Raw genomic sequence first — 144,179 nt, 5'->3', positions numbered from 1 at the left:
AAACCAAAAGCCAGTGCCAACTTTTTGATGCCTTTTTTGGGTCAACTTTGAGTTTCCGTGTGAAGTGGGGGGGCTTACAAAATCTAAAGAGTTAGAAAGAGTTCTTTAAAAATTCTGCAAGCTTTAATGCATGAAAAAAAGTAAACCCTTAATATGGCTTTAATGGGGGCTGGGCAGATACCCCCTTTACATAAATAGGTAGTAAGAATATAAATTTTTTGGTGTAAAAAAAAACAGTTGTAAAAATTTTATTATTAGTACCTTATACAAAGAATTTATAATAGATTGGTGGGGTCAATGGTAGAAACGGGCCAGTGATATAAAATGTTTTAGACTTTTTTGGTTTTTCTTATGTTGAACAACCAAATTCCACGAACCTGAAAATTTTTCCAAAAATTTTTTTAAAGCAAGAGTGTAGATGTTTTGTAAGAATTTGGGAACAATGATGTTTCTAATAATACGGGTTCTTTGTACCTGTATGGGAACTTTAAACATTTTTAAATTTAAATGTTTTTTTAAAATGTTTTTCCAAAAATATTGTGTTGCTTTGGGCATTGGGCGATCTCATAAATTTCGTGTTGAAACTGACAGATATTCTGGGAATAGAAACGACAGAAAACAGCGCCATTGCAAATCTGTAATAAAAAACATTGAAATGAAATTTCATTTTGTTTTAAAACGTGAGGCATATCACCAATTGAGAAAACTCTATACAAACCATACTTTTCGACCCCCTAGTTTTTAAAAATTATATGTTAAGGGAAACAAAAACCAAAAACCCTTTAAAAATTTTAGTCGGTAGGTTTACGAAGCCTTTCGCTATGCAATGAGTTTAAAAAATTTTGGGTTTAGCTGTATTATTGCATTTTGTTCCATCTGTAAAAATTTAAATTATTTTTTATTAAACTACTTTTATATCTGTAAACTACAAAGGTAGATTTACTCCTTTTGGGCTTATAGCTTTTTTAAAAAAATTTTTGATACATGTATATATGAAAAAATTTTTGGGTAAATTCACACCATAAGTTACAAGGAATTTTAAAAGCTAGCCTAGTTGATTGTAGAATGCGATTTTAAGTTAAAATTTTGTTCACTTATTGTCAATATAAAACATTGAATGTCTATATCAAGTACAGTATAGTAAAAAGTCAATCATTTTTGTATCGAAAAACGCCTTCTAGATCATATAACTACGACAAAATATTGTACTGCAGTACCTTATTTTTCTGCATATCAAGACTTGTTGTTTTGTTGCTTTTTTTTCGTTTCCTTAATCCCGTGCGTGCCACTTGTCAGTTATACATCAAGATGCTGCAACAAAGAATCATAAATTATCATTTCTGGTATAGAATACGCAATTTAAGTACAATTTATCCTCAATTTTTAAAATTGGGCAGAAACTTGTAAAGCACTGAAACACGTGACTTTTAGACCATTTAAAAAACGCTTTTTTTTAAAGTCAACAAATGTCAGCTTATAACACCCTAAAAAACTTTTAACTACTTTATCAGTCAAAAAAATTAAAACTCAAATCATTTACCGTTTAAATTATACAGCCGGATTTTTGGGGTTAAAATACCCAAAAACCCACAGTCCCATTTTTTCAGCTGTTGCAAGCTTGGTTTACACACAACTACGCATGCCCGAATTGTATGAACCGTGATAGGGATTTCCTTTTTTGGGGGTGTCACTATGTAACCGTTATAAATTTTGAATGACTCGATTTAGATATATGTTTGACTGCGATGTAGACTGTTCCAAATATGGCAATCTGACTAAAGTACCCCCTTTTTTCGCTACGCTAGGATCTGAGAACGACCTTTCATAGCCTCGTTAGATGCCCCCTTTCGCTCCAAACAGAGCCAAACTTAAAATCCCTTGAAAAACCCTCCTTGACTTTTGATATTTACAATTTTATGCGTAATGAATCGAAGCCGGCTAGCTCGTCGGTGGCATTTGCTTTTAACGAGGGGTCCCGGTTCGAGTCCTAAAATTTTTTTTTCTTTTTGACGTTCGAAAAAGTCTCGATTGGATAAAAAAAAAATAGCAAAATGGAAATCCTACTATCAGAAAAGAAGTGAATGGGTCTTTTCTCAGATCTTCTTTTTGAAGATCAAGTTTTAGTCAGATTAAAAAGGGAAAAATTTTTCTACGGTTTATTCTGAAAAAAAAAAAAAAAAAAAAAAATTATTTTTTTATATGAGCCGCGCCATGGAAAACCAGTTATATTTTTTTTCGGGGCACCCTTTCTCGTAGACGGAAATCGACATCTATTTTGGTAACATTTTGCTAGATAGATATTAGATATATCGTTAAAAAAGTAAGTACCATGTTTGAAAAAATGTGTTAATATTATTGTTTATAATTTGAAGAAAACCCCCCCCACAGCTCAGTTATAACTTGTGAACAAACTACTGTAAAAATTATAGATCATAATCGTTAATTATTGATTTATTTTAAGTAACTATGACCTTTTGTAAGCTATGTTTATTGTAATATGTAATAGTAGCGAGAAACTGTTACAGTTTAATCAAAAAAAATATTTTTCTTCTTTTTCTATTAAGCATAACGATGACTAATTTTTTTGAGTTAGAACTTTTTAATTGCCTTTTTAAAAAAAATGTAACAGAACAACACCTTACGACAATTACTCGTGTACATAAATGCATGTTTTTTTTAAATGCGTCAAGGTCTAATTATATGCACTATTCCGCTCTAGATTCCCAGTATTCTTTTAATGTTTTTTTTCGCACTTGTATCAATGCAGACTTGTGACATTTGCGTTTTTTTCAGAAAAAGTCCCCTAAAAAAAAAAAAAAATTTTGTAAATTTTCCAAAAGAACCGATGTCTGGTGAAGTTATTTCTTTTTTCCTATTCGCCACGTTATACTGACTTTTGGAATTTTAAATGCCAAAATTTCCGTATCTTTCAAAGTTTATCTATCGGAAAAATAGATCATTTAGAAATTTAGTGATAATTTAGAGCAATAGAATGACGTCCTCTTTTCCCGATGTGCGAGAAAAAGTTCTCGCCGATGGGTTTTTTTGTTATTTCCGGCATATTTTCAAATCCATCCCCTGTGGTTCCCGCAAAGCTGGGTTCTCAAAAAGGCCCTGCTCAAATTTCTGTACAACGCTGCATTTATATTCATCTGTGTTACATTAGTTAATACATTCTTTTTTGATGTTCCCCACGTTTTCGTTTCTGTAATTATCTTGCTGATAATTTTCAAAAAGTGTATTTTTTGAAATAAAGAACGTTAGACAGTCTTTTGTGGAACAAATTTAAAATTTTTGCATTTTTTGCGTAAATTTTATAAGGGAAATTTACCGATTTAATGAATCAAAAATATAAGCGATTAGTATTGAAAAAAAATGAATTGTGAGTTTCATAGTCTGTTTTCACTACGTTTGAAAAATTTTCACACATTTTCAACGGTGAAACACGACTTCAAGATGAAAAATAAAAAAAGATGGAAAATTTCCGGGCCCACAAGTGTCAAAATTTTAAAAATTAGGTAAGTTTTAATTTTTTTTGGTACGCTTAATTTTTTCGCGTGGGGGACAGGGAGCAAGTCCGTGACGGGTTTTCGTTACTGTACAGATTTTTTTTTTGTAGTTGTGTGATACCCTATTTTTTATTTGATGATAAAATTAATATTTTTGTATAAATATTTATTTTTTTTTTTTTTAAAAATAAAAAAAAAAAATTTTTTAGGTTACGTGACACGTTTCGTCCATCTTCGTACACACATAAGTTTCGACATCTCAGTTTTTCGTTTTGGGATGTTGGACCTGTCCACGACCCTTTTTTCCCGATTGGAGAGGCAATTTTATCTGATTTTAAAACTTTTTTCCCGGAAATGACATAAGGGGAAGAAAAATAGAACGTTCTCTTATAATAATTTACTCTCATTACTTTTAAATTCAAAGGGTTTTTTTTTCATCCAGGCTTTACATAGGATCCAAGGGGGGGCCCCCGTGCGCCCCCCCTCAAAAATCCCGGAGCATACGAAATTTGTCTTTTGTTTGGGACAATTACTGCAAAAAATATACAGTTTCCCCCGCTCGCTACGCTCACGTACATTATTTGTTTTTTCTGAAAAATTAAAAAAAAATTTTGTTTTTTCACGCTCGCTTGGCTCGCATGGGTGAAAAATGTGCTTTTTTTCTTGCCGCTACACCGAATACGTAATTTGTCTTCTGTTCTGTGTTTAAAATAAAAAAGAGCCGCCCCATGAAAAAACCAACATAGTGCGTTCCGACCTTTATTAATCCAGACCAGCCGTGCTCTGCAGTTGGTCGGGATCCATGATTTTCGCTAACTTTTTCTGTTTTCCAATTTTAAAAGGCGCTTGGGACCACCAGACTTTTGGTCCCAGGCTGGTCTGATCCATGCGGGGTCCAAAGCACTAGGTTGGGTTTTTCTTATGGGCGGCTCATATGTATTTTTTTCTCTGTGCATGGGAAATTTTTTGTTCTGGGTGAAAAAAAAATGCTTTGTTTTCCGCTCGTCTGCTTGCACATTTAAAACAAAAATTAGCCTAGGAAAAACCCTCCCCATAAAAATCCTCAGAAATCGGGCTAAAAAATTTCCCTAGATATTTAAACGAACGAATTAGTCTGAAAATTCATAAAACATTACTTTAATTAAAATGTTCTTGTTTGTTTTTGTCAAAAAAACCTGTGATTTTGTGAATACCAAAAAAGTACCAAAGAAACACAGAATGCACCAATGGGCAATTGTTTTAAAAATTTTTCGGGGGGAGCAGCCCAAAAACCCCCCCAAGTTGTTACAACATTTTTTTACGTCCCCCCTAACCCCAAACCCATTTCCGAACTGCTTTATTCAACGTTTCCGATTAACCCCTTTTTAAAAACATTACTTCCGGTTTAAAAGGGGTAAACTCCTGCTTGTAAAAGACCCCCCCACCACTCTAGGTAGAGCGTCGGTTTACGGATCGCGGTTCGCGAGTTCGACCCTCGGGCGGGGCGTAGTTCTTCCGTGACATTGATAAACAAAAATTGGGGGGGGGTCTGAAATCATTAGTCCCCACCCTGATTCATTTGGGGAAATTGGCAGTTACTTGCGGAAACATGTTTGTACTGGTACAAAATCCAGGAACACGGGTTGGGTTAACTGCCCCCGTTACATACTGAAATACTGTTAAAAAATGGCGTAAAACCCCAAAAAACAAAAAAAAAAACAAAAACCTGCTTGTAGAAGGGAAACTTCAGGTATTCATCATTTTCAGTTTTTTAAAGAAGCATGTTACAAATTAACATTGTTTTTGTTTGCATACAAATATCATTTTTAATATTAACCCTTTTTGAAAAATACTTTTGGAACAAAAAAAGGTACATGTCTGTGTCAAAAATCACCTGATAATAAAAATTGATTCAAAAAAATAATCTTTTATATGTAGTGCTTGCACGTGGTGCGACAGTGCGTGTGCGCACAAAATGGGTGTGTTTTGTGTGTTTTAATTTGAGATGTTTTGCTAGAGGATTTCTTTTTTGATACGTGTTCGAATAAAAATTTTATTTCGGGTCAAAGAGAAAATCGTCTCCTTGGGGGTAAACAAAATACAGCAGGGGCATTTTGCTTATATACGTGTTTTTCAAAGACAAAAACATTTTAAACCCAAAAAACCCAATCTAAAAATTGTGTCAGTTTTGGGGACTTTGGAAATTTCCCCCCCCTTTGCTGAGAAATACCACTTCATTTAATGGATATTTAACTAGAACAGAAGGGGAACAGAACAAAACAGAACGGACCAAAAAGAACTCTATCAGCTTTTACATCTCTGTAAACGGCATCGATATTGCCATTTTTTTATCAATATTTATCGATTTATAACTGGTATTTGCGGACTCCGTAATTGATACTTCCCTTTTTCTTGACAAAATTTTGATAAATCAGTTGTAGACCGATCCCAAAGTTGGATTTTGCTGTTATCCGAATTTAGAAAGCACTAATAAAATAAAAAAGAATCAAGATTTATAAAAAATGTTTCACCTAGAGTTATTTGACATAGGGAAACTACACTCTGACAACCCGGAAGTAAAGGGTACGTATTTAAACCGGAAAAATAACCAAAAACCCGGGGCTCGGGTATGGGTTCCCTTTTTGTTTGCCTAATTTTCTTAAAATACTATGGGTTTTAAAACTTAAATTTCCAATTCGAGCAAACAAAAACAACTACAAAACCCCATAATTAAATTCTGTAGTTTTGTGCAATTTGTCAAGAGGAACATGTATAAAATGTACTATACTTTAAATTTGTTGTCAAGAATATTATTTACTTTGTGATATAATAATGAATCTAATATAATGAAGTTATACAATCTGTGTTTTATTTGAAATTCAACTTTTCGCACATCGGCATTTTCTTATACCTTAACATCATTAAGCTCATTTTGTGCAATCCTCGTAACAGGGGCTTTTGAGGATGAATTTTTTCAGAAATTTTTCCCGGGGCTAATTTATGCTTCATCATGAATTAGATTTTGAAGTGTTTTTTTTTAAAATTCACGACAGGGCCATTCCACACATTTTTTGACTCTAAACCCTCCCGTCCCGTTGGTCAATTAAGTGTCTGAACATTGATGCCCCTTATTTTAAGCGTAGATCGTGGCCATAAATCTAGTTATTATTGCTTTCCTGTCGGGCAGCTTTTAAAAAAAGGGGAAAAAAGAAGAAAAAAAAAACATAAGATTAAAACGGGGGGTTATGGTATTTCCTTTGTTACGCAATAATAACAGGGGAAACGTGAGAGCATTAGGGGCACGCACAGTTCGTGACTCGTAGTGATTTCGTGTAATCTGGCTGGGCTCTCGAAACCGTTTCTATAACATAAATAAGAATTATTAAAAAAAAACATGCACGTTTTTTTAAATTATTATGAAATGACTGACAAGAAAGGCGCGTTTAGTTTTTTTCCAGAAAATGCTTTTATGAAACACAGTTTGTTTTTCAGACCCTGTGTTTTTAGTCACAGGAGATAACCCTGATTTGCTCAAAATTTTTATAATTTTGTCCCTTTTTTTCTCAAAAAGCTAGATAATCGAGACAAGACGATGAAGTCAGAATATTCAACATAATCTTTTTTTAAAAGATGGTTTTCTAGCCTGTAGCCGACTAGCATGAAACTTTAAAAATTCCCCATTTCCTCAGGATATAAAAAAGTAATTTTATCAAAATATACTTCCGTGGTTAGTTCGAAAGTAACCTTATATAATATAGATCCTATTTGTTCCATTTTTAGCGCATTGGGCGTAAACCGGGGGCCCAAAAGGGGTTTTTTTCACACGTGGAAATTTTAACGTATTTTAAATAAAAAAGACCTTTGCATGCGTTCCGTTGTTTTTTTGAAAACAAAAAGGTTTTTATTCTGCGGGCAGCGGGAACATAAAAATATCTGACTTCTTCACTGCGCATTACCACTACCCCTTTTTTTTCGTTTTTCTTGTAGCAAAGCTTTGATCGATATTTTTTTGAAAAAGGCTTTCTAGAAACTGTATCAAAAGGATATGAAATCGCCCTATGACCTATGATGTTCGGGGCAACTTTAAAAAAAAAAATAAAATAAAAAAAAAAAAACTGGATCTGAATACAGAATTCTATTGAACAAAAAGCAATTTCATTTATGTATTTTCTTGCAAAAAAATTGACTATTTTAAACATAACAATTTTTATTTTATCCCTTTTGTTATATTTTCAATTTTTGCGGGTTTATAATTTTTAAAAATCAAAAACAGTTTTTTTAAAAAGTTTGGTGTATAAAAGGCCACTTTCAGTGTTTTGAGATTTTTAATTATTTGACTTTTTAAGCTATTGTTGTAAACAATTTTAAAAACAGTATAAAATTCCCCTACAACCTCCTCCAATTTCACGGCTTTTTTTCCCCAGGACCCGACTATTTTTTTTTTAGAACAATCTCGCCAGGGAACATACGTCTTTTTCAGCGCAAGAAATGACGTCAGACGACTTCACTTTTCGCGGAAACAGTGAAAATGAAAAACCCAAGGTTAAAAACGGGGGAAAAAAAGTCGCATTTGTCTTGCGGGGGCTACTACGCCGTTAAATGTATCAGCGTGGACTTTTTTTTTATTTTCTAAAGGGGTATGTTCATTTTCTTTGAAGATTTGAAAATACTGGCTTTTTTAAAACATGCCAGCTTTTCATCTACGAAAAAATGTTTTCACTCGGAAATAACACAAACTCATCAAATCATTCCCAAAAACCGATATTGTTTAAAAGTTTAGCATAACCCTGATTCAATACTTTTTATTTTGAGCGCGCTACTACATATTTAGAAAAAATCCCAAAATAATGAGCCCACCATGAAGAAAACCAACCAATGGCTTTTCGACCAATGGAGCATTCGCGCATCTGGTCAGGTCCAGCTGTTAAATAATGGTTTTTCTCATTGCAGTAGGCTTTAAAATCGAACAGCGTGGGTCCCGACCAGACTGCGGGAGTGCAGGGGTGGGCCCGGGTCCATGCTGCTCCAAAACCCTATGTTGATTTTCCATGGCCGGTCAATATCCGGCGGAGCTGATCTTTTTAAAAAAAAATAAAATTTCACGCGATATCTAGTACTTTAAAAACAGTAAGAATTAATATACAGCATTGGAACTTATATTAAGGGAAATTTCCGTTGATTCTATGGGGAAGCGTTTTAAAAAGCCTTCAACGGTAATACGTTTTTTAAGGGCCCCTGGGATATACCAAAGTAATTATTTTTAGATCACTTTTGTTCTTAAAAGATATAACTAGCCCCCAGCTGTATAATATATTTCTACATTCCCCTTTTTTTCGAATTTAATTCCCTAAAACAAAAGCCAGTCGTTTGAGAGATTTTACAGAGGATATTGAACATGGATATTCAACGTTGCAAAAAATGCAAAAAAATATCAAGCCTATGAGCTTGTCTAAAAAAAGATACTGATATTACAAAATTCAGGGGACGGGGAAGGGTAAAATTTTTTGATGATAAAAAAGGCCAATTTCATAATGAAAACAGAAGACCGCTTTGCACTTGACTAAATCCACTTTTCCCCCAACCAAAAACCCGTTAAACTTCTACACAGATTGAAAAAGGTACGCTACAGTAAACAACAATTAAATTAATTTTTTAAGGGTTTTTGCTAGGATTAATTTAAAAAGGGTTTCAAAAACAAAACCATGTGTTTTTTGCTCATGAGTACACATAATAAAATTGAAGGAAAACCCCATATACACGCGAGGCTAGTACTACCCACGGTAGCAAATGGGCAAGTGTTTTATTACCTGTTTATGTTTTTTTTGTTTCGTGCTCACTCCATCTAATACCCGCGTGTATTTTATAAAGATAGCATCGCGCATATTAAGCAATATGTTCGCAGGGAATAGTGGTAATGCTTACACAATGTAAGTCAAAAAACCCGGGATTTCCAACATGGCGATGATACATTTTTTCTGTGCGAGATAATAGCCGGTCATGAAAAACCAACTTATGGCTTTGCGAACAGCATGGGTCCGACCACCTGCCATTTCTCGCGTCTGGGCAGGGTCCATGTTTTCGTTACGGGTTTTTCTTATTCTATAGGGTTTGAAACCCAACAGCATAGACTCTGGCACAGAGAGGGTGCGCAAATGGGCTGGGGTCCAATGGGCGCAAAGCCCCTATTTGGTATTCCAGGGGCGGCTCATAAAATTTTTTTTAAATTTATATTGCGCAGCTTTTTCAATACAAGTATGTGCGCGTTTAAGATCTAATACGTCCGCCCCAAATAATTATTTCTGCCCGTAATTTTTATAAATACAATACCTTATTTCTCCTCGGGGAACATTCTGCCCTCGGTTGACAATATCAATGTTTAAAACTACGCTGCCCCTATGATATTTTTTATTATTGACCTCTGTGCCACGTAAAAATCAATATTCCCCCCATATTTTTAAAATTAGTACTGTTATTTTAGGAAAAGAAAAAAGGATAACACCCCCAAATTTTACACCCCCAATTTCGGATTGTAATGTTTTTTTTTAAAAAAGTATTTCCCAAAAGAGCAACAGCCTAAAACCCCACCCACTTCTTATTGTAGGTCGGGTTCGTCTCCGACCGCTTATTTATGAAAAAATTTTAAAATAAAAAATATTTTAAACGGGCAGAAAACATGCATTTATTCTACAATTTAAAAAAACTTATCGAATGGTACGTTTTCATATAGGTTGTAGGCTTTCTGCTCATTAGACAAACACATTTTATAACAGTAAAGGGCTATATAAATGAAAGAAAAAAGCAAGTAAATGGTTCGGAAAATTTAAACTCGATATTAAAAAACAAAATATGGTACGAAAGTCTAGTGTTTTTAATCTCAAAATATATGATTGTTCGTAATTGACAGAATAATGCCTTTTAAAATTTTGACCCCAATACCATTGAGCTGCCGAGCGTACCGTCGCGTCAAAGCAGAAACTAATTCTTCCTAAACAAATTATTAATTTTTAGTAGTTGCGTTGCTCAGAGGGTTTTTTCTGCCTTTTTTAAATTTGAGAACCAAACATTTTTTTCTTTGAAAATGCCCCTTAAAAAACCCATCCAACACTGATTAAAAAATTAATCTCGAAGTTTTTTTTAAAAGTTTTAAAATTCAGTATTAAATTTTTTAAATTCTTATCAAAACGGGTGGGGGGATTTTTAGGGGCTTACATTATATGGTCCTTTCTGCATTTAATTTTTATAATGGTTCTTGACGGGCAAAATTTCGGAGGGGAAAATTTTTCCGAAGGGGCGGTATGTTTTTTGGTTGTTGGGGGATGGGCATTATGTTTTTAATTCGATTTATTTTTTTAATAAAGTCATTAATTGAAAAAATTTTTATTTCTTCGCATCGTATTTTTTTAAAAATATATAAGACTACTATACTTTTTCGGAGTATATTAGGCATTTCAAATAAGAAAGAAGTACTTAATAAGGGTTTAAGTCTTTTACACTGCATTTGACAGAGGCGATCGGGTTTTGATTTGAAGTTTTTTTTTGTGAACTTTTAAATTTAAAAGGAGGTTTTCCTCTAATCTCCGCTTTTTTAAATTTTTGGGTTAAAAAATCCCCCGGGGCATATTTTTTCATATCAAATATATCGTCTATGTTCAGTAAGTTTTATGACCCGTCTTATTATGTGACATCGTTGAGATCGCAATGCTACGGGCTAATCAGCAAAACGGCCCGTGTTTTATCGTGCGGGGGCATTGTAATTATACAATTTTAAATTTTTTGCTGATAGAAACCCAGATTTCTTTATGAGGAATTAATTAAAAAAAAAACTGATGTTTTGTTCGTAAAAGTCACAATATTTTTTTCTTTATTTATTTTTTAACCCCCCACGGGATTGTGCCCCCATTTTAAAAAAATGGGGGGTTTCACCCTGGGGTTTACGATTATTTTTTATTTTTGCACAGTAAACAGCTTTAAGTAAAATTTGGTTGATATTTATAAAATTATAAATTTAAATTTGGGAAAAAATGAAAATTAAATGCAATTTCAAAAATCATCGAGTCGCCAGTGGGGGGTTTCCTCCCATAACAAAAGGGAGTTTTTTTTCCAAAAATCGTTTTTCCCCCGCGAACATGTCACAACATTTTTTTTTGTATAAATTATTAATTTGAGTTAAAATATTTTGATTTGAAAATTTTAGAAAAAACCCACGGTTTTTTTTTTCCCGAATTGGGAAAGTGGGGGAACCCCCGTGGACCTCTCATGGGTTTGCAAAAACCCCCTGGGAGGGGAAAAAATACTCCATGGGAGGACCCACTTGAAAAACCCCCCATGAATTCATTCTTAACATATAAAGAAGAAAAAGACCAATTATTACTCTATGGGGTTGGAATATCGTTAAAAGTCAAAAAATAAGAAAAGTCAAAGGCAAAAGGTAGGGGGGCAAAATTCCATTTGCAAACTAAACCGGGGGCTGGGTTAATAACTGGTAAAAAAGTAAAAAAATAATAACGCTCACCGGCTCGGTGTCATAATATTTTTTACTAAAAAAAAAGTCCACGCAACCCTTCAATTTTAAAGATAATGCTTAGGTAATTCTAAACTTTGAAGAGACCCCCGGTATCAAAGTCATATAGTAACCAAAGAAAAAGTCAAAACTCAAACGGGTCAAAGTTGATGTTTTTTTTCGACTTAGAAATGAACCCGGTCGGGATTTTCCGACGGACTTTGGTTGGTCCCCAAGTAGATCTACCAAACGGTTGGCCTTGACCCGACCCCTAACCCTGACTTAAAAAATCAACCGCAAAAAATGAGGAAGTCGAATTTCCAAGTTCCCAGAACAATGCACCTTTTTTAGATTTTAACTATTCGCCGTCTCATTTTTGAGCTCTTAGACTACCAAATAAAATCATATATTTTTCTCTAAAGGGCTTTAAATGATGGACACACCCAGGCAAAATTTCGCAGGGGTTACGGAGTCGATATGCAAAAGATTACGGTGAGATTCGAACATTTTTCCTCTCACCCCTAGGGTCCGGGTGTCGGATATGTCTCTGATATCGAATTTTTGAAATCGAAATTAAAGTGTCAAAACCTGTATTTTTCTCGTAGGGTTTGACATTTTTAGCTAGATATTATTAAATCTACACACTAAAAGATATCCAGAACCCCCTGGTTGGGTCAGACCGGTCTCTAGAGGGACAAAAGTACTACAGATATCATAATAAAAGTTACGTGTATTTGTAGCCTAATACTTTCCAATAACTATTTCATATAGATAAAGCACAAGGTTCAAACCGGTTTCTTTTTACCTTTGGAACTGGCACCCATGTTCGAGCCCAGGCGACCCTTGGGATCGGGTTTGAACCTTGTGCTATATCTATATGAAATAGTTACTGGAAAGTAAAATATACCTTATTTATCTCAAAAAATATTTTTCAACAACTAAAGTAACACGGTTTGGTTTATATCTATTATTTCTACAAAAATAAATAGATTCAGGTACGTTTTGTCAGTTTGTACTATCTGTAGACCCGATATAGGGACCATATAACGGTAATTTTTGTCACATTTTTTTCGAAAATTTCATCAATTTCATTTTATTATAAAAAGCGTCAGGAACAAGATATCAAACTGCAATTTCTTTTATCAAGTACGGTAGGAACTATCATTTAAGCGAATATGAAAATCATTTTCCCCCGACGGACACGCCGTCCGGGAACATTTGCTGAGCTTTGGCATCTTTGGCTTGTAAAATATTAACCGTAAAATAAGGAAAACATGCTTGTATAATCTATTTATTTTGCGTTAATAACTGCAAAAAAACAAACTTAAAGGGATGGACCTTGTCGGAAGAGTCATATCTTCATAACCTTATGTCCGATTTTAATAAATGATACCTTGTTGCAAAGGGCAAGCCAGGAGGTACAGGAAGCAGGCCAAATATGAACTTTCAAAACAGTTAAGGCAGTCCAGTGACACCATTTGAGCAATTCTCACGGCTCTCCTGTTCGGGCCAGCTTAATTTTGGCCAGCATACTATCGCATAAAACAAGTTTAGTCACATTCTGAGACCTGTCCTGAGCCCTGATGACATCAAATGGACTTGTAAATAGTTTGAATGTAAAGCTTAGATATCTACCAACATCCATGTATGGTATAGGGTATTCGACTGGGTCCAAAGCCTTCCAGACATGGTAAAAAGCCGCATTTTCTATGTTGGAGGCACATCTTGTAGCCATATATGACATGCCCTGACCTCTAGGGCTAGCCTAGGTACTAAAACAGGGTTTCAATCGATAGCCAGGAATTACACCTATACAACCATGTATGATATATGTATATTTCTTTGGCATAAAGGCTCGAATCCGGTCGAGAATCTCTTAGTCATAGTCAAAATACGAAGCTAGAAGACAAAACGGTGTCCTTATTCGACCCTACAGACCTACACGACCATGTATGATACATGTATATATCATGGTCATACGGGTTCGAACGGAGTTTAAAGCCTTTCAGACATGGTCAAAATTCTCAAACTTGGTCTCACTCGATAGCTAGGACTCATACCTATATGACCATGTATAATATTATTTTTTATATGTCCTGATGATTATGATATGAAACCGGTAGGTGGACAGAAATACAGATAGAGGAAACCCATTGGATGTTTTTCTTTTTTATATATATATATATATATATATATATATATATATATATATATATATATATATATATATATATATTGGGAAAGGGGCTCGAACCCGGTAGATAACCTTTTAGACATGGTCAAATACGTAGTTAGAAAACCAAATAGCGTTCTTATACGACCTGCCCCGACCCCTAGGGCTATCCAATATACTCGAACATGGTGTCAATCGATAGCCAGGATCCATAACTACACATCAATGTATGTAAAGGGTATATGTTTTGGTGATACAGGGTTGAACTTTATTGAAATTCTTTCCGACGTGGTCAAAATAGGCAAACTTTCTAAGTTCGAACACTACCTTGTGACTCCTAGGGCTATCCTAGGTACCCGAACAGGGTCTCAGTCTTTAGCTAGGTTGATGCCTACAAGACCATGTATGATAACTGTATATATCATGGTCACAGGGGTTCGAGCGGGTCTAAACCCTTTCAGATATGGTCAAAATTGTCATATTTCGCAAGCTTGAACATTTCGTCGCTGTGTTTTTCACGAGGTGAAAATGGACGTTGCACCGGAGAGGGAACAGTTAATTATTATACGGCGACCTCTGTCGTAATAATGAGGACTGGTTCTCGGCTTCGTTTTATAACGTCAAAATTATTATGAGAACAATCTTATTTTGTTTCAGTCATTATTAAGAGGACTTTTATATGTTTGATAATCAAATTTCTTTGTGCGAATGATGTTCGTTTTTATCAGACACATAGATAAGATCCTATCTATGCCTCTGTTTTTTTTAAAGTACTGTTGATGTATCTAAATATAAACAATGTTTTGAAAACAACAAAAATGTAACATGAAATTGAAGTTTGCAATTATAAAACAATCAACTCAATTTAAACTAAAATGTTTGCATTTGAAATTTATTGATTAATTTATAACTGAAACATTTTGCATACAAATAGGGACAATGCACTTATAAAAACCAACATGGGAAATGAATTGGCATATTGAAATATCAACTAATAAAATGTGTGAATTGGCGGATATCCCCTTCCATCTATTTCAGCCTAATACCATTTTGTTACATGAAAATATCAAAAGATGAACGTCTAATGTCAAACAAATTACTTCTGATATTTTACTCCTCACCCACATTTTATGTATTTTATCATAATGTATCAAAGCAATTTCTTACTAGAATAATAAGAGCATTTTGATAATTACCAAATCTGTTAAGTCTGTGTTTTTGACAGTTTATTTTTTATTTATCTTTAATTTTGATAACTCTACTCAGTATTACAGCGAAGATATTATAAGTACGAAAGTGGCGGGTTAGCTGTTAGCTAATATATACATATATGGAGGATATCAACATTATTATAAAATTGCAGGACATATATTTGATATACTAGTACCTGATATTAATTCCGCCCGACGACAATACAAAATTACAATCAATTTATTGTATGTGTACCCAGCGAAGAAGAATGCTATGATAAGGTTGTGCTCTGTCATACGTTTAATATTTTATAAGAACAATATCATAATAATAACCCTTTAAGTTATTAACGACGAAACTTATTTAATAAGTTAATCCTCATTGAGGCCCACGCGTATACGTCATTAGTTTTCTAATTGTACAGGCTCAGGTCCAGGGCCTTTAAAGGTCGCGTTTTCGCGTAAAATGTGCCGTGTTTTCGCCCCGCCGATACGACAACACGAAAACACCATAACTCGGCAAATTAGGTTTTTGTCGAGTTTTCGTGTTGTCGTGTTTTCGCCCCGCCAACACACCAACACGAAATGGCAGAATTCAGCCTCCATATTAAAGTGAAACAAGGTTAGAACGCATTCAAATAAAACTAATATAACCATTTATCTTGCCTCCTACAAGTTTTTTGCATTTCTGTTGGTCAATAGACGTCACGTGAAGACAGGATATATTCCATATCCTGCTAGTATATTTCAGATATGAATTTTGATTAAAACAAAATGGCTGCCACACTACTGGCGTAATTGAATCAAGTCAGATTATTTATTAGCTCCAGCGATAGTATCGTTTCCGAGAGTAAATTTAGTTTTTTCTTGCCGATTTCATTCTACTTAAGTTGAGGCTCATGAAGTTTGACAAAAGGTAGCCGTAAAAGCGGAATAACTCTGTATGGGATACACGGACGTTGAAATCTTGTTTTAGGTTAAATCATCGTAAAATAAAGGAATTGACATATTTGTTACTCAGCAGTTTGTTGTAGGATCATTTCATCTACGTGCAAATCAATTATTTAACAGGAAACGTGATGAAAGCCGAAGTATCAAGATATTTGTGACATCGTGAAATCTGATGACTTTCGAAGGGATGGAACAAGAACTTTTTTCAGTGTTTCTGATCTAAACCAGTTCATAACCTGTGTAAATGAGCTTTTGTGTTTTGCAATTTAATCAAAATACAGGTCATTGTGCATTTTATGACTGGTGTAAATCAACTTTAAACAAAACATGATTACCAAACAAATGATTGTAGGATTCCAGTCTGCACTGTAAGTAGCTTTGTTAATTTACAAAATGTGTTGATTATAGCATGTAAGTAAAGGGTAGTCGGCAAGATAAAATCGTTACACAGCTTGTTGGTGAAAGGATACGGCATATACGCTGTCTCGAAAATCCATATCATACCCGAGCTTCGCTCTCGCCCGATATGGATTTCCTCAACAGTGTATATCCCGTATCCTGTCACAACAAGCAGTGTAACTAATAATGTTTAATTGAGTATGTTCATAACAAGGTAATCAAAAGTATATATACCATATCTCATGTCATAGTTCTCGGTTAGGTTCGTTGAATGGTTCCCATTGTAACAAAACACCGCCGACTTTATTTGTTCCAAAATATATCCAGTATTACTTTTTACCTTGAATTTTTCAATATTAACATTATAAATTCCTGGCCTGATAGAAAATATAATTTTATGAAGAGAATAGTTTGTTTTTTTAAATATTTGATAGAAGATGAACACCTCAGAGAATACTTACTTGATCCACAGTAGTTCATTTATTTCTTTTTCATTTTAGATGTTACCATTATTCCACATCTCGTTCATGCTTCTAAGCAATAACTGCGGTAAGTATTTATATAATAATTACTGTAACAAAAAGACTTGTATGGATTTTCTAGCATTAGAATTTTGAAAACATTGAAGTGCATGAATGTAGCTCAGTGATGATTGTACACGACTTATATTTTCATAGCGTTATATTTTATGATCAAAATATTAACTATAGACTATTAAACAATTTTCTGGACGACTGCTGTTATGATAATGTCAATGCGCACGCGCGCGCACACACACACACACACACACACATATATATATATATTACATGGCTGCTTATATAACCCACCAGTCCATGGACGGGCAATAGTTTTGATTATTGACCGGCATTTGAAAACAAAATCTTTTTAACGTCACTGAACTATTCTTCATAACGAAACCTAAATGTTTATAACTTATTTCAAACAAAAATAGCATAATATAATAACAACAGTTAGTAGTTTCTCTTCCTTAATAGCAAAAATTCTTACATAGTAATAGAGAGAAAAAAAGACATTATCTTTATGAAAACATAAGCAGTCTTTATCTATACGAGATAAAGTGGCTGCTTTAAAAAAATATTTATAATATGTGAGTAATAACATGTGAAAGGTTACATGTCGATTTGCGAGTATTTATTTCGTTTCAAAGTCGATATAGAAGTAAACATGTTTTACTATTTTAAATTTTCAAAAATGTTTCAACATGAAATAAGGACTTGATTTGATTTCAGAATCTACTGTATCTATATGTAGTCCAGGATGTCAATGTACTAGCTGGCCCGGTTATTGTAACGGCTGTAATGAAGGCTATTATATGACTAATAAGAGGATATGTGAAAGGTGTTTAGCAAATTGTTTAACATGTTCATCATATCTATTTTGCACGAGTTGCAACCAAGGATTCTTTCTAAAAACTTATAGCTGGTTTGCTGTCCTTGTAAGTGTTTGTCAATCTTGTGCCGAAGGATGCAGAATATGTTCTTCTGAAAATGAATGTTCTCAATGTGACATGGGGCACTACAAGGACGGTTGGTCGTGTAGAAAATGCCCTAAAAATTGTACAAATTGCAAATCAGAACATGAATGTCTTGAATGTAAGGATGGTTACCGTCAAAGTGGTTCTTTATGTTTGGACTGTCCCAGAGGGTTCTACTGGCTGGAATCTGCTTGTTTACCTTGTCCCGAAAACTGTGCCTCCTGCGCGATGCATTATGAATGCACTGATTGCAAACCTGGATATTTTCAACGTACGTGCACACAAAAGTGCTCTCCTGGATGCGTAGGCAACGTCTGTGAAAAGAAAAAAGGAAAATGCAATTGTCTAGACAACTTTATTGGCGAACCGTGTAATTCATGTAGTCCTGGAAGATTTGGGCCGACTTGTAATCAAGACTGCCCTAAACATTGTTGGACTTGTGATTCATACGAAAACTGTACTATGTGTGTTGACGGATATTATGGTAAGAGATGCGAACATAATTGCTCTAGTGGATGTGTGGAGAGTAGCTGTAACCCGGTAAATGGTATTTGTCATAGTTGTAAGCCTTCATATTATGGACAAAAATGTGAAATGGCTTGTCCAAGTGGGTGTCTAGATAACGTTTGCGATAGGGAAACGGGCGCCTGTCATAATTGTAAACCTCTTTTCAAATGGCCAAAATGTGTAAATTGTATGAATGGGTATTGGGGTAAGGACTGTAGAAATGACTGCCCCGGCAGCTGCCGTTCCTGTTTATCCACTACGGAGTGCACAAAATGCAAAGACGGACTTCACGGAGAAAAATGTGAAAAGAAATGCTCTTATGGATGCTTCTCTGAATTATGTGATCAAAACACAGGGATATGCTCTAAAGGCTGTAAAGCAAACTTTACCGGAACGTACTGCAATCAATGTATACCTGGAATGTATGGAGGTAATTGCAGCGTATCATGTCCGGAGAATTGTTATAATGGAACGTGTGATTCACGGGATGGGACATGCTTGTTAGGATGCATTCCTAAATTTCATGGCAAATATTGTAATTTGTCCTGTCCAGGTAACTGCAAGAAATGTACCTCAAAAACTTCCTGCCAGTCCTGTGAAAATCGTTTTTGGGGAGAGCGTTGTCAGACAAAATGCCCTACTTTGTGTTCGGATGGCACGTGCCGGTCGGATGGAACTTGCAATGCATGTATTTCTGGTTACTATGGAGAGTATTGTAATATACCATGTAGTGAGAACTGTATTAACTCCTTGTGCAATATGTCAGGTTATTGCAACGATTGTCAGTCAGGTTATTTCGGTATATTTTGTTCTGAACATTGTCCTCCAAATTGTTTATCAGACGAGTGCTTGAGGGATGGAAGTTGTCATTTCTGCCCACCTGGGTTTCACGGATCCAGGTGTAACAAATCTTGCCCAAAATACTGTCAGTCCTGTACAGATTATATGTCGTGCAAGTCATGTTTCAGTGGTTTTTATGGACAATTTTGCCAATACAAATGTAATTACTGTAAAAGAGGAACAGCTTGTAATATTGATACTGGTTATTGTAAGTTTTGCGAAGATGGATTGTATGGCAACAAATGCACATCAAAACTGGACTGTAATAGTAACTGTGTACATCAAGTATGTGATTGGGCAACAGGAAAGTGTAGTTTAGGATGCGTGGTTGGCTTCTACGGAGAAAATTGCAGTTATTCATGTAGTGATAATTGTCGCAACAGAACATGCGATAGAGAGACAGGGTCCTGTTATCATGGATGTATAGAAGGTTTTGAAGGGACCATGTGTTCACAAGGTGAGAATCTTTGACAAGTTTGTAACAATTGTAAATAAGTCCCATTAATACAGATTAATAAATGAGCCGTGCCATGAGGAAAACAACATAGTGGGTTTGCGACCAGCATGGATCCAGTCCAGCCTGCGCATCCTCACAGTCTGGTCAGGATCCATGCTGTTCACTTATGGTTTCACTAATTGCAACAGGCTTTGAAAGCGAACCGCACGGATCCTGACCAGACTGCGCGGATGCGCAGGCTGGTCTTTTAGTTTAATCATATTTTATTGCATATTTTCATTATATATATAATATACACGTATCTAATACAGAAGTATGAAAATAGCAAATGGGTTGGACTTTATGTTATACCAACATTATAAGCAGCCCTTTCCACTGCGTCAAATAATTGTAGATTAAACTAATGGCGATTTTTATAATTTAAAGAAATAAAGAAAAACACATTGAAAAATGTTTCAATTACACAAACAAAAAAGAAAAGAAAAAGTGGAAACAAAAAAGGGAAAAAATGATTATATAAAAACTATGGTTGTACTTCTGTTACAATGCCACCAACGCGACCGACCGCACCCCCCCCCCCCCCCCCCCCCCCCCACCCGCGATGCTTGACCCCCTGTTGAACTAGGTACTACATGTAATCTGTGGCCAGGAAGCGCTATAATTATACTTGTTGATGAAATCGTCCTGTATTTTTTATGTATACCTGTACGTCATTAAAGATCTTTTCATTTTGTGAATCAGTCAAAGTATCCGCACCAAAAAGAAGTTTGCGTGGGCTTAATGGATGGAAAGAACGAGTACTTTGAAAGAGTTGTAGTCTTGCATTTCGAAACCGAGTACATTTGAAAAAGAAGTGTTCTGTATCTTCAATTCCATCTCCACATGCTCAAATAGGATCATCTCTGAGATGGTTTGTAAAAAGGTCAAAATTTAAGTTGCTGCACCTATTTCTCATGCGTGCGTGATGAACTGAATGTAATCTTTCTCCGTATAAAAAGTATTTAGGTACGTTTGGTGGTTTGAACATATTTTTTAACTGGGATTTGAAAGAAGCAAGCGTCGGTGATTCACGGATGCTATTATCGAGTTCGTTCCATAGATTCAGTGATGACGGGACGACAGATTTAGAGTATATTTCAGTACGTCTTGATAGCGTGACGAAGTCAGAATTGTTTCTTAAGTTATATGGAGTCGAATCTTCAACAGAGTTGGGAAAAAGTTCCCTAAGGTATTCTGGCAATAGACCATTCTTATATTTGTAAATCAGATTCAGTTTTTGAATTTTTCTACGATCTGACAAGGAGACCCAACCTATTTCTTGTGTAAGACGTTATATTGATACGGAACGCGTGAGACCTGTCACTATTCTGGCAGCTTCATATTGAATTTTGTCCAGAGAGTTCTTTTCATATTCCGTCCCAAACAATTGATGCGTATTCAATAAGAGGTCTTAAGTAAGCTATATAAATTTGATTTAGTGTAACGCGTTTCAGTTTGTATTTTAATTGACGCATAGACCCGAGCACTTTCGATGCTGATGCCAAAATATTATTGATATGGTCATGCCATTTGCAATCTTGGCTGAAAGTAATTCCTAGATGTTTATGATGGGCGACAAAACTAAGCGGTGTATTTTCAAAAATAAGGGATGGTTTCATGGAATTAGATAGCCCGAAGAACATCACTTCTGTTTTAGCTGGGTTAAACTTGATCAGCCATTGCTTTGCCCAAGAAGAAATTTTTTCAAGATCAGAATTTAACATTTCTTCCATGAGAGGAATGTTGTTGGTAGAAACTGCAAGGGAGCTGTCGTCGGCAAATAGACGAGTAGTACTTATAAGTGACTCAGCAATATCATTAACGTAAACTAAAAATAGTAAGGGACTAAGCACTGATCCTTCAGGAACCCCAGCATTCACATATTTTGTATCAGAAAATGATTGTTTGACGAATACTTTTTGAGAACGGTCTTTTAAGTAGTTATCTATCCAGCTGAGAATATTGCCCGAGATACCATACTGTCGAAGTTTGAATATTAACCCCTTATGCCAAACTCTATCAAATGCCTTAGATATGTCACAAAATACCATACATGTCGGTTGTTTTTCGTCAATGGATTTACATATTTGATTATAGAAATCAATAAGTTGGTAGACTGTGGAATGGCCAGGTAGGAAGCCAGACTGATGTTTGTATATAAGGTTGTTGGAATGGAGATGATTATATATATTCTTGAACATGATTCTTTCCATTACTTTACCTAAACAGCTTATTAGGGAAATGGGTCTATAGTTGGAAGGCGAAGATTTTTCGCCCTTTTTAAAGATTGGCATAACATTTGCTAGTTTCCATGGATTCTGATATATTTGTTCAGATAGTGATCGATTAAATATGATTTTTAACGGGAAACATACTGACTTTGACGTCTGTCTTAACATTTGGTGGCTTATTTCATCCGGGCCGCTAGCCTTATTAATAGCTAAATTCGATAAAATGTCCATTATGTCTTGTTCTGTTATTACAATGTTGTTGAGGATGCTATTGGTTTTAAGACTGAATTCTGGAAGACCAGTTTTTGAGTCAACAAGCGTTGAAATAGAGACGAAATAGTTATTAAGAAGGTTTGCTTTGTCTTCCTCGGAGCTAGTATAATCATTATTGTCATTTAAAAGTGGCGGAATGTAGTCAATATTGCTCGAGTTTTCTTTTACTAACATACCAATTTCCAGTATTGCCGAGGATTAGAAGAACTGATTTCATTCATCGAGAATTCTAAATTGTTAAAGAATATTTCCTTTGAGTACTTTATCATATTAAGTTTATTTCGTATTGTTTTGAATTTTAACCAGTCAGCATTTTTACCAGATCTTAATGCGGTTCGTTTTAGACGGTCGCGTTGTCTCGAGGTACGGCGAATTTCGGAGTTGTACCATGGTTTATCGTTAGGTCGTATTGTTACTATACTAGAAGGGACACAGGATTCGACTAATTCTAAATATTTTTGGTGAAAGAGGTGAGTTGCATCATCAATTGATCCAGTATATAGAAAAGACCAGTCTGTCGACAATACCAAATTATTCAATGTTTGGAAGTCAGCTTGTTTGTAATTCCATACTCTCCGTTTATAAGAGGTAGAAGATATAAAATCACTTTTAATATAAGCAAAGGTTCCATAATGATCACTTATGTCGCGTTGTGTGTAATAAACGCCCGGGCATAGCGGGATAATATCACTGGAAATGGCTATCGGGTCTAACAACGTACTTGAGTTATTTGTTACACGAGTAGGCTCTGTTATAATATTATTCATGCTATTCAAAAGAAGAATATCACGGAATTTATGATTCGATACATTAAGTTGGTCTTCATTGATGTCCCCCACCAGAATAATGCTACTTGTGATTTCAGATGCCTGTTCGATAAATACATTTAGTCTATCCCAGAATTCAACTTTAAGGTTTGGTGCTCGATATATTGTACAGATAAGGAAGGACTTTGTTCTATCGTGTATTTGAATATTTAAAGATTCTGGTAAAATATGTTCCAGTTCGAATACTCGCTTTGGTTTTAGACTTGAATGACAATAGGTAAGGATACCTCCAGAATGAGATGAAACATCTTTGCGGAATACCTTGTCAAACTCCTGAAGCATTATACCTACATCTGACATCTCTGGCGAGAGATGTGTTTCCGTAAATGTAAGAATGTCGAAGTCTAGAAAAATATCTTTGATGTACTCAAATTTATTCCTAATACTCCGAATATTTTGATGAAGGATTGAGAAGCAGTGATCGACTTCACTATCCGGTCCTGGATTTGTTTCGATATCGCCAGATAGATAATTTTAAAAGCAACATTTTCAAGAAGTACATAACATTTAAGTTTTCGGTAAGGTAGTAAGCGTTTTTGTTTAGACACGGCGTTAATTTCGCATTCAAGGAAGAAGTTAGAATACAATCTTGGAGTAGAAAACATGTGACAAGAGCAAAGCGCACATTTAGAACACTTTCACACAGGTGAAAAATGAGTATATGAATCACTGACCGCAATTTAAATACATACTGCGCAAACACTAGAATATCAAAAAAATTTAGTCTGAACGAGCATAGTTTTGTGACGCAGTGCCCCCTGTTATAACACAAACCGATTGACGCTCTCCATAAGTTTAAGTCGTTACCCATTTGGGTATAGCATCACAGGAATACAGAATCGGAGCGAAAATCGGTTAATGAGAGCATTTGTATGTAGCAATTCGCATGACAACAGTACGAGAATCGGGGTAAACGGGAGCGTAGGACGGCCGGGCAGCACTTCGGATCACCACAACAAGAAGCACAATATCAAAACACAGTTCATATTCCTAAATTTAACCAAATTGAAATTTAAAAGAATTTAAATTAAATAAATTAAATAACCCAGAAATAACTCAAGAAACTCTTTTAAGGAATCTAGTAGATAGAAGTTAGAAATTTGTTATATCTTATTTTATACTGATATAATATGGAGTTCAATTAAAAGCGTAATTTACGAGAGTCAAAAATCCTTTTTGCATAATTGTAGCTTATATAAGAAAAAAGCAGAGATCTATTACAAAATCTTTAGAAGAAAGACAATTATTGTTAGATTTAATTAAAAAAAATATTGACAAGTTTATGTCCCTTGTATGAGATAAACAGACATCGCGCGAATGCGAAAAGAAGTGTTATCAATTTCAATGTGGATAAATACAAATTACAAATCAAATTGATATACTACATATGAACGTATACATTATTCAATCATCTATATACATTTATATACAGTAAAGATGATAAACAAAATATTCCTATATGTTAACTGGACAAAACCAGTTTGTATAGCCATGGTTATCATTCAATCGCTAAATAAATTTTAGCCGTAACAAAACACTTGAAATTGTGTAATACCAGTTTATCTAATAATGTTTTCAATGTAGATGAATAAAAAATGATATAATACATATGAGCGTATACAGGTACATTATTCTATTCTCTATAAAAATCTATATACAATTAAACATGATAAACAAGATATTCCCCTATATGTTAACTGGACAAAACCAGTTTGTATAACATACTGAAATATGGTTATCATTCAATCGCTAAATAAATTTTAGCAAAAATCTGCGGAACTGAGTAATACCAGTTTACCTGATACAAATCGAGAAAAATACCGAAAAAAAAAATTTGTGACATCATGCAATGTTGGTCATTTCAACTATAGCGTTAAAAATAAAGTACTGAAGAAAATCGCAGTATGAAATACTAATAAAGCTTTACAAGACTGAACAGTTGAGGGTCTCTCGTAAAGGTTATTTCAGAAAAACAGGCACTTTTTCATTAAATTCAGATGTCAATATAGACAAAGACACATGATCAATTCCCATATATTTGCGCTAATATTTTCATTGAAGCATGGAGTTTTCACTCCAGTAAATGTAACAGTTATATGACCTGTAGCAAAGGTTATCCGCATATTTATTAAAGGTTGATATATTTAGTTATCTATAGGTAGACAGCATGTGATTTCAGGGCTTGCCGTTTTATTGATACCCATAAAGAAGCATCATACACACCTAGAATTTGTTAATAGAGAATCCTTACTAACAGATAAATGACCTTTGTGGGGAAAGTCAGTTTTGAAGTAAACATCTGATATTTACTTTAGTATACTCCTCATTTATAATATAACTTACTTCATTACACTTACGTGCAATTATAATTAAACCAGGGATATATGTATTTGACAACAGCTTACTCTGGACCTTCATAGTGGCTTCAGTTATTGGAATAAAATAAGGATATTATTTGAAAAGTAAAATCGTCTGCTCATGGATGATATTCGTTTGTCGATGGATTATACCATACAGCCAAATATATAGCTGGACAGGGTAAGTTACTATATTTAACAGTACTTAATTATTATAAGCGTAAGTAGGGTCATGTAGACATAACAACGATACAAGGGTTAAATTCTAGTTCACTGAAAAATAAGTGTAAACAGAACAGAGGTTAAATTCTAGTTCACTGTAAAAAGGAGTGAACGCAAAACACTATAATTTCTGAAGGATAGTACTTGTTGCGTAACAACAGTACAAGGGTTAAATTCTGGTTCACTGAAAAATAATTGTAAACAGAACAAAGGTTAAATTCTAGTTCATTGTAAAAATGAGTTTAAACAAAACACTATAATTTCTAAAGGATAGTACTGTTGCAATTAACACTTTCATCAGTATGCTGTGAGCGGCTTCCCATCTTGGATGCATTGAATATCAGTCATATCCCGAATTACTATTGCTGTTAATTTATGGTAGTCGCAACTTGACCGCGATGGTTGACCTTAGGCTGATTAATTCATATCGATTATTTCATTCTAGAAATAAGAGGTGCTTAGGGTAGCCGTGTATGTTTGTGTACATTGCAGTATTAAAGTATGTATACGTACACTCCCTTTCAATAATAGGTTGTGCCTAATTATGTATTATAATACAAAGGTCAACCATCGGGGTCAAGTAGCGTCCACTATACCGGGAAGTAGAGCCTTGACTTTACAGCCAGCTATCCATGTTTTGTTCAGTGTCTTATTTCTAACAAGCTGGCGTGCTTCAAACGCTAGTTTCTTACGCAGGGGAGATAAATTCTCCTGTACGAAGATACCATCTCCGAAGGATTTCCTGGCACGGTAAACGCGATCTCTCGCCGCCGAATTTGTAAATTTGATAATGAAACTGAAAAAACTGAAACTGCTTTATTTGATTAAACGCCTAATTTTACACATAGTATATTCACTGGCGTTGTACATTAAATTATACCAGATTTATATAGCGCTCAAGGCGCTTTACATAGTTCAAATGCAGCCACATAGGGCGCATAATTCATCCTCTACTAGTACAGACACAGAGCGATCTGACCAGAGGGACAGAGTGAGACAAAGCCCCCACCAGGATTTCCTGGCACGGTAAACGCGATCTCTCGCCGCCGAATTTGTAAATTTGATAATGAAACTGAAAAAACTGAAACTGCTTTATTTGATTAAACGCCTAATTTTACACATAGTATATTCACTGGCGTTGTACATTAAATTATACCAGATTTATATAGCGCTCAAGGCGCTTTACATAGTTCAAATGCAGCCACACAGGGCGCATAATTCATCCTCTACTAGTACAGACACAGAGCGATCTGACCAGAGGGACAGAGTGAGACAAAGCCCCCACGAGGATTTCCTGGCACGGTAAACGCGATCTCTCGCCGCCGAATTTGTAAATTTGATAATGAAACTGAAAAAACTGAAACTGCTTTATTTGATTAAACGCCTAATTTTACACATAGTATATTCACTGGCGTTGTACATTAAATTATACCAGATTTATATAGCGCTCAAGGCGCTTTACATAGTTCAAATGCAGCCACATAGGGCGCATAATTCATCCTCTACTAGTACAGACACAGAGCGATCTGACCAGAGAGGACAGAGTGAGACAAAGCCCCCACGACAGAGAGATCAGAAATCAGATACAGGCTTATCCGGCTAACTTAGCCTAGCTCGTTTCGAATAGACAGCCTGGTTCTTTAACGTGCCCAGTGTATAGCACTGATACACGCAAGGATTGCCTGGGTTCCTGACCAGTACACCTCTAGTGTATCAAATGACCTTTCGATTATAATTGTCTCTTGGCTTACCCTTTCTGTGACATTTATCAATGTCTTGGCTGGATAGGGTAACATTACATTCAGCGGCATGATGAATTATTTTAGTCGTCACGTCCTCAGAAGGCCTTCCTGTATCACCGGGGATGCCACACACGTCCAAATTCATCCTTCTCCCATACTGTTCGAGCTCATCAAGCTCGCGTCTAGTTGCATTCAGCTCATTTCTGAGACTCGTGTTCACTGAATGTAGCGCTTTGATCTCTTCACAAATTTTTGATGTCTCTACTTTGATCAGTGTATGCACCTCTTTCATAAGTTCACTTTTGAGCTTTTGCACAATGATGTCTGCTAAGGTTTCTAAGTCTGTTTTGGAAAGGGAGCTCATGATATCTGAAGGGGGTGGGGTGGCCAAATGCTCGGATAAGGTGTTATCAAGTGCTTCGGTGTCAGTAGAATCGTATGGCTCGAAATACTCAGAGTCCTCACTCTCACTTGTAGTTTCAGGTTTTTGTTTTTTAAGAATACGGATGAAGCCTGGCGAGGATTTATTGCGCCTTCGTTTACTGTTGCGCTTGCTCGGCATCAACAGTTTTTATTGAATGGCGGAGTTTCAAAATCAAAACACAATGGAATTTTATTCAGACAATCACTGCTTTATAAATTCCGATGATTTGCCGTTTTTGAAATGCTACGTAGTTAAGTCTGTAGATTGACAACATTTTTGAACTTCTTGATGATATTGTCCTTCATTATCTCCGGGCTTTACGATGAAAAAACTACATTTTCTTTGTTAGCTCAGAAAGAAACCGCCATGTTTTTTTCACAGGCTGGTCTTAATCCATGCTGGTCGCAAACCCACTATGTTGGTTTTCTCATGGCACGGCTCAGATGTTAAGAGAAATGGCGCCACTGAAGGACAATAGAAAGAACATTCTGATTTGGCGAACTAGTACTAAGTTATATTTAGATACATGCAATTCTGTTTACCGCATAATATGACTTGATAAATTAGCTACGAAAGCGTTTGTAAAAATATATTGCCGACATTGTAAAGATATTACCGCCTGTTTCATAATCTCTGTTAACTACTCTGCCTTTACCTTTTCCAATGTTGCAAATTCAATCTAATGTTATTTTAATTTTAATTTCATTTGAAAAGATACATTTTTCAGAACAACATTTTTGCATCTCACAACAAAAAAGGTGAAATTTGACATGGAACAAAGGACATACATTATATTTGGAATGTTGAATGTTGTAAACTAGTAAGTTTTTCCGTCTTCAAAATTTAAAACTCTCTTGGAAAATCTGTCTCAAGATGGGAAAAAAAGAACAATCCTATTGTTTTCTCCTTGAGACAAAAATGATTAAGGAAACCATGGATGGTTATTATGATATTTACAAACAGGAATAATTTTGTTTTGAGATACATAGGTTTTATGTTTTTTAACAGAAAGAAAATGTGTTGGTACCGTGATTCTGTCGCTTTGTGTAGCTGTGCTGGTCGTCTATGCAGTTGTTACAACTATTTTACTTGTCAGGAAACGGTATTTGTCCATATGTTTTACAGTGTTTAGCTTTCCTCTGAACCTTTTCACACAACATCTATATGAAATTGAATATTTTGAAACTACTCGTATGAAAGTAATTTAAATTATTTTTACTGTATAAGTCCAACGGATGTTTCATGAAATGTGTAGTTCTATTGAATTAGATATGACCGTGTCTAACTGTACTAATGTTGTACATAATTGATATCAAGTGTATATTTAAAGATATTTCCTAGATTTTTTATGGAAAAATTTGTGTTAGATATTAAGTAAAAGTAAAAGACTGACTGCCGCGCAAGAAATAGCACACAAAAACATCCGGAAATGTCCTTAAAATGGCCATATGCAATATTTGTAAACATTGCCATCTACATAGAGATAAGGGTAACATTTAAAAATGGCGAAACTTTTTTGAAAATCTGAGAAGTAAAGAAAATGTTTCAGATGATTGAAAATACCCGTACATATTCAACAGCAGTCTGATTTGGTATTTTGATCTGACTGTTATTTTCTTATATTTTTATTACCAAATAGAGTATTTATATCAAAACTATGATGAATTTAATTAAATAGACATTTATTATTTTGATGTATATCATCAGTTCTTCGATTCTAGTAAGATTTGAATATATTTCCTACTATATAATTATATTAGTTGCTGTTCAGGAAAATCGTATACGCGGAGAAAGAACGACGATGCCATCATTGCTCTGGAAATAGAATTTATTATAACATAACCGTGTGTTCAACATTTGTCTCTGAATTCTAGTTTTTACTGCTAGTTTTATTTCAGATGCTAATGGATTACAAATGTGTTGCGGAAGGACGAATGATCTTACTTATTTTGATCCCAGAGTATTAACCTTAAAGTTATCCTGATTAAAAAGCTAATACTTTGGCTATCTTTGACTATTAATTTAATTTATTCACAATTTAATAAACTGATATTAATACTTTATGAAATGAATAGTACCTTGTTTCTTATCTAATTTATATTCAAGACAAAACGGAAAACAGCGACAGGAAGTTACTTTACGTTCAAGGGATGCAGTTGAATATAACCATGAAACAGCAGCTTGTAGAATTATAGAAGACTCAGGTATTGAAGATTCTATTTTCAGTTTACATGCATATGAATGAATCTTTTCTATCCACATGTTAGTCTGCATGATACAGCTTTCACATTGAAGTGACTCGAATAACATAACGGTTTCATTTTAAGATTCAATATTTTTAGCTCACCTGAGTTTTTCTGATCGCTCGATGTCCGGCGTCCGTCGTGTGTCTGTCGTCTGTCAACATTTAGCTTGTGTATGCGAAAGAGGCTGTATTTTTCAGCTGATCTTCATGAAATTTGGTCAGAATGATAACCTTGAAAAAATTCAGGCCGAATTTGAAAATGAGTCATCTGGGGTTAAAAACTAGGTTACTAGGTCAAATCAAAGAAAAACATTGTGTATGCGATAGAGGCTGTATTTTTCAATTAATCTTCATGAATTTTGGTCAAAATAAATATCTTAATAAAGTCTAGGCCGAGTTTGAAAAAGGGTCATCTGGGGTCAAAAACTAGGCCACTAGGTCAAATCAAAGAAAAACATTGTGTATGCGATAGAGGCTGTATTTTTCAATTAATCTTCATGAATTTTGGTCAGAATGATTACCTTGATTAAATCTAGGTCAAATTCGAATATGGGTCATCTGGGGTCAAAAAGTATGTCACTAGGTCAAATAAAAGGAAAAGCTTGTATATGCGATAGAGGCTGTATTTTTCAATTGATCTTCCTGAAATTAAGTCAAAATGATAACCTTAATAAAGTCCAGGCCGAGTTTGAAAATGTGTTATCTTGGATCAAAAACTAGGTCACTAGGTCAAATGAAAGAAAAACCTTGTGTATGCGATAGAGGCTGTATTTTTCTATTGATCTTCATGATATTTAGTCAGAATGATTGCATTGATGAAATCTAGGTCATATTTGAATATGGGTTATCTAGAGTTGAAAATTAGGTCACTAGGTCAAATCAAAGAAATATTTTGTATGCGATAGAGGCTATCGCAGGCCGGTTTGTTTTCATATTTACTTCCTGCTTATATCTGGAGTGAAGGTCATTTAACAGCTGAATAAAACTACATTTTGATTGGTGGATGAAAAGTTTCACAGGTTTCCGTATGGAATAGAAAATATTTTCTTAAGGGGTGTGCAGATGCTCTAAGTTGTATTGTTAGACAGTATAATCCGTTGCAAGGCTCCCGTGGAAATAGCTTGTAAAACGTCATAGACCTGAATCCCCTCGGTAGTGACACTGAGTCGACTCTGTCACTCTGATACGGAGTGATCTCCCCGTAAATGATTTACAGTCAACTCGGCCCCTAGTCAGCTTGTCCGCAAGATTATCTTGATCTAATTCAAATAATAGAAATTAATTTCCTGAAATGATTAAACTATTGTTAGTTATATTATTCACGGCCAATTCGCAATTTTTAAACTTTGAATCATACCTCTCTCTTCTTTATATGAACTAATCCAAAGTGGAATTGTTTCACACCGGAATACGTTGTCATATTCATGTGTATAATAAATAAGTTTAACGTGCAAATTTGAAAGAAGTTTCCGTTTGTAAGAAAGTTCTTTCAGTACATTAAGATGCCTTTGTCTTTATATTCATAGCATATTTTGGAATAACATCTTAGGTAAATGAGCTAAAATCGTTTAGCTATTATACTACTTGTTTCGTACATGATTTGGCATACCAAAAGAAACCGATTGCATTTAATGTAGAAAAAACAATATTGAATTAAGAGTTTGTAACTGATTGTCTTCTTCTGTAAAAAAATACAAATACATTTTTATCAGGTTATGTGTATGCAGAGCCAACTGAAGACCAGACTGAGGAAGGACCTTCAGTAAACACAGAACGCGGTGCAGTCGGCCGAGAAGGCATCAGAACAAACAGTTACATGTATATTCATCCGATATATTCTGTTTCGCAAAACACAAATGAATACGAAGAGATTGATAATAAAATGTTTCCGTCCGGATCAAGTTTAAGGAAAATGAAAACTGATAAAATTGCGTGATATTTCTAAAAATGTTTAATGGAACAAATGTTCTATTTTCACGTTAGAAAATCGATCAATTTGTTTGTCTTTTTATATGAATATTTTAGAAACCAGACAACGGTCTTGTTTAGAATATGTTTCATTTATCTGTTTTACCAAAGAGGTAAAGGGAAAGAATATTGATTCAATTTATCACTGAAATAACGCTTTCATAAAACCTCTTCCTCTTATTTTATCTCGCAAACGTGCTTGCTTGTGTGCATATCTGACAGGATCTCTTTATGCGTATATGTCAGAACCTACAATATAACTAACCGTGATATAGCTGACCAGTAGATTCTCATAACACTGGATACAGGGTATTACCGTATTTGTTCAAAAGCTTCATAGTATGAAATATTGTTTTCGATGTTATCACATTAGAGTAAGGATATATTGTCGCATCATCTAAACGAGAATTGTTTTATACTTGCTCTGAGTATTCATGTGATCAGGAGAATCGTAATATGAAACGGAAAAAGACGCATGTTCACATATCCAGTTGCGACCATTTATATTTTTTGAAAAGACTGAGGGTAGAAAGTAACGCCTTGGATAAATAGTTGTATGGAAATAAAGATGACACAGATTTTATACAGAATAACTGTTTGACCTTAAACTTACTTTAAGACAAAACAATGAAAATAACTAAAAAGTATCCGATTTAAGAATTCATTTTAATTTGATTTTGTGGTTTACTTCAATATCATATGTATTGTATTCTCGATATTGACAGGATACAAAATTCGGTCCTTTTTAATGTAAAAGTATAAAAGAGAAAAGGAATAAAAGCTATACATTGTTGAAATCCTGATTTCATTCCCCATGTGATGAAATATACTTTCATCTACTTTAAAGACCTATCATGATGTGGCTCCAAATTTGTCAATAAGATGAAACTGGATTACCCTGTTAGGTCTATGACTAAAGATTCAATGGACTGGATGACAAATTTCACGAAAATGACGTCAGCAAAAGCAGTTTTTATCCATTTGTTACTGTGTGTGACGTCGTGGTTTCTATGGTGATTACTTCAATTTAAAAGAGTGTATTATGCCCAAGAGAGTAATAACATTTCGTTAAATCCTGTGCTACAGACGATCTTTGGCCTGAAGTATTTTTCTATATGTATATCTAAGGAATTCAGTGAAGTTATGGACATTTTTCAATAAATTAACTAATATTTTCCGGGTCTATATAATTTGGGCAAAAACTTACATTTGATCCAAAACTAATTTGCATCAAAATAAGCTAAAATAACAAGGGGTTTACTACTTCGTTTTCCTTTCCTAACAATTTTTATCTGGCCAAACCCCCTTTTGCATTTTTCTGATATTCAAAATCATATGAAAATCATTTGATAAATCAGTGATATATACGTTTACCCGGTAAGTATTAGCCCAGTGCGTCATGAATACACACGGGTTTGTTTATTGATAAGTCTCATTCTGGCTCTTTTTTATTTATAGAGTTTTAGCCAAAAATCTTTTAAAACTTACATGTTTTGTTTTTCAAAACTGTAATTACATGTTTTGTTTTTCAAAACTGTCCTCTGCGGAAGTGATGTTTCTTGTAGAAATTGGGGGCATTCATTTGCTGGTCCATAGATTTTCTAAAAATATATAAATACTTCAGTCATTTTTTCAGTAAAATAACGAAAATTTAATATTTGATTACCTGGTTTGCGAAGTCGCATAAAATGATAAAATATCAAATGGCGTTAAGGTCGACGTTTGACGTAATGTGTTTTCCCGCTTTTTATTTCACTTTACGCACCTTATATAGTAAACGTTTCATTACTACAACGTCGTTCATTGAATACAAATTAACTTTTTAGCCAGTCAGCGTTAAATAATCCGATACTTTCTGATATATAATTGCATCCGTGTACATGTACTTACAAATCGTTATATTTTATGGTTATCATTTTAACGAAAATAGATGTAATAATGTTCAATGCCAGTTTGCTTCACGATAAGCCTATGCATATACATGTGCACGAATAATGAAATGGAAATTATTGTAGTAATATCCACGATATGAAACTTTCTGGCCATATACCGTAAAAAAGAAAGCCGTATATTGTTTAAGAAATAATATAATCTCATTCAGTGATTTGTCGCTAAATAAAATCATTGCTTGGAGTTCAGATGCGAAGGAATAATATCACGAGGGCGCAGCCCGATTGATATAATAATAATACGCATCGGAACGACAAACAATGATTTTATTCAAGAGTAAATCACTTAATGAGATATATTATTTCAATTCTAACACGTTACCAAGGATTTTAAAGTATATCCTTGATGACAACTATTATACTTCTATGATACCGGTGAAAACAGTTTTCTCGCGAGACTTTTATGTTAGCCCTGCCTATCGGATGTTGACAAAGTTATTGGAGCAAACCGTAGGCCGCTCTTTCGTATCGCACAATATTCTGCGAAAATGTCAGGGATAATTAACGAGTTATTTATAATAATGAGTTAGTTACATTTTTATACAAAACCATTTAAAACATAATTTTCTACCTTTGGTCCCCACCCCCACTGTCAAATAAAAACCCTCTATACTTCCTGTAAACAGTGTTTATTTTCTGGAACTTTTAGCGAAAATATCGTCTGACAGATTGCTGATGATATCACTAAACCGGAAGCCAGGATGTTTCTATAATTAGAACATTTCTTAGAACTGAAAGCATGGCAAGCCGTTAAGGCGAAAATAATGGAATTACGGCAGTTTGAAAAATATAATGATACCAAATTAAAATGCAGTACAACCTGTGCCTTTAAAAGATTTCAATGTATATATTCCCACAAGAGAACTTTGCTACTCTTTAATATGGTAGCTGGTGAAATTTTTGCCAAAATTTTAGACTTAGAACAGATCTAGATATTACTTGTAAAAGGTATATCTTTGGTAATATGCACTCTAAATGAGATTGTTCAGTGTTCTTTTTGTGTTGAAAAAAAAATCTTCTGAAATTTGTCTGAAATCATAGACTGTAAACTTACCTGAGGTATTGGGAAATATTAACATAATTGCATATCAGGCTTTCCATACTTGACACTATTTTATGGCTACATGGTATCATGGGAAACAACGTTGACTCGTCAGATTTCAACATGGCATCATACTCAGCGGGAATTAATAAACAATAACCAGATAATTAAAGTTTTCAAACCATTAGAATAATGAAGAAGGATGTGGGAAGCAACAAAGAAATAAAAAAATGAAGTGAGTTTTTTTCTTTAATTTTGTTCGTTTTGCGCACGTTAAGTACCACGGTATCATGAGAAACCAGGCTAAATATTTGCCAGTTTTCTGTTGGTTTCTTTTCCAGCGCGCCGCTCTGCCGTTTGACGCTATGACGTAATAATTGTAACGTCAGGAACATGAATTGTTGTTTAATTACATACAGTTTTCAATCTTCTTTGTTTGATAGGAAAATGGAACAGTTCGTGTTAGAATTAAGAAATAATATATCTCATTTAGTGATTTGTCGCTGAATAAATCATTGTTTGGAGTTCAGATGCGAAGGAATTATATCATGAATGCGCAGCCCGAGTGATATAATAATACGCATCTTCACGACAAACAATGATTTTATTCAAGAGCAAATCACTAAATGAAATATATTATTTCGATTCTAACACGTTAGTAAGGACTTTAAAAAACGCCCTTGACGGCATTCATTAAATATTCGTCCGTTTTCAATTGGTTTCTTTTTCACCGCGCCGCTATGCCGTTTGAAGCTATGACGTAATAACTGTGACGTCAGAAAAGTTAATTGTTGTATAATAATTCAATGTTTTCAGCCTTCTTTGTTTAATAGGAAAATAAATCGGATCGTGTTAGAATGATTTTTTTTTCACTTAGAAAAGTTGAAATTTCGGTATATTCAAGACATTTACTGTTGTGACTTATAGAAAAATGATTGTACATTTTACTGATCAAAGTAAAGAACATGTCTGTAAAGTAAACGACATAAAAATTGATTAGCCTTCTCATAGGTTTCTGAAGATTTAAGTGCGTTCGAGTCCTGCACGAGCAGCATCAATAAAAAGTCCCACAGAATATGTAATTGTAGGGAATCGTGTTACTGCGGTCGGAGCCCAGCAATCATAGGACATAGTTCTTACCCTTTTTTTTTTATCTTCCTTGCCTCTTTTGGGGACATCAACTTTCTCGTCACTTGTGCCTTGAGTTTCCTCGTCTCAGATTTTCGAGTCAAGAACGAAAGATCCGCTCATTCCAATAAAGTGGCCTGCTGCATCTGTCGACGCCATTTTGTTTTACACGTGTTGATGGGACGTAATGATGCAACGTCGCGTTCCGCAATAAGGCGCTGAATTACACCTTCTTAGCACTACAAAGGATAGGAAAGCATCGCCATGATTGATTCAAATACTGAAGGTAATATAGAACACTAACAACTAGAAGATGTAATTGGAGGTTTATCTCTAGATATACAGTGTATATTATAACATTCGACGACATATAGTTTTTTGATGGATATAAACGAAATTAGAATCTTCAATATTATGGTTAGTACCTGACTTGATTCTGAAAGCTGGCGATAGGTACAAGGTAAGTTATTATAATGGATGAAATATTTGTTTTAAATGTCATATCTTCAATTTTACATGTACATGTATTTTAAAATGCTTCAGTATAGCGCAGCACCACTGACAGTTCCCCACTGTACGAACAAAATCTAGTGTTCCATTTGTCATTTTAGTAACAATAATGAGATAGGTACATCATTGTACTCGTTTCAAAGTATTCCATATCATCGTTTTCACACATTTCAAAATAGGATCGAATAAAACCTTTGCAGCAGAGAATGCGACCTGGCAAAATAATAGCATACCCGGTTTCACTGAGTCTGTTCATGAGAAGTAATGAAATGTGCAACACCTCTCACGCCCCCTAGCACCGGCTTAAGCGAAATATTTTATTCTAGTAAAATTGGATGTAATTCATGATCCCAAATGATCAGAAAATATAACAGCACTTAGTCCAAGTATGGGGGAAGCCGACACACGGCACTTGAAAATTATTGTTTTGTTAGAAAATAAAACCTATAAGAATAGATAGATATCTTTTATTCCATCATAAGATGAAAAACATGTAATACAGACAATTGGCAATAATTACACATATCGAAGTAAACAGAGTAAACAAATACATGAAGTAAGCAAATACATAATACAAGTCAGCATTTCTCGTAGGTTTATATAGTTCAGTAAAATAGTCCCTCCAGCCCCGATTTATATCAACTGGATTGTTACAATTCTTATCGTTAAAATTCATTTCAAAGACTGTATTTTTCTTTCTCTCTTTATTAATTAATATCCAAATTTCATTATTGTCTATTTCTGCGGCCGTATCGATTTCATTCTCAACCTTTTCGACATACTGTTGTTTAGAATCCTTGTAATCTTTAAAACTTGTACAGTGTTCATATTTTGGGTGGTTAAAGTTCGTTTCAGGCTGACAAAGATTTTGTGTGGTCTCTATGGAAAAAGTTGCTAGTGTCTAACCCAGACGTTACACAGTCAGTGGGTCTTGTTGTACAGAGGTAAACTTGAGTGTTTAAAAAAAATATTGTAAAGTTCGTCGATATTTTTTGCTGAAGAAACCTCTAGATATGCACTCACAATGTATTATGCGCGAAATCTGTCAATTTTCTACGGTTTAACATTTTCAAATTGATACTGTTATTTGCATTTATGTTTTTGGTCGCTTTATTTTCATTCACAGAGGAGGCTAATGTACACACTAGTGGTTCAAAACAATTTTCATCAATAATAAAACATGCCTTAACACAGCCTATATCATTTTGAGAAAGCAGAATATATCGAGTTTCTCTTGTGCTGTTGTTATACGTTACTATAATACGCCCCATTACATAATTTAGTGCCGTCAATGGCTATCAAATGCTTTCGGATCATAATGTCAATAAACAAATTACCCCGATTGTCAGGTTGAAAACTGTGTTCGTGTCTGGCTGGAAGTTCAACATTAAAATCGCCAATTACCAACATTTTACCCTTATCTTTATATTGACAAAGTGTGTTCCCTGCATCGTCAAGACTATTTTTAGCTCACCTGAGCACGAAGTGCGCAAAGTTGAGCTTTTGTGATCGCCCTGTGTCCGTCGTCCGTCCGTCCGTCGTCCGTCGTCAAACATTTGACTGTTAACACTCTAGAGGTCACAATTTAGGCCAAATCTTAATGAAACTTGGTCAGATTGTTACCCTCAATAAAATCTTGGACGAGTTTGATATTCGTCTGGGGTCAAAAACTAGGTCACCAGGTCAAATCAAAGGAAAAGCTTGTTAACACTCTAGATGTCACAATTTTTACCCAATCTTAATGAAACTTGGTCAGAATGTTACCCTAAATAAAATCTTGGATAAGTTTGATATTGGGTTATCTGGGGACAAAAACTAGGTCACCAGGTCAAATCAAAGGAAAGGATTGTTAACTCTCTAGAGGTCACAATTGTGGCCCAATCTTGATGAAATTTGGCCAGAATGTTACTCTTAATAAAATCTTGAAGAATTTGATATCGGGTCATCTGAGGTCAAAAACTAGGTCACCAGGTGAAATCAACGGGAAAGCTTGTTAACACTCTAGAGGTCACAATTTTAGCCCAATCTTAATGAATCTTAGTCAGAATATTACTCTTAAAAAAATCTTTGACGAGTTCGATATTGGGTCATCTGGGGTTAAAAACTAGGTCACCAGGTCAAATCAAAGGAAAAGCTTGTTAACACTCTAGAGGTCACAATTTTTGCTCAATCTTAATGAAACTTGGTCTGAATGTTACCCTCAATAAAGTCTTGAACGAGTTCGATATTGGGTTATCTGGGGTCAAACACTAGGTCACCAGGTCAAATCAACGGAAAAGCTTGTTAACACTCTAGATGTCACAATTTTGGCCCAATCGTAATGAAACTTGATCAGAAATGTTATCCTCAATAAAACCTTAGACAAGTTCAATATTTGATTATCTGGGGTTAAAAACTAGGTTACCAAGTCAAATTAAAGGAATAGTGTTTAACACTGTAAAGGCCACACTTATGACTGTATCTTCATGAATCTTGGTCAGGATGTTAGTCTTGATGGTCTCAAGGTCCAGTTTTAATATGGGTCATGTAGATCAAAAACTAGGTCACCAGGTTAAATAAAAGGAAAAGCTAGTTAACACTGTAGAGGCCACATTTATGACCATATCTTAATGAAACTTGGTCAGAGTGTTGATCTTGATAATCTATAAGTCAAGTTCAAATCTGGGTCAGGTGGAGTCAAAAACTAGGTCACCAGGTCAAATCAAAGAAAAAGCTTGTTAACACTTAGAGGCCACATTTATGACTGTATCTTCATGAAACATGGTCAGAATATTAATCTTGATGATCTTTAGGTCAAGTTCGAATCTGGGTCATGTGTAACAAAAACTAGGGCACCGGGTCAAATCAAAGGAAAAGCTAGTTTACACTTTAGAGATCACATTTATGACCATATCTTTATGAAACTTGGTCAGAATGTTAATCTTGATGATCTTTAGGTCAATAGGTCAGGTGAGCGATACAGGGCCTTCATGGCCATCTTGTTAAATATTGCAATCCAATGATTTTTGCATGGAAGGCATGTTTGAAATACAAAAGGTATTCACCTTCAGCTAAAATTTCTATACCTATGATGTATTTTGAATTCATATATAGAGGTGCGACATTATTATTTAAATTTTGATTCCAAAGAATAGCAATGCCCCCTTGCCAACACGCCTATTTCCTGGAATGTTGAGGTCGGAGTCCGCTATAGAATGGCTGATATATTTAGTATTAATTTGATCTAGAAACCGGAGGTTGTGACTGTACAGCCAATGTTCGGCTATTCCGCATATATCTACATCGTGATTTTCTAAAATGTCGCTCATATATAGCTAGGGCTCGACATTATTCCAGTCGCATTCTATGTAGCTATGTTAAAATCGGTTTGGCTTATGAATTTAATTGTCATCTTTGAAGTCTAATTTCGAGTAGCGGTTAAAGTCACTGTAAAGTCAGACCACTTCTGATTTCTCATGTTCTTGTAAAAATCATCTTTGTCTCTATGATGCTGAACATTAGATCTATAGGCTCTCCGAGATAGCCATGGACGACATGTTACACCATCTGGCCAAAAGTATGGGTCGTCTGTCATTTCATTAGCATACTCATCGGCTTCAACATTAACCCGAATGGTAACATTTCCAAATTTATGCTTCCTGATTGAAACGCGTGTAACTTTTGGCTCGCGTTTGTTTATATATTTCGCTATTTTTATTTCTGTTATCTTCATGAATTGTAAACCCTTAAATGATAATGATGATCATAACCTCCCAGTTATGATCAGAAATTAATTGTTGGGATTATCTTCGTAGATAACCCGCCCGCTTAGCTCAGTATGTAGAGCGTCGGTCTACGGATCGCGGGGTCGCGAGTTCGATCCTCGGGCGGGGCGTGTGTTTTCCGTGACTATTTGATAAACGACATTGTGTCTGAAATCATTAGTCCTCCACCTCTGATTCATGTGGGGAAGTTGGCAGTTACTTGCGGAGAAAAGGTTTGTACTGGTACAGAATCCAGGAACACTGGTTAGGTTAACTGTCCGCCGTTACATAACTGAAATACTGTTGAAAAACGGCGTTAAACCCAAAACAAACAAACAAAATCTTCGTAGATGCAGAGTTAGATAATCAAGTGTATAATGAATAGGCATACGTTTAACGTTCAAATTTGTAAGAAAGTTCATTAAGTACATTTAGATACCTTTATACTCACTGCATATTTTGCAATCGCATCTAAGTTATTAATCAAATTAACTAAAATTGTTTAGCTATCATACTGTTTATTTCGTATATAAATTAACCCATCACATTTAATTAACTGTAGAAAGAATCGCATATAGACATAAGAGCGTATAACAGATTGTCTTCTTCGGTAAAAAACTAATGCTTTCTTTTCAGGTCATGTGTATGCAGAGCCAACAGAAGACCAGACTGAGGAAGGACCTTCAGTAAACACAGAGCACGGTGCAATCCGCCGAGACGACATCAAAACAAACAGTTGCATGTATATTCATCCGATATACTATATTCTGTTTCACATAATGAATACGAAAGATTGATAATAAAACGTTGCCGTCCGGATCAAGTTTTCGAGAATGAAGGAAATAAAAACTACTACATTTGTATAGCTAACTTTTCTTATACAGACAATATAACTCTTTACATTAGACGGCATTCAGCTCATTACATCAGTTCATAATAATATATTGTCAAATGTTATATACATCCCTAGGGCAATATACTGTAAGTATGGTATTGCTACGGGAGGAAAGCTACTTTCCGTCCCTTCTGGTTTATGAAGCAGAAGAGAAAAATGTTCAAGTTTAATTAAGGTGTTATGAATTGCATGGTATTATCATAATTTCATTGCTATTTTCTGTAATAATTATAGTCAAATATATCGATTTAGAGTGATATGTGCATGCTGTTTTTTCGAACCTTGTGCCATAGTGTAGTTATGTTCGGATATAAACCGTAATGAAAGGATACATTTATAGAAATGGATGGGAGTCATGATATAGAAATTTGGAAGTAAAAGTGTCTTATGAAACTGTTCAGAGGTATGTGCCAATTCATTTATCAGCTATTGAATCAAGACTTGGACATAATGTTGATGTAAATATTCTGAAATTCAAGAATAATTAACAAACAACATGTTTCCTTTACATTCTTAGATATATAATTTTACAAAGATTTCTGATATTTCAAATTTTGTATGGTGTCTGAGCACAATATTGAATCTGAGTACAAAGAAAAATGATATTTAAACAGATTGAGAACCTGCATCTTTAAGAAATTCAAATGAACTGATATCATTGCATTGATGTTTCATTCTCTTCAACATCCTACAGAGGAAGTAGCTGAAAATATAGATAAAATGTTCAAACAATTTGCACTACCTTTACAATGAGAAACTAAATACTAAAGGCCATTAGATGTATTGAGAGCAGCTGAAATCAGTAGATGGATGTTATCTAATAAGGTTATCTCAGTTTTTTTTTTTTTTTTTTAAATATTTCCGCTTGATTTATTTTTGGGTCTGCTGGAGCTAAAAAATAGAAAAAAAAACATATAAACAATTTCTTTTCATGAACCACTTGATGGATGGATCCTCAACAAACTTTGTTCGTAGCATCACTCTAAAAATAACTTCTTCTCGTGAACCACTTAATAAATCATTATCAAACTTTGTCTTTAAGATTCTAGTTAGGTCCTCTCTCATATTTGTTCAAATGGTACCACTTGATTGATTTTATGGGCGGCTAGAGCTAAAAATAGAAGAACCTTTCAATGACTTCTTCTCAGAAACCACATGATTTATCTTCACACAACTTGGTATGTAGTATAATGGTAAGGTCTTCTAGCAGACTTTTTCAAATGGTTTCGCTTGCCTGATTTTAGAGACCTCCCGAGCCAAAACAGGAAAACGTTTCAACTACTTCTTCTCGTGAACTACTTGCCAATCAACAAACTAAGTATGTAGCATCATTGTAATATTGTCTCTCAGATTTATACAAATGGTTTCGCTTGACTAATGGGACCACCAAAGGTAAAAATAGGAAATCTTATAAAAAACTTCTTCTCATTAACCACTTGAAGAATTATCACCAAACTTGATCATCAAATCTGAGAGACAATATTACAAGGATTCTAAAGAGGATACGATGCGAAAATCGCGAAGCAGAGTGCATGTTTAGTGATTGACCCCTCTACAGTTAATCGCTACGCTTTCCTATTTGAAGGTGCGATGACTAATAAAGTGTAAGACTCCATGATGCTTTTCTCCTAAATTCTACATAAAACGGACGGAGGAAGTTGAATTTCGTCTTGCAGCTTTCTTAGTCGTGCCCTTAAAAGTAAGGCTCTTAAAGCTCTGACTTCAGACAAGTTGTTGAGTACATTGGTGTAATTATACCTCAGATTTATCTTAATTTTATGTTTTACATAATTAATCTGGTTATTTTGCCCTGATGTTTGAGCCTTTAACAGCGGGGATTTTATTTACATTGTGTTATCTACCTTGTTGAAAATAGGGTAAGTGCGAGGTTTGGCATGCCCTAAACGCGTTTAAACCCCCAGTTTCCTTTATATAGGTTACTGACCGTTTCAAGGCGGTGCCCCTATTTTCAATAAGTTTTCTGTCTGTCCTGTATTATCTGTTACGTATGTTGTTTTGTTTGCTGTAAGCGTTTTCTCCTTCTCCTAATTCCCCCTATCGCCCCCGCCCTTTTCCCTTGCATTTGCGTTCCTTTTTGCATCCCCCCTCCCCCTTTCCTTTGAGTTAGTTTTTGTGGATCTGAGGCTGTGTGTTTGGTGCTCTGTGCTTCCAAGAAATCTACCCTTACTTAGTATCTTCTGGTGTGTTACATCCTACTAAGGTCCTCTCAATTTTGTTACAATTTAAAATTACTGTATCATTATGACATTATAATAATAAATTGATATCTGATTGATAAAACAAATTGATATCTGATTGATAAACCTCCATTATATAGATTAATTAGTTTTTCATAAGATTCTAGTATTAGCCTAATTTTATTTGTGTTTTCATTTCCCCCATTTTAATGCCTTGATTTTTTTAGATGTATGTTTACGTATATTATTCTAAAATCCTTGCACTTAGGAGACAGGAATGAATCACCAAGCCTTTAAACATTCACAGGTGAACAAAATGATAGGTGAACCCATTTCTTATCTGATGGATAGAACTGCTTGCACGCTTTGCATTTGCTTGACTCTGGAAATTAAGTAGCTTGTACATTTTTCAGAATCTGCCACCCTTTAGCTTCAAGAAATGACTGAGCTGTCACTGCTGGCTCATATGGATTTGTTTCAGATGGCTGTTGGAAAGCTGTAGAAGGTGCAACAGAAGAAGGATTGATGACACTGGGCTCAAATGGAAAGTTACCAGATCTGTTGAATGCTGCCTGAACGTTGGAAGCAGTCGTAGTAGATGCATACACCCTACACACAATTTTGCAAACATTACACTTGATGATCAACTTTCCACCCGTCTCCCTAAAGTATTTGTGGCCAGCTGAGCTCCACGCCAGCACAAGTGGGCCAAAACAACTAACATGAATGTCATGTTAAAATGTTGACATAAAACACGTATATTGCTGCAATATGGGGGAGCACAAGCAACACAATATGTTGTTGTATAGTCCATTCAATTAGAGAAATCGTATTATGACTTTTATGTCCACCATATAACTCCAAAAACATGAGATTCAGAATCCCTAGCAGGCAGGAATTTCAAGAGGTGCTCCTTAATATAGTTTCTGAATGTAGCATGAGTTTGACCATCCTGACTCAGTGACAGTACCTGATTGATACTCCAGGTGTTGCACCATTCGGAAGGGAATCCTCTGGCCAGGAAAAAAATGGGGTCACTTGCTGTCAAACACCACTGGCACATCCAATCAGTGTTGCTTTTTTTTATTTGCCTGATGTAACAGCTTGGGCCTTGCACCTCTTTCCAGCAACAATTTTATGTGGCTTATGTTCTGAGCTAAGCCCTTTTTCACTAATATTAAATATACCCTGTGGTCTATCCAATAAATGATCTTTACAAAGAATACTTCAAGTTAAATAAAATAGTTTTCAGTGGCACAATGCTTCAGAGGCACACTTTGCACGTGCTACTTCCAAAACTAAGTTTAATTCATCTGGAGAGAAAACCATAAAAACAATCAAACCAAGAGATTGAGCCTTGTCTATTGTTCCTAAATGGAAGGCATAATCTGATGCTAAATTAAGGGTCTCCTGTCTCGAGTAGCCATATCCAACTTCCCCCCATGGTTATAAGGTGACGGGCTAACAATGCTTCATGTTCCTGTGTAAATACAGTTTTTCGACCTGACAGAACAGTGTCAATATCAACCCTCCCTCCCACAGTGCGGTGATTGGAACAGAGTATCTTTTAGCTGCTCTTTCTACAAGAACTGTTTTTTTACGAGTGGAAAAATGCTAAGTTTAAAAAAATAGTGTGAAACGTCCGAGGGAAACAAGACGTGAAATATCCCGGAAATCTCCAAAACGGATATTTGGCAGTGGCGACCAGATCTGAAATAAATAACAGCGAATTTCCATAGAGAAAATGAAATTCAGTCGCACGGGAAAACCAGATGATTGTTGCAAAAATACTTGAAAATCCCGAAGGTATTTTTTTTTTAATTCACAAAACCATGTTTTATGTTCTTTGATCCCGTTCCATTTTTTCATATCAGTACAAAGTTGAGATCCAAAATTAGGTGGGACAGACTTTATTTCTACAGTCATCATTTCCACAAGTACTCGACTGCTTTACAATAGTTTTTTTTTAAATAACTTATAAGATCAATGGTTGGGAGTGCAATACATGTAAAGAAAAAACATCCACTCAGCCTTTCCACAATTACAGCACCCTTGTCTTAACTCTTAACTGGATTTTAACCTTTTCCCCATTATTTAACATATCACATGATTTCCTCATGTAACAAATAATACAAACAAAAGACCACTGAAGAGGCAGACCCGATGCGTCCAGAGAGATGCAGTGGATACCATAAATATAGGACAATAAACCATTGATCTTCATCGCCATCTGTTATTTAGTTAGACTTGGGTCAAGATTTGACATTAATTGTTAACACCCCATAATTTTTGATAGCACTTGATTATAATACCCAGGATATAGATTGGCTATATTCACAACTTTAAAAATGAATATATGATCATAGTCTGAGAGGCAGTCTAACAAGATGGATGTTTCGTAAGAGATTTACTGATGCTTTTAATAGGATGTGCGAGTGAAAAATAACATTATATTCCCTAAACCACATACAAATCACAAACACTGCAACAGTTTTGCCTTTATCTGGCCAGTTTTTGACTGTGGTCCTCTTCATTTCTCTCGAAATTAAGTGAGAACAAATTCATTGCTGTCCTATATACTTTAAAAAATCAATGCCCAAGGCAATATTGATATTATTCTCGTGCATAGAAAATGTAAGAACAAAATCAACAATTTCACACTGGCCATAGCTTTATCAGATCAAGTGGTTCCAACGTTGTTTGAGCGGTGAATTTTACGCCGATCAGATGGAGAAATATGGCCGATACTACAAATTTCCGGAATTGTAAGTATGATTTAAAGGAATTTTTTACCCGTTAAATAACGAATCAAATGAAACCGAGGGGTGCACCTGGAGCGCAAATGTGTCTATTAATTTAGCACACGTGTCTATTTAGTTGAGATTTGTGCCGTTTATTTATAACACTTCTGTACAGTCCGGCGCGGGGAAGGAGATTTTTGACAGGTTTTGACAATATCGCCTCAAATATAGTGTTTATTGGGAGCAATTAACTGTTAAAACACTTTTTATATAAAGGGCTACCTCTTAAAACAAAGCGTGTGTATTTTCATAGAATTTTTCAGGGTTGTTTCTGAACAATTGGCCGAAAACCTAATGCAACGCCGTTTCGAGTGGGTCGCTATGCAACGCAATCAAGTGGATACCGTTCTGTGTCTTACTTGCGAAGTCTTATCCGTCTTAAAAAACAGTCATTAAAGCTAACAATGAATAAATTTAGTGAATTTTATATCATTATAATGATCCCGCCATTTCTAATATCTTGTACTAAATATATTAATACATTTTTATGCTCGCTTAACATTAACATATTTTGCGGACATTGTCAAAAACATCAACACAAAAACATAAAGCAAGGGTGACATCGAATAATATCATTAAGTAAATGATAGTAATAGTTTGTAAAAACAAGAACCAGTTCAAGGACATTTATCTCCTCCACGAATGTATACTGAACAGCATGCCAAAAGCGGGTTGACTTTTTATGAGGATTGTTCAAATATGAATGCATCTGAGCACATAAAAATGTATCCTTGATAGATTTCAATGAAAATTTTATTTGGTCCCCTCGAAGTATTCACCTCCAACAGATTTGCAAAATTTCAGTCTTCTAATCCAATCCTTGAAGCCTTTCTCGTAGTATTTTCTAGGTATACTATGAAGACACTGGAATATTGCAGAACCGAGGTTTTTGCGCTGCACTAAGTTTCGACCAGAAAGGTATTCTTGAGCCTTAGGAACAAAAAAAAAAAAAACACACGGGGCAAGGTCAGGCGAATAAGGAGGGTGATGAAGGGAGCACAACAACCTTTTCCTGCTTCAGAAAGTCTTGTACAATAGACGCCTTGTGCGATGACGCATTTTCATGTAGTAATCTGACATTGGCCAAACCAGTTGCGGGTCTTCGAGTTTTGAATATTTCTTCAGTTTTCGAAAAACTTTAGTCTTGTTAAACTTAGAATTTACGGATTTGCCTTTAGGAACAGCAACCTGAATGGCAGGACCCAGAGATGTGAAGAATATGGCATCCATTACATTTTTGACACTCATGGTCCGCTTTGCAATGTATGGTCTTTTGCCAGACTTTGTTGCCATATTTTTTGTTCTGATCTTTCGTTTGGGCTCGAAAAAGTGAACTCATGTCTCGTACCAGTGACGACATTTGCGAAAGATCGTGCATTGTAATTTGGAAACTATTTAAGCAACAAGTTTGCGCATTGCACGCGTGCCTTTTTCTGCTCATCTGTCAACAGATGGGGAATCTTCCTCATTTTCAAATTACGTTTCAGATTTGTACGAGCTGCTCTTATGAGATGCCAATCATACTAGCTTTTGCCTAGCGGTGTATCTTGCATCAGTAGCAATTATTTCTTTCACTCTAGCAACCATCTTGGCAAACGTTGCTGTTTACGGCTGACGGCCATGTGGTTCGTCTTCTGTTGAAACTAACCTACATTTGAATTTCTTAACCACGGATAACTGTCGAAAAAGATATTTCATTATGCCCATAAACAGAAAATTTATATCATCAAAATGTCTTTACATCCTATGCCAAAAGTACAACGATTCTTAATATAGGACCGTATTTCAACGGCGTACGCTGACCTTCTTCCAACCATTTTTGTATTAGTATACACGAGTAGGCAATGTTAGCGAGGGATAGACACAGCTAAAGTGAACGGATTTTAATGGGCGTGGTATCAATGTATAAATGTACAAATGAAATACAGACACCAATGAAAGAAAATAAACGGACTAGCAATACTAAGAGAGACGTGTTACAGTTGTACTATTTAACTGCCTCCAACAAAACTTTTTTTTTCATTGGTGTCTGTATTTCATTTGTATTTTCATTTTTAAACGGCGGCCATAGAGTTTTATTACATCGTTTCTGTTTTATGGAGGACAAATAAAACCTTGCCTTTTCCCTGGCCAATTTTAACGGTCTCTGTGATTTATCTCTCTGAAAATAAATGAACGTTTCACCAGGAATATGAATGAAAATATATACAAACAACTGATCAATACTTTTATCATGGACCAAACTTTATTTATTTTGTATGAACAGCTTAAATGCACAAAATCAGTAATGAAATCACAATGTATTGGTTTTTAAGGGATTAAAATGACCAACTGTAACTATACAGATTTAAAGAGTCAACCCGATTTGGGTTTATACTGTTCAGTGCCATTCGTGAGGGAGAAAAATATCTGTGAACTGGTTTTTGTTTTAACGAACTAATACTATTATTTACTTAATGATATTGTTCGATGTTCATCCTTGCTTTATGTTTATAAATGTGTTGATGTTTTTTGACAATGTCCGCAAAAATATGTGAAAAGTGAGCATAAAAATGTAAAAGTACAATATATTAGAAATGGCGGGATCATTATGATGATATAAAACTCTCCAAATTAATTTATTCATTGTTAGGCTTTGAAAATAATGACTGTTTTTAAGACGAATAAGACTTCGCAAGTAAGACACAAAAACGGTACCCAAACTTGATTGCGTTGCATAGCGACCCACTCGAAACGGCGTTGTATTGGGTTTTTCGGCGGATTGTTCAGAAACAACCTTGAATAATTCTATGAAAATACACACGCTTTTTTTTTAAGAGGTAGCCCTTTACATAAAAAGTGTTTTAAAGTTACTTGCTCCCGAAAAACACTAAATTTGAGGCGTATTGTCAAAAAACTGTCAAAAATCTCCTTCCCCGCCGGACTGTACAGAAGTGTTTAAATAACGGGCACAAATCTCAGCTAAATAGACACATGTGCTAAAATATAGACACATTGCGCTCCAGGTGCACCATCGTTTTCATTTGATTCGTTATCTAACGGGTAGAAAATTCCTTTTAAAACTCATACTTACAATTCCGGAAATTTGTAGTATCGGCCATATTTCTCCATTGATCGGCGTAAAATTCACCGCTCAAACAACGTTGGAACCACTTGATCTGATAAAGCTATGGCCAGTGTGAATTTATTGAACTTATTAGATTTAACGTTGTAAACAACTCAACAAACCTTTTTAAATTTATTTGCTTCGTACATGTTTAAATGTTTTTTTATAAACACAGAACAGTACAAAATATTACAATTAAATATTAAAATAAATAATAGTAAAATACACTGGGAAGAAGGAAAAGACAATTCCGGGACGTTTGTTCAGCTACTGGTCACGTGACCACATCACGTGTAATCATGCGGCTACAAAATGTAATTGTCACATCGTCCAACTGTCTCACCTTCTATTACTCCCCGGTTCATTACTCGATTATGCTACGAGTGCATTTGAAATTATATTTTCGGCCCTGGAATTATGAAAACAAAGAAACAGAATTATAGCTGCATGACTGGCTTCAAATTAAACGGCGGTTATGTAGTGAGGTGTGAAAAGTCATGTTTTTTTTAGCTAAAGAAAAACAGGAATATAAATAGTTATATATCAAATTATGGATTAATATTTATACCAAAGTATTTGTTAATGTGTGCGGATTTTGCTTGACTTTCCAGAAAATGTAAATAATTTATCATTTTTCGGTTAAAAGACAATATGTGAAGAACAATAGATTTGATAGGTTAAGTGAGCGATCACTCACAACGTAACATTATTGTCAAAAGTTATCAGACAGGTTAACAGATAAGAGATTACCTCTTCCTTGATTGAACAGTGGATTATGGCTGCAAGCAATAACTGCGAGTTACAACCTTTATTATTGTGTGATAATACAGAGGTTAAAGTTCCGGTCGAGACAAAAAGCCCCTGCTTAGATGGAGAGGGTGGAGATACGTTTGTCCGGGAATACAATATCCTTGTCGCACTGTACAGGGAAATGCCTTCAGACTTATTTGTTCAAAAGGTGGTAAGGGATTACTCATCCAGTGAGGCGGACCTAGAAAACATGAGACAGTTACTGTATGATGCTTTAAGAGAATTCGACGATTTCCCTTATGACATACAAACCGAGTTAAAACGCAGAGTTTTTACTCGACAAGGAGAACCTGTTTGCATAAAACTAGCTAACGATATTCATACTCTTATATCGATTCATGAAGGCGAGGATTATACTGGCCTGAAAAATATGATAAGTACTTCAAGACGTTCCCTGTCAGCATCACTTTCGGCAGTACAAAATAGACTAAGAACTAACTGTAACTCTTATCAACCCGTGTCATTGTGCTCAAGAGGTAACCGTGCTTAAAGACGCTGTTTCCTCTTTACAAGCTGACGTTTTGTTACTTAAGCAAACAATGCATGCAAAAGAGCAAGTACGCGCTCAACAAAAGGGAATCATAGCCAAGTCCCTTGATCTACTTAAATCTGAAATATATGAATGCAGCAAATGTGTCATGGAAGCTGCAGGCGTGATTGTAGGGTCAGTAGATGTGGCTAATAAGCACGTAAGTGTTGTTGAACAGAATATGTTTAAGATTGAGGAGAGATTGAACACAATTGAGTCGCTTATTGATCACGAGAGTTTCTGCTACTGACAAACAGGAAGTCGAGGCCGAGGGTAATCGACAAAATATCGAGGGCGCCACTCAGCAAAAGGACAGTGAAGCTACAGGGTCGACAAAATTAGCCAGTAACATTCACCTTAAAGGGGATAGTATTCAAGGAAAGGTAACTGAACAATCCGGTAACGAAAATACATATACCCCCAGTCATGATGTTGTAGTGCAAGATCCTTCACCGCCGGTTGATATTTGCTATACTGCTCAACGTATCGACAACAATATACATAGATCTACTAGAAGTCCGTTTAGGAATAATGGTAATGGTTTACAGTGGCGCAAACGACTTAGAAAAAATGTAACTTTCTCGGATATCATTTCAGATATTGGTACGCCAAAGTTACCTAAGGTAAATGGAATTCCCGTAAGAATTACCAGCAGAGACAAACCTTTATATGAAGATACTGATGACGAGGATTTTTCCATGTACGTCAAAAAGAAATCAAAGCGGTTCTTTATCGGTGGCTTTAAAAATACAATGACAGAAGCAAAATTATCTGCTTATGTATCCAGAAGAGGTGTAAAAGTAACTATGGTGCGCATTTCCTCTTTTAAGCGTACTGCAAATAGTATTATTATACGTCTAAATGTTGAAAATGACGAAAACATATCACTCTTGAATAAAAACGGGTTTTGGCCTTCAGAAGTCACATGCAAGCCATGGAGGTCACGTGGTCAACGTAGTCAGTATATGGGGAATGGTTATTCATCTCTGAATAGCCAGCAAAACGTTAACTCTTATCAAAGCAATTGGAGTTGTGAATCTGAGAACAGATATGCAGAACTTGATGTTGATGTAGACTGATTAAGCATAATAATGTTAAGTGTACAATAAATTGTAATCATGTATTTTAAAAAGAAACTTAATCTGTTTACATGGAATGCGACAGGTATTATGTCAAGTGCTAGCTATCTAAGTGAAGCATTGCATAAAAACAATATTGATATTTGCGGTATTGCTGAGCACTGGTTGTATGAATATAACATGTTTTTCCTTGAATCTGTTTAGTCCTATTATAACTATCGTGCTGTATCGGACTATGATTTAAATATACCAAGTAAGCGAAGAATAGGGAAAGGTGGGGTTTCATTATTCTGGCATAAAAGGGTCGATAGATATGTTACGCCGTTAACTATAGACGATGACCATATTGTTGGTATTCAAGTACAGATAGCACCACAACATTTGTATACATTTTTCAAGTATATTTACCATGCAAAAATCATTCAATCACTTTATAATGATTATATTGATAAATTATACATATCTTCATAATATGTATGCAGAGAATGGTATGACATGGTTTATTGGAGATTTCAATGCTTCATATGACATAGAGGTCAGAAAATCTAACAGAGAACGCTGTTCTTTCATTTTATACAATGTACAAATTTAGTTCCTGTAACAGTTTAGATATTTGCTCCGGTACAAAGTCAACATTTGTAACATATGATAACAGTTACGAAGTATAATAGACTTTATTTGTATACACAGTTGAGATGTATGATTGTGTTACTCATTGTGAAGTTATGGATGACAGTTGTTTAAATGTGTCAAGGCATAGGCCTGTGTTATGCAAATTAGAAATTCCATCAGTGCGACACGAGACTACATTTTCTACGGATAGTGAAAATATGAAAATTAATTGGAAAAAAGTTTAAGTGATGTGCAAGTGACGGAATTCCAACGCAGGCTAAAAGATATTTCTTCCCTACAATATTACGCCCATAAACACTTAACAATCAAGATATAGACAAGTTTTACGAGATAATATCTTCGTCCTCAATAAATGTGCAGGATGTATTTTTCCAAAGAAGCGCTTTAGACCATATTTAAAACCCTACTGGAATTCCGATTGACTGAATTGCATGACAATATGACTCACAGGAGGAATTATGGTGCCAACATGGAAGACCGAAAGAAAAGGGTAATGAACACTATATGGAACACAAATCGGCCAAACGCGAATTTAGAAGTACACAGATTTGCACGGCACAATACATGACAGAACTAGACAGGGAATCGACCAAACTGCAGAGCTTGACTCGCGCATGTTTTGGAAATTAGTTAATAATAGACGTAAACAGTCATACTGTAAAATTAGGCGCCGGTATGAAATTTAATGACACGGTATTTTGGGACCAACAGGAAATTACAGAACAATGGGGACACTACTTTAAGAAAACTATATACACCTACTGCTGACTCCACGTATGACTCCAGTGGAAAGACAACTGTCGAAAAGAAAGTACGCGAAACATTAAACAGGTCTGTACCGGATCAAATGTCAAGATTGTACCGGAATCGATTACAAGTATGTTGCAAAATGCCCGTTGGGAAAAGCATTCTGGAGCTGATGACATTGCATATGAGCATCTAATTTTGGCGGTGCGTTTGTATCAATTATACTGGCTTCCTTGTTTACCGGTATGCTTCGAAATGCATATATACCAGACGTAATGAAACGTGGAATTATTGTGACAATGCACAAGGGTGGGAATAAGAGCAGGGACGATCCTAACAACTACCGTGCAATAACACTTACATCAACGTTCTTAAATTATTTGAAATGGTCCTCGTAGAAAGAACAAACCTTTTATTTTACAAAGCTTAAGTCCACAACAAGGTGGCTTCCAGGAAAGCTTGGCTGTTAATGACATCTTTTGTGTTAAGAGAATCCATTTGGTTTAGCAAAGAAAATTCTAGAAAAATTCATATCTGCTTTCTAGACGCAAAGCAAGCGTTTGATCGAGTGTGGCACTCTTCACTCCTCTACAAACTCACCCAAGTGGGCTAGATTCTACAACACTTTTCGATTTCTGAATGTACACAAATATGACCAGTTGTGTAAAACATCAACACTTTGCATCGGAATGGTTCAAAGTAGAACAAGGCACTCGCCAGGGGGGCCAAAAGCTCACCACTACTCTATCTTCTTTTCATAAATGATTTAATCATAAAACTGCAAGAAAGTGGTTGCGGATGTGCATGTATAACATGAATATATCATCACCAACCGTGGCAGATGACATGACGTCATATCATATTCAAGTAGGGCCTTAAGCATTATGTTGACTTTGTTATACATATTCCCGTCAGTGGCGCTACGAATATAATGCCAGTAAATGTGCAGTTGTGGTATTCAATGCAACCCCAAGTTTCTACTCAAAACCGGAAGTATGGTCCATAGGCGGAAGCGAAATAAAAATGACTCTAGATTACACGCATTTAGGCATTAAGACAGACAGATATTTAAGCACTAGACAGATAATGTATGAGGCTGGTGTGAAAATTTAGAGGTACACTTTTAGGAATTTCTAATAGTGGATTGCACCCGAGGGATGGAACTGTATCACATTGTATAAAATTTACAAAGCGGTGGTTTTACCAAAAGGCTTATTGGGTGTTGAGTGTGGAATAAAAATGTCGTCTACAGATTTACTTCAACTTGAGAGATCCCACAGATTTTGCCTAAGGTTTATCCAGCAATTACCAAATAGTACCAGCACAGACTTTACTTTAAGTGCTATCGGCTCAACGTCAATTGAAAGTTTAAATAGATTATAAGAAATTGCAATTTTTTGGCCAGCTGTGCAGACTATCTATACATTACCTTGCGAAACTAGTGTTTACTAACAGGTTAATTCGCTTTCTTAACTATGATACACAGACACAGGGGTATATACCAGATATTATAGGCTTATACAGAAATATAATCTATTCCACGTTTTGGTAAGATATGTTTCTCTTGGATTATTTCCGTCGAAACAAAAGTGGAAACAAATGCTTAAACAGAACATTATTCTACGTTCAGGACTTGACACTATAAACAGTTTGTGTAACGATGAAGAAGAGCATCGAGCCGACTGTCTTCTTAAGGTGAATGAGCCATGTGCTTTATGGAAAATAAGTAAAATAATACCGATAATGTATATTTATTGTGCTTCCGCCGTTAAAGCCATAGGAAGGTTCTATTCACGAACATTCCCTCAGACTTGTTTAAAATGCAATAGTTTAGTAAATGATCTTTTGACTCACATGCTTTGCCATTGTCAGGGAAACATAGGCGACACTATGAAATTATGGAGTATTATAGTAGATGAATTATGGGTTGAGCTTTTCCGAGAATTCGTCTTACAAACCCGTCAAAACAAGTTCAAATAATTCTGTTTGACCTTATTAATACTGACGTTGTAGATGATGAATGCAGGATATCGCCTAAAAGTATTAGAATTTTTAAAGTCTTGCATAAGGTTTAGAGGATTTAAGATGAAAGGTTGTAGCATTGATAGGAGAAGAACTTGTTAGCATTCTGGCCTCTTGTGTTTCGTTTCGGCAAGTGGTTAAATGGTAGTGCTACATACAAGTTGCTTTTTTTTTAAACTAAGTTCAAGTATGCTTCTCAGTAAAATATGATATAAATGTGTCGTAAGATATTCAGAAAGAAGTTAAAAAAGAACAATAGTTCTCTTAATATATAACTTTTGGTACACACGAATGTATGTCTTATTAGCTTTATTTATAAGCATAAAGAATAGAGCTGTAATGAGAATTGTACAAGTTTACATAAACAATCATGTAGACATAATTATGTTAAAATTCGTTGTGCGGGCATATCTGAAAGTATTTTGTTGGCTTCTTACTACTTTTATTGGAATACTCGCATTCCTAAATCACAACGTGTTCATGTTTAGGTTTATTTCAGTATATGTTTAGGTCAGTATAAGTCATTTTTGAACCTCTTATACAGACTCTTTTTTATATTATGTATATTTGTATCTACATTTGTTTGCAGAATGATCGTTTAATAATGTATTTGATTTATATGTGTTGATATGACTTGAAGTTTGTACTTTGTACTGTTTCTTTATCTTGTTATACTTTTGTATACTTCTTCTATATGTAATCTTCACATTGTGGAGGATATTAAATAAATAATAATAATAATAATAATGGAACTTGATGGAAATCGTTATATACTATAGCACTACTACAAAATGACAAATGCAAATCACGTATAATCACCATCATGGACACCAAGAAATACAGTCATTCCGTGGTTGGTCTTTGATATAATCAATATGTTTAGTGGTATGCATGCTAAAAGCGGACACTGTAACTAATTTTGTTTAATTGTTTTGGGTTTAACGTCGTTTTTCAACAGTATTGCAGTAACGTAACTGCGGGCAGTTAACCTAATCAGTGTTCCTGGATTCTCAAGTACCTGTATTAGCCTACCTCCGCGAGAAACTTTCAACTTCCCCTTAGAATCAGAGGTGAAGGACGAATGATTTCAAACATAGTCTTTTATCAATCGACACGGAAAGCATACGCTTCGCCCAGGGATCGAAATCATGACCACGCGCTCCATAGATCTGCGCTCTCCCTATTTATATAAGCGGGAAGTCTTTAACTACATACTAGATTTTCATATCATTTGTATTTTTCTGTTATCTTTCTGACATTTTTTTCAAATGGCAAAACTAAACACCACACTTTCACAATTTAAATGGTTCTCTTTTAACTATTTACAAAGGTTTCGTAGGGGTGCAATTTTGTTTCGTTTATCTACAGCAGTGGTCTAGAAGACCTTAATCGTTTGAATAATATTAATATGACACGTAGACTGTATTCAGCTTTAACTAAATTGATATTATGTTGGTATATGAACAGGATTTTATTATATTTATTAGACTTACTATCATTATGATATATCAATATTTTCCTAAATATACTGAGCGAAACGTAGCTTTAAAATCATAAACAACGTCTGTCATTTGACTCAGCGTTACATAATCTGCAAGGTGATATGGCTCCTCAGCCAAGGACCATCCCTCTATTTAATACCGGCATATGAAGAAGTATGCATACTTTGACGAAAAAATTATACATTTTGAGACGGTCCTCCGACGAAACCGTCGGCGGTAAAAGTATACAAATTAATATCCGTTTAGGCAATGTTTAAATTTAATTTATAAAAGTTATTTCTTTAAAATATCTTGTGTTTGGAACATTCTACAATTATTTAAAGTTAATAAAAAACACGGACATTACGTACAGACGGACGAACAGATGTTGTCTTTTTTGTCAAAAACATTCAGATTTTGTCATTTTCTTTCAAAACAAGTTTTTATATGCATTTATTTACCCAAAATAAATATCTTATAAGCACTTTTTACTTATTTTACCGCTAATATTTTAAGCCAAAAAGTTCAGGAAATGTTCCCGACGGCGTGCCCGTCGGGAAGAACATTGTTTTCAATATACGATTAGGCAATACTACTTATTAAAAGAAATTTCAGTTTGATACCTTGCTTTTAACGCTTTTAATAATAAAATGAAATTGATGAATTGTTCGAAAAAATGCGACCATGATTAGCCGGTATTTATTTAAGTGAACACCGGCCGACGCACAACAGTGCGATACGACATCGCGACAATGTCGTTTGAGAATGTCGTTTGTCGTATCGGATTGTCGCGATGTCGTATCGCATCGTCGTGTGTCGTATCGCGAAGTCGCGCGTCGTGCTATCGGCGCCTAGGCGACACACGACAATGCGACACGACATCGCGACAATGTCGTTTGAGAATGTCGTGTTTCGTATCGCATTGTCGCGCGTCGTACCGCATTGTCGCAGGTCGCGCGTCACTAAAATGCAGGACAGGACGCGCGACAATGCAATACAACATCGCGACATTGCAATACGACATCGCGACAATACGATACGACGCGCGACAATGCGATGCGACAGACGGCAATGCGACGTGACATCGCAACCTCGTGCCAAAATTGCCAACTCCACGCACAACATAGCGAAGCAACATCGCGACAATTTGACGAACGTCTTACCGCATTGTCGTGTGTCGTATTGCATTGTCGTGCGTCGTATCGCATTGTCGCGATGTCGTATCGCAATGTCGTGCGTCGCCTTTGAGGGGCGACGGACGACATTTCAAATGGCACTGACAGAATTCCGTAATCTTCACTGTCAAATACCTTGCCTCGCTTGAAAGTTAACGATAAACGCAATTAAACCAGAAAGTCGTTGAGTTTGAAACAAAGAGGAATCTATAGACATAAAAACAATGCTCGATATTTTGATTAAGGATTACACAAATGACGTCATGTCATGTCCCAGGTCATATTGTTAATAAACGGGCTGGAAATACAATTAACAATGGTGAAGAACACACAGGAGGAAATAAATACAGAAGTGTTTGCGCTTAATAACCCCCCCCCCCCCGCCCCACACACACACAACCCCCCCCCCCCCCCAAAAAAAAAAAAAAAAAAACACAAAAAAAACACACACACACTAAAACTACTGACCTACCTACCCTTATTGTTTAGCATGTTAGCGGAAACAAGCAATTTTTTGTTAGGTCTTATGAGTAAAGACCCATTCTAAAGCGTACCTAATTAAAATGCAACGCCGCCCTGAGAGGTTCATGCACATGTTCTACGACCAGCATGATTCATTAATTTTATAAGACAACGATTCCACGTTTCTTTTATCAATCTAACTAGTTTAGCGGAGAGGTTCATACTCCGATGAACCTAGTGTTGATCCTGTCTGTTTTGTTTTCATACGCATATTTCAAAGTTGCGTCATTGTCTGATCAGACAGCACAAATTTCAAACTAAACCGTTTCAGGGTTTTATTAAATGTGCGCGTTATCCAACAGGATTTACACATGTACGAACACCATTCTTTAGTACTCTTATGTTGCTTTGATATATATCGCCATTAGTTTATGCTATATCACTTTTCTGACGTAACGTCAAAACGTCAGGTACATATAGGGAATGACGGCTGCGAATAAAAAAAAACATATATATGTTCAAAGAAAGTATGACATCTGTTCTTACGTCAATGAAATACATTTTCATGCTCATATTATCTGTTATGCACTTTTTACATTACGACTGATTTAAATGACAACATATTTTTAAGCCGGAGATGACGTTCTCTAAGCTAAAGGGGCGAACATGTCGCAAGTGTCAGTTTTCATGTAGCAGCACAATCAGTATGAACTTTACACGGGATTACTTTCACTTCCTTCCTGATTGAATACGTTTAATGCATTTTTCCTAATGCTTGTTCATTATGTTTTATTGTTATTTCTGTTAAAGTTACTAATCACATGAAACTGTATTATTACACTTCAAGCTTAGTAATAACTATGCAACGCATTAGAAATATAATTAATTAAATAGGGTTTGAGTTTTGTTTTTAGTGTATCTGTGGTAAAGTAATAGAAAGACTGTAGCTTTAAGATATAATGTTTGTTGATTTTTAAATGAAGCGGATAAAATAAGATAATATTCGTTTAAACACATATCTGGTTTGATTTAGGACATAGACAGTTAAGTATTGATTCCTTTGTTACAACAACTAATAAAAAAAGAAAATAGCGCCGTCGAAAATGTAATGTATGTGGTTGTGATGAAAGTGGTAATTATGTTGATATCTAAAACAATTATTTTATTCTTTTCTGATCTATTCATTAAATGAACAAATTATACCGAAATACCAAATGTAACAAAGATATTTCTCTTCAATATGGAGCAATCAACATGTTATATATTTCAAAAATATATTTATTTCTTTGTCAATATCATAAGAAATGGCGTTTTTAGTTTCTAACATCGTTAAAAATGTGTTTCTTGTGTTTCTGATATTTTCAATATTTTAATATTCATAATCAGTTCGTCAAATATTTTCTCATATAATAACTTCTTGTATGTTTGCAAAAAGAAGCTGAACATTTCGTTTTGTTTATATCAAAGTACTAAGAAAATGTCACAGTCAAATTTATTTATCTCATTTCTTATTTCTGAGACAAATTGTGTGACCTAATATTATGCAACGAGGTTATTGTTTCAACTTTAAAGTGAAGGCATGCAATTATTATGCCGTTTTTTACGGGGATTTCTACTAAAATGTCTCGTAATTAGGGTAATGTGTTTCGAGTGGATGAATGTATCTGGCGCTTAAGCAAAACAATCCTTCGGAAGAACAGAACGACCCCATCAGCAGACAAGGTTTGGCTTAGACACTTATGAAAAGTAACGATAATTCCAACACCTCTCATGACCTTACCATCGGCTTAACGAAAGCACATCTAATGAAGTCCATGATCCCAAAGGACCAGAAATGATAACAAATGATTTAATTCAAAGTAAATCCGGCATAACTTTTCGTCACGATTACCCCATATGTTGTCAGTATTCAATCTCGTTTAAAAAAAATAATGAAAAAAGTAAGTTATTTTCTTTTCTATTTTTTTCATTTTCTAAACAACAATGATTTAAGTCTTTCTTGAGTCTACGATAAATATAGACCCTTTTACACAGACTAATTTATTTGATGCACGATAATTAAATTCATATGTAATTCTTTTTTTCAGATGTTATCTTCCGTTCTTATTGCTTTCATGCTGTTAATCATTAACTGCGGTAAATATTTACATTTACATATTTTCTTATGCTGCAACATTTGCATGTTGAAACAACTCATTTCGTGACCAAAATGTCACAGAATTACACGTAGTTTGATAGACGAGTGTTATGATAATATACAGGACTATATCGTATCACGATATGTGTTCAGAATATAATAAAAAATTCAAAAACAAATTCGTTTCAGTGCAAAACTAATGGTTGAATTTTCTGCTAAGGAGTTGAACTAGAATCTATCAGTCATGTTGAATATTAATTCATTTATATATTAAGTAAAATCATCAGCAAAAAGTAGTATTTTATGAAGCAATATTAGGTAAACTTTGAATATATACTCTTATTTTGAAAGTTTATGTAGTATCAACAGTTTTTACGTAAAACAAGTAACAACCTTAAGTTCATTTGAAAACATATATTATTACAAGATGAATTCTGACAGGTTGATCATTCAAATGATTAAAAAAATAATGAATGTGCTGCCATTTAAAAAGTTAAACATAAGTAATTCCATAAAATAAACAATATCTTAATCTTATATTTGCGGTTGCTTTACTAATATAAAGGAATTTGTAGTTTGTGAGGAAATACACACGTTAAAAGGGTCTTGGTTATGTTACATGTCGATTTGTGAGTATTTGTTTTTCTCATTTAGCAAATTTCTAAGTTAACATAATTTACTACTTAGTATTTTCATAAAACGTTTCAATCGATGACCTTATGAAGTTAGGTGCTCTTATTGTATTTCAGGATCTGTCGTATCTAAATGTGATCTAGGATGTAAATGTACCTGGTTCGGTTATTGTAACGGCTGCAATGATGGGTACTTTGTAAATGATAAAAATATATGCGAAAAATGTTCAGCAAATTGCTTAATATGTTCTTCAAATCGAATTTGCACTGAATGTAACGCAGGGTTCTATTTAAAACCTTATGGCAACGGTGAAAAGGTCTGCTATCCTTGTGCCGAAGGATGCAGTGTGTGTTATTCTAAAGAAGAAAAGTGTTATCAGTGTGACACGGGATATTTCAGGAACGGTGGGTCGTGTCGAAAATGCCCGAAAAACTGTACAAAGTGCACATCAGAAAATGAATGTATTGAATGTAACGACGGATACTATCAAAATGGAACGTTGTGCTTGGCATGTCCCAGTGGGTTCTACGGGCTAGAATCTGCATGTTTACCTTGTCTCGCGAACTGCGCCTCCTGTGCGGTGTATTATGAATGCACTGAATGCAAGCTTGGATATTTTGGACGTACTTGTACACAAAGGTGCTCTCCTGGATGCGTAGACAACATTTGTGAAAAGGAAACGGGAAAATGCAGTTGTCAAGACAACTTTATTGGAGAATCGTGTAATTCATGTAGTCCTGGAAAATTTGGACCGGCTTGTAATCAAAATTGCCCTAAACATTGTTGGACTTGTGATTCATACGACAACTGTACTATGTGTTTTGACGGATTTTATGGTAAAATATGCGAACAGAATTGTTCTAGTGGATGTTCGGAGAGTAGCTGTAACGCGGTTAATGGTATCTGCGATTGTAAGCCTTCGTATTATGGGCATAAATGTGAAATGACTTGTCCAAGTGGGTGTTTAGCCGACGTTTGCGACAAGGAAACAGGCACCTGCAATAAATGTAAACCTCTTTTTAAACGGCCAAAATGCGTAAATTGCATGGACGGGTATTGGGGTAAAGACTGCAGAAACGAGTGTCCCGACAGCTGCCGTTCCTGTTTATCAACTACGGAATGCACAAAATGCAAAGATGGAAATCACGGAGAAAAATGTGAAAAGAAATGCTCTTATGGATGCTTATTAGACATGTGTGATCAAGATACAGGGATATGCTCTAAAAGCTGTAAAGCAAACTTCACCGGAACGTACTGCAAGCAATGCATACCTGGGATGTACGGAAGTTATTGCAACGTATCATGTCCTGAGAATTGTTATACTGGGACGTGTGATACACGGGATGGGACATGCTTGTTAGGATGCATTCCTAAATTTCATGGCAGATATTGTGATTTGTCCTGTCCAGGTAGCTGCAAGAAATGTACCTCAGAACATTCCTGTCAGTCTTGTGAAGATCGTTTTTGGGGAGAGCGTTGTCAGATAAAATGCTCCACAGGGTGTTCGGATGGCGTGTGCCGGTCGGATGGAACATGCAATGCATGTATTTCAGGTTACTATGGAGAGCATTGTAATATGCAATGCCCGGAGAACTGTATTACCTCCTTGTGCAATATATCAGGTTATTGCAACGATTGTCAGCCTGGTTATTTCGGTATATTTTGTTCTGAGCTTTGTCCTCCAGCTTGTATTTCAGGCAAGTGCTCAAGGGACGGAAGTTGCTATGCCTGCATATCTGGGCTTTACGGGATCAGGTGTGATAGATCTTGCCGCAAGAACTGTCAGACCTGTACAGATAATATGTCGTGTAAGTCATGTTTCAATGGTTTTTACGGCCCATTTTGCCAAGCCAAATGCAGTTACTGTAAAAGAGGAACAGCTTGTAATATTGATACCGGATATTGTGAAGTTTGTGAAGATGGGCTGTATGGCAATAAATGCAAATCGGAATGTCAAACGAAATGTCAAACCTGTGATAGTTCTAGTGGTCGAATAAATGAATGTTTAACGTGCAAAATAGATAGTTACGGACGAAATAAAAGCAGTAGGTTTTATCACTGCAACACTCAGTGCTCTGCAAATTGTATGAATACAACATGTAATGCTGACAATGGGACATGTGACTACGGCTGCAAACGTGGCTATTGGGGAAATCAGTGCCTGTTGGAATGTCCCGAAAATTGTCTTCACGGCGACTGTCTCAGCGTTAATGGAAGTTGTAGGCTAGGGTGCTTAGCCGATTATAATGGAGATAAATGCGTATGTCCAATTAACTGTATATGTTATCTAAATGGCACATGTGCCAAGTGTAAGACTGGTTTTGGAAATTTGGCTAAAAATTGCTCTTGTACGTTAGAAATGTGTAACAGCGCAAATCAGTGTACATCATGCTATAACTCAAAATATTACTTACAAAGTAATTCATGCTGTAAATGTAATAACAATTGTAGACAAAATGAATGCTCTTCAGAATTTGAATGTACATATGGGTGTAAGCCTGGATTTTATGGCTTCTCGTGTCTTTCTGAATGTAAAATACAAGATGTCATGTGCACTGACTGCATAACAACATATGATGGAAAGTATGGCGGGTGCATTTCTTGTATAGATGGTTATTTTCCAGACTCGGATCATAATACCAATACGCGTTGCTCAGAATGCAAAAAGACATGTATTGATCAGAAATGTGATAACAAAATGGGGTTTTGCCTTATGGGATGTGTAAATGGTACATGGGGTAAACGATGCGAGAAACTATGCTTTAAAAGTTGCTTGGTTTGTGATAAGCAAACCGGACACTGCAATCGTTGCGTAAATCCCGCTATATATGGTCCTCACTGTGATTTGGTGTGTAATGGTAACTGCGTAAAGAAGGAATGCGACTGGTCAACGGGAATATGTAGCTTGGGGTGTGAAGTTGGCTACTACGGAAATAAATGCCATAATTCGTGCAGCTTTGCTTGTCTCAACAGAACATGCGACAGAGAAACTGGCTCTTGTGTCAATGGGTGTATAAAAGACTACGAGGGAGAATCATGCTTACAAGGTTGGTGGTTCCCTTCTTGTGTTTAACGATTTAATCTGATTTTTAGACATCAGGAGTAGGCAAGAAAGAAAACAACTGCAATTAATGACTTAAAGACACTCAATATACATCTTCCATTAAGATATCTTTCTTTAGATATTTACTGTAAATGTTACTGCGAGGCATTTTATCCACATATATTTTATTGCATATTGAATGTTTTTAAGACGAAAAAACGTTATTCTTTCATATTCTGCTTACAAAGTCATATTGATAAGGTTTGGGGAGGTGGAGTATCTTACAAGTTGACCTTTATCCGCTTTTTATGAATAGATTCTATTCAGTAAAGGCAGTATCAAAATTGTTTTTAATTCAATATACGTACCTAACTAATATATCGATAGTGGACATTATGGACAAGATTGACAAGTTAAACTCCCCATCGATTACTTTTATTAGTAAATACTTGCTGGCTCCAAATCTCTGCAACTACTCCGTATATGGTATTGTAACATAATTTCAATTTTATATTCGTTTTGGAATTTTAACTGATAATTTCTATAATGACATTCTTTCAGCTCACTATGAAAATATATACTAGAAATGTATGGAAGTTGAAAATAATAACTAGTATTTTTTTTCCTTTTTCAAAATGCAATATTTTGTTGAAAGTACTGTCTGAGGATGAAGAAAACTCCTGACTACGAAGACAAAGTAATTAAAGAAAAATTGACTGGTTGTTATAAGAATACTTTATGAAGGAATAATTCTGATTTAATTCATTAAATGCGCAAAACTTTAAGCGGTGTAAAACAAAGTCCACAATTCTATATATATTCATTCACGCATTATTTGGCAAGACGCAGAAATCTTGCACATCCAAGCCGTTTCGTTATGTAGTTTAAAACATATACAAAAATAAGTAGCTATTTTAATAAAATACGTAGAAAAATCAAGAGGGAATAATGTACAACTCATAAATTATAGTGCATGTTTCCTACAGTTAGTCACTACTCATTTCTTCTCAATTTTGCGATGACTACTCAAGTATACTACTCTCTGATGCTTTTGGTAATTTGGTTTGCAGCTTGCCTAGTTGTAAAAAGTAATGCTGTTAACGTTCTGACTTCGTTTGCTTTGGACTGAGCGCCGTTTTTAAACAGTATTTCAGTTATGTAACGGCGGACAGTTAACCTAACCATTTTTTCTTGAATCAGTACTAACCTGTTCTCTGCAAGTATCTGCCAACTATCCCACACGAATCAGAGTCGCAGAACGATTTACTTCAGAAACAGTATTTTTTCAATCGGCACGGAGATCACACGCCTCAACGAGAAATCAAACTCACGACCTTGCGATCCATAAATCTGCAGATCTTCCTATGGAGGTAAACGGGCGACCAGACAAGTTGTTACTTGTAAGTACAGTGCAGTACCTCGAATTCGACCCTATTTATTTGCTTTATTTGATACAAACGCATGTTAAAGCTTCTTCGTATTCTATTTGCACTGTTTCCTCTAACAAGTTGGAACTATTGTAGGTGTGAGGTTTAAATCTCAAGTTCCCTTTACAAATGTTACTGGCCGTTGCAATGCGGTTTTGTTTCTGGTTTCTACTGTTTTATAGGGTGTGTTTGTTGTCTTGTATGTTTGTGTTATGCTTGTATACTTGTTGATGTTCTATCTTTCAACTGTATTTCTATTTGTGGGTGGCTTTGGATCTGGCTGCGTTTGATATGTCCAATGTCTCCCTGAATTTTACTCTTTCTACTTAATTTTAAATTTTCTAAACAGAAAGAAGATATGGAACTGATTCTGATTCGACCAGCCCTGTTGGTACTATTGTTGTGGTGGTTTCTGTAACTGTCCTCGTCATCTATGCAGCCGTTACTACTGTTACATTGGTCAGAAAACGGTATTTATCAATCACACATTATATCTTACCACGTTTTGTAACTTGTTGTGATGACATATTTTGATCGTTAGATAGCATAAATGGACAAATCTTTTCTTCTAGCATCTGTATAACACTTAACTGATGCCGTTACATAAATACGGCAACAAAAGTTAAATGTTACAACCAGGATGTTCAAGAAATCGGCAAGATATGTCAGTCAGTTATGTTACATTGATGATCGAGTGACTCTGCATTACGAGCGTTTTAACGTTATCGTGAACGAATTTCCGTCGCTCCACTTCATGTACAAGTGTAATAATCTATTTTTGAAAAGCATAACATATATTATTTGTATTATTTTTTATTATATGTTAGCATTTTTATTGAAGACAAAAAGAGAAACGGCGACAGGAAGTTACTCTTCGTTTAAGGCATGCAGTTGAGTATAACCAAAACAGAGCAGCTTGTAGAATTATGGAGGACTCAGGTATAAGAGATACTTTCTTCTTCAACATACACATGTTTATATATAAAGCCTGCAGGAATATTATAAGGTTTACAAGAAATTGAATAGCAACGCGAACTCAGCTACGATTGGAGCATACCTTGCATTGTAAGTTAGCTTGATTGATATTTTCGTAATATCTGAAAATGCCCTGTAGCAGTGTTTACATACCTCATGTTTGATTTTCCAAAAGTTTACACAGGAAAGCATGCGTTTTAATTCAGTTAAAGACGCACCATAGAATAACTTTATTTTTTAGTGCTTCCATGATGGTAATCATCATTATGATTATTATACTAAATTTATAGAGCGCCCTTTTCATGATAAACACGTTCAAAGGCGCTTTAAATAGCGCTAAGGCAGCCACTCAGGGCGCCAAATTCATCCCCTACTAGTACAGACACAGAGCGATCTGACCAGAGGGACAGAGTAAAATAGTGAGAAGTCCTTTCATATGCAAGCCTGTCCGGCTAAGTTAGTGAATTTTCTTTGCGAATAGACAGTCTGGTTTTTTAGCGTGACCGATGTATAGCACTTATACAGATGATTCCGTCTTTCCTGGGAAGAACCAGTACTGGCCAGTTAAGTTAGGTGGGAGACAGTCAAGAGCATCTCATAAATATTCAGTACCGAGACCGGGATTCAAAATCCGGACCTCTGACAGTCAAGTGTAGATGAACTAGAGTGTGTTGAATTACTTTCCTGAAATGAAAAATCCTATTGTTAGTTATATTATTCATAGACAGTTTTATTTAGCTGTACCGTGAATCATACTTCCACTTTACACTAGTCAGAAGTGGTATTGTTACACAAAGGAACACTTACTCATATTCATGAACATAGTTATTAAAATCGTTTTTCATTTCTTATTTATATTAAGTTTAACTAACAGATTTGGAAAGCAGTTTCCTCAGTTATTAGAAGTGCTATCCAGTTGATAAGAAGCAATATATTTCATTTTAATGCCTTTATATATTGGAATCAAATCTTAAGAAACAATAAAATGAGCTAAACATTATTTTACTAATAAGCTTCATGCTTTTTTCAAAACATCATCTGACCAATAATGTGAAACTACCTAAAATAGTTACATCAATAATCACACCCCTTTGCATTCAATTGTAGAAAGATTTAATATTGTATAACGGAATTTGTTCCCTATTACAAAACAATCTACTTTCTTATCAGGTCATATCTACGAAGAGCCAATTGAACATATCTACGATGAGCCAGCTGAAGACCAGACAACAGAAGGAGAGTCAGCGAAACTCATACGAGGTCCAGTCAGTCAGGAAGGCAACAAAAAAGGCAGTTACATGTATATTCATCCGATTTATTCTATTTCCCAAAACACAGCAATCGATAACAAATTAGTGTCGTCTGGTTGTATTGATATAAGCGTATCTGAAAATTTGTATGAGATTTAAATGTTCGACGTAACATTTTTTTAAGTCAAATTAGAAACACATTAAACTTTTGAATATAAATGCAGAAGGCTTTTTATTCATAACACGTTTTGTGTTTCTATTTTATCAATGAAATAAAAGCATAGCTATATAATGTGTTACTGTAAAAACACTTTTAGATAACGCCTTCCAGAGACTGTTTTCTATTATTTCATCTGTCAAACGTTTTTGTGTAAATCTGAAAGGACCTTGACGTAATAATTATGTTTAAAACTACAAGATAACCAACTCTGGCATAGATGTAAGATTTGCTTTCGGTGGAAACATGTTTCAGTAACGCTATTTTGACGCATCGTCTAACTGATAAGTCGCTTTTCCCTCTCTTCAAATATTAACGGGTTTACTCTAAAGGAATATAACGATGATACGTGAGTAAACACTGGAAAATTGGCCTCAAAATGTTAAGCATTCATTTTATTTGATTTTGCACTTAACTTATTCTTTGTAATAACATGATTACTATATTCATATAACGTAGTTTAAAATCATCTGCAGACATTCCCAGAAAAAAAATACGGAAAATTACACTTTGCCTGCATAAAATTCCTTGAAAAACATGCTAACAAATTAAAGAAAGGAATCAATAAGCATATATATTGAAATGAACGTACTAAGTACCACAGTTAACTTATTTTTAACCTTTTGTCTTATTTTCTTTGATGATAGGTACAGTGATGTAAGTTCAGAATGAGCACATTTTTGCAGATTCCTTTAACAATTGTATATTTAAATAATTGTTATGGTTACCTTAACTTTGAAGCATAGAGTTTCCCATTTGTGACCACATGTTCAACTAGTCAGAATATTTGTAAATATTTTATAAACTCATCTTGATTCTAACATTTGACTTTCATTTCTATTTGTTGCTTATGTATCATATACATGTACTCATTGTTTACAGATATTCACTGTCAACTAAGGTGTACAATCAAGGGCTATTATTTGCCTGAATTTGTCAGTGACAAGTTAGTACTTCTTTAAATGTGGTAAGACCGAAAGATCAAAAGCCATGGGGCCATAACTTATCAAAGCATTAGTGACTTTCAAATAGATTTCATTGTTGAATTTATATTTTCTTTAATCTTATATGACTAATCAGTTGCTCTGGTTGTATTATATCTTGTTACTTGTTTCTTTTTTTATACTTTTATTGATAGTTTAATTGTTTTTGTATCTGTCCATTCCTGTCTAACTAAAAAAGAGATTTTCGTTAAAACATTTTCTACACTTTTGCAGTGGGTTATTATGCTTGCTAAATTTCTGACATCTTTATAGTAACCTTACGGTTCCAAAGAGGATTTCAGGTTTACCATTCGTCCGAAAATAAAACTGAATTCTATGACATTACAAAAGTATATAAGAAAGGTTCGTGACATTTGTTTTGTATATAGGGGCAATTTACACAGTGTAGAAACAGTGAACAACCCAAACGGAAATACCGATGCGATTATACGGCATACACAGTATCTGGGTTTACACGCCGCTGCTATTTTCATTTACTTTTACACTATAGTGGAGTGTAGGCGTCTTTATCTGTAAGTAGTCAATAGATTATACATTGAATAGATAATTCGTCTTAGATGTCATCAGTATGTGTGTTAAGTACCGTCGTTATGCTACCGTAATCAAAAGTAATCACCGATTTCTGTTGAAACTTCAGAAAGTGTCACACGAATAAACAAAGTTTTCCCTTCTAGTTGATAATGGATGTGTATAAGATTCATATTAAAGAAGTCCTGCATTGTCAATAAATTGTTCTTAAACTCATGCGTTACAAGGTATTCATCCTTTGCGTAGAAATATACCGATTTCTGTAGTCAATGTATCATTTCATATTGAACGATTTATTGAAAACTGTCCACAATGATGTGAACGATTTGTTGCGATTTTATTGAAAATTTATAGCGATTAACTGGGAATGATTATTGTAATTATTTTCCATTGAACTGTTGAAACTGGAGAGATTTTGTAGACAGTGCCAGTGGTATTGGACGTGAAAGAACTTAAAACATTTATCATGCAGTTTTAGCAAATACAAATGTACATACAATAACTAAATTTGTGCAATATGTGTTTGAAACTTGGCAGCTGTTTTGTTTGAGTGACAATTATTCATGATTATGTTGGGTATAGTTTAGATATAGCTATAGTTTAGTAAATATGTAAGAACAAAATCTCAATTACATTTTTCGGCCATCTAGTTCACTTTATTTTGTTTTTCATTACAATCTTACCGGTAATAACAATTCTATTAACAGTCAACAGGCGACTGATTGAAATGTTTAAACTGCGGATATATTTCTGTGCTTTAAGTCCATTGCCTTCCATATTTTTTTTTTGTTATGAGACAGTATTTTGTATGTTTGTCATCAGGCTATTTGTTTTGGGATGAGGGCTTAGTGGCTTTCTTTTTCTTCCCGGGTTAATCTTTTTAACACATGTTTTAGGTTGAGGGCTATAAATAAGTGGCATTCTTTCTCTTCCTAGGTTAATATTTTTGTCAAATGACGGAAACACGCAATGTTCCCTTCGAAAAATAAAACAGTATGTGTCATTATTTTAAATTTGGATTGCTAAACTTGCTTAAGCCTCTGTATTCGTTTGCTGAGCACAATTATTATTTGGTACTTTTTTCAAGGGCGATTCTAATTTACTAGCGAATTCTTTTTTTATTTTTATTGTTGTTTTTTCTTTAATTGGTATCATCATTATATTGCTATTGTTAACTTCTTTTGGGATTACTTGAAAATCTTTTGTGAATAAAACTTTCTTATCTTCAATGTTGTCGTGTGTTTCGATTTGAATTTGTATGTTTTCGTCAGTTTTGAATAAAGTTGTGTTTAATTATGTTTTCAAAGTCTGGTGTCGTTTCTTTGCAATAATAACACTAATATTGCTTCATTGTACCTAAAAAAGACAGAAATCAGAATTTAATCGTAATTTGTAATAACAATCTGCCGTTCAATATGGACAAAATCGTATTAAATATTTGCAATAAGTAGTACAATCTTGTGTGTAAAATCGAAATAAGTCGTTCACTATCATTTCAATAAGGCGTACAATACAATACAATACACAGCACCGCAAATTTGTGTTTAAAACAAAATAAGGGATGAATTAAGGTTGAAATCGTTATCAACGAAAAAGAAAATACACTAAATTCTTAAAATGTGACATGCATTCAGAAAATTTGCTTTATTTTTGATAAAACTCATTCAATGTTGGTATGCATGATCTAAACATTCACCGTGTAATCAACTGATTTCACCTTACCTACCGCTCATGTAAATCATTCTGGACTTATATTGACTGGGAAAATTTTGAAACATGCCTTTCGAAACACATCTCAAGGAATAAACATACCTTTATTTGACAATTATCCAAATATCAATCGAAAAAGTTAGACCACGTTTATCATATTTCAACAAATGATTGAAATCACATCGCTATTTCCGTTATGGTTGTTCAATCGTTTCTACACTGTGATTTAGAGATAATGCATGTTATATCATTCTTTTATTGGACAAAAAGTTTAATTGCTTTGGCAACGGAAACAGCAAATTGCTGTGTATAATCTAATTCCTGAAATCTATAATGTATGTCTATGAAACTATTAGTGAATAGAAAAACACTCATTACATTATGATAGTAAAAATAATGGTTTCTGTGAGCCACAACCTTTCAACATTTCCTCACTCTCAACAAACTGCATTTATGTGAAACTTCATACACATGCTCCTGCATATAAGAACTTTTCACAGGTGCTGACCTTAGTTGGTGAATTAATTACTTTAATTGTGTATGTAAAGGGGCCACCTACTCGCAATGTCAATGTCATTGCAGGTAGATGATTTGTATTGCATTGTAATACTTTTTTTATCATGTTTATTCTTGTTTGTTTTAACAGTCTAATACAGTAATGATTTGGTAATTTATCATATATTGCAATAAATGTACCTCAGACACAACACTTGGCGGCGTCTTTGATGCTTGCATCAATGAATTTCCTTGTATACACACATGGACTACATTTGAGTGGACCACGGAGGCATATCCGGCGAATTACTACCTTTGTACCTACAAGGAATGTCAAAGTTTTTAAAATCGTTCTGTCTTAATAATTATTATACATAAGTTGTCAACAATTTTGCCAACTGATAGAATAGCTATTGTCGGAATTATGCCTCTTAAAAAAATTAGATCATCCATACCTGCAAAAACCGTGTCAAATGCATAGGCTATGCTGAATAAAATTTGCCCATAAAACTATACATTAATATCATGTCTACTTATATGATAAACGCATTTAAACATTCATTTCTATAATAACATTTTTTCTGGCTTTTAAAGATGACAATAAAAGCTACATTCCACCATATTTGACCAGTGTTATTTCTGTTACTTTTACTTAATCCACCAAAAGTCGATGTTTCCAATACTAAGCAACAGTTACTTCTTCCCTAATAAATCTGTAGTGTCTAACCAAGTAATCTTGATAAATCATGTAGTTAACACTCAAGCCATTAAGTATGTCTGAATAGTTCAATTCATAATTTTACTTAACAGTTTTTGCTTACCCTTCTAAGAAAGTTTCCCCTTGATTTCACCAATCCAAGTGAAAAAACTCCACCGAGGCCACTCCGCCACTCCTAATGTAATGTTTGCTTTGACAGTGATTCTCGCGACATCCCCCGATCCTAGTGTACTGCTTGATTCAACAATATTCTCATGTCGCCCTGCTTCCCCTGGTGTTGTTTGAATCGGCAATGCTTATCCTCTAGCTCCAATATAATAACACATAGCAACAGTTCAACGAATATGACAAGAGGATGTAGAAGCTGCATACGCGAACATCTAAACAAAAGAAAATCAAATATCTAGTTTATTTATTTATTTTGCTGGGTTTAACGTCGCACAATTAAATATCTAAAGAAGATAAATAATATAGAGTTACTCAGTTATTGATGACACCGTTCTTAAAGTCGCAAAACACATAGCCCTAGGATCTATGGACGACAATTATTAACTAGATGGCGGCAGTAAGATATGTATGCGGATAATATACTCAAGAATCAATGTAACTGCAATATATACCCGCATGACTAAACCAATGATAATGTATTATGGAATTACTTTCCCACGTAATACTTAATACGTGCATGCAAAGGAAGCATCTAGCACAGAAAACAGATGCCGACATTCCGTTCAATTCGATTCGCCTTAGAAATCCGCTTTTACAACAATTACAGTTAAACAATTTAATAACAAGCGTTAACATCAATATTCCGGACATAAACCAAAGTATAGTCTGTATCGAATAAGGTAGAACAAAACAGGACGCCTTTAATGGACCAAAGGCAATGGTTTAATAACATTTAGCTTTTACCTGTCTGCTTTTACAACAGGAACAGCAAAACAGTAACAAGCGTTAACATCAATATTTTGGTCATAAACCAATGTAAAGTCTGTATCATACATTTTCTTTATTCATGTAGGGTAGTCGATTTAACGTTTAGACTAAAAAACATTATACAACAACAAAACATCGAAAGAAAGGATTGCTTCACATGAAAATTAAATAGCATATGAAACATGTTTATTACTATTAAAACCAATTATCAGTACGGGACAGTACTGCAGAACATGTAATTGTCAGATAAATTGTTGGTACAAATGTTGTTCGTTCATCATTTGATGATATACTCGTAAATCTTAATGTCTAAAACACAATGTCACCATAAAATGGTAACAAAGAATGATGGTTGTTGCTACTTTTTCAACAAAAACGGGAATTCCCTTGAAAAAAAAACGACAATATTTTTATATCATTAAATAACCAGTGAATGTTCGACATAATCAGATAAATAACGCAAAGAATTAGTATTTGAAATAATGCATGAGTTTGAGCGGACAATAATTTTATCTGTTCATTTATTTTTTATGTAACTAAAAAACCAAAGTTTGTTCAACAACTTCTGTATTTCGTTTGAATCCATTTTTGTTCTGTGAAAACGTCACTTTCAAACAGGTGATGTACATAATTTTTGAACACGAAGTGTTCACTTGCCTGCTGAGTTATTTGTGAAGGAATGAACCGGTTTGAAATATAAAATGACCACACCCGTGAACTGCTCATGCGTGAACTTGGTTAATCGAGTCACATAATTATATGGACAGGATCAAGAGAACATGAATTCCTATGTGTACATTTTTGTGCACAGAAATGAGAAAGATATTAACATTGCGGTCTATAATAAGCAGAATATTGCATATGCGCGAGAAGAAACCTTGTGCTAAACTAAATCTTGTTATTTAGTTCTGATCAGAAAATACCAGTTGAAGCAATTTTCTTGAAGTGCGAATTTTTCAATATAGGTTAGAATATATTAAATGTAACCGCTACTATTTTCTATATAAAAACGAACAATTAATAACATATTTTATTTAGCATTTCCAGCCTTTCACTTCTTGCGAGACTACCCTTGTCTTGAAAGTCTGTCTTAATGCAAACAAAAAATACCAAAACATTATTGACTGACAATAACGCAATGAAAACCATGGTTTCTTGACTGAGATACGTGTTGAAAAAGCTAATATTGTGTAGGTAGGTATAGGTAATACAGGTCCTCTTTACTTTCATTTTACCAAGCAGCTTCAGCACACAATTTGGAAGCATATAATGTAGATAAAAATCATCCGCAGACATTCTCCATTACAATCAAATATCAATTAAATTATATATAGCATAAAAAATGCCCTTTACTAGGCGGGAAAATAGCACTATAAACTGATATGGACTACCACGGAGGCATATCCGGCCAATTACTGCAATCGTACCTTAGACGGAGATATCTCCACGGGGATAACGCACCATATATTATATAAATATAAAGCAATGTACTTTATTCGACAAAGCACTGTTAAAGAGACATAGAAAAATGTAGCTTTAATAAAGATGTAGTAAACCTTTGTCTGCACTAAGCTGACACGTTCTCACCTTAGATTCACGAACAAGAGCTATTAAGGATCCTGTCTACCCGATCCCTTACACTACGGACGATAGTATAACAGCGTCATTATTGTTAAAATACTGCAGATAGACTTAACGTTTATGCTGGGAGATTCAATTACTACTGGTTGGATTGATAGTTGATTAAAAGACATTTGCCTCCCCTGGACCTATATATAGTATTTGATGCGTATAAACGAAGTTTGCAATTTGTAATTTCGAGATTAATATCAAGTCTATAATACCCAGTGTGTTAGATTCTGGAAACTGACAAACAGATAAAACAAGTAAGCAGCTAATATCTAGGAAAAAGATGTATAAAGGTGAACCTGTCATGCAATTATCTGAAAACACATCTCCTCAGAGAGCTGTTCATAAGCAATATCCATATTATCTTTTATGATCTACAACCCAAGTAATAAATGTGGATTATTTACTGGCAGAGAACAAACACCGGTGCATAGATAGAGTAATGACCCGAGGGCAGAATATGCTAGAATTAGAATTGGTAGATACATTACATAACTCCGTCAGTCTACTAAAACTTTATCTTTTGCGAATAAAATACGTGATATCCGATATAATAGGTTTAACATACAATAGCATCGATCAGGATCCAATTAACTTTATATTGTTTTATTTTAATTGTTATATTAATAAAAATGACTTCATCACAAAGCAGCATTTACTTTAAAGGTAAACCAATAAGCTCATTCATTCCATTCATTCCATAAACACAGTCGAATTTGACCATTGCAAAATCCATTTGGTATTATTTGATTCAGGACATGTAGTTCAGTTACAAAAATGTTTGTCTCGTGTAAAAGCGATGGTACATTTCTACAAAAGAATTCTACAAAATTGCGTCGTTCGAATTATTCTTTCAAAATTGCGCACTGAAATTTCAAAAAGAAAAACACAACTTAAAGGTTTTTTATCATGGTAAAGATAAAAACTAAATAGACAAGACTATATGATTTTCACTGGTTTTAACGATATTTTAAATGAAAAGCAGGATCTGTATTTTTATCGGAAGGGAACGTGGGTTGGTCTTTTAGATGTTAAAAAAGAGATCTTGACATTTATTTTTATTTTTTTGATACTCATGGAAAGCAAACCACTTCTTTTTGTAGCAAGCTTCTATAAAACTATTATAACCGTATTCTGGATACTCGCTGCAAGAATTTCACTGAAGCAAATTAATCCGCCGTTCTATTTTCGCACTACTTTTATTGATTATTTACGAGTATACCGGCCGCTTATCTCTCTAAATAATTTCTATGTAAAGGCTATACCAATAAAAGAAATTGTTCTTTGTTTCATATAAAATTCAGCTACTTCAGAACAATTTCGTTACAGTTTCTAGATTTTCACTCCGTCGTACGTAGACCTATTTTCCACAAGATATGCATACATTTGCTTCTAGAAAACGAAAAGAAAAAGGGGTGTTGAATAGTATGCAGTGAAACGCAAGTGAACTGAAGTCAGGTACCCCCATATTGCCGCAGTTCAGAAAGCGGTCCGCAGAAAAAACACCCTACTTTCTTTTTCAAGTAAACACTCGAAAACATGCGAATATTAGCATGAAAAGTGTCCTATTTTATGTAAAATTCATTCCACGAGTGAAATAATGCCCATTTGGCCCCCGATTTACGCGCAAATGCGCGGAAAATGGAAAAAAATAGGATCTAGTTATTAGGGACTTCTTTCGACCTACACCACGGAAGCACATTTTTGACCGAATTACTGCAATATAACTTGTAAGAGGAACTATTTTATTTAATTTTCGGCATTTTTTGCATTTATTTCTCAGAAAACCTTCATTAAAGACAACCTGCGCAGTTCCATTTACAAATCAGATTTAGCGAAATTATCACCCCATGTGCGAAAATTTGGTCAAAAATAAAAAACAAAAATCCAAAAATAAGTCTCTGTTTTGTGCCCAAATGTCGTTATACGTAATTAGAAATAGAATTATGAAATTCCGCTCTGTCTACTGGAACTTTGTGAAAAATACCTGACAATTATAGGCTATATACCAATAACAGAAGTTGTTCTTTGTTTTATAAAATTCAGCTACTTCAGAACAATTTTGTTACAGTTTCTAGATTTTCACTCCGTCGTAGACCTATTTTCTACAAGATATCCTTACATTTGCTTCAAGAAAACGAAAAGAAAAAGGGGTGTTGAATAGTATGCAGTGAAATGCAAGTCAGCTGAAATCAGGTACCCCCATATTGCCGCATTTCAGAAAGCGGTCCGCAGAAAAAACACCCTACTTTCGTTTTCAAGTAAACAACTCGAAAACATGCGAATATTAGCATGAAAAGTGTCCTATTTTATGTAAAATTCATTCCACGAGTGAAATAATGCCCATTTAGCCCCCGATTTAAGCGCAAATGCGCGAATAATGGAGAAAAAAACAGGATCTATTTATTAGGGACTTCTTTCGATACACCATGGAAGCACATTTTTGACCGAATTACTGCAATATAACCTGTAAGAGGAACTATTTGATTTAATTTTCGACATTTTTTTCATTTATTTCTCACAAAACCTTCATTAAAGACAACCTGCACAGTTCCATTTACAAATCAGATTTAGAGAAATTATCACCCCATGTGCGAAAATTTGGTCAAAAATAAAAAAAAATCCAAAAATAAGTCTCTGTTTTGTGCACTATTTCATCTAAAATGCCACGGATTTAACAAATACATCGTGATTTCATGTCTAAATCATACAAATACCGGATTTGATCTGCACCAGATTTAGCGACATTTGCGAAAATTTGGTCTGTAATAAAAAAATCCAAAAATAAGTCTCTGTTATGTGCCCAGATGTCGTTATACGTGATTAGAAATAGAATTATGAAATTCCGTTCTGTCTAGTGGAACTTTGAGAAAAATACCTGATTTGCCACTTATAGGCTATATCCCAATAAAAGAAATAGTTCTTTGTTATATAAAATTCAGCTACTTCAGGACAATTTTGTTACAGTTTCTAGATTCCCCCATATTGCCGCAGTTCAGAAAGCGGTCCGCAGAATAAACACCCTACTTTCGTTTTCAAGTAAACAACTCGAAAACATGCGAATGAAAAGTGTCCTATTTTATGTAAAATTCATTCCACGAGTGAAATAATACCCATTTGGCCCCCGATTTACTCGCAAATGCGCGAAAAATGGAAAAATTAGGATCTATTTATTAAGGACTTCTTTCGAACCTTTTTAAAAGTTCCTGGTTAGTATTAAGGCTGAACACCACTAAATCCGGCTGTTCTTTATTTCATATAAATCCACTTACTTCGTAACTGGTTTTCGACATTTTCTAGCATATCAGATTTTCAGAGACTTATATTCCAAAAAGAACTATATCGCTACTTTAGAAAAACAAAAAGAAAAGGGGGTGTTTACTTTTATATAAGAAAACTACAGTTCGTTAAATACACCCCGCTGAATTTACTACTTTTCGCTTCTTTCAATTTCTCTTTTCGAGACATTAAATTCTTACGCCGCCATTTTTACGGATAGAATGCAAAGTGATACACACTGAAACGCGGTAGGATTAAAGTAAACACGTTGCTGTTGAGAAAAGGCACTAGGAAAGGAAAAAAGATTAGCACTATTTATATTTGGACTACTAGACCAGAGTAGGCTTACATTTGATTCGGTAGTGACCAGCCTATAACAATCATTTCAATGCACATGATAAAAGAAAATATATCAAATTACACATCTTTGAAAAGCTCAGCTATTTTAGTGGGTTTTTACGGGTATAAACCAAACTGGGACTTCTTGCAAATAATCCAGAAAATCGTAAGGGTGGTTCAGGGATTTGCAAGAACACAACTATTTAAACGCAAATAGAAAATATCTATTAAGTTACTTAAGACATATAACCAACTTAACTTGTAAGAACTAAACTAAATAACAATATCTGGAAAGCAAATAGACACGTATTTTCATATAAAGTATATTGTACTTCTAAACGCCACATTGTATATTCTTTTTGTCAGATGTTACTAATATTATAAAGATCAAAAGGATTTAAAATTACCAAGACAGTACATTCTTTACTAGTTTCGACTTTTATGTCTTCCTTATAAAGGGAATTCCATCATTTGATAATCACTTATGATAGCTGGAAACAGGAACATGACAGTTAAAGACGCTTTCATGACGTCATACATCAGGTTTCAGAAATTATAATGCATATTTATATCGATCATTTATTGCAGCTGTATACTGTACAGTAGCACCTTTTCAGAAAAAACTAACATGATTTTTTGTTTGTTTGATATTATTATAAGACTACGTATGATAAAAATGGGTGTGGTCAATGATGACGTCATACAAACAGAAAATAAAATCAAGAAAATTGTAAAATTTAGAAGTGACTAAAATGTTATCAAATATATATGCTCGCCGAAATTTGTTTGTGGGGTGGTGGTGGCGGAAGAGGGTGTGTCTGTGTGTGTGGGGGGGGGGGGGGGGGGGGGGGGGGGGGGAGCTGAAGAGGCTTGGCCCCACCGCTTGCATCCGTCCTTGATATTTACTGGCACAAAAGTCAAAAGTTACCAACAAAAAGTTAGGCCTCACCAAATTAAAAAGTTGTTCATCGGATATGCCACTCGTATTTTGTTTCAGAAACAAAAAACAAAAAAAAATTGTTGTTGTTGTTTTTGGCTTGCGCTCGCCCCATTGAAAAGGGTCAAGTTAAAATTTGTAGGTGTGCTACTTTTATGGACGTAACAGTGTACAAATGCTTATAATTCCAGTCCCAGATTGTTCTAAAATGGACTTTAATCGCAATGAATACATACTACACACACATCGTCTATATTAGATCATTATACTTATATTTAGTTGCATTAAAGTTATTTCCCCTTGATGCAATTACGCCATTTTCTTCAAATGTTTACCAAATTGAGTTGCCACAAAAATCGTATATATTTCATTGAAATTTGGATGAAAAGACATACTAATTTATTTGCTAACATCAATCTACATTATTTTGGTAAGGGTAAATACGTATTGATGCATGCCACTTTTCTGTTTTCTATTTTTCTTGTCCCGATGATCATCATATGTATACAAAATTAGGTGGGGTAAGGAATTTACGTTATGAGTTGTGTTCAGACCAGTTTAGATCTTAAAATGTTCCAATCCCCGAGCAGAATAATGCTAATGCCTGTTGATCTCCATCCGTTAAGAAAGTTTAAAGTTAGAACAAGAGTTGTCCGTAACACAGCATGCTGACTTTTCTTAGTGCTTGACTCTGAATTAGAGCTTTGTCAGTAAAAGGGGCATAATATTCAAAAGCTTTAAAAGTAACAGAGCTATTGGACGTTATATAAAACAAACAATGATATTCTAAGTTAAAAAGGGGCTAAACTCTGTCAAAATTCAATCAGAGTTATGGGGATTGTTTCTCCTTGTATAGCACTGCGAAAAAAGAGTTAATATACGGGAGTGTACGGGATCCCGTATATTACCCGTATACGGGAGAAATACGGGAAAACTAAAATACGGGCGTGTACGGGGCTTGTATATTTAAAAGTCCGTATACTAATAAAATACGGATTTCCGTATACTATGAAATACGGAATTCTTAGTATACGATACCCCGTATATTATTGAAATACGGGAAATTCTAAAACGGGTTATTCTGATCGTATACAACACCGTATATTCCCGTATATGTCTGGTGTACGGGAATACATAAATCCGTATATTACGAGAATACGGGACGTATATTTCCCGTATATGAAACATATACAACCCCGTATATTTCCCGTATATTCTGGATATACGGGATATGTAAAGTATGTATATTTCGAAAATACAGGATTAAATTTCCCGTATATTCTCGTATACAACTCCGTATATTTCCCGTATATGCCGGAAATACGGGATAAAATAATTTGTATATTTCGAAAATACGGACGTTAGTCCCGTATATGCTTGGTATACAACTCCGTACATTTCCCGTATATGCTAGAAATACGGGATTTAAATAATTTGTATATTTTGAAAATACGGGACTTATATTTCCCGTATATTCTTTGTATACAACTCCGTATATTTCCCGTATATTCTGGATATACGGGGTATGTATAGTTTGTATATTTCGAAAATACAGGTTTTAAATTTCCCGTATATTCTTCGTATACAACTCCGTATATTTCCCGTATATGCCGGAAATACGGGGTTTAAATAATTTATATAATTCAAAAATACGGGATGCAATCAAAAAGCATAGTGAAAATTAAATTCCCCGGGCCATTTAAAAGGGAAAAACCCCTTTTTTTTGGGCATTTTTTCCCAACTTGACGGGTATGTAGAATGAATCCCAAAAATTGAAAAAAGAAATTTTTAAACTAATATGACATGAACTGAAAAAAGCTTTCCCAAGGAAACCAAAACTAAAAATTTAAAATCAAACAGGAAAAAATCCATCATTAAATCTACGCTTTTCCCGTTTTTTAATTCAAACATTTAATCAAATAGCCTTTGGGAAAAAAAAAAAAGTTTAAATCTAATTCATCCCTTTTTTTTAAATTTGTAGTGATAAATACGCCCGTGGATCATCGTCTTGTAAAAATCAAAGCAACAAAAATTAACTCTTTTTTCTGCACTTTTCCAACGCTTGTGCATCCCAATCCAAATTTTTATAAAAAAAAAAAGAGGAACTAACCCTTTTTAAAATTTTTTGTACAAAAAAGGAATTACGGCATGAATTAAATACTTTACTTATGAAATCAATTCAAAATTTTTTTTAAACAGACAAAAAATAACGATAAAATTTTCCCGCGTCCAAAGATTCGAAACAAACCCCCTTTTCGTTCAAATTTAAATACAGTATGGGCTCTACCAAAGGGAAAAAAAGGGGGGGGGGTTTTTTTTTTTTTTTTTTTTTTTGGGGAATAACTTTTGCGCTGCCCAACACTTTTTGGCCCTTTAGCGATTTTCCCTTTTCTTGGGGAGGAATACCCCATTTCCCCAACGTGCATTATTTAAACGTGACGGGGCGAGCACCGGTTTTATGTTTTCCCTCACAGGAAATTTTAAAACTCGGGAAGGTTTGGGAACCCCCCTCGGTAAAGGGCCCAACTTTTTTTGAAGTCATCGATCTAAACCACTCGCCCCCGGGAAACCCACTCAGGGGGGTCGAATTTTTAAAAAACCAAACATGTAATAACATACATTTTTTGTAAAAAAAAAAAGCACATAATCTCCCCGAAAGGTATTCATTTTTAAACATAATTCAAAGAGAATAAAATATTTTTTTTAAATACCTTTTTGTTAAATTTAACTTTAAACCCTTTATTTAATTTAAACCCTTTAAGGGCGAAAAATTTTTTCCCATACCTTAAACTTTTGTTTCGAAGTAATTTTTCAAAAGGTTCAAAGAAGAAAGGGGGAACAAAGAGGACAGGAAATTTCTTTTTTTTCTTTTGGGACGTTTTACAAACCACGGCGTTTTGGGGAAATTTCACACGTCCCGGGGAATAACAAACACTCCGGCAAGTGACAGCACGAATAACTACCAAAGCCCATGTGATAAAAAACACGTGCCACGTGTTAGCTGACAAAAAAAAACGTGAAAATCGCTTTTTTTCAAAAAATGGATGTCTTTCAAAAGGGAATTTATTATTTAAATTTGCGGGAATTTACAAAGTAAGTGTTTTTTGTTTTTAAAAAAAGGCGAAAACTCGATTAGTTTCGTTGGTAATATTTCACTTTCGCACTGTCAGCTAAAAAAATGCGAACGTGATAGCTATCACTTTCAACGTGTTAATAAATAGTTATTACGTGCGAACGTGTTAACCCAACACATTCGCCGGGGTTCAAACATGTGCAAATGTGGGCAAACCCACTGTGCACTTTATAGATAAAAGTTTCCTATTCCCCTCTTTCCACTGTATTATACATTTGGCAGACAATTTTTTTTCTCGTGGTTTTTGGGTCCTTTAGTAGGGGACCTACAAAATGGGGAATTTTTTTCCCTTAATACCCAAAAAACATTTTCAAGGGCCCAAACAAAAAAAGGGCGATACAAATTTTCCCCTAGGGAATTCTTATTGAATTGTAAAAATCGCATGTGCGGGTTAGCGGGGCGGAAAAGCTTTTTAGGTTTCCAATATCAGGGTATTGGGTTCGATTTTTTGGCCAAAACCTTTTTTCCCTAAATTTTTTGAAAATTTTCCCATTTTTATTTGTCAAACGCAACCGGATATTAGGGCCCAAATTAAAAAATTATCATATTCACCCTTGAAAAAAATTTCAATTTTTTAAAAATTTTTTCAAAAAAGAAAGACACATTACCATCACAAGCGTACCAAAAATAAATTTTTTTAAGAGAAAAAAAAAAATAAAAGAAAAAACAGGTAGCGATAACATCACATTATTTTACTTTAAGCAATGAAAACCGTGGAAAACGTGGATGGCGTGAAAACTGATTGACTTAAAAAATAAAAAAATATTGTTTAAAAATTTTAACGAAAAGGGCTCGAAAAATAGGAAAAGGGGGAAATTTGGATGTCTTTAAAATTAAAAATAAAATGATATAAGCATTTACACTAAATTTCCCCATTCCACAAAAAAAAACTTTTACATAAATTTTTGACGAACTTTTTTTACTGCAAAACCCAAATTAATTTTTAAAAATTTGGGAAACAAAATTTTAAACTAAATCAATAGAAAAACCCCATGTACCCTAAGCCTGGTAATCCTTTTTTTTCAAAAATTTCAAAAAATTTTTTACCCGAAAATTTGGCCAATATCAGAAACTCGATGAATCCAATTAACAAAAATTTAGCGAAAATTTAACGGGGATCTTTAATGCATGAAAATTAGGTACCCCAATCAGTTAGAACACGTTTCGTCACCCCTTTCGCGCGTTCATATCCGAAGCGATAACACTGCTCAATGACCGAAACGCGTTTATCTGTAAATTGCATTTTTTCAAGGGAAAGGAAGTCCAGAAAATACTTATTTTTTAAAAGTTTTTAATTTTAAAAAACGTTTTTTTTTTTAAGAAAAAACCAGACCAGAATTTATTTCAATTAACCCGAAACATGGTTTTTTTTATTGCTTTAACAAATTCAAAAAGGGGGCCCAAAAAGTCATTTAATTTTGTAATTTTAATATAAAAAAAAATTCAATGGCCGTTAAATATTTAAATTCATTCATTCATTCGATTGTTCTTTTTCTTCTAACTAATCTTTTAACTATTTTTTCCTTTCTTTCTTTCCTCCGAAGCTAAAAAGGATTTCATCACCAAATTTTTGATGTTGCAAGTTTTGAAATAAAAAAAAATTCGGGGGAAAAAATCTTTTGAAAAACCTTTGGGGGTTAAAAGGGAGTTTAAAGTTGAAAGGAAAAAAAAACAACCCCAAATAGAATTTTTTATTTCGTAAAAGGCCGGTAGCCGGGGTTTACTTTAAGAAAAAGGCGGAAACCACTTTCCCTTCCCATTCAAATTAAAAACGGGAAAACCCGGGAAAAGCATTAATAAATTTAAAAATTACAATCTTTTATTTTTAGAAAAGGGGTCCCGGGAAATCAGACAAAATAACGTTTTTTTTCCTAATACAACTTTGAAAAAAATTTCCAAAAATCTCTTGCCTCAAACTAAGAAAAAATTTTTTTCTCTGCGAAAAAATCAGGGGCAGAAAAAAGAAATTAAACTTTTAAACAGATTATTTTATCTCTACAGATTTTTAAAGAATATGTAAGGGGGTTGTGATGCTATTTTTTTTCAAAGAAATTTGAAATTAAAAAATTTTTGGTAAAATAAAAATTTATATTATGAAAAATTTTGATTACAAATTCTGAAATTAAAAAGAATTTTGTAGTGCCCTTTAAAAAACATACATTTATAGTTTTTTTTGAAATTCCCAAATTTTTTAGAAACTTTCTTTGAAACCGTTTAAGGGGGAGCCCAAAAAAAAACCAATTTTGTCGATTTCCTTACAAATTTGTTGTTGTAACCGGGGTGGGGGGGGGAAAAACGATAACAAATACCTTTGGCCCACTAAATTTTTTCTATCTATCATTTACAGGAAAAGGGTTTACAACGTGTACTTGAATGAATTTTAAAATTTAATAAAAAGGGAAAATGCGGAACAAGTCGAAAAAGTAAATAATATTTTTTAATTTATTGTAAACCTAAAAGTAATATTTAGTAATATGAATAGGGTATCAAACCCAATTTTTAAAATCGTTCCAAAATTTATCCATCTAAAACAAACATTTACTTTCGGGACCATAAAAGTAAAAACCCCATAATTAATTGCTCACTTATCTATTTAAAAACGTTTTCCCAAAGGACCTTTTTGGGGACATTTAAAAAAATTTTTAAATTTTGACGATTTTTCCGATTGCCCTGGTTTTTTTTTCAGTTCTCTTGTTACCCCTTTTACAGCTGTAAATCTTCAAATATGCCACAAACTCTTTTTTTCAGCGGGGCCCGAAAAATTTTTTACTTAACAAAAAACCAAAAACCATAAAAAAAAAGGCCCCTTCATTTGTGAAAGGGGGTTAACATTTTTTTAAATGACCCAGTTTGAAACAAAAAGCCCGGGATATTTTTAATCCCCACAAAATTGTAATAAAAACAATGAAATTTAAAGAGGATTAAACTTTTAAACACAAAAAAAATTATCTTCTTTTCTTTTAACTGTATGCAATCTTGGGTTTAATAACTTTATAATAACGCAATGTTTTAAACAATACTAAAATAGGCACACCCCCAGATCGTTAGCCCAAGAACAGAAAAAAAAAACATGATTGACCGTCCCCTGAAAAACCCAAAACAGAGTTTTAAAGTTTTTACCACAGGTTTCGAGCCCAAACCCGCATCCGCGCAGTCTGCTCAGATTCATGCTGCCGTTTTAACATTTTTTTCAAATTTCCCCAATGGGCTTTGAAACCCGAACCCCAGGAACCCTGACCAGACTGCACGATGCTAGTTTGGTTTCCCGATCCAGCTGGGTCGCAAACCCACTATTTTTGGTTTTCTCATGGCACGGCATTATATTTTTTAGATAAAAAATATTTAAAGGTGTATAATTATCTACAAAAATGACAGACCATAATGTTTCGGAAACACCTAAATTAAAATTTTTAAAATATTTTTACGAAAAAAAATGCAAAAAATTTTGCGCGGCCTTTTAAAAACTAAACCCCCCTTTCGTTTAAAATTGGTTTAAAGACAGTGGAAAACCTTTTTTAAAGCCGCCCGTGGTCCGGGTTTGTTTTCCCCGGGGCGAACCCCTTTTTTTCTATATATAAAAATTTTTTTTTTATGAAAACAAAATGATTCCTATTTTAATAAAACATAATGTGAAACTTCGCTTAAAAGGTACGTTTGAAGGGAAATGATTTAATTTTGCTTTTTAAAACGAACCTCCTTTAATATTTTTACTCCGTAATGTTATTTGTAAATTTTTTTGCCAAACATATCCTTTCATTTTTAAGGGAAAAATTTATTAAGGGAAAAATTTAAAACCTGTTTTTGGGCCCGGGGCTAAAAATTTCAAAAAAAAAATGTAAACAATAAAATCTCGCGGGAAGGTCTATCTTCATTCTACCGTTTTTCTTTACTCAACCCGGGCCCTTTTTACGTGCAACCAATATTTATTCGCTCGGCAAAACCCCAAAAATTTTGAAAAAAATGGTCATTTATTAGGGAAAGAAATCGAGAAATTTTGAAAAATTTGATCTTTAAACTTTTTAAAAAAAACAAACTAGTACCATTTTTTTTCCTTTTTTCCACAGATTAGACCCTGTAAACACTGTTAAAAAATAAATTTTTTATCGAATATTTTGCAACCAAAATGAAATAATTTAAATTATATTGAAACCCTGATATAAATTATTAAATTTTAGTTAGGTTTTAAAAAATTTAATTTGGGAAAAATTTTTAAAACCAGATTTTCCCGATCATTATATTTATTTAACCTGATAAAAGATGGGGCGTTTATGATGAATATTTTTTCTTGTCTAATTAAGAATATTTAAATGACCGCCAGATTTGGAAATTCTGGGAAAACCCTTCAATTGTTTAAAAGAAAAATTAAAACGTTTTTGAGGCAAATATACGTTCCGAACTGTTCATTTACAAAGTTTAAAAAAAATGTTTGAAAAATTTTAAAATTAAAAAAAAACTTAACCCAAAGCAAATGTTAAACATTCTCATCAGTCCCGTTCGTAAAAAAACCCGGGGAAACCCCCGGGAAACCTCTGGTATGCGAGAAAGGGTGTTTTGTCACTCTGAAACATTTTTTTCCAAACTGTACAAAAAAATTTATTGTGGGATTTTGAAGAGGATTGGGTAATGGCGGACAGGTTAAAAACACAATTTTAAACATAGTTTTTAAAGTTAACACTAGCGTTGGTTTTTTAAATTTTAAACCCTGGCTGTATTTTTTACATTTTGGTAGGAAAAAAAGGGGAATGTTATTTAGAAACCCTTAAACCGGGGGGGGCTTATTTCTTTGAAGTTTTGGGGACCGGGGAAAATCCTCTTGAAAAAAGCTCTCCCGTAATTTTTGTTATTACTGTATGGCATTTGAAGACAATTCCCCTCAAAAAAGAGGTTAGGGTTGACCGGACAACGGTGACGGCACAAAGGAAAACCCTGGGGGTTTTAAAATAAATAAAAATTTGGGAGATAGAAATTTTTTCCCTAATAAAACCCTAAAATGCAAATTTAAAAAACCCACATAGATAACTTTTAAATAAACAACAGGGACGTTTTTAAAATATCTAATTCGTTTTGGGGACGAAAAGATAAAGGGGGTTTTTGACACTTTTAAAGATGTCGGCTTTTCCCCTTTTCATTTTACGTCATAATTTTCACATCATTTAATAATATAATTATCAAATCTGGGGAATTTCCAAAAGGGCCCTTTTTATAACTTTTTAATGCGTGCAGTTTTTTTTATTTCCCGGTTGACCCCAAGATTGTTTCTGGGAAACAAAAACGGGACGACTAATTTTTTTTTACGATAAAAAATATACCATGTTGAAGTTTCTACTAGTTTGGGTCAACAAATGCAAACCGACAGCCCCGGGTGACCCCTCCGTTTTCATGACATTCGAAACCCAAAAATAAAACTTTTACTTTTAGAAACAGGGAAAAGAATATTTCCATGTGGTTTCATCATTTGTGACCGCAAAAATTTTCGAGACAAACCCGCCAACAAAGCTCTTTTTAAAGGGACACCTTTGGACATTAAAGGGGGGTGTACTGCCTTTTTTAGAAGACGGCAATCGAAAAGCCTATACGTAATCACATTTTATGGAAAAAACGAAAACAAAGTACAGACAATAGTAAAAAAAGTGTAAATCAAAAAAGAAATTTTTGATTTAACCGCGCTGAATTAAATGTGCAATTGCTAGTTTTTTTTAGTTTGAAAAAAAACATAAAAATATTTTAAAAAATGCTTGATGTTTTTGATTAAATCCCCATTTAATTCTGCATTTTCTTTGGACAAGAAATGAAAAGTTTATAACCGTTTTAAAAAAGATTAAAAAGTATTTAATTTAATAAAATGTTAGTTTAAAACTGAAAATGTCTCCCAAAAAATAAAAATAGTTTTTTTTTTTCAAACCCGCCCTTTTTCTTGCTTTTATCAACATACCGTATTCTGCGTAGGGACACCGACATTCATTTTGTCATCTTTCAGTGTTTCCCATAACCCAAAAACATTTCCCCTAAAAAAAAATAAAGGGGTTTTATACAACACATGCATATCCGGGGAAAAATCTGGTAAATCTATCTTTTTGAAATACTGGTCCTGAATTCCCCCGAAAAACAAAACCCAAAATTTATCTAAATGTACACAAAAAGGAACTGTTTTTCTTTTTCATAAACGGGAAAAAACCCGGCCCGTAATTTTCAAAAACTACAGGTTTTGTAAAAACCCCGTATATCAGATGCAAAAACATTCCGTATATTAACAAGTACGGGGCCGTAAATTGCGTATACCAAAGCAAATACGGACTAGTCCCCTAGCCCGTATAGTAAAAAAAAAACAGTTCGTATTTTTCCCCCATATGACACAATCCGGGGTCCGTATATTGGTATACCATGCATTAAAAGGGGCTAGTCCGTAGCCCTTTTAAACCAAAAAAAATTTTCAGTTTCGTATAGCCCCCTAAATGCAAAATCCCGGGCCGTATACCTTTAGTATAACGGCGTAACGAAAAAATCCCCAAGCCCGTAATTAGAAAATTCAAGTCCGTATTCCCCTATATTTAAAGCAATCACCGTTCCCTTAATGACAAAAAACGGGGGCGGTTTTAAAACTTTATCATGCTATACGGAAAAATCCAAACCCCCAAAATTAGAAAAAACAATCCGATATTCCCCGATTTAAAAAATGCCAAACACAGTCCGTATATGACAAAAATACGGGGTCCGTTACTACTATATTGGAAAAAAACAGGCTCTATACTTTTTTCCGTATATTTCCCAAAAAACGGAAAGTATACGGGAAAAAAAATCCCCCAAGACCCTTTTGAAAACATGAAAATGAAACCCAAATTTTAAAAAAGCCAAATAAACACCCCTTTTTTAGGGGTTTTTTTTTTAAGTTCTAAATGCATAAATACGGGGGAAAAATTTAATAACAAGGGGATAACGGAAAAACGGGGGGGCCCGTAACCGCATTTTCCCCAAATATTTCCGGAAACTTTTCCCCAAAACCAAGATTGGGGGGGGGGTTTGGGGAAATTTTCGGGATTTTCGAAAAATTAAAAAGGGTCCCTTTTTTAATTTAAATTTTGTAATTTTTAACATCCCCTTTACTCCCGTTTTTCGAAATTTTCGGGGGCCGTACACTCCCCTAAATTGACCCCCCTTTTTTTGCGTAACTATAAAAATTTAAAGTTTTTAAGTCAAAACTTTCCCAAAAAAAAGTAAAAGAAAAAATTTGGCCCTTGTCAAAAACATCGAAAGTTCGAGCTAAAATCACATTTTCATAGCATTTAAAAATTTAAAAAACACCGAAAAAATATTTTAAAATTTTTTTTTCGCTCGCCGCCCCAATTTTTTTTAGAAAAAAAAAACCCCAAGAACAACTTTTTTTAATTTGGTGGGCCTAACAACAAATTAAAAAAAGTAAAATTTTTTATTTTTCTGATAGTCAATGTCGAAGGAGTAAAACGGAATAATTTCTGCTTATTCATTCAAAAGCCCTTTAAACCCCCTCGATATGGAAAAGCAAATTTGCGTTTTTTTGGGGCCATATAATATCAAGAAACAATAAGGAAAGGGTTTTAATGCATGAGATTTGTTAAACCGAAAAACCCTAATTTTTAAAAAATTTTTTCAAGGGAAAAAATGACAAATCGGCACTTCTCATACAGCCGCGCACTTTCTCATTTCCTAATTTTTAATTTAATTTTCCAAAACAAAAATTTTATGGAAATACTTTTAGGGCCTCCGGTTGGGACTTCTTTTTTTTTCCTTATAACCCAAATCCTGTTTTTTTGCCCGTTTCCTTTTTAGTCACACAACCATATTTTCACTTCAAGCTTTAAATTTTTTTAAGAATAGGCTTTTTATTTCGAGGGTTTAAAAGATGTTGTTTGAAAAAATATCGGTGGTGATATAACAAAAACATTATAACTTTAAAGATATAAAGAACTTGGATTTACAAATAAAGTTGTTAGGATGCGATCAAAAATTTAGGCCACAAACAGTTAAGTACAGATTCTGTTTACAATAATAATTGATACAAAATGAATTTAGCGTAATTGTAAGTTGTTGTAGTTGTAATAAAAATAAAAAGTATAAAATCTTTTTAGATATCTCGCATTCCCAAAAAAGTAAATTTAATATTAATTAAGTCAAAACATTCGCTGTATTCTCGTGTATTGTTATTTTTATATATATTGACGAGATAAATCTACCTCATTCTGTTTGATTATCCCTTTCTGTTTGATATATCTGTTTATACCGAAAGTCTTTAAAATTGGTTATATCTTAAGACTTATTTCATGCATTGACCGAGGGCTTAGCATATGTAGCATGGTTATATAACGTTTGCAATTACAGCAGGAGAAATAAGTTGACGATTTTGTCAATTCAGACACCTATTACAAAGCACGATTTAAAAAGTTCCATTTATGTAAGGTACATCTCGCGCGTTGATGTCATAGGTCTTCTACTTTACCTGTCCGTTTCATTGGAGACTACTTAAGCACAATTCTTTCTCTAGATTAGCTCTATAATTAGATAAATCTACAAATAGATCGTTTGCAAGCATAGGACGAAACCAAGCACGCATGGATTAGATTTAGTCTGCTTATAAAATGTAATGAAAATTACATTATTTCTCATGCCTCTTGCCTCGAATTGAGTAGACTACATTGAATGAATTCAGGATCAAAATTTACCAAAAATAACGGCAGTACTTTCTGTCATGATTTTCCAACATGTTGGCATGTTGTGGCAATTTCAATTTTTCCATAAATGCTGTAAGTTTTGCATTGGACGGATGATGAACTTCCCCTATACAGACTAATTAACCGGACTGACAATAAATCAATTCCTGTATACTTCTTTTTATTTTTTATTTTAGATGTCACATTTGTCCCATATCGTTTTCATGTTGTTAACCATAAACTGCGGTAAGTACTCGAGTTTACATAATATATGTTATCATAGCTATCACACTTGCATGCTTATATTAAACGACCATTGCAGAAATGTGTTATGTGTTATTTCATATGTAGCTATACTTTTAAAGTTTTTAATTTTTTTATTGTTTCTATAATTATATGTGTGTGATTAGCTTTTAAATGTTATTTTACTATTTATATAATTATAAGTAGATCTATTGTTAATTCTCGCTTATGCTTCTCATGTATACTTCAAAATTTGTCATGTAGATATGTTGGGTTTTATTTTTTTCTACTTCATATTGAAGAAATAGGTTTTCGATAAATACCCGCCGTATCATTATGATCCGTATCTATATGTACATTAATACAAATATATTCTATATTTGTGCTTTTTGTCACGTTGACGTTCGCGTCCAAACGGACGCGACGTCGTTTGTATTGTACGTTGTTATTTCTGACGAAGACATAAAGGCAGAAACTAGTAAAGAATGTGTTGTCTTGGTAATTTTAAATCCTTTTGCTATATTTTTCAAAATTACACAAAGAATGGAAACATTTTTTTCAAGTATTAATTCAAAAACAAAGAACAAAAAGCCAAATTCATCTCCGTTCTATTATACATTATTATATTGTTTTTAAATTAAGCAGTTTATAAAAAAAAAAACATAAATTTTAGTAAATTAACAGCATTTTGACAGACAACTTATCTTTACAATACGTTTTACGTTTTGAGAATCGAACGGAATGATGTAAATTTAATATTATTTTGCCTCCAATCACTAGCATGTCGAAATTTCCTTTGATCTGTTTACCTGTTATATGGACACATGACTTTGCTGTGAAGAGTCGACGACCATCTTTTATACAGTTTGAGAATTTACGGACAGAATCACGTCATAGCAAGACTTCACCGATAAAAATAGCTTGAATGTGGACATTCGGAATAATCGTGCAAGTTGCTATATTCAATTCTAACATGATTCGGTTTGATTTCTAGTTAAACAAAGAAGGAAATCAAGCTGCATATTCTGCGATAAACAACGGTTGACGCGCGAGAGCATTATGACGTCAATTATGACGTCAAATTGCCGCATGACGTCTAATACATTACTCCTTGCGTAAATGAAGTCCAGCATAATATTTATTAAAATATATCAATGAGCATGTCAGAATGAAAACAATCTAGGCTTTCTTGTGATTTATCGTCTAATTTACCACGGTTCATCGTTCAGATGCTTCAGTATTTAATCACTCGGGCTAACACCCTCTTGGTTCAATTCCTACGCATCTGAACTCTGAACCGTGGTAAATCAGACGATAAACCACTCGAAGGCTTAGATTATTTGTTAACTATATGCTGGAAATCCGATGTTCTAACAGTGTGTTTTTCATTATTTCAGTCTGTTAACAATCAGTCTTTTCCTAATAAATTTAAGGTAAAAACGTTCGTAAGAGTTTCCTGGTTTATAAAAACGGAATTCCTGTCAGCGAGCACCTTGCAAACATCACGTGACTGTGAGAGAAAAATAACACCAAATATGATTATTAAAAGAGCGTGCACGTATACTTATCGCAAAATATTATGGCGTTTTGAACTATAAACAAACAAAACAATTTCATAAAATGAAGTCAGTACACATAGTACGTTTACGGTGCAGTCAGTGATTTCTCGTTGGCCGAGTATTACGGTATTCTTATAATACTTTATCGTCGTGAGTTCGTTTCCGAGACCCGTTAGATTTTGTCTTTAAAACTATATTTAATTTCTTCTTCTTAAATACGATTTAATAAACACAAAACGAGTTTGTAAATCTAGTTCTAACATGTTCACTAAAATTATATGTGTCCAGTTTGACACTTAATTATGTTTAAATGCAACCCATCTTTAAAGGCGCTCGCGATAGTTTTTCCGGACGGGTCGATATTTACCCCAACACCGTGCCAATTTGGTTGTTTCTAATCCTAATCGATGTAGCTCATTTCAGAGCTGGAGCGGTCCTCTGCGCAAGCCCGGAAGTGATTATCTAATATCGCGTACGGCAAAAATGCGCAAATTATTGCATGTTCGCACGCATTTAGTGTATAATATGTATGATATACTGACTAGAGGTTAGGGTTAGTATCACCATGGTTACAAAATATATACATTTAAAGTACTTTTAGTTCAAATTGCTTCAATCCGGCATATACCGGAGTCTGTAATTCATACCTGCTCTCCAACTCTGCATTGAGTCAGAGCCGTTTCTAATCCCGTACCGTACCCATACCGTACATCCGTATTCGTAAACTATAGGTTTTGTTCGGAGAAAGGCGGAAACTTACATCGTTCTATGACATCAAAATACTTCAGAAACACGTTAAAATCCGCTTATTCAGAAATCTGCCGTTTGATAATTTGATACATCTCTGAGTCATTTGCTCGAACAATGAAAGAGTTTCTGTCGTGGCATTTGTCGAGAAACCTTTAACTTGTACTCTTCAAACTTAGTGGGATGATTGGCTAAATGGAGTGGATAACACCTATTGCTTTTAAGATCAATATGTTAAAGGTAAAGGATGCGGCAATCGAAATGATGAAATGATTTCTTCCTATAGAAATCCAGAAAAATGTTTCTACAATCACACTTTCAGCGATTTTTTTCTAAATGTTCCTAAGGTGAGCTACCTTTGGCCATTTGATCTTGTTAAATATCTCTGCCTTAAGCTGTGGACAAATACAGAATACTGTCAAAAGTTTGGCTGAATATATGCCCTTGTTTGAAATAAAAAATGATTACGTATTTCGTACCAACCTGCGTTGTATAAATGTCCGCCACACCCCACCTCGTTGTAATTTGATTTAAGCGAAACCTAATATGGTGACCTATCAATTTTCCTTTTGTTTTAGATTAGGTAGACATAACCAATGGTATGTGCAGAGTTTGATTTAGTTCTATTATGTAAAACTCGATAAAAATAAAATAGCAGAAGTATCAACTTAAAATTGACAAAAATATACAATAATATCCCTTGGGTCTGCTGAACAAGTATTCCTTTCTTTTGCTTTCTTTGAGCATGCTTCAAATAGATATATTGTTTTCCGTTATAAAAATGCTTAGATATCAAATTTATGCTGGTTATTGTACTTTACTGAAATGTATTTTAGGACAATAGAAATTTAGAAAATCATTAAAATAGCATCATAGCTAGGGGCAAATAAAATTTAAACAAAGCTGGTGACCTAGTATTTTTATTTCATTTTTCAATAATACATCATAACATGATCTTTTAATACAGAACAGTTCATCAAAATCTATTATTGGGAAAAAAAACGAAACTGTAGCGAGCGTCTTCAATATGATCTAGTTTGTTTTAAGTTTTCCTGCCTAATAATGAACAGTTCTGACCCAAAGTTTTTCTTTTCTCTTTTATATATAAGTGTGTATACCGGTAAGAAACTTAGGGTCACGAGACACGTTGTCATTGGATCACGATACCAAAGACTAAAACAGCGATATATTGTAACCGGAGGGTTTCTTTCACTGCTCCCAAGCCTCGCCAAGATTAGGGAAGCTGACACGCTGACTGCTTTAACCAACCTCTTTGTACAACATAATATACCAAACTGAGCGAAAGTTTTTTGTCATATTAAAACATATTCTATTCTAAACTCACTAACGTTTTTGTGTATATCGTTGTGATGTTTGGTTATATCTATATTTTTATATATTAATGTTTTGTTATAGATAATAAGGCATTATTTTTGTTTCTCTTTAATTTGAAGTTGATTGTATTTGTGGAATGTACTCTGTAAATCACTTTCGATCTATAGAAACTGCTTAATTTCAGCAAATTATATGTTTATATATAGACACAATAATGCACATGCACAATCTCAGTCTATTAACCATATAGAAATATGGGAAATTCTTCAGATGATAGGATTTTTCTCATTTTCTGAAATGGAACTCAGACATGTCTTTTTCTTGTCACCAGCGTTTCCAGAAAATAAATGCGACAAGAGAAAACAATTAAGATTCGTAATAAAATGTTTCATAAAATAATGTAAAAATGAAAGCAATATCGGTAACATTACACTGACTTAAAAAAATGATCTGAGGTGATTTCAAACTAATGACAATGTGTGTGAAAGTCAATTTTACCATTTATCTGAAGTGTCATCGGTTAATTAATTATAACTAGTAATAGAGAAATTTTCAGGATAAAAATATTGCGTTATCAAAAGAAAACACCCGAAATTATTGGCAAACATTTGTAAGTGCTAGGTCAATACTTACGAACAATACTGTCTTAGTTTAAAAAGACTCTAATATAAACCTTGAGATCATGCAAGTATATGTGACAGGCTTTCGAAAGGCACCGATTCAGCAGCACTTGTATAAAAGACACAATAATATAACCTTATCTTATTCAACTATTTTACATGATGAATCCTTTTAAGTTTTTCTTTTAATTGATATAAATTGGCTGTTGAAGAAATTGGGGTTTGTATTCTTTAATAGCAAATTTCTTAGATAATAATAAAAAAAACATAATAATTTCAAATATTTAAAACTATTTTTTTTTTAATTCAATATAATTATGATAAATAAATTGGTATGAGAGACATTGGCTATGTAACAAATCGACAACATGCAAGCTATCATATTTTTTCAACCGTAAATTTTAACAAAAGTTTCAACACGACAATCTTAGGCGGTTAACTATTCTTATTCAATTTTGATTTCAGGATCTGTCGTATCAATATGTATTCCAGGATGTAAATGTAGCTGGGCCGGTTATTGTCGCGGCTGCAGTGATGGTTATTATATGAATGATAAAAAACTATGCAAAAGCTGTTCAGCAAATTGCTTAACATGTTCATCAAATCGAATATGCACAGAATGTAACACAGGATTCTATTTAAAACCTTTGTACAACGGTGAAAAATTATGTTATCCTTGTGCCAAAAGATGCCTTGAATGCTCTTCTACTGATATATGTTCTCAGTGTGTCACGGGATACTTCTTGAACGGCGAGTCGTGTAGAAAATGTCCAAAAAACTGTACATATTGCATATCAGAAAATGAATGTATTGCATGTAACGACGGTTACCATCAAAACGGCACATTGTGCTTGGCCTGTCCAAGTGGGTTCTACCGGCACAAATCTGTTTGTTTACCTTGTCTCGATAATTGTGCTTCATGTGCGATACATTATGAATGCACTGAATGCAAACCTGGATATTTTGGACCTACATGTACACGAAGGTGTTCTTCTGGATGCATAGACAAAGTATGTGAACAAGAAACCGCGAATTGCAGTTGTCAGGACAACTTTATGGGAGAAACATGTGGTTCATGTACTCCTAGAAAATTTGGACCGACCTGTAATCAAGACTGCCCTAAGCGGTGTTGGACTTGTGATTCATACGAAAACTGTACTATGTGTACTGCCGGATATTATGGTGAGCGATGCGAACACAATTGCTCTAGTGGATGTTTGGAGAGTGGCTGTAACCCGTTAAATGGTATCTGCAATCGATGTTTGCCTTCATATTATGGAAAACGATGTGAAATGACTTGTCCAAATGGGTGTCTAGATAACGTTTGCGACAGGGAAACGGGCGCCTGCCATAATTGTAAACCTCTTTTCAAATGGCCAAAATGTGTAAATTGTATGAATGGTTATTGGGGTAAGGACTGTACAAGTGACTGTCCCAACAGCTGCCGTTCCTGTATATCCACTACGGAGTGCACAAAATGCAAAGATGGACTTCATGGAGAAAAATGTGAAAAGAAATGCTCTTATGGATGCTTACTAGATAGGTGTGATCTTGACACGGGGGTATGCTCTGAAAGCTGTAAAGCAAACTTCACCGGAACGTACTGCAAGCAATGTATACCTGGGATGTATGGAAGTAATTGCAGCGTATCATGTCCAGAGAATTGTTATAATGGATCGTGTGATACACGGGATGGGACGTGCCTGTTAGAATGCATTTCTAAATTTCATGGCAGATATTGTAATTTGTCATGTCCAGACAACTGCAAGAAATGTACCTCAGAAACTTCATGCCAATCTTGTGAAGATCGTTTTTGCGGAGTGCGTTGTCAGACAAAATGCCCTATCGTCTCTTTAAATGACACGTGCCGTTCGGATGGAACTTGCTATGCATGTATTCCTGGTTACTATGGAGAGTATTGCAATAGATCATGCCCGGAGAACTGTATAAACTCCTTGTGCAATATGTCAGGTTATTGCAAATATTGTAAGGCGGGTTATTTCGGTAATTTTTGTTCAGACCTATGTCATCAAAATTGTTTATCAGGTGAGTGTTTGAGGAATGGAAGCTGTTATTTCTGCCCATCTAGGCTTTACGGGACCACGTGTGACAAGTCTTGCCACAAGAACTGTCAGTCCTGTACAGATAGTATGTCGTGCAAGTCATGTTTCAATGGTTTCTATGGTCAATTTTGCCAAGCCAAATGCAGTTACTGTAAAAGAGGAACAGGTTGTAATGTTGAAACTGGATATTGTAAATTTTGTGAAGATGGATTTTATGGCAACAAATGCAAATCGAAATGTAATACGAAATGTCAAACTTGTAATAGTTCTAGTGGTCAAATGAATGAATGTTTAACGTGCAAAGTAGGTAGTTACGGACGAAATAGAAACAGTGGGTTTTATCAATGCAGCACACAGTGCTCTTCAAACTGTATGAATACAACATGTAACGCTGACAATGGGACATGTGACTACGGCTGCAAACGCGGCTACTGGGGAGACAAGTGCCTGTTGGAATGTCCCGAAAACTGTCTTCACAGCGACTGTCACACCGATAATGGTACTTGCAGGCAAGGGTGCTTAGCTGGTTTAAATGGAGATAAATGCGAATGTCCAATTAACTGTATTTGTTATATAAATGGCACTTGTACCAAATGTAAAACTGGTTTTGGAAAATTGGCTAAAAACGTGGTTAGCTTCTACGGAGAAGATTGCCTTAATTCATGCAGCGATACTTGTCGCAACATAACATGCGACAGGGAGACAGGATCCTGTGACCATGGTTGTCTAGAAGATTTTGAAGGAGCCATGTGTTCACAGGGTAAGAACCATTGACATTTAGTTCAGTACATGTTCATTCCATTTTGATAAAAAGTCCCACTGAGAAAGACGAATTGTTAAATTTAAACAGAAAGAGGGCCACTGAAAGAAAATAGAAAGATTTGACTCAGTAAATTAGTACTAATTCATGATAAAATAAATGTTATTTCATTTACGGCATACATGTAATATTACTATATAAAGCGTTATGTAAAATACATTGCCGACCTGATTAAGATATCCTATTTATCAAATATGTTTAAAACAGAAAAAACAATCGAGAATACCTCTAGTACAACAAAACAACTTGGGTCTGTAATACTGCTGGTATCCGTGGTTATACTGACCATCAGTATAGTTGTGGTAGCTGTTATACTGCTCAAGAAACGGTAATCACATCTTTATTCATTTATTGAATTTATTTCTAAATTAGGTTAGTTGCATGTCAAAATATTATGAAACTAAAGTTATGTTGTATATGCGAGTCATCGGTTTTATAATGCAAAAAAAGCAGATTTAAAAAAAATTGTTCTCAGACATATTAAGATATGTGATTTATGCTTATTTTGATTTCTGTTTCTGTGGTTCAGGTTATACATCATACAATAATAAATTAATAATCTGAAATTAGGTATTGTCAATTGAAATAAGTTTCAAAGAAGGCAGCGTTTTTAACGTATATAAGACATTCATTACAACAGTCTAATGCTTTTTATAGACAAAACCCTAAACGAGAACGTGTAGTCAGTGGGAGGTTTGGAGATGTTGTGACATACCGACAAGTTAGAAGTACGTGTGACCGTTCGGAGGACAACTCTTTAGGTGCATAAGTATTAAGATTTGGACGCATTAGTTTTTGTTTAAACAGCATACTTATCTTTGAAGTAAATAATAAAATGTCCAATTTATTTACCGGGAAACCTAAATAAACACATGTGAATTCCACCCTTTCGCGTACAGAGATTGGATTCTCCTTCACTTGAGCAAAGTGTCTTGAAAATGAATTACTTCAAAAGACGCCATTTCCTAAACTGAATGTAACAAAGAAAACTATGAATATTTTAAGAAATAAGAACTTTTAACAGTCTCATTTAAACATCAGCAATCTTTTACACCAAAAAGTATATTTCTGTATGGTATTAAAAAGTGCTGTTTAAATATTTAATGACCAAAACAGCTCATTACATGCTCAGATGAATTGAAGGTGTTAATCTTAAACTTTTATGATCACTTAATTGACAGATTGTATCTAAATAGAAAGTTTAAAATATTTCACAAAATTAACTTGTTGAAATTTCTGAAAGTGTATGAACTCTTTATCGACATCAATTGGTCTTGTGTTGATTTGGAAAGGTTTCAAAGAACACACTTTATAAATGAATTATCATTTTCGACCGGAAATTTTATCATTTAAATAAAGTATTAGTTTATCACACATCTACGAACAAAAAGAAAGATTGAATTTAAATTTTAATTGTCATGACATATGAATCACTGGAACTATTAAATATTTGACGACGAAATTAATACATCTACTGTGATGATTACTATTTAGTAACAATTGCGATATATCTTCCTTAAATGAACAGTCAATTGTTTTGTATTTAAAGTCATCACATCCAATTGATGATTGATCTATTGTTTCATTTTTTGATTCACAAGCTTTGTTAGTAAAACACGTGGCTGCGGCTTTAAAATGTCTCCCCGTAGTTGGATTCAATGTTGTTATATTTTCTGGTCCTTTTGGATCAGCGGGGTCATTCAATGGATGTTTAATAGAGCTCCGCTTAAGCCGGTGCTAGAGGTGCTAGCGATGTTTTGCGCATTTCATTACTTTTCCGCATGAACAGACTTAATCAAACCGATTCATCTTGGTTGCATTCTATGCTTCCAAGAGATCAATTTACAGATTTATATATATATATAATGCATTGAATTTGAGTTTAAATCTCACTAGTGTAAGCTAATCGTATAGGATGGCCTGTCACAACATTTTTATCTTCTCTGAAACTACTGATCAATATTACATCAAACATGATTAAAACATCCTGCATAAACATTTTCAACTTTATTTCAAAGGTTCAATTTGTCCCCTTTAATTAAACGATTTTTTCTCATGAACCGCACGGTGGATTTTTACATGTTTGGTTAGTGTCTTCTGCAAAATTTCTTCAAATGAGGGTGCTTAACCTCTTTTGTAGAGAGTGATAAAACTAAAAATAGAATCGCCTTTAAACAACTTCTTCTAACGACCTGCTTGATAAATATCAAATATGGCCTGTAGCATCAGTTTTGCTCCTCCAATATTTATTGAAATGGGGCGCTTGACCCTTTCTATAGACCACTAGAGCACAAAATAGAAATATATATAAACGACTTCTTTTGATAAACCGCTAGCTGGATCTTCATCAAACTTGATTTGTAACAGCATTGTGATCGGTCCACTTGGTCCATTTAGGAGCCACCAGAGCTAAAGGTCGAAAACAGTTACCAGCTTCTTATCACTTAAAGCTCCTTTGTGTATTCTAACGACCACGACGCATATTTTGGCTATCATAGCAAAAAATAAAAACTTCTAATGATAACTTTTTGTGAACTGTGTAAAGAATGTTCACCAAAATTCAGACAGCAGGGTCAAATAGTCAATGTCCTTTTCAAGTGAATGACTTATGCCATCTGGGCCTCTTGTACTTATAAATGACCTTTTGACTTATGTCTGCAATTTCTTTTGTTGTGGTAAGGCATTGTCTCCGTAAAGAGAAATAACAAACAGAAACAAAGGCTGTCAGGAAACAAGAAACACAATGCAGCCTGTCCAGAAAGTTCAGCATCCAGCGATGATACCCAATCCTCACACTGTCTGTCCAAAAGCACTGCTGAATATGCCACAATCGAGAGGAAACATCCAGACATCCAAGGGGGCACAGCAGAATGTGCTGAAACAGTATGTATAACTATTCGTTTTTCCATTAACTGCGTACATGTACAATACATTGTACACTGTGTAAAGTTTCTAACTTGAACTTTACAATGAAAAGCATCATGCTGCTTATGAACGGAAATGGTGATGCAAACATCTCACTTATTCATATTAAAATACAGTGAAATATCAAGGTTTTCTATAGAAATTACTATGTTTACATTACAGTTTGACGATCACATATACTTCAATGCAGATGAAGTAATGAAAAGAAAAATACCATTAAATCAACTTAGAGAGTTTGTACAAAACAAAACTATAGACAGTTATGTTGAAGAATTTAAGGTAATATCTTATATCATAATATATTGATGATCAGCTTTATATGTTGACTTTTTTTGTTTAGTAAATACCAAGTTGTTACAATGATAATTGAAGAAGTTATCGTCAGTGTCTTACCTTTTCAAGATCGAAGAAAACAACGCTGAGTTTGTAAATTAATCTGTGCATGCCAAATTGCGCTGGGACAATTTCATAGTTAATGCCTAGAAAAAAAACGCATTCAAGTGCCAGAAATTCATTGCCATACTGATCATTAAGTTTAACTTTATAAATTTGAATTCATGAGGTGAAGGTAAATGTTATCTGTCATGCCTATTTCCTAAACTAAAGCCATCTCCACATAAATATACAAAAGAACAGTCCTTATCTCAAAGCAACATGACATGACAGAGAAGATTGTGGACTTAAATAAGTTATTCTCTATTATCAGGAATTACCGTCGGGACTTATTAAGCCGCATAAAGCTTCGCAGAAGAGAGAGAACATACTGAAAAACCGTTACAGAGATATATATCCTTGTAAGTTAATATATTGCATACATTTCTGGACCATGTCAACAAAGGCTTGTAATAACACAAATCATATATGTAAGATGTTATTATTGCATCAAACACGCTGAATATTTACGATTAGATGCATACCTTCTTTTAATTAAAGAAATGACTGATGTATAATTATAAAAACATTCAATATGATCTCAAAGATGTAAAATAATAGTGCTGTAAATAGGAACAATCTAATTTAGCCAAGTCAGCCAAGTCAGATGTAACACCGCCGACATCGATATGTAAACATCACCTCACAACATATCCCAACACCTCCTGGCTGTCTCAAATAAAACATTAAAATAACATGCGGAACTATGATACATGTATATGTTTCAGTGAAAGACATGTTGATGCTCTTGAAATGTACCTTCCATTAAAATGGGAAACCATTTCTGCATTTTCCAAGAGAGAGGGCTTCGTGTGAATCGGAGTTTTATACCGAACGCAATATAAAAACAACGTGTGTATTCACAAACAACAAGGATAAATTAATACTACATACTCAGACCTAAATATTTTCTCTTTCTGTTATTGGAGCTTCCACTGGACAGATCGCTCTGTATCTGCACTATACTTGATGAGGTTTTTACGTAGAAACGTTTAGGGATTTAATGCAAATATGATTATTGCAGATGACAGTAAAAGGGTAATCATACGGGAAGGTAATTCTGACTACATTAATGCAAGTTACATAGACGTGAGTAACAATTTCGTTAACATTATTCCTGCTAGTAAATGTGGTCCTCAGACATACACTTGTATTGTTATAGATGTATTATGTAATAAAGAAAGGAAAATAAAACAAACTAACTCGAAGATGTTTGGAGTCACCTACAATCATATGATATATTTGAGCAAATATATACGTTCACTTTATTTGCGAACTAATAAGAAAACCATCATGTATGTTAAAATATTTGCAAGTAGGTTGGAAAATCTTTTATTTTGCTTGTTTTATTTTTGTTTTGATGTTGTTTTTTTGTCAGTTTGACACAGTTTAGGTTATAATGGCGACTTTTCGAGCTTTTGAAGGTTGCGGAAACCATAGATGCCCCTCCGGGCATTATCTTCTAAAGGAACCTTGGTAGAAGCTCCATTCTATTGAAGAAGAATTCAACACCGCAAGCGAGATTGTTGTGGGCAAGTGATTCAGTCAGCGATTTTAACCACTCGACTACGGAGGCCTTTGGAGAATATTTTCTATAGTTGTATAAATAGTTATCAAATTACGTTAAGGCCTGTTGAATAAATTCAAATGTCGACACAAACAGCGATTTTAACAACTCCTTATTTAATATTTTTAACGTTTTCAGATGCCGATAGTACTTATGTAACACATTTTCGAATTCTATTTTAGGGTTACATGAAACAAAGAGCATACATTGCTTCGATGGGTATGCCATTTGTTTACATTATACATATTTTTTCGTACTCAAACTGTCTCAACACATGTGTAATTACCATGAATATAACTTTCTTTAACCATAGATATTACAACACAGGTATTTTAAATAAGAAATAATGTCCACGATACAGGAACCATGGAATGTTATAAGATACTTTGAACGTATAGAAGCCAGGTCGGCAATGATCCTCCCGCATTGAGTGTACACACACATTGAACATACGCTATTAAACCTCTGTTATACCTAACCCTAACATTTAGTCAGTGTATACTACACTCAATACGTGCGTGCATCCAATAGGGGCGATCTGAATGTTGGCGGTAGAACCCAACTAAAGCAAACTAAATGTAGACTCGGTTCTGTTTGTTTTGCTTGCCTTTGTTTTTGTTGGGTTTAACGTCACAGAGTTACAGTTCATATTGCGACTGCCCAGCTTTTGAAGATGAATGAAAACAGCAGATGCTCTCTAGGCAATGTTTGACGTAAGGACAGGAACCTGGGTAGAACTTGCGATCTTCCTAAGCTAGCATGCTTTTGAGATTTCGAGACTACGGCAGTTAGGGGCAATGAATTCGAAGTGAGCAATCTTAACTACTCGTCCACGTAGGCCCGTGTTAATGATTAGTAAAGAAATGTGCAAAACCCAACTATACCACCAGCTTAAGCGGAACTCTGTTTATATAATGGACCAATACAGTCCAATAATAAAGATAACAAATGAAAATAAATTACAGTACTTAATTTAAGTAAATACAGATACCAGCCACGTCATCCAAAGTAGTATAGGGGCCTCTTTGTGTGTAAACAAACGGGCGCCATCTTGGATGACCTACTTACTATAAATAGTAACTCATTTGCATATAAGAAATGAATTCACTGCACATGCGCGGCGGCCTTTTTGAATTTTTTTTTTTAAATGCATCTTTCCTATTTTTTGAATGCCCTCCTCTGCTTTTATATCTCCCGGAGTTTAAAAGCTGACTTATTCCTATCTAGGGCGTGTTCGCGCACATTGGGGTCAGGGCTCACCCTAAGGGGGGGGGGAGAAAATTTTTTAAAACAAAATATTTAAAAAAAAATAAATAAAATTTTTTATTATTTTTTGTCATATAGATTTTTTTTCTATAACGTAATTGAATAAATATTTTTGTTGGTTACGGCTTTTAAAATTTTTAAATTTGCAAAATATTTTAATTTAATTTGTTTTAAAACCCCATTGCTTTATTTAAAAAAAGATTTGAAACATTAGCTTTCTTTCAAAAAGTCCGGAAAAGCATTAAACTGAAAAAAAGAAAATTTTTTGTCGCGATGCCCCCTCTTGGGTCCACTGACAAATGACTCATATGGGGCGTATTTTTCCCAAAAATGCGCATGCTCGGACCATTTTTCAAAATGTTATAAGCAAATTTTTTGAAAAGGCATGAGTGAAAATCAAACGTGATCAGGTCAAAATGTTAGCGTGTTTTGTTTTAAGGCCCGGATAGACGGAAAATAAAAATTTAACTGTCAAAGTTTAATCCCTTTAAAGTCGCCAAAATGTCGGCGTGTATTTTTTTAAGAGGGGATACATTAACAAAAGCGTATTTAAAACTATCAAATTTAACCCCTTTAAAAGTGTCATAATTCAGCTCTGTTGATTTTGGCGGATCATTAACAACGCCTTTGATCTGTAAAAGTTAATCCGTGTATTGAGTAGGGAAGGGAGGCGACTCAGGCCGGGTACTTTGGGACCGAAGGCCTCTTTCATACCATCATGTTTTTGGGTTAAAAAATATTTTTCTTAAAAAATTGCAACATTTTTTTGACCACCCAAATTTTTTTGACCAGTAAAGGACTTTTTAAGAAGTTGCTAAAATATCAAAATAAGACGTTTTGGGTCCATTTTTACTTTTTGGGTACTGACTTTTTGAAAGCCCAAAAGTGCACTTTACCATAAACTGGTGCCAACCGGAAATAAGTCATTAAAATTTAAAAAATCATCGTACAGACTCGGGCCGGTACCGTTGAAAGATCTTTTCGAGTGGTTCAAAAAAAATTGTAAAATTACGTGTTTCTCTATCCTTTTCCAGATTTGGGTTTAAACCAAATTTCATCCAAAAAACCCCCGGTTCATCCTTTATTATTAAAGAAAAACCAGGCATGTTGGGGTATCAAAACCGAAGGTCTCGACTAGTACTATAATTGAACACTCAAAACCGGGGTGAAATAAATCACGGTAAAATTCAATTTTCTACGTCCCTAGCCGAACCTACACAAGCACAGCACAAGCCCCGCGTACACACGAAAACACACCCCATACACGCACAGACATACAAAACACAGACACCACACACACGCACACGCCAATCCAAAAACCAAGCACCCCCACACGCGCATAATGCATGCACGCACACCGTACGCCCTTTTTAACAATTATGTAACATATTAAAATTTTAAAAAGTTCAAAATTTTTTTGTCCCTATTCCCTAGTACACGATTGTGTCTGCAATTTCATTAACGGTTTCACAATAATTCTTCCTTTGAAAATTTTATTTTTGTCATCTTTGTTTTCCCACAACACGTAGTCTCCGAAATTGACTGCCATTCCCACTACGGTGTAATACAGAGTTACACTTAAATGTTATCGTACAGTCTTGCATGAAATTCCCTTCGGGGTTTTAAATTTTAAATTTTTTTTGATTTGAGATCGGTTTTAAAGAAATGTATGAAAGAAAACTGGCCAATGTTGACACTAATATTTAAAACGTAAAAGGGGTTTAAATTTGGGTCAATTTTATGTTTTTTAGGAGAAACTTAAAAAAACGAGTATTTGTGTTAAAAAACTTTTATCCCCCTTTGGGATCGTCTTAAGTAAGATGGGTTCTAAAAAGGGGCCTTTTTCGACCATTCTAGGAAATCGTCAGGTTTTCAATGAACAGAATACTTGAAAAAACAGTTTTCCCCATTTCTTTTCACACTTTCTTTTCTCAATTCTGAGAGTTAATTTCTGTGTGGAATTCAAAAAATTTTTCTTTTTACATCCCCTTCCGATTCGATTTTAAACCCTTATCGGTTATGCGTAACAGCGATTTTTAAACCTTTTTTCTTAAATTTGCAAAAAACTCTTAAAAACAATAGCATTGGAAAGATCCGCGCATAGGTTCAAAAAATGAAAGATATTTCCCTCTATCTAGTCCTTTCAAGAATTGCTTTAAAAAGATTGAGTGACGCTTTGAAAACTTTTTTGGGTTTTTTAATTTTAAAATTTCGAAAAAAAATTTTTAAAGAAATTTCTCCTCTATTGTGGCCCGATTTTAATGATTTTGGTGTCAGACCAAAACGCTTCCCCCCCCCCCCGAGAATAAGTTTTTTGGGTTGCATAAAACCCGGGGAAAATGAAATACCGTCGTAAAATTTCGATTTTCGCCTTTTTTTTCAACCGACTATACCCGTTTGGTATCCTACAAAGGTTTTACTATACTTTTTCATTTTTTGCACAAAAAGAATAGGGGCACTCCGCTAAAATGCGTCAAAGTAATTTTACTGACCATACTTTTTGGGGATAAAAAAAGCAATAAAAAAACCTAAATAAACTAAATGGATTTGACATTTTCTGATTATCTAAATTATACTGCTCGATTGGCTTGTATACCATTCTGTTTGGGGTTTAAATTTCTAAAAGGAAGGCTATTTTACATTTTAAACTTTCTTTTATGCGATGCTTTTTTTTCAAGCTGTTCCTACTAATTCTATTTTAAACCACCAAAATGAAATCACCCCCCTTTTCTAAAAACCTGTTTAAAAAGAGTCCCTTCAAAATGTATTTTAGAGCACGCTTTTATTTAGTAAATCAGTCTGACTTTGACGAAACGCTTAGGGTAGGGAAAAAACTCTCGCCTTTCAAATTCATCATAAAAACGAAAAAAAAGCTCATCTTATGCACGATTATACTTTTGTTTATTTCCCTTCCCTTTCGTTTAGCGTTTGCGATAAGAATTAAACGCCACGTAGTTATAAATTAAAGTGAATAAACCGACTGCCTGCCCTATTGAAACTTTTCGTTTTTGCAAAAGATATATAACTGTCTGCAACGAGTGGAAACCTAGTGGATTTGAGGTTTCATAAACACACCGCAAGTTCTTGGAATCAACTTTCCCTTAAGCAGGGGAAATTCAATCAACAACTTCTTCCTAAAATGACGCAGCCATCATTAAAAGCAAAAAAACTTTCAGAATTTTTTATTCGCAAAAAGGCTAAAAAATACAAAACAAAAATCATTGCGCCCCCCCCCCCCTCCACCCCCTTTCCCACCACCTCCCCACCACGCCCTCACCACCACCACCCCCACCCCCAAACCCACCTCCTCCACCCCCACCACCAAACACCTCCTCCCCCCACCACAACCTCCCCACCCCCCCCACCCCCCACCACCTCCACCACCACCACCACGCCCACCACCACCACCTCCTCCCCCACCAAACCTCCACCACCCCCCCTCCTCCACCACCCCCTCCACCCCCACCTCCACCCCACTTCCCCACCTCCCCCCCCCCACCTCCACCACCTCCCCCACTACACCCCACCCCACCCCACCTTTACTGAAAATAATTCTGCAGCAAATATTTTTAAAAAGCGTAAAAAATGGCTTTTAAAAAATTTGAAAAATTACAAAGCAGTGTTTGTTGTATAAAAATTTTTTTACATCTACTTCCAAATGAATAAGTCCCCCCTATTTCACCAGTTATTCTTACGCGACCCCTGGGACATAACGTAATAAGCATTGGAGTGACGCCCCCCACGGGAAAAACTATTCACATTTTAAAAATTTAACACTTCAAGAGGCGACTTTTAAAACATCCATTTTCTAGGGTCGTTTCTGGCCCAAGGGGGTAGTGGAAAACTGAAGGGAAAAGGAAATGTATCATAAAATCTTGTAAGACCTCACCTAAAATTTCATTGGTTTTTTGGACAATGGCCCCATTGTATGATAAACTTCAGCGTAAAATCCCCGGTGTCGAATTTGTCGGGGTTTTCCAGATACTTAATGATTCCCAGATAAAATGTTAGTCAAAGGGAAACCCCTGCTGGTTTGACGACTTGATGACTGAAGCTAAATCGATAAAAGATTTGCTGATTCTTCCCCAAAGGGGCATCCCCACGGGAACATATCTGTCGTTATCTCACCCAAAATTTGTTTCCTAAAGGAAAGCCTGCAGAAATCGCTTTGATACGCGTTCTGGTTATTTAAAATCCTATTGAAAACCAAGTGGCTACATTGGCGAGAAAAATATATCCTTCTCAGTAATCTTTATAAAAACGGTTTGAACGAGCGACATAAAGACCTCAGGGTTATTTAGTAATAGATTAAATCAAGCACCCCAGAACAACCCGTTTAGTAAAAAATTTTCGAGGCAAAACACTCCAGAAAAGACAAAACGAAAGATGTGAATATAAAAAGAAGACTTTTCAATGGTAAAGGGATTATTTGAAAAAAATGATGACAAGTTTAAAGATAGGAGGAGAAATTATATGATCGATGATGATGATAGGTGAGAAACAAAAACAAAATAATATACTTTTTTAAAAAAAACGATCTTTGATCAAGGGCCTCCGGGTAAACGCAGAAAAGTTGAGATTTTTAAAGAGCGTCACGCCTAAATTATGGGATAACTTTTTCAGGTCCTCTCAGCAATCTATTAAAAGAAAAATTTAAAAGCTAAATTTAAAAAATATACAGAAAAGGGGCTCTTTTTTTAAAGAAGGTCCCGTCGCACAGCTAAGATGAATTGCCTAAATTTAAAAAGAGACGAGAAAAAATTTATGCCCGATTTGTTGACTTTTATAGACAAAACCCTATCCAGCAGATTTACAGTCGGCAAGAAACTAAAAATCAGCACGGCATGACTGTCAAAAAATCTGTTCGGCCCCCTTTGCCCTTAAAAAAGGGGGGGGGGCCTATTTGATGAGTTGTGGCCCGATCATAAAAGCAAAGAAGAGTATTTAAAGGATGATAATAAAGAAAGTGATGACGTGAAAAACGGGTGATGATGAATTAACGTTTTAAAAGGATTGGCGGCTTTCCCTTATCTGCAAAATGGGTTCCATAAAAGGGATACGATTATAAACCCCCAAAAAAGGGTACCCGGATAAACCGGCCCGAAAAATGGGTACAACACTTCAAAGACTTTAGGGACGGATTGTGTATCCTGTCTATGGGGCCTTACTTTGTAGGAGCGGTGCACTCGAAGAAAAAGGGCCCGAACAAAGAGAAACAAGAAAGAGAAGCACAAGAACAAAAAGTTTAAGATTCCCCGTAGTAAAATTTGGACACCCGTAGCCCCAAACGGTTGATATTGTAGGTCGGAAAAAAGACGGTCACAAAAAAACATAGTGATCGAAGCGACAAAGGGGTAAAAAGGCACCCTTTTTGTCGTATTTTTGACACCCCACGACGTAAGAAAAATTTCCCCAAAAATGCCCAAGATACTTTGGGTTGGAACACCCTTTCTTTTAAAATAAAAAAACTACGAGCTCGAGGAAAAGTTAAAAGAGTACCCTGTGACAATTTTGGGCGGCGGACCCCTTCGATAGTAGGGGGGCAATACTCATTTCAAATACGACACGGCCAGGGGGTAGAAAATTGGGTGGCCTTTTTTTTTCCAAAAGGGGACCCACGAATTTTTCGATTCACTGGTAATGACCAGAGCCTACAAAAATTCATTTTGGCAAGTGTTAAAAGAAACGTTATTGGTGAAAATTTTGTCAAATCAGGTACAGATTCAAACATAAAGCGGGCTGTTTGCGTTATTACATTATGAACCCATGTTTTTGGACGAAAAATGAAGGATTTGTAAAACCCTTTATGTGTATTGTAAGAATGAATGATGCTTTATTTTGTTTATTTTATTTTACTTTTCCTGTATTTTGTGATAAAAGCTTTGGCAATAAAGACTGAAAGAACAAATTTGTCTTTTTTATTTTTTAACCATTCTTTAGGTCAGCGCGAAGGAATTTATCTATTTCCCCAAAACTCCCGAGCTTTTTCCTGATTTGATTTTTAAAACATTTTGTTAATGAAAAACGTTATTTAACTTTTTAATTTGGGTATTTTTTGTAACAGTGGTCATTCCTTTTAATTTTGTTTGGGTATTTAAAAAAAAAATTTAGTTTGGAAATGACAAGTTTTTAACATGTAAGTGCCTTTCTTTTAGAATTAAACCATCAGAATGCGTATCGCTAGCCCAAACATTGCTTAAAACCTTTACGGGCTAATCAGAACACTGCCTGACTCCATTTATTTTACTTTTTCCCTGTGAAAATTGTTTATTGTCATTTTGATTCAAAGTGTTTAAAGGGTCAGGTAAGTTACTTTGAGCATTTTACGCGGAGTTGCCCCAATTTTTTTAGGCAAAAAAATGGAATAGTATGCAAAACCTTTCGTAGGTCCAAACACGGGGAAAAGTCTGTGGGGAATAAAAGGGGGAAAAAAAAAATATTTCCGCACGAGTGATTTCATTTCGGTTGTATTCTACAACACTTAGGTCTCGCCAGCGTTTTGGTTTGCACAGATCATCAAAATCGTTCCCCCAAAAAGAGGGAGAAATTACTTTTGAAAATTTTGGTTGCAAATTTGAAATTTACCACTCAAAAAAGTTTTTCAAAACTCACTTCAATCTTTAAACGCCTTCTGAGAAAGGATCAAGATAGAGGTAAATTGTATACATTTTCTGAACCCATGCGCGAGATTTTCCAAGCTATCTGTTTTTAAAAGTTTTTTTGCAATATAAGAAAGAAGGTTTTTAAAAACCGTTCGTCAAAAACGATAACGGTTGAAAAATGAATCGAGGATGGGGGTGTAAATGAAAATTTTTATTAATTCACAAGAAAAATTACATCTCAGAATTGATGAATAGAAATGTGTCATGAAAATTAAAAACTGATTGTTCAATGTTAACGTATTTCTGTTCATTTAAAAAACTTGACGATTTCCAAATGGTCGAAAAAAGGCTTTCTAGAAACCCATCTGACTTAAAACGTATCCTAAAAGGGCTTAAAGTTTTATAAAACAAAAAAACCTTTTTATAATTTCTCCTAAAAAGTCATAAAATTGACCGAAATTTTTCCCCTTTTCTTTTTTTCCAAATTTAGTGTCAACATTGGCCAGTTCTCTTTTATACATTTTTAAGCCATTTTAAGTTTCCAAAAAAAAATTTTTACTTAAATCCCTGAAGGGTTAATTTTGATAGATTGTACGATTATTTTAAATGTTACTCTGTTTAAATTTAAAAAATTTTGGATGTTCCAAACATATATTGAAATTTTGTGTGTGTGTTGGAGTATCTCCCGTAGTGGAACTTTTTTCAATTTCGGGGACTAGTGTTGTTGTAATAACTAAAAATGACAAAGTAAAGTTACAAAGGAAATAGTATTGTGTACCTGTTAAGGTTAAGACACAATCTGTGTATAGGTAATAGGCCCCCATGATTTTGAAATTTTTAAATTTTGATGATGTTACTTATATTGTTTAATGGCGCGAGTTGGGGCGTGCGTCATGTATGCGTGGGTGTGTGTGTGTGCGGTGCGTCGTGCGGCGTCGTGGTTGGTTGGCGTGCGTGTGCGCGCGGGTTTTTTCTTGTGTGTCGGCCGTGTGCTTTTGTGTGCGCGTGGCTTGTGTGTGTGCGTTGGGGTGGGTGTGCGTGTGCGCTGCGGGTGTACGTGTAGTGTGCTTTTGTGTGTTTTGTGTGTGGTGCGTGGGCGTGGGTTTTGGTGTTTTGTGGTGGTTGGTGAACGTTGTGTGTGTTTCTTGTGTGTCGAAAACTTTTTGTAAAAACCTTTCCATTTGGGACTTTCTTGACCCGGTTCGAGTTAGGGACCGAGAAAATGTAAATTTTTGCGTGATTGATTTCACTTCCCCCGGTTTGAGTGTACCAACTTATAGTACTGTCGAGACCTTTGGTTAGATACCCAACGCCCAGGTATCTTTAATAATAAAGGCATGAAGCCGGGGGTTTACGGATGAAGATTTGGTTTTTAACCCCATATCTGGGAAACGGATAGAATAACACGTAATTGGACATATTTTTTGAACCTCCGAAAAGATCTTTCTTCGGTTTCGGTCCCCGGGCTTTACATACTTGAATTTTAATGACTTCATTTTCCGGTTGGACCTTTTTTTATTTTAAAGTGCACCTTTTGGGCTTTTAAAAAGTCAATACCCAAAAGTAAAAAAAGGCCCTTTTAAAGTCTTATTTTGATATTTTAGCAACATTTTTTAAAATGTCCTTTACTGGTTTTAAAAAATCTGGTTTGGGCATTAAAAATTTGGGAATTGTTTAAGAAAATGTTCTTTTTAAATCATATCATTGTTTGGGATGAAAGAGGCACTTTGGTCCATTGTGACCGGGCCCGATGTGTCCCCTTCCCGTACTCAAAAACGGATTAATTGGCGATCAATAGGCCCCTTTGTTAATACATCCCTCCTAAATCAAAAATAGCCGACCCTCGGCGACTTAAAAGGGAAAATTTTGTTGTTTCTATTTTTCGTATCTGCTTTAAAAAATAAACGCCAGACATTGTGGCCTTTAAAGGGATTAACTTTTACATGTTTACTTTTTATTGTCCGCCTATCCGGCCTTAAAACAAAAACACGAGACGTTTGACCCGATCACGTTTGATTCACTCTATCTTAAATAAATATACTTTGAAGTCTTATGAAAAAATGGTCCGAGCATGCGCATTTTTGGTTAAAACCTTATGATTGGAGTCATTTTGTCAGTGGACGCCCGGAAAACATGTCGACAAAAATGTAATACTTTTTTTTCAGTTAATGCTATTTCTAAGTACTTTTTGAAAGAAAGCTTAATGTTTTAAAATTTTTTTAAAAAAAACTTTAAAGGGTTTTTAATTTCAATATAATGAATATTTTGCATTAAATTTTTTAATAAGCTCTTTTTTATACCTTTCAATAATTTATTATTTACTTATAGAAAATCTTTGATTTAAAAAATAAATTTATGTATTTGATTTTTTTGAAATATTTTGTTTTTAAAATTATTCCCCGTTAAGGGTGACACCTGACCCCCATGTGCGCGAACACGCCCTAGAGTTTTTATAAGTCAGCTTATATACTTCCGGGAGTATAAAAAGCAGGGGTGAGGGCATTTTTACTAGGAAGTGATGTCATTCTAAAATAAAATTCAAAATCCGCCGCGCATGTGCAGTGAAATTTATTTATATATGCAAAAGAGTTATATTTTTAGTAAAAGGTCTCCCGTGGCGCCCCTTTGTTTACCACAAAGAGGCCCCTATACTACTATCCAAGCTACAAACCTGTGAATGATGTTACTACAGCTAAGTTGATGTTTAGGGCTGGAATGTTTTGTATTTTGTTGGAAATGAGAACGTAAGACAATTACATTTATTCAAGAATATTTAACGATTTAACGCTAAAATTTCCAACTAAAACACTTTATGATGCAACAGTACAATTACTTTATGGCAATTAAAGCAGTTTTTGGTCAATATTTTTGCCATGATACATGCTGCATGCCGCAATATAGAGACGATACTATTCCTGTACGATTTATGATCATAAGACGTGTTATATGAATATAATTTCAGGACCGACAATCAAACAAATGGGTGCTGATTTTGATGTATTCTGGAACATGGTCTGGCAGGAGAGAGTTGGCAAAATTGTTATGCTGACCAATCTTAGAGAGTCGGGGGTAAGCAAATATTTAATTCAAAATCTTATAAAACTGAACTTTTCTTCAGTTTTCTCTTTAACGTTTTTTGTTAAGAAATTCTGTTTGGTACTAAGTATTTTTTATCTCAACAGAGAATAATGTTAGTTGAAGTCCAGCTATTGTTACCATTTACCTTTTGTCGCACAGCATCTAGCTTCCTTTTCCGTCTTATATCTTGAATATATATAAAGATAGACCTTTAACAAATCCTACCAACCAAAATCAGTCAGATTCGTCTTACGCATGACTAACAGAGAGCGTATTCACATTTTCCGATATGTACATAGGAAAAGTATATTAATCTGCTTAGCTGATCATCCACTTTATTCGAAAAAATAAACACGGCCATTGTTGGGTAGAGTTAGATACCATATGCTTTCACCAGTGAAACTTGTGTGTGCCTTCATTACCCCCACCTCCATCCCATGCCACCTCAACACCCACCTCCCCCACCCCCGTCGTTTACATATTTTAGAGACTGTTTCAGTTTTAGATTAAGATTTATACGTGTCCATGATTTTTGAAATTATGCATGTTTCAACCGTCAAGGCATTCCACCGATTTTAGTACAAACAAAAACAAGTACTTATGAAAATGACCAACACCAGTTTTTTGTAGATAACGCATGGTTTAACTTCTATTATGGCGTTTAGTATGCTCTAAATTATCTGTTCTAAATATTAATGCAATGTCTCTAAAATTCTTTGTATTTCAGATACAAAAATGTGACAAATATTGGCCTGATGAAAGATGTTGTAACAAGTATGGAAACGTGAAGGTCATATGTCAGGTTGAAGAGATCTATGCTAATTATACTGCCAGGATCTTCACAATGGAGGTACATGTAGCTTAGGTTATCAGTTTGTATATCATTACTTGAATGCTTAGACTAGCAGTATAGGTATTTATTATATATATAGTGGGAAAAATGAAGACAATGTCTTTTTTGTATTACATAGCTTAACTGTGTAAAATAAACATTTTGAATCTTCAGGAGAATGTAATTAATGACGTTGTTTATAACCTAAAAGGCATTCCTTCAATCTTTTCGTATTGTCCAGTAACAATATCCGCTTTGCGGTTCACGGGGTCGTGAGTTTAATCTCCGGGCAAGGCGTTTGTTCTCCGGGACGTTTTGTGTCTGAAATCATTTGTTCTCCACTTGTGATTCGTGTGAGGAAATTAGCAGTTACTTGCGGAGAACAAGTTTGTACTGGTACAGAATCTAGGTTAACTGCCCGCGTGTATACTGTTGAAAACGCCACAGTAATGTAATGTACCTTTGATTGAATTCCCGAACATCAAGTGTCAATGAGATGCGTTTATATTGGATATGTTGTAGATAATATAAAAACGTCAACATAGTAATTACTTCAAAATAATGAAAAAAAAAAAACATCGGGCTTCTTATGCAAGTTAAACATTTCCTTCTACATGTTCTTGTTTCCTGTTTTTACAGAAAACAGAGAAAAGGACGCTATATCAGATGCATTTTACAGCCTGGCCGGACAAAAGTAGACCAAAACAAATTTCCAGTTTAACAGACTTCTGGGAGAAAGTAAAAGGCATAAGCACAACAGAAGATGGACCTATGATTGTTCATTGCAGGTAAATATTTCATTTTTACGACTTGCAAAAGAAAAGAAAAACAAAATTTATGCAGACTAGTAAGTAATTAATAAATTCATTCTCGATGTTAGTTTCTGACTCCGTACCTGTTCGACCTTGTGTCATATTCATTAGCGAATTTCAAACACACAGCTACTTGTAGAACAACGCACACAAGCATTATATCACTACAAATGGCTTTTAGTTCAGCTGGTGCACCGTGTGCACATGTAATTGCACTTTTTGCAGATAATATCCATCGTTTATTATACACGACGATTATATGTCAATAGAGTATAGAGGCTAAAAGAATGAAGGTGATATTGACTTTTTCTTTCCCTTTAGTGCAGGGGTTGGCCGAACGGGAACTTATATAGCACTGGACATATCAGCCAATGAAGGAATGTCTGAGGGTCACGTGGATATTTTTGCATGCGTCAGAAACCTGAGGGAAGAACGTGTCTGCTTGGTACAGACAGTGGTAGGCTGTATTTATTTACGTAATCATAGTTATATTGTAACAATGTTTTTCTCAATTCAAAAGTACCTGGATAAGAATAAATGTACCGATAAAGTTTATCTGACCATTATTAAATTCGGAAAATTTAGTTCGTACAAGTTTAGTATACAAATTTTTGGAGCGTGTTATGACTGAAATATCCATATCTGCGGTTCCGCGAAAGTAGGCGAAAAAAACAACCACAACATTTTACGCCATAGTCACGTAATATCAATGATAAATGTCGCACATATGACTCACATTCTGACTCATATCGCACTAAAGGATAAAACTAAAATTAGTGGTGATATTTGTTTTCCGTTATCTTGTTCTAAGGTTGATCTTAAAGTGTGTGTTTCTATAGGCAAACCAGTTCGAGAAACCACATCTAGTTAGTGACAGTTAGAGGCCACTTTTTCAATTCATTTTTGTGCTTTTAAAAGAAATAAATATTGTATATCTGTTAAGAAAGTACTTTTTGCCGTCGTCTTAGGTTGTTTCCTAATGCATGTTTTCCTTAATTTCCTTCTTACTGTTTTACTTATGATTGGTTCATACCTTTTATTGCTGTATTTCCTTTTAAAATTGTTCAACATGACAATTAATACAGAAGTATCATGTTGACGATATTTCATCTGGTTCGCCCGTTAACATTTATACAAGTAAGATCAGTCAGCGAATGGTGTAAATGTTTGGTTTCTTTGGTTCTGTTTAGTCCTGTGTGAGGCTTCCCTTTAATATTATATTATGTATATTTCAGGGCCAATATCGATTCCTCCATGAGGCTTTGTTACAGATCCTATCCCCTGATAACACCCACGTATGATAAACCACACCCGGTTAAGCAAGAAGTGCAAACATCACATACCTGTTATGAATGATAATGGAGCTTTTAACAGCCACCAGCGATAAAATTGAAAATTATCATTTCATAGTGCAGTGTGTTAAAATGACGGCACGTTCCGACATCTGCTAAAGTATGCTAGGCAGACAAACATTCTTTACCAAATAAAGACTAAATGTTTGAGTAACTGCTGTGTGAATGTATTTTATGTTCTTTAAATTTAATTAATTGTTAATTCGCGAATCTCCTTGTACATAATTTTGCAGAATTTTATAATAATTACCTAGCATGAGGCACTAGGACTGAAATAGATAGAAAAAAGCTGTTATTAATTTACACAGTATATGAAAAGAAAGCAAGAATAAGTACAGACAATCGTTGCGGAATTTCATGCAATAAGTTAACACATACACATTAATAACTCTGTGACATTGGTTTGATATTGGGATGATTATGTAACCTGTGTAGTCCGGCCAAGTTTGAGAGTGCGCTTATATTGCACAAAGTGTATATTTCCCGACTACCGTGAATTGAATTCGATGGCAAATTCTAAAAAGGAGGGGTGGGGGGGGGGTAAAATATAAGGATATGTTTGTACTGCAATGTTATAAAGCTATCTTTTAAAGTTATGAGTGTTTGCTTTAGGTATAAAAGGTCCCGAATTTATGTCCAGCCGTGGGTGCACAACTACATGTATCATAATAAGCTTTATTGATATTTGATGGAACTGTAATAATAACGTAATTCATTTGCATGCACAATTTTTGTACAAATTTAAAAGCTGTTATAACTTTATGTTTTCATGAAATTTCTCGCTAACATTGCGAGGGTGCAAAGCAAGCACATGTGAAATGCAGACAGATAGACGGTCTTTTTGCTTTATGCTGTCGATTTGTTCTTGCCTGTTTTCTCAGGTATAAAAGTAAGTAAGTAAGTAAGTTAGCAAATTGTTTGTTTCATATTTTTAAGATGTATGTAACTGAAAAGATGAAGAGATTATTTACATATGAGGATCATCCACATATCGGCAATAAATATGCTTCAGAGGAAAGGACAAATATTGGTAATTAATTAATGTCTAAAGTATGTCTACTCACCAGTTTCATAATAGTTTGCAGTTACAATGTTTTCATGTTTGGAATTTTGTAATGATTTTCCTTATTTGACGTTTTGAAAAAGGAGTTGGAACCAGTTCTTATGCTACTTATAATTAATTGCCGTCTTCATTATATATGTTCCTCAGTTTCTGAATGTACATGACTTCCAACAATGAAGTTTCGGTCTTTGTATTCATCTCAAAATCTAAAAAATGCAATCATCACATATTTCAAGAACAATATTCTTGACGTGTACATGTAATTGTTATCGTTTTTTCAATTTTATATTCCTTCTTCCGCTTTGAAAAAGGAAATATGGAAACTGTGCATTACTCATTCGAAATGACGATTTTTACTATTTATTTATAATTTAATTATATCTAAATGTTTCTCTTTAATAAGAATAAGAGTTAAAGAATAAAAAAAACCTGCATAACCGTCATTTAAAAACTGCAGAGAAATTAAATAACAAGTACCTATAGGATTAAAGATATTATAATTATTCGAAAGCTCCTGCAATTTTAGTATAAAATCAGGTGAGGCACCGTCTGCAGGCTATAAAATTCAGCCATTGAACGTAAAAGAAAGCCTGATATAGTGTACAGTTTATGTAAGTGTTTCTCTATAAAACAAATAAGTGTAGTGATTTCACTCTAGTTAGATGCTGGTACAGCACAATTCTTTATTCTGTTGTTAAACAGAAACCTTTTAGCGTGTATGAAACACATTGCATTGATTCTGTGTCTTATATTGAACAAACTGACGTTGGAAATTTCACGATCAAGAAAAGTACTTTGCTTTAATGAAAAAGGAAATATCAGAACTTGTTTTACTGATTTTAACAATAACTAGTTGATAAAAAGAAATCCTGCTCTGACAAGAGGTTTTGTGAATTATGACGTTCTGCAGAAACTCAGAATGAGACCCATTTAGTTATTGGTTGTATTATAATTTATATAACGCATAGCGCGAAAACCTATATAAGACATTCGGTAATTATTCACTGACTTCTCAAATATGTCTTCATATAGCTTATGAATAGTGAAAATACTGAATGTTATCAACCTTTTGGCACGTTTATGAATGTTATAACATGAAGTGTGAATTGTTTAGAATTCTAACACGACCAGCAAGTAACCTACATACATATAGAGCAAAATCTATCTCGGGTTATTCTGCAATAAACCACTCGCGTGCAATGACGTCATCCGATCCAGGTGCTAGCACGGTCATGAAAAATAGTTACCATTTTTTTCTAACATTGTTGATACTAAAATGTCATGTTAGAATCGATATAATAAGTTCCCAAAAGTGAATAATCGTAGAATAACCCGAGATCTTCGTTCTTATGCGAAACAATATATCACACAGGCCTACGGCCTTCGTGATATATTCTTATGTATAAGAACTCAACCTCGTTCTTATGCGAAACAATATATCACACAGGCGTACGGCCTTCGTGATATATTCTTACGTAAAAGAACTCAAAACTCGGGTTATTCTACAATAAACCGCGTTTGGGAACTTATTATTTTTTAAATATTTGTATAACAGCACAATAAAATGATGTAATACGTGTGCTTGTTCTGGTTATTACTTACAATCAGTAAGAATATGTTTGTGCTCAGCTGAATTTGCATATTTAATTAAAGTAAAAAGTAAAACTTCCTTATCTTCTATTGATTTGTTGGATTTCTTTCTATCCCATTACATATCAACAGAAGTGCGCATTAATGAATTCTGCATAACATGATCTGGCAGTATTCACCGGTTTAGACTTTCTATGTTTGCATAGTTGCTACCGGAGAAAGTAAAACTACTCTATGCTTTTCTATAATCTTTTCGTAAGAGAAGCCGTAAATGTCCTTTAGCCATGCAAACACAAAGCGACGAATATTTTTAACATAGATACTTACTTTTACGGAAGTATCTGAGGAGTTACTTATCTTTCTGTTGTGAATAATGGAATACATATTGTGATAATATTGTTACAACACCCACATAAAATTAAAGATTTACTATTTTAGCAATATACTGCATTCACATGTTTTTAGAAGCGAGTTGAATGAAAGTTTTACTCTGAAGACAGATCAGTTCTGCCCATAACGATATAATAGTCATAATGTTCGCATTGGAATTAAAAATACAAACTTCAAGTTCGCACTACTTGTTTTAGACACATGGGTAGTTACCTGCATCAAAGTTAACAATCTGGATTAGGAACATTTCTGAAAAGAAAGTGTTTAAGCTCGACTTTTCAAAGAATAGGTAGAGCTGTTGGACTCACTCATGCGTCGGCGTCGGCGTCGGTGTCCCGATTTGGTTAAATTTTTGTATGTAAGGTGGTAAAGACTTATGTGAATGGATTGAAATTTCACACACTTATTCACTGTGATAAATTGACTTACATTGCACAGGTTCCATAATTCTGTTTTGCTTTTTTACAAAATTATGCCCCTATTTCGACTTAGAAATTTTTAGTTAAGGTTTTTTATGTAAGCTGGTATCTCAGTACCCACTTACGGGAATGGATTGAAACATCACGCACTTGTTCATTGTCATGATCTGACATGCAGTGCACAGGTTACATAACTCTACTTAGCATTTTTACAAAATTATGGCCCTTTTTTGACTTAGCAGTTTTTGGTTAAGTTTTGTATGTAAGCTGGTATTTCAGTACTCACTAATTGGAATTGATTTAAACTTTACACAATTGTCCATTGTCATGAACTGATATGCATTTTACAGGTTCCATAACCCTGTTTTGCAATTTTACAAAATTATTTCCCTTTTTCATCTTTTTTTTTTCATTCAACTGACAAGGCTGTTGAATAGTCGAGCGTTACTGTCCTCCGACAGCTCTTGTTGAGTAAAGAACTATCCTGGATAAATAATGTCTGGAAAAAGAAGTCTAAAACTTTGTTCTAGGCTTAGGTGATTACGTATTTTCAACCTCTTTCAAACTATGAAGTTACTGTATATTAGCTCTGTGATAATACTGAAATAAACTTGTAATGTGTGATTTAGATATCTTGTCTAACAATAGGATCATTGTAACATTTATACATCCTTAAAGCTTTAATTAGAAACAATATTGTAATAATTGATGCATATGAGACTTTGATGAAGAACAAATTAACTGAAAAGGGTGTGAGTGTATTATATAACAAGTAAGGTGACTGAACAAAAAAAGATGAAAAAAGTACTTATGTCGGACAAGGTGAAATATATGTATACGCGTTAAAGAATATATATAAAGTATATATGACAAATACATTTATCTAGAAATATGAGAATATCAAGGAAAACACTGAGGACTATTAAATGCATAACTGTTTTATCTGTGTTACAGGTAACATAGATAGTTTACTTTTCCCTTACATGGACATATGTACATGTGGCTGTGTTATCTGTGTTACAGGTAACATAGTTTTCTTTTCCATTACATTGACATATGTACATGTGGCTGTGGTATCTGTGTTACAGGTAACATAGATAGTTTACTTTTCCATTGCATTGACATATGTACATGTGGCTGTGTTGTCTGTGTTACAGGTAACATAGATAGTTTACTTTTCCATTACATTGACATATGTACATGTGGCTGTGTTATCTGTGTTACAGATAACATAGATAGTTTACTTTTCCAATACATATGTACATGGGACTGTGTTTGGGATGCTCTGTGCTTCCGAGGAAACCTATCCTTACCTTTTTTACTATTTTGTAACTTTTGTTGTACCGGAAGTTAACTGTTCATAATGTTCTAATCAACGACTTATACGAGGGCACTTTAACAGTTCATAGTCTAAAATAATTCAATCACGTTCTCATTAAATTCGTTATTACATATTTTAATAAATGGATCTAGTGGTCATTAATAGATTGCACTATAATATAAGACATATGCAATGCGATAGGTGTAGGCTGCATATTTTCAGTGTTCTCAAATATTGATGATTTCTGACATTTATACTTAATTCAGATTTCTGAAAATTGGATATATTGGATATTATTTTGTTGTAGTTGGAGTGTTGTAAGTTTAATGTGGATTATAATGGTGATTTTAAAGATATTTGGATTTTAAAAATGTACTGCTATTCAGTTTTAAAACCTTCATATATCAGCATAGCCTGTAGCAATAATGTGTTTCAGGGAGCGAATGTCACCGAGGATAAGTTATAAAAGATCAGAATTGTACAATATTGGACAATTAGCAAGTGCACAAAAGAGACCTAATCCCATTATTATCACATATAGAGGGACTAAGGGCTATATTCATAGTCGTTACTCAAACTCACACTTGATTCAAACTTGGGTAAGCATCACTCAAGTGGACCTGAGTAGACCTTGCGGGAGTGTGAGTGGAGTTCCAAAGTCATATTCATAAATTCCACTCAATCTTAACTTTCGGAATGACAGCTCGAGTAATGGTTTCGTTGTACACAATGGATTTAGAGGATTATAACGGTTTATATGACAGTAACATCAAAGATATGCAAAAGTGCTGATCATTATTTTTGTAGTTGGAAGTTGTCATCTTATTGCTCGTCTGTATGTTTATCCGTCCGTTTGTTCGTCTATTTGTTTTATAATACGTCCTTCCGTCCGTTCGTCCGTCAATCAGCCAATAAACTCATCTGCATTAGTAGAATTTAATTAATACTTAGAAATATAGAGGTTACTTTTCGCTGTAATTAAAATCTATTTAAACAACTGAATTTTTAACTCTGCCATTAATTGTTGGTGTTTCCCGAATGCCAGCCAGCGAATTTTTTAATGTGCAATTACTAAATACATAATTGAGCCGCACCATGAGAAAACCAACATAGTGCGTTTGCGATCATCATGGATCCAGATCGGCGCACTCTAGTCATGATCCATACTGTTCACTAATAGTTTCTCTAATTGCAATAGGCTTTGAAAGCGAACAGCATGGATCCTGATCAGACTGCAAAAGCACTATGTTGGTTTTCTCATGGCGCGGCTCACATCTTTTTGTAAAATAAATATTTCCGTTGTCATTTAAACAATGAGATTTAATAAATGATAGGTTCTTCATGACATTTAATTTGACAGATTGTTTATATTTCAGTTTATTACATGACTGTATTCTATTGTTTCTCTGATTGGCTGAAAACGAAAAGTAATGAGTACATATCATATCAACTTATCTTGGGTTATAAATAGTACGAAAATAAAAATAGATCGAAGTAGATGCTTGGAAAACCAATATCAACCTGATTTGGTCTAAATTTATTCCTCATTTCTTTATTAAAGTTTTAATTGTAATAACAAGACTGTCTTTACATTTATTCATGTAATAAAACAATTACTGACTTTTTCATAGGTTGATATCAAAATTTATCAACCCTTAAAAAGTTATATTCACCTCGCCTTCGGCTCGGTGAATAGAACTCTTTTCGGATTGATAAATCCTGATATCAACCTATGAAAAAGTCGATAATTGTATAATGAATTAACCGATATCTAGGCTTGTGAAATGTTAATATTTGTTACTACGTCGTGTGTTTCTGGGAGTGACTGATGAGCCCCGTTTGGCTAGGTTTCGTAGATGTATATTTGATTTCCTATATCTGTTTTAACAGTTTTCATTAATTAATTAATTATTTTATTGGGTTTTTTTGCGTTTTCGTCGTCCTCAACAACATGTATTAAAAAAGAACATAATATATTTTTCCAAAATACCTTGCACAAATATGAACTTCCGCTTTGAACATGACAGTGTTATCTTACCTTCTAATTGATTAAATATTGTAAATTTATCATCTAAACTTACATTATGAGACCTTGAGAAACACTCAAGGGTCCCCAGGACCTCCCTCAACAGTCACTCACTCTTGGGAGTTGACTCGACTGTCACTCACCTTTATGAATACAAATGGAATCTTTCCTGAGTAAAGACGTGACCGTTAGGCAATTTATTTGAATGTACTCAATGAGTGGTGTTAGAGTATTGTCTATGAATATAGCCCTATGTCTGGGAACAACAACGTAGCATTTCAATGGATTCCTGCACATGTGGGCATAGCCGGAAATGAAGCTGCGGACAAACTTGCAAAGGAAGCAACCAAGCAAATGCAGTCCCAACCTCCAATTTCATACAGAGAAGCATAAACTCTGCTGAAGATTAGCTTTGTGTCATACTGAAAGAACATAAATATAGGCTACCTGCCATATAATGACAGTCTACACAAGCTAATCAGGCAGAGCCAAACAACAATCCTCCGCCAGATCACAAGATGTAAAAAGGCAGTAAGAAGTATGTAACTAAGTAAAGGTTAACATTGAAATGAATTTACACCAAGTCATAACGACGAGATAATATGAAAGAAGAAATGACAGTGCTATCTTTTGAATTTTTATGCGAAAATGAATTTTAACTTTTAACATCAGGGCTGATCTGGACTCATGTCTGATGATATCTTCATTGTTGACATTGGCCCATATATATATATGAAATTTCAGGGAATAGATATGATATAGTATTAACGACAAAATACCTTTAAACTATGAAAAGTATTGCAAACATACTATTTCTGAGATCTATCACACAAATTTGACATTTAACCTTTGATACATGCTTTACCAATCTCTGTTCTTGAAATTAAATCTGCATTGCTGACATTGCCTTACAAATATACATAAGAAAGAATTATTTTCAATGGAAAAAAATGACAGGTTAACTTTTAACTAAGAAAAAATTAAATATGCTGTATTTTGAATTTTTACTTGAAAATGGCCTTTGACCTTTAATGACAGATTTGGCCTTGACTAATTTTTCATCATTATTTCAACAGTGATATTGTCTGAAATAGATACTCTTAAATGAGTAATGATACATTTTACTAGTAGTGACAAAAAGTACCTCAAAACAAAATAGAGAAATCATTGCAAAAAATGCTGTTTTATTTACTTTTTTCTTGCTTTTTTGCACAAATTTGACCTTAAAAAATAATTTGGTAAATTGGTAAAAATGAATTAAAACAACAAGCTATTTCTAAACAAAGAAATAAACAAATATGCTACATTTTGTATTTTTTTAATCAAAAGTGACCACTGACCTTCAATACCAGATTTGACCTTGACTTATTTTCTCTTCCATGACATTGTCTGACATATATACAGTAAAATGACAAAACAAATACTTTTAAACTTAAGAAAAAAAACAAGTAGGTGATTTTATGGTAACATTTTATTCGCATTTTTTGACATTTGACCTTTGATATTATGGTCGACCTTGAATGTTTTGAAATTATATGTACATGTACATACCAGATATTGTCTAACATTTATACATTAAAATGAATTGATATCATTGACTAATATTAAAAATTAATAATAGTAAAATAGGAGGAAAAGACAATCCCAGAGAGGTGAAGACAGATATTTTTGCGCCTTTTGCGAAGTTTGGTCAGCTACCAGTCATGTGATCACAACGCGTGCAATTTTGTGGTATGAACATTACGGTTACAAACTGTAACTGTCACATCCCCCCCCCCCCCCCCCTTTTATTGCTCCGATTTTACTAGGAGTGCATTTGAAATGAAATGATATTCGCCGCCCTGGAATGATGAAAACAAAGATGGCGCGGTTGTTAAATAGATTTATATCTAACTGGCATCATTTACTTAATAACAAGACAATGTTAATATACAAAAATCTTTTCCGATATAGCGGTTTTCTCGAATATGGTAATGTATTATATCCACTATAGATATCTAAAATTTAGACTTCCTGCAGTCTAATCATTTTTCAAAATTCTAATGTGCTTGTTCCTGTTAAAACACTCTTACGCTAGAATGACGTCACGTTAACGTGCGGTGACGTCAAAGTTTTTTGTTGCGACCAAGAAAGAGCGCTTCTATATTTTATCTAGTGTTTTAGATTAAGGGCATATTAGAATAGAAATAATTTATAGCACAGCCGTGTTTTAACACTATTTATACACTCGGGTGGTTATACGTCGTACACATAATTTCACGAGGGCTGCGCCCTCGTGAAATTATTACGCTCGACGTATAACCACCCATCGTGCATAAATAGTGTTAAAGCACTCTTTTGCTATAAATTATTTTCTAAATATAACTATGACAATGCAATGAATTTGGCATTATTTGTGGAAAAAGAATAATTCTGTTAAAGGGCCACAACAACCAAGTGACATTCTTTTCCCCAAATTGAACTTTATGAAAGTCGGTATATACTATACAAAATGACAAATGCATATTATGTTTAATTACCATTCTGGACACTACGAAATACAGTTACTCCGTAGTGGGTCTTTCTTTAGTGGTATGCATGCAAACAGCAGAGAACTGCGGATAATGTAACTAATTTTGATTGTTTGTTTTGGGTTTAACATCGTTTTCCAACAGTTTTCAGTAAGTTGAACGTAACGGCAGTCAGTTAACCTAACCAGTGTTCCTATATTCTTTACCAGTAAAAACCTGTTCTCCGCGAGTAACTGCCGTGTTCCCCACATGAATCAGAGGTGGAAGACGAATGATTTCAGACACAATGTATATTATCAATCGACACGGAAAACATACGCCTCGCCCAGAGATCGAACTCACGAACCCGCGATCCATAGATCTGCACTCTCCCTATTGATTTAAGCGGGACGAATTTATCTACATGATGGCTATAGTATGCGGATGCTTACAATGTAATAAAAATGCAAAGCAAGGCACTATAGTAAAATAATCGCGCTACAGGGTACAGAAATATTAACATGAATGAATATGTTTATCCCATTGTCACAGGGGGGTGGACGTATTTTGCATTTTGCTGCTTTTAGACGAGAAAAATGCTGTTTGCAGTTCAAAATGGCGTCATTTGTTTACTTTTCGACATAACAGAGGACACAAATTGGCAGTGGTAAGTGTGTTTATCATATACGATTTTTCAAATGATAACACCCAGTCGGTGGTCATATAAATTATCTTCACTCGGCTTTTGGTCGTATGTGTTTATCTTTGTTTGTTAAAACATGTTATTGAAGGTACAGTGCCAGTCTATAGTGACGAAAAAGTCGTAGCCGTGAATGAAAATGTAATTCCTGTACAAAACGATCACTTTACGGGATATTTATTGATTTAGACATATACAGAAATCTATACTGTAATTGAAGATTTTTATGTGCTACTTCTAAAACCTCCCCTTGCAAAAATATTTTGGTACAAGCAACATTTTGTTGTTTGATGTTGTATACTCGACATTTTTGTTGTTTGCTCTACCTGGAATATATATAACTACATGTAGCATCATAATTTAAGCCGTTTTCCTTCAATATATATACAGTTAGCATTATGAAAAATGTCAGTTCTAAAGGTTTTCAAATGGTACAGCTCCTTGATTTCATTCTAATATTGTCGTAAATATTATTTATTGTTTATGCAATAAAAGCATATTTTCATATTGGTATAATCAAACATACACTTTCTTAGTGTTTAACTCTCGTTTTTCTTTGCGGAACCCACATGTCTCGGATCCTACCTAGGGACAATTATATGCCAGTAAATGACACTGATGCATTCAATCATTTTATATCTTACTATGCAATCAACACGCCAGATTGCATTCTTCTTCTTCCTTCTTCTTTTTAGTATTATTGTTATTATATTAGTTTTATTATAAGATTAGTGTATTTACTCAGCATCCTTTCATTATGAACACGTTAACATACAAAGGAATTCACTCCAGGTGGCAAATTCATCCTTTTTCAGTACAGACACAGGACAATCTGACTAGAAACAGGCATTAAATTATATATATCAGTTGATGTTTGGCTGACAATATTCGACATTTCAATCGTGTTGTAAAGATTGTTCAGCATTTTAGTGTTCTGTTATTTGAATTACCGTCATAAATGAAGAGGGAGTGCAGTGCTGATGTTAGAAGACGTTTCAAGTTTCCTTGTAACAGAGATAGTTGACTTTATTAAAACATTTAAGCGATAGATCTTAATTAAAATGGACATTGTTGTATTAAATTTAAAATCAGAGTTATGGGGATTATTTCTGACTTTGATAGTAAATAAGTACTTTAAGTTTCATGCAGAAGCTATGATAGTAACAGAGATTTTTTCACTTTATCAAACATTTTAACCCAAAACGTCGAAGTTAAAAGGTGGCATAGCTGCATTCAATGATTTTTTATCAAAATCAAACTTTTTTTATGGAAATAAAGAATAGGTTATTGTCTTTTTGATTTTTATACGGTACCTAGATAAATTGACGTGACCATGAAACATTTCATACAACGGCTGCGGATTTCATACAACGGCTGCGTGCGGATTGGCGTCAAGCAACCTTTCTAAATATCAGGAATTAAAATGTACGAAAAGTCTTTCTTCTTTTGTTGCTTTCATTAGTATTAGTGAGAACCACATTACATTTAGTATTTTATGTATAACACTTTTAAATATTTCTAATAAGTATTTATATCTGATTGTTGATTTCCAGAAGGCATTTCGGTAGAACAATCACACATCAAAAATGTCGTGTATACAACATCAAACAACAAAATGTTGCTTGTACCAAAATAGTTTTGCAAGTGGATGTTTTAGAAGTAGCACATAAAAATCTTCAAATACAGTATAAATTTATGTATATGTCCAAATCAATAAATACCCGTAAAGGGTTCGTTTTGTACAGGTATTACATTTTCATTCACGGTTACGATTTTTTCGTCACTATAATCTGACACTGTACCTTCAATAATTTTTTTACAAACAAAGACAAACATATATGACCAAAAGCCTAGTGAAGATAATCCATATGACCACCAACTGGGCGTTATCATTTAAAAAATCGTATATGATAAACACACTTACCACTACAAAATGTGTCCTCTGTTATGTCGAAAATTAAACAACTGACGCCATTTTGAACTGCAAACAGCATTTTTCTCGTCTAAAAGCAGCAAAATGCAAAATACGTCCACTCCCCTGATTGTGAGCAATAAGCTGACAAGTTCCTCACATATATTTCCGACGCTTTGTTAATATATTTTTACTCGCTTTTCATTTTGAGTAACCAATTGCTCACTTATTTCATGATACTACTTCCAAGAAAGACAGCACGTATGAAACGTTTTTGATAGGCATAACAAAATACTGAGCATGTTTAGTGGTACGGATGCATGCAAAAATAATAAAAATAGATGTTTAAACTAAATGATGGCTAGTTTGTCCTAATAATCTTTTAAAACTTTTAATATGATTGCAAATCAAGGCACTTTAGTCGGATAAACACGCAAACAAGAACATAACTAGAATGTGTCTGTAGGAGACAGGGTGTGCCCCCCATTGGTACATTTGTCGCAAATAAGGGGCAATAATTCAAATGTTTGCAGTGTTGATGGGGTAGAAACGGTAGAATGCCAAGTGAGAAAGGTCACATCATGATAAAGACTCTAGCAAGGTTTCATGAATTTACATTAAATACTTTCTGAGCTAGGCACATAATTAGGTGAAAATGTGCATATTTTTACTATTTCAGGGGCCATAACTTTAAAAATAGGAGGTGGAGCCGGCCAAAATATAGAAGGTGTGCAAGTTTATATCATGATAAAGACTTATGCAAGTTTTCAACCATTTATATTAAATACTTTTTGAGCTAGGTGCATCAAAAGGTAAAAATATGCATTTTATTTTATTATTTCATATTATAAATCTGAAGAAAAAAAATGGAGCCAGACAAAAAATAGGAGGTGTCATATCATGACAAAGACTCATACAAGGTTTAATTAATTTATATAAAATACTTTTTGAGCTAGGTACATAACAAGGTGAAAATGTGCATTTTTGACTATTTCAGTGGCCATAACTCTGAAAATAGAAGGCGGAGCCAGACAAAAAGTAGGAGGTGCACAAGTTCATATCATGACAAAGACTCTTACAAGATTTAATCAATTTATATGAAATACTTTTTGAGCTAGGCGCGTAACAAGGTGAAAATGGGCATTTTTGACTATTTCAGGGGCCATAACTCTGAAAATAGGGGGTGGAGCCAGACAAAAAATAGGAGGTGCGCAAGTTCATATCATGATTAAGACTCATGCAAGGCTTCTCGAATCTTTATCAAAAACTTTTTGAGCTAGGCGTGTCACAAGATGAAAATGTGCATTTTTGACTATTTCAGGGGCCATAACTCTAAAAATAGAGGGCGGAGCCATACGAAAAATAGAAGGTGCGCAAGTTCATATCATGATTAAGACTCCTGCAAGGTTTTATAAATTTATATCAAATACTTTTTTAGCTAGGCGCGTCACGAAATTCGGACGGACGGACGCACGGACAAGATCAAATCTATATGCCCCCCCCCCCCACCACTCAGCGGGATATCGACACTTTGTCAATATATCTTTACTTAACTCTGATTTTGAGTGAATCAATTCATTAATTTCATGCTCCTTACAAGAACAGCAACAAATACTTGGTGACAGGCATTTGTACATGGAAGCAATACATTTGACAAATAAAAGTTTACAAAAGCAACCTTCATTGTCAAATACCTTGCCTCGCTTGATAGTAAACGAAAAAAATCGTTGAGTTTGAAACAAAGCGGAAATCTATAGACATGAAAACAATGCTCGATATTTTCACAGGGCGATGATATTAAGAGACTACACAAATGAGGTCATGTCATGTCTCAGGTCATATTGTTAGTAAACGGGCTGAAAGTACAATAAACAATTGTGAAGAACACACAGGAGGAAATAAAAATAAATTCAGAAGTTAATGACGGTCTGTGCTTCCCGAACTTGCAGTTTTCAAACAGAAACAAATATCTTTAATTCCCGGAAAGGTCACTTAGATAATAATGCTCATTTCTGAAATATATATGTTTCAAACATTGGAAAAATGAAAATTTCAGTTGCTGATAACGGTTGTGGAGAAGCGAATGGTAGGCATAAAAATGTTTGTTTCCGGTATCCCGACCTACCCTAAACTTTTAGCCCAATCTTAAATGCTTCTATGACCTTGGAGAATTTGTTTTCAATTTTTTAACAAAAAGTTGCAAAACTGCTTAAAACATGGTCAGTGATGTTAGAAGTTATCGAAAACACATTAGTGAAATAGTCATCTAAAGTGTTTTTTAAAGAGGTAAAATGATACAGGGCGAACACGAGATACAGTTTATTTCATAATTAATCTCTAACCCTAGCCTGAACTGACTTATAGTTAAGTTCTGCATTTGCTAACTTATAATATTCATTTCAAACATCTCTTATATGAACATCCTTCAAAGGGGTAAAAAGATGCAGAGCAGACATGCTTTCGTGACGGACAGACAAACAGCTGCACGAACGACTTGTACAATTGCAATATAATATCTCCCATGATTACTTCAAGCCTAAATAATATACACTTCGAACAGTCTAGTTAAGTTAGACCATGACGTCATCTACGAGTCTACCTTAAAACGTCATCAAGTTATGATTTTACTTCGGTTTGCCGTATGGGAGATACACGGAAATTAATAATGTTTTAGTAAATAACTTCTGTAAATCGTTTTGCCTCCTTTTAAGCTTTATTTTCATCTTATTCTGGTTCTTCCTACACCTTTTAATTATTTCTACTCTTTTACTCGAAATTGGTATTTTGTTTTCAAGTTTTCGTCAAGAAAATGTTGTTCAACCAGAATTCTTGTTTGATTTTAACAAAGGGTTAATTCCCATTGATTTCCAATTTCGCTTGATGCATAATGGCTCTTCCTTTTAAAACAATATGACCAGAATAATAAAAAGAAAGACTAGTACAAAGAAAAATACTAATTGTGTGATATCTAACGTGTCCAGTAGATACTTAACCTCCGTATCTACTAGCTATAATGTGGCTGCCGGTGGTAATTTACCTTTACATTTAGATAATTCGAAGAGAACTATTAAAAACACTGCATTTTACAACAATAGTTTAAAAGTACTAATATCACCAATTAAATCACCTATTCTTAGAAAATACAACATAAAAGCATCCGCTACTGAGCACGTAAGGTTTCACTCAGTCTTGAAGTGCCATTCAAATAGGTGCATGTGCTGTCCTCATCTTAATTGTAACTCGACAATACGTTCTACTGTTAATAACAGAAATTTTAGTATAAATATTCATACAGACATTTCTTGAAATTCCTCGGATGATATCTATGTTCTTACATGAAATACCCATAATTGTGGTATACAGTGTGTTGGGCGAGCGAAACGACCTCTTAAAAACAGATTTCGGGAACACTGTTACAAAATTCGTAATAATAATAAATTTAGAAACTTCTTATTCAATCATTTTCGTAAAACTGGACATTCAGTTAAAGATGTTTCTGTTCAAGCTGTTGAACAATTAAAGTATGAAGTTAACATGACTTCTGGCTTAAAGGCAAAACTCAGACATGTCTCTGAACTTAAATGGATTAAATATCTACAAACATCCTTTCCATTAGGTTTAATTGATAACATTTATCAAAAGGGAAATATTTCAAAAGATATCGGAATTCATCTATTCCCCTAGAAGACGAAATAATCGTTCTCATGATGTTCGAAGAAATGGGAATATCAAACGTAAAATTCGCAAAAGAATGATTGTCGCTGATTGCCATATGATACTAAAACGCTCTGGTAGACATGCTGTGTTATCGTGTTTAACCTCTTTAACTGTTTCTTCGTTGAGGCAAATTGATCAAGAAGCTAATATCATTTATATGCATACGCATCCATTTTACGACACTGCTGCATTGATACAAACTTATACACAACATTTTCTTAGACCTCATATTGATTCTGAATCCAATCATAAACGAAACTTTCTAAAATTATCTTTCATAAATAAAGGAATCGAGTTTATTGATTTACCTAGTACTTTAAGAGACCAGTCTGTAGTTAACTCTATTCCTAAATTTTCAAGAATTTAGAAACACCTATTATCTGTTACAAATATAATAAGCCAGTTAGAAACGTTATATTTAATTACAATCAAATTGTCTCGGATTAGACATAGAACTTAATGTTCCAAATAGTTGGGACTGTAAAGAATCTAAATATTGTTACCAACCAGCTGGCCATATTAAAACGGGTAATTTTAAGATTTTTTATGATAAAAGAATAAGAAATATTTTCTCCAAAGGTCCAAAATATAGAATTCCCTCGTCTATTAACTTTGAAAAATGTCTCTCTGAAATTACTCAGTCTACTGATGACTATATTAAAAAAATGGTGTCGGAAAGAAAACGCAGATCTGAACGCTCTCACTGACTGGAAAAAGAATATATTTAAAATCATTTAAACTAGAGTTAAATTTTATTAATCAAACCCTTTCTTATTACCCCCAAAACCAAAGTTTTCACTTCGAAGTTTAAAGAAAACTTTAACCAAGGTACACACGAATTTTGTTTTCACTCCTGCAGACAAAGCTTCTAATAATAATATCATTATTATTATTATTTGACACATTTATTACACAGGAGTATTACAAAATGAACTGAAACATACAAAAACTAACCAATTATCACAACTGGATTAGAAAACTGTTGCAAAAAGTCATGTAAATCAATGTATAAATTTCAATGTCCTTGACGACAGTCAAATAATGCTCCCTACTCTTTACTGGATCCCTAAACTTCACATTTTTTTTAACAGTGCATTTAAGAGATACAACCTATGGAGTTGTGATCAGGTCTGTGAAGCTCTAAGGTTTCTACTAGATAACATATTTATCAAATTTGGCAAAAAAAAAAATGATTAGATTCAGAATCAATATAAGGTCTAAGAAAATGTTGTGTATAAGTTTGTTTCAATGAACCAGACAATTAATTGGTATCCCTATGGGAACCAACTGCGCCCCACTCATTGCTGATTTATTCTTATACTGTTATGAACGGGATTTCATGCTTAGTTTACCCACTGAAACACAATTTTAAATTATTGAAGCTTTTAATGAAACATCAAGGTATCTTGATGATATTTTAAATATGGACAACCAATATTTTTCAGAAATGTGAAATATATTTACCCAAAAGAGTTACAGCATAACAAGGCTAATACTTCAGATTTAGAGGCGTCTTTTTTGGATTTAAATTTAACAATTGTGAATAATAATCTTGAAACGAAAATATATGATAAAAGATTTTTAATTTTGAAATTGTCAACTTCCCCCATCTTGATTGAGATGTCCATCGAGCAACATTATATGGTGTCTATATTACACAACTTATTCGTTTAGCAACAGCTTGTTCAAACATAGATGATTTTAATGATAGAAATCTTCATATCACCAAGAAATTGTTATAACAGGATCACCGTTATCATAAATTACGGAAAGCTTTTAGTAAATTTTACTACAGATCGTCGGAACTGTTAGAAAAATATAATACCAACCAAGACAAGTTGTTGAGTACATTGGTGTAATTATACCTTAGATTTACCTTAATTTTATGTTTTACTTTATCTGTTATTTTTGCACTAATGTTAGAGCCTTTCTCAGCGGGGATTTTATTTACATTGTGTTGTCTTACGCGTGTAAATAAGTAAGTATGAGGTTGGCATGCCCTAAACGCGTTTAAACCCCCAGTTTCCTTTATATAGGTTACTGACCGTTCCAAGGCGGTGTCTCTATTTTCAACTGGTTTTTTGTCTGTCTTCTATTGTCTGTTGCGTCCTACTGTTTTCTCATGTATTGCTTGTTCGTTTCTTATGTTATTTAGTTGTGTGTGGCTGTGTGTTTATCTTTTGTACATGAGTATTTGTGCTATTGTGGTTTACGTTGCAGTATGACTGTTATTAAGGAACGTGGCTTTCCCTTTGCTTATGCGTCCTTGTTCGACTTACACCTTCGGGTTCCCTTCCTCCCCCCACCCCCCGCCCCCTCCAACGGCCCAATTTTGCCCCTTACCATTTCCTCTCCTTCTATATTTAGCATAAATTAATATGTGCTTGTTAGATGTTTGAAGCAACCCGTCTGAAATATTTTTCCTTTACAGCTTCTGTTTCTTGTGGGCCTACTTTGCAAATGCGGACGTGGCTCTGGGGCTTTTTTTAAGTGCTCTGTGCTTCCAAGAGGTCTACCCTTACCCTTTTAGCTGACTGTAATAATGATTGGTCAAATCCAACTTTATTACTCACATATATTTTTTCCAGAACCTGTTTTTCAAAGTTTTCAAATTATTCCAAAGAGTTGAAATTGGATTTAATTTAGTGTGATTCTTTACTCAGTAATTGTCTGCTTAACATGAATTTGTGAAGAAGATTTTGAATAAAAAGGTATGTATATAACATGTACTGAATCGATCATTATAGCTACCTACTACTAAAGTCATCATTTCCACCTGCCTTAACTGAATTTAACCCTTTCTCCATTATTATCAATATCACATGATTCCCTTATGTAACAAATAATACAGAGAAATAACCACTGAAGAAGCAGATCCAATGCTTCCAGATGGTTTCAGCGAATACCATAAAAACGGAACATGAACCACTGACATTTATCTGTTAGGCTATGGTCAAGATTTGACATTGAGTGTTAACACACCTAAACTTTTGGATAGCACTAGACTTTAAAATATTTTACCTTGGATATAGACTTGCTATATTCACAACTTTAAAATGAAACAAATATATATCATAGTCTAGGAGCTAGTCTAAAAAGTTGGCATTTCAGAAGAGATTTACTGAGGCTTTTGATAAGAAGCGCTGGTGAAAAATTACATACACTCCCTTAACATACAAATCACAAGCACTGCAATAGTTTTGTCTTTCTTTGGCCATTTTTGACTTGACCCTCTTCATTTCTCTCGAAAGTAAGTAAGGCTCTATTTCCATGCTGTCTTGAATACTTAAATAAAACAATGCCCAAGGCGATATTGATATTATTCTCGTGCATAGAAAATGCAAGAATAAAATCAACAAATAATTCAACTTGTTTATTATGATACCCCATCCGCTAAATATTAACCTCAACGTTGGAAACTACTCAATAACTTTTTTTATATTTATTTACATCGTACATGTTTAAATGTTGTTGTAAACACAAAACAACACAAAAAAATTATAACTAATAATAGTAAAATAAACGTCTAGAAAGGAGGAAAAGACAATCCCGGAGAAGACATATATTTTTGGTCGGCTATTGGTCATGTAATCACAGCGCGTGCAATCTTGCGAAATGAACATGACGGCTACAAATTGTCACATCGTCGAACTGTTCCCCACTTCTATTACTCCCGTGTTCGAACTGGCCTCATTTACATTAATACAAGAAAATGTAAATATACAAAAATCTTTTCCGATTTATGCACTGATTTGATTTGATTTAGCGGTTTACTCCAGTTGGGTAATGTACTGTATCCACTATAGATATATAAAAGTTTGACCTCCTGCAGTCTAATCCTTGTTTGAAAATAAAAATAATAACAATGCAACGAATTTGGCCTTATTTTGCAGAAAAAAAGAGTAATTTAAAGAGCCACAACAATAAAGTGACATTCTTTTCCCCCAATTGAACTTCATGGAAATCGTTATGAAATACAGCACTACTGCAAATGACATATAATCAATATTGTGTACACACGGCCCGCCCGCTTAGCTCAGTAGGGAGAGCGTTGGTCTACGGTTCGTGCGGTTGTGAGTTCGATCCCCGGGCGGGGCGTATGTTCTCCGTGACGGTTTGATAAAGGACATTGTGTCTGCAATCATTCGTCCTCCACATCTGTTTCACGTAGGGAGGTTGGCAGTTACTTGCGGAGAACAGGTTTGTACTGGTACAGCACCCAGGAACACGCCGATACATGACTGAAATACTGTTGAAAAAGTTAAACCTAACACAAACAAAACCATGTAACAGTTATTCCGTGGTGGGTCCTTAATATAATCAATATGTTTTGTGGTATGGATGCTAAAAGCAGAGCATTGCGGATATTGTAACTAATTTTGTTTTAGATTTAACGTCGTTTTTAGCAGTATTTCAGTAACGTAACGGCGAGCAGATAATCCAACCAGTGTTCCTTAATTCTCTAGTAGCTGTATTAGCCTGTCCTCCGCGAGTAACTGCCAACTTCGCCACATGAATCAGATGTGGAGGACACAATTTCTTTTATAAATCGACGCGGAAAGCATACGCCTCGACCTCACGACATTGTGATCCATAGATCTGCGCTCTCCCTATTGATCTAAGCGGGAAGACTTTAACTACATGATGGCTATAGTTTGCGGATGATCTTTGACTGAACACAATGTAAAATAAATGTAAAGCAGGGCACTATAGTCAAATAAACGCGCTACAGGGGACATAAAAATGTTACCTTAAATAAGTTTTGTTAATCCCATTGTGTGCACGTTCCTCCAATAGATTTCCGACACTTTGTTGATATATTTTTTCTCGCTTTTTATTTTGAGTAATTAATTGCTCACTTATTTCATGATACTGCCTACAAGAAAGACAGCACGTATTAAACTTTTGTGACAGGCATAACAAAAGACTGAACATGTTTAGTGGTACGGATGCATGCCAAAAAATAAAATAGTTATATAAACTAAATGATGGCTTTTTTGTCCTGATAATCTTTGAACACTTTTAATATAATTTCAAATCAAGGCACTTAAGTCGAATAAACACGTAAACAAGAACATAATTTGTAATGAATGTTCCTTGTCGGATTCACAATATAGAGGTGTCCTCTCATTATTATACAAACATGGAGATAGACAACTCCTTAAAAATTGGCGTCCTATAACATTATTAAATGTGGATTATAAAATATACTGGGCGTCATTGAAATGTTACCACTTAATATATACCTCTTTATTTTTTTATACAATATCGAAGTCACTTTTTCATGGCCTGTGCGCGGTCTATTACTCATAGACTCTGTCTGATCAGGTCTCCTCAACCATTTCATGACTATCAGGTAAGAACAGCCCATACGACGTGCAAACATTTCACGACATGGAAGTTCGGCGTCAACCATGCCAATGGCCTGATGGCGCTGATCGTGCCTTAAACGTGGTATTTTTAGCAAAGATATTCTGTTTTTTTAACGTATTCCTTTTAGTCTGTCGACTAACTTTCAAGTGCGATGAATGATTTGCGATAGAATTTTCGTACATGTCGACATTGCTCGAAAAAGTCATTTTGCACGTGCAGCCCGTGCCTCAAATGGAGTTCATCGAATTTGACAAATCTTTACACTAGTGACGTCTCAGTTGCGTCAAAAACGTAGTCGTGTTATGCGATTTTTAGAATATAAGGGCCATTAGGGTGGTAACTTTTCAGTGACGCTGAGTATAATCGCCAAATGTCTGGCAGAACGTGTTAAGCCACTTCTGTCAAAATTAATTCATACTGATCAGAAGGGATTTATAAAAGGTCGATTTAAGGCAGACGCAAATCGTTTTTTACAAGATATAATAGATTTTGCAGATGATAACAACAAAAACGGAGTAATGATTTTTTTTACATCAAACAAAAGCATTTGACAGTGTAGAGTGGGAATGGGTCAATATATGTCTTGAAAGTTCGGCTTTAAAAACATCAAATTTAGGAAATGAGTTCAAATGCTTTTGGTTGGTTCAAGAACTGCTATACAGACAAATGGCTTTGTATCTGATTTTTTCAGTATATCCCGTTCAATAAAACAAGGTTGCCCGATTGTACCTCTGCTCTGCTCTACATTTTACAAGCACAAGCCTATGGCTTGTATCACAAGACAAAATGAAAATATATGTGGTATCCAAATTCCTTCGCATGATGGAATTGCACTTGAAGCTAGGAAGATGAATCTTCAATCCCTGAAATTTTTCAAAATCTTTCTATTTATGAAAAAGCAACTGGGGCAAAAATAAATAAAGAAAAAACAACTGGGCTTTTTATTGGAAAATTGAAAAACAAGACCCCCAAATTCAAAGAAATAAAATGGACCAAAAATTATGTGAAAACATTAGGCCTTTGTCATGGGTACAATATAGATTTAAATGAACTTTGGATGTCAAAGATAAATAAAATCAAGAGTTGCCTAGAAATATGGAAATCGAGAGGACTCACACTTAATGGAAAAATCCTCATTTTAAAAGCATATGTTATATCAAAGATAATTTTTGAAATAGAGATCAGAGGAATTCCGGATAATTACATCAAAGAAATTGAAATAATTATGCGAGATTTTCTTTGGGACGGCAAAAAACCATTGCTAGCAACTAACACATTACTTTTCGATCGTGAAAACGGGGGATTGAATATGTGTAACATAAAAAAAACATTTTAGCAGGTTTACAAATAAAAACAATATTTAGAATAATACACTCTGAATTACAAAACTGAAATTCAATTGGAAAATACTACTTGCAATCTCTCGATCCATTGTTTTTGCCATTGCTTTGTATAAGTTCATCCTTAGACAATGTTAAAACATTATGTATCATGAGCGATTTCTATAAACAAGCGCTCAGTGAATGGGTGAAATTCAGACAAAACTTTCGCCCCACAACTATTTCTGATATAAAAGATATGTTCTTATTTTGAAAGAACGAGATAAGATGTCGAGGGAAACCTATTTTTTAAATCATTCTTATTTAAAAAAGTGATATTGTTTCAATGAAAGATATCTGGGATCCGATTCTGAATGACTTTATTACTGCAGAACATCTACTTACAAAATTGAAATACAAGCAAAACTGGATATCAGAATGGCATATTATCAAAGCTAGTATTCCTTTAAAGTACATTAAAGCTCTTAAAGAAAACTTTTATAGCGATGAAAAATATACGACTGATTTGTCTGGTTTATGTTTGGTGAATAGTAATCGTAAAATATTTGATCAAACCAATTTAAAGTTGAAACAAATATCATCTGTTTGGAAAAGAAAAAAGAAATCTATTACAGGTAGAAAACAAATGGGAAAGCTTGTTTGGGCGTGATATACCATGGAAAATGGAATGGGTCAAATTTCAGATTCTGTTTCTTCAAAAGTAGCAAAACAGTTTCAATGGAAATTTTTACACAACGTTATATTTACAGAGCATAAACTCAGTCTTATGAAATTATCAAACGGACTTTGTAATATATGCAAAGAACATAGAGAAAACTTTAGTGCACCTGGTGTGGGAATGTCATTTTGCCAAAAAAATATTTGGACTCTTTTAAATACAAACTTGAACGACCTGTTTAGACATGTCAACATCTGTGATTCTGCTTTTAAATTCGCTGTTTGTTTCGGATATTATGATGACAGGCAAGTGAACAAATTGATTAATACGATTATATATGAAACAAAATGGGAAATTTGGAAATATAGAAACAATTGTAAATTCAATAACAGCTATCAGTCAATTAGAAGCTTTTATAAACATCTAGTTAGAAAAATTAAAGAACAAATAAAAGGGCACAATACTGATAGATAGAAAAACTACAGTTATTGAAATCTTTTAAGTCCAAGTCAGATACATATATAGACGTATAATTTTTCACAATGTTGTGTGACTGTGATAAAATATTTTAAGTTTGACAAAAGAAACTTCGTCTAATTTTACTTGTCATTTCGTTTTCGAACAAGTTCTATTTAAATGGCGAAGTAACTATTGTGTTCAATATATCACTAAATTTATTATCAGTATGTTTGTATGAATTGGTTGTTTAATGACTTCTTTTATTGTTATTGATTTGTAAATGTTCATACCTTACAAAAATAAATGGAGTTATCCCAAGTGGGAGCCCGAAAAAAATGAACATAAAAAGTGTTAGCACAAATAAATACATATTCCTCTCTTAGATATCGAAACTTTGTTAATATATCTTTACTCAACTTTCATTTTGAATAAATAAATTATTCACTAATTTCATGCTTCTACACTACAAGAACAGCAACAAATTACATGGTGACAGGCATTTGTACTATGAAGCAATACATTCGACAAAAAAACGTTTACAAAAGCAACCCCTTTCACGAGTTTGAAAGAAAATGGAAAGCTATTGACGTGAAAACAAAGATACCTTTATATGTTCGATATTTTTAACAGTATGACTGACATTAAAGGACTACACAAATGACGTCATGTCATGTTTCAGGTCATATTATTAGTACACGGACTTGAAGTACTATTAACGAAGGTGAAGTTTATGATGGTATGCGCTTCTCAAACTGTCAGTTTTCAACTCGAAACAAATATCTTTCACTTCTTCGGGAGATTATTTAGATAACAGTGCTCATTTCTGAAATAAATTTGTTTTAAACATTGGAAAAAAAAATGAATATTTGATAACGGTTGTGGCGAAGTGAGAGTACAGACCAATTCTAATTAAAATGTAACAACGTGCATGTACGAGCCCCGACTGGTACATGTACATGTCCTTCGACTCGCATCATTCATTAAATTTGATAAAACAATGATTCCATGATTTTTTATCAATCTTACTAGTTTAGCGGAGAGTTCATACTCCGATGAACTCATTGTTTATCCTTTCTTTTAGCTCACCTGTCATGAAGTGACAAGGTGAGCTATTGTGACCGCTTGATGTCCGTCGTCCGTCGTGCGTCGTCAGTCGTGCGTCGTCCGTCGTGCATCGTGCGTCAACAATTTCTAAAAAAAATCGTCTTGGAATGATCCTTGGGTAGCCCCATTTCAAAATTGTTCAAAGAATCGAATTCCATGCAGAACTCTGGTTGCCATGGCAACCGAAAGGAAAAACTTTAAAAATCTTCTTGTCCAAAACCACAGGGCCTAGGGCTTTGATATCTGGTGTGTAGCATCATCTAGTAGTCCTCTACCAAAATTATTCAAATTATCACCCTAGGATCAAATATGGGCCCGCCCCGGGGTCCACATAGTTTATATAGACTTATATAGGGAAAACTTTGAAAATCTTCTTGTACAAAACCACATGGCCTAGGGCTTTGGTATTTGGTATGTAGCATCATCTAATGGTCCTCTAGCAAGATTGTTCAAATTATCCCCCCCTAGGGTCAAATATGACCCCGCCCCGGGGGTCCCAAGTTTTACATACACTTATATAGGAAAATGTCTAAAAAAATCTTCTTCTTAAAAATCACTGGGCAGAATTACACCAAACTTTACAGAAATGATCCTTGGATGGCCCCCTTTCGAAATTGTTTAAAAAATTGAATTCCATGCAGAACTCTGGTTACCATGGCAACCGAAAGGAAAAACTTTAAAAATCTCCTTGTCCAAAACCACAGGGCCTAGGGCTTTGCTATCTGGTGTGTAGCATCATCTAATGGTTCTCTACCAAAATTATTTAAATTATTCCCCTAGGGTCAAATATGGCCCCGCCCCAGGGGTCACATTGTTTATATAGACTTATATAGGGAAAACTTTGAAAATCTTCTTGTACAAAACCACATGGCCTAGGGCTTTGATATTTGGTATGTATCATCATCTAGTGGTCCTCTACCAAGATTGTTCAAATTATCCCCCTAGGGTCAAATATGGCCCCGCTCCGGGGGTCCCAAGTTTTACATAGACTTATATTGGAAAAAAAGTTTAAAAATCTTCTTGTCTGAAACCACAAGACTTAGACCTTTGATATTTGGTTTGTTGCATTGTCTTATAGTCCTCAACCAAAATTGTTCAAATTGTACCCCTTGGGTGAAAAGAGGCCCTGCCCTGGGGTCCCAAGTTTTATATAGACTTATATAGGAAAAAGCTTTAAAAATCTTCTTGTCTGAAACCATACAATCTAGGCTTTTGATATTTGGTATGATGCATTGTCTAGTAGTCCTCTATTAAGATTGTTCAAATTATGCCCCTGGGGTCACTTAGTAGTTATGTGAGTTATATAGGAAAAATACTTAAAAATCATCTGATCCTATTTCCAAGACTGTTTAATTATAATTACCTGATGACCCCAAGTAATATGATGTCACTTGACTGTGACCTTGACCTACTGACCTACTTTCTTGTTTTTTAATATACAGCCTTGAAATTTTGATGACATACACAGTTTTGCACACAAATCGTAAAACTGAATTTCACTGACCATGAATGTGACCTACTGACTTTCTTAATATTTCATCATCAGTTTGACATTTGAAACATGTAGCTAATATTACTCAGGTGAGCGATCCAGGGTCATCATGACCCTCTTGTTTGTTATCATACTCGTATTTCAGTGTTGCATCTTTGTCT

General features: G+C 34.5%; 2 protein-coding genes and 1 long non-coding RNA gene across 3 annotated transcripts; all 3 read left to right on the top strand.

Annotated features, from left to right (window-relative positions):
• Positions 1-17,910: 17,910 nt before the first annotated feature.
• On the top strand, positions 17,911-20,076 carry LOC123542851 (multiple epidermal growth factor-like domains protein 11). The gene has a single exon (XM_045328872.2). It carries the CDS (start codon positions 18,038-18,040, stop codon positions 20,015-20,017), a length of 1,980 nt encoding a protein of 659 aa, XP_045184807.2. The 5' UTR covers positions 17,911-18,037; the 3' UTR covers positions 20,018-20,076.
• Positions 20,077-28,564: 8,488 nt separating this feature from the next.
• On the top strand, positions 28,565-33,105 carry LOC128551243 (uncharacterized). The gene is made up of 3 exons (XR_008368734.1): positions 28,565-29,220; positions 30,225-30,322; positions 32,076-33,105. It is a non-coding gene; the product is annotated as an uncharacterized LOC128551243 (long non-coding RNA).
• Positions 33,106-59,480: 26,375 nt separating this feature from the next.
• LOC123542686 (uncharacterized) lies at positions 59,481-120,708 on the top strand. The gene is made up of 21 exons (XM_053531245.1): positions 59,481-60,363; positions 60,729-60,777; positions 61,528-64,458; positions 66,231-66,351; positions 66,723-66,820; positions 68,027-68,252; positions 90,949-91,027; positions 91,910-91,958; positions 96,682-99,039; positions 99,307-99,427; positions 99,757-99,860; positions 101,780-101,982; positions 102,187-102,303; positions 102,731-102,818; positions 103,481-103,545; positions 104,206-104,367; positions 114,793-114,960; positions 115,697-115,819; positions 116,441-116,589; positions 116,935-117,070; positions 117,849-120,708. Exons 2-21 carry the CDS (start codon positions 60,729-60,731, stop codon positions 117,912-117,914), a joined length of 7,413 nt encoding a protein of 2,470 aa, XP_053387220.1. The 5' UTR covers positions 59,481-60,363; the 3' UTR covers positions 117,915-120,708.
• Positions 120,709-144,179: the final 23,471 nt, after the last annotated feature.

The sequence above is a fragment of the Mercenaria mercenaria genome, chromosome 19 (assembly GCF_021730395.1).
Source record: "Mercenaria mercenaria strain notata chromosome 19, MADL_Memer_1, whole genome shotgun sequence".
Taxonomy (NCBI): domain Eukaryota; kingdom Metazoa; phylum Mollusca; class Bivalvia; order Venerida; family Veneridae; genus Mercenaria; species Mercenaria mercenaria.
The sequence above is the reverse complement of the archived record's forward strand: the minus strand, read 5'-3'. Positions and strand labels throughout refer to the sequence as shown.

Bases quoted from the DNA above. Each gene is read 5' to 3' on its own strand.
- LOC123542851 (XM_045328872.2), top strand. From the start codon at position 18,038: ATGACTAATAAGAGGATATGTGAAAGGTGTTTAGCAAATTGTTTAACA.
- LOC123542686 (XM_053531245.1), top strand. From the start codon at position 60,729: ATGTTATCTTCCGTTCTTATTGCTTTCATGCTGTTAATCATTAACTGC. The intron at 66,352-66,722 runs GTATTTATCAAT...TTTTTATTGAAG, and splicing joins GTTACATTGGTCAGAAAACG to ACAAAAAGAGAAACGGCGAC. The intron at 66,821-68,026 runs GTATAAGAGATA...CTTTCTTATCAG, and splicing joins TAGAATTATGGAGGACTCAG to GTCATATCTACGAAGAGCCA.